Source organism: Caretta caretta, chromosome 3, assembly GCF_965140235.1.
Source record: "Caretta caretta isolate rCarCar2 chromosome 3, rCarCar1.hap1, whole genome shotgun sequence".
NCBI lineage: Eukaryota > Metazoa > Chordata > Testudines > Cheloniidae > Caretta > Caretta caretta.
In genome coordinates this window covers 70,577,382-70,721,560 of record NC_134208.1, presented here as the reverse complement: position 1 = coordinate 70,721,560, position 144,179 = coordinate 70,577,382, and the positions used below count along the sequence as shown (strand labels likewise).

The 144,179-nt window shown below is 42.1% G+C and overlaps 1 protein-coding gene across 6 annotated transcripts; it reads left to right on the top strand.

Moving 5' to 3' along the window:
* The first annotated feature begins 25,872 nt into the window (after positions 1–25,872).
* Positions 25,873–92,171, top strand: MAP3K7 (mitogen-activated protein kinase kinase kinase 7). Of its 6 annotated transcripts, none has more exons than XM_048844997.2 (17): positions 25,873–26,516; positions 42,656–42,766; positions 44,689–44,754; positions 45,616–45,661; positions 46,248–46,386; positions 47,299–47,423; positions 50,812–50,940; positions 52,206–52,336; positions 53,631–53,712; positions 55,120–55,271; positions 60,654–60,813; positions 64,818–64,898; positions 73,502–73,566; positions 82,729–82,843; positions 84,891–84,952; positions 85,542–85,657; positions 89,033–92,171. In XM_048844997.2, exons 1-17 carry the CDS (start codon positions 26,427–26,429, stop codon positions 89,211–89,213), a joined length of 1,851 nt encoding a protein of 616 aa, XP_048700954.1. In that variant the 5' UTR covers positions 25,873–26,426; the 3' UTR covers positions 89,214–92,171. The 6 variants fall into 6 exon arrangements, with proteins under 6 accessions (XP_048700954.1, XP_048700951.1, XP_048700955.1 ...); XM_048844994.2 differs by having other exon boundaries at positions 73,499–73,566; XM_048844998.2 differs by lacking the exon at positions 64,818–64,898 and having other exon boundaries at positions 73,499–73,566.
* The last annotated feature ends 52,008 nt before the right edge of the window (positions 92,172–144,179 follow it).

Here is a 144,179-nt window from a genome sequence, read left to right as displayed (position 1 = left end):
TCTGACAGCAAAGAATATTTTTTTCAGACACCCTGGCAACTGAGCCCCACGCCAGCAGCTCTTCTGCTATGGCTGTACCACCCCCAGCCCTTCCACGCAACTGCGTCTCCTGAGTCCTGTCTGGGGGATCTGTACAGCAGCCCCGTCAGAGGACAGGGCTGGGGCCACGAGGCTGGGGGCAGTACAGCTTCCGGTGTGGGGTTCTACTCCTTTTGCTGCTGCGGTTCCCGGGAGAGCCCTAAACCACAGGGCTCTCCCAGGAACTGCAGCAGCAAAAGGAGCAGAATGTGGGACCACCAGGCAGCCCCATGCTGGCAGTTCCTCTGGCACGGCATATTGCCCCAGCCTCGCCCCCAGCCCTGTCGTCCGGTGGGGCTGCTGTACAGACCCCAGACAGGAGATGCAGACATGCTGGAAGGGCTGGGGGCAAGGCTGGGGCAATATGCTGTGCCAGAGGAGCTGCCCAGAGGAGCGGCCCCACGTTCTGCTCCTCTTGTGTCTTTCCGGTACCCTGTACCAGCTATAAATAGCTTACTGGTATGGCATACCGGAACGGACCGCCCTACTTGCACCACTCTCTCCCATTCACAACTGTGCAGACCAACTTCCTCCCCATCCTTGATAACATAGCGTCCCTGTGGCCAATTTCTTACATGAAAATACAATGTTAGAAAATTATTTGATATGTTTTTAGCCACTTTTAATAAGATACAAGTGCTCTTTGTGGTCTGGTAGGGCCACAGATCACAATTTGGGAACCATTCCCTTTAACATATATCTTCTATCTGACAATGCCACAATCCTTCCTAAGATAGCTGCTTGTTCTTGTTTTGTCAGAGACTTCTTCCAAACACAACTTAAGGCTTATTGTACTGGGACACCTAGTTAGGGCACTAGTCATATTTTCCTCTGAAGAAGAAAACTATCTTAACTGCCCACGAAAAGAAATATTGAAAACCTGAGAGGGCTTGGAAGAGGTGATATTACTGGCACGGACACTTATAAGAAAACTTTCTAAAATGGAAACAAATATACTGAGAGCTTTAAAGGAATTCAGTGTAAAAGTGTGAGGGAAATAAGGGAAGAAGAAAAATCTTAATTAACAACAATCTGATGATGCTGATCATCCAAGAATAGAACCAAGGATAGTGGGTGCATGTTACTACTATGCCACCCCAACAGGTGTTTATGCACCATCTACTGGTGAGTTTCTTTTGCCACATCCATTAATATCTGAGAACCCCATCCTGAAACTGGCTCTGGGAGCAAGGGGGATTCCTTTGCCTGCATGGCTCTAGTTGCAGTATCATGACCTAACACTGAGCATTAGTTCCAAAAATGGTATACTATTTTATAGAAATTTTGAAAACATAATAACCATATACAGACCTCAGATATGTTCCTTGGAAATGTGTATATCTAAATAATATTTATAGAAAAGACTAGTGAAAAACACTAGAATAGTGCAGAGGTCACTATTTCCTAAAAATGTTTTCAAAAATAGCAACTAAATTTAAATCTGAATTTGTGTAAGCGGAATGACTTTGATCCTTTGTCCCTGCTTTCTAATAAGGGCCACACCGGGTCTTGTAAAATCAGCATCTGGACAATAGCTGTTCCAACAAGATACGCTATAATACATGCCTGGATACTAGGTGTCAGGATTAAGTCCTTAACACTAGGATGAATAAAAGTAGTAGAAAAAGCAGGAATGTTACAGACACTAATTTACGGAAAATAAAGCTCAACCCTGCAAGGAGCATTCTGGGTCAGATCCAGAAAATCACTTAAGCACATTCTGAACTTTAAGCATGTGTATAGTTCCATTGGCTTCAGTGGGACAATGCATGTCCGTAAGTGCTTTGCTTTGAATCAGGGCCAGAGTGCTCCATACCTTGCAGAATCAAACCCCAAGGATCTGATCCAAAGGCTATATAAGTCAATAGAAGGACTCCCATTGATTTCCATGGGGTTTGGATCAGCCAATTGTGGTTTTGATATCATAATTGGCAGGAGATCTGTTCCGTGGAGAGAAGTTTGTGTTCTGCTGGCTGTTCAATTTGATTTAACTTTTTGTTGTTTGTTTTTGGAATTAATGTCAGGTTTTTACTTTTTTTACTTTTTTTTTAATTTTGTGCAAATCTAAAGCCAATGAGTTAGAGATCAGTTTCTAACTAAACTTACAGTAAATATTGTTCACGTGCACAGGTTTGGCGGAGAAAACACTTTTAAATGGTCTGACTGGACAAATAAAAGGACTGCCCATAAAAGGTTAAGAAATTAAAACCAATATTGAGAAACCGTTCCAACAATTCTATCTTGTAATAAAAAAAAATTTTTTTAAAGAAGTGAAAAGCAAGGAGAATCGAGCACACTGAAAACAGACTCAATAGAGACTCAGCAGAACTTCTGAATAAGAAACTTTGTCTTGCAACTGCCTTCTGTGCTTTCAAGTGATTGAGTCTTCCATCCTAGATCAAAACCTATCCTAAAAACACTTGCAGAAGCTTTACAGAAAAAAATTAAACAACGCCAACAATGGGATTTCTATAACAGAAGTACCACAGTACCACCTTGTGGGGAAATAAAAATGTATTTATCTTGAGTGCTGACTTCCTTCCCTGAACAGTTAGTTACAGAAAAGGGAGAAATAAATTAAAAATCCCAATTTAGGAAAAAAATATTTAGGCAGCATGAACACGTTTAAAGTATTATTTCTGCCAATATCAAATTACTTTTTAAAAAAACAAACATGTTTTCATCAAAATCTTTGGTAGGTCTTCAGTAAAAGCTTTCAAAAAGAAAAATATCTCCTTTTATATATGTTTGGATTCTTTTCTTAACTTCCATTCATTGTACATTTATTTTACTTGGAATATGGAATAGAAAGAACTAGAGATTAGGTAGTACAAATACCCCACCCCCACCAAAAGTAGTTTAAAAATACTGACATAAACCAACTAAGTCCAAGATGTTGAGACTGATTTTTCTTATTGCTCCTCTGGAATTGATGTAGAGATTGGAACCAGTCGTATTTCTGAGCAACTCTGAAGTAATATGAAAATTTGTCTAGCACCATTGGCATCAGAAGATTACTACATCGACTTCTGCCCATCTCTAATATAAAACACTTATTCAGAGAAAGAGATTTGCGATTGTCAGAAGGAACTGCTGCCCACTACCCAGAATTTAAGGGCTCTGTCGGGCATGTTTTTTCTTAATTTGTTTTTTCTTAAATTCATGAGTGGGTTCAATGCTCCTAATTGTGAGAGATAAATAGCACTGACTTATGTAAGTATACTTCATGCTGGGCAAATACTGTGCAGGCTTCCCCACAAAGTTTTATCGATGTACATGATTACTGACATAAGATACTTCTGCTTTTTCATTTCCCAGTATTTCTTTAGTGGGTACTGACGAGTGTATTAATTTGTGAAAAACTGCTGTGAATTTTTTAATATGTACAGAAAAGGCTTGCTTCTGTTCCCATTCAAGCCAATGGAAAAACTCCCATTGATTTGTATGGTCAAGATCAAGCCCATTAGAAGTAGAATGAGACTAAAATCATTCTCACTTTTCACTGAACTACAGTTTGAAGTCAGATATCTAGAGCTTAAAAACTGCATTAATAAGAGGTTGCTCCAACTCCCATTAAATTCCATGGAAAGATTGCCAGTGACTTTAGGATGACGCCCTAAATGCACTACCTATTATATAGGCTTTATCTCTATCTTTGAAAACTGATAAAACAATTTATAATGGAGAAATGGTCTGAAGTAAATAGGATGACATTCAATAAGGACAAATGCAAAGTACTCCACTTAGGAAGGAACAATCAGTTGCATACATACAAGATTGGGAAATGACTGCCTAGGAAGGAGTACTGCAGAAAGGGATCTGGATGTCACAGTGGATCACAAGCTAAATATGAGTGAATGGTATAACACTGTTGCAAAAAAAAGTAATCATTCTGGGATGTATTAGCAGGAGTGTGGTAAGTGTTGTATCCTCATGGAGGATAGGTCCATCAATGACTATTAACCAGGATGGGCAGAGACAGTGTCCCTAGCCTCTGTTTGCCAGAAGCTGGGAATGGGTCAGAGTCAGGCCAGGGTCAGAGATCAGAGATTGTTACCAGCCTGGAATCACAAGGCAAGAGTCCAGGTCACAGTCAAGCTGAGGTCAGAGACTGGAGATAAGAAAGCAAGGTGAGGGCGGGAGTCAGAGCAAGCCAGGAGTCTGTATGGTTGCCCAGACAACTTTCTGGACCCCTACTGGGTAACATAATGAGCAAGAACCAATCAGAAGGCCACACGGTGCTGTCACTCTGGACCCTTTGAGTGGTACTTCCTGCAGCATCTAATCTCCACAGTAGTCCCTCAATGTAGCTCTGCATGACTTCCTGGTGTTGATGTGAACATCAGCTGTCCCAGAACCCTACAGAATTGGGTTCTAGTCCTTACCCCCATTCCCTTCTAGTAGCCTTTTAAAGGTTATTGCCTCAGCACCTATTTTGCTAGGTTTATGTTAAAATGTAGGGCTCTGTGAGGTCATTGGTTTAACACTTCTATCTTGCTGGGATTATTTGAAGACCCAGAATTCTGTAAGATCTCTACTTTCAGCACCTCGAGCTTGCTGGCTTGGTACCCCAGAACTAGATGGTTTTATGTCATGGGGTTAGCTAGTATGATGCCAAGGGGCAGTCCCCTGACATCATTGGCTCTGCACCTGTAGCTTGGTGGTCTGATGTCAAGAGGAAGTACTCTATGATGTCATTGGCTCAACACCTCTGGCTTGCTAGTCTGATATCAATCTTTGTGCTCCATATGAGTTTACTGGTTCAAAAGCCACAACTTGCTGAGGTGATACCAAGGGTCAGGCTCTGTCACTTCTATCATGCTGGGTTATGTTTATGAGCCAAAGTAATGTCAGAAGAACAACTGTTCCTGTAAATAGTTTCTTCACTGATGGGTCAGGAAGCATCTAACTGGAAGGTTTCAAAAACAATGGTTAAATTTCAGAGGGCAATTTTTCAGTTCCTGTAGCATTGTGCTCTGTGGTCCTATCTGCTACCACTGCCTGGGGAGCCAAAAATTATAGCACTCTGGTAGTGTCATGAATCTTATGCTTGGGAGCGGAGACTCAATAATGAGAATCCCACAATATCATGTCTTCAAACAAGTAGAATTGCAATGTAAGCAACTTCTCTTTTAATTCCATGATCATATTAGCTTTATTCTTTATTAATGAGAATAAGAAATATAGCTGTTTTTAAGGTTCATTTCCTTTCAGATATTGTTCAGAAAGATATACCATATGAATAATGAATTCTCTGTTAGCAAAATAAAAATTATAGTCATTATCACAGTATTCTACAACATGTTTATTTTCACCACTTTTATTTGGTAAAATATGTAGATCAAATATTAACTAGAAATGGCTCAAAGAGGCACTATTCAGTTAGGGATACAATTTAAGGGTAGGTTAAGGTTCAGTGTCCAGGTTCAAAATAGAATCAGGGTTAGGATTTGGATTCCAGTTGAGGTTTGACATCTACAAAATCTCACAAGCTATTCTTTTGAAATTTTAGCACAAAATTGAAGTTACACAAGGACAGTTGATTATGTAAGATTTTCACCATGTTGAATGGCAGAAATCTTGCAAGATTATATGTTCTCATGATCTTTTTGATGCATCTAAATTGGCATCAGAAACACTCTTCTTTCAATTCCAGATCCCAAATGGAGCTAAAACTTTAGAAATGGATTTGAATGCAGGGATCTGAATCACACCTGACTCCCCATAATCTGAAAGGACCTGGTTTCAAAGTTCCAGTTTTGGCTCATCTCTAATATTCAAAATCAACAAGAGAAAACAAAATTAGTCTTGTGGTCTTCCAGGACTATTCGCATTCTTAAAATTAGAACCTTATTATCAGAATCGTAGAAATGTAGGGCTGGAAAGGACTTCAAGAGGTCATCTAGTCCAGCACCCAGTGCTGAGGCAGGACCAAGTAAAGCTAGACCATCCCTAACCTGTTCTTAAAAATTGCCAATAACAAGGATTCCAGAACCTCCCTTGGAAGCTTATTTCAGTGCTTAACTATCCTTACAGTTAGAAAGTTTTTCTTAATACAAAACCTAAATCCCCGCTGCTGCAGATTAAGTCCATTACTTCTTTTTCTACCTGTAGCGGACATGGAGAACAATTGATCACCACGCTCTTTATAACAGCTCTTAACATATTTGAAGACTATTATCTGGTCTCTCCTCCGTCATCTTTTCTCAAGATTAAACATGCTCAGTTTCTTTAACCTTTTCTCATAGATCAGGTTTTCTAAACATGTTCTCATTTTTGTTGCTCTTCTCTGGAATCTCTTCACTGTTTCCACATTTTTCTTAATGTGTGATGCCCAGAATTGGAAACTGTACTCCAGCTGAGGCCTCACCTATGCCAAGTAGAGCAGAACAATTACCTTTCATGTCTTACATACGATGTTTCTGTTAATACTCTCCAGAATTGTAGTAGCCTTATTCTCAACTTCATGATATTGTTGACTCATAATTGATTTATGATTCACTATAACCCCCAGATCTTTTTCAGCCATACTACAGCCTAGCCAGTTATTCCCAATTTTGAATTTGTACATTTGATTTTTTTCCTTCTGTCATGGAGTCACAGGCCTGATGCTCTGGAACTGCTCTGTATGAAGCCAGATAGGACTCTAGGCTAGCATGACTCCACTCAGGGCACGCTGTCCAGGGCAAGAAGCTTTCTCGGTTATGACCTTCATGAGTCTGACCTTGGAGCATTCAGCATCCCTGTTCTCACCATGCACTTCTCGCAGCAGGTCCACCTGGACGGGACCCCTGGGCAAGCCAGTGGGGCCCTGCATCTCACTTCACCGTCAGCAATGAGTCTCAGCCAGCGTGTAAAACAGAAGGTTTATTAGTCAACAGGAACACAGCGTAGAACAGAGGTTGCTATGTTATGCTGTACAAAGCACACAGGATCTTTTATAAGAGAGAAGGCAAATACACCATACTTATTGAAAATACAACAGTTAGCATATGCTTTTCAGTCACACAACATACACACAAACACACACACACAAGTCCTGCAGATGGTCTTTATAGTTACCAGTCTGTTGTAGCTCAAGTCAATCTAATGGCCAGTTAGATTGAGCATGAGTGAGGAGCTAGACTCTGTCAGTCACGATCCGATGCTCTGAGGCTTTGCAGGACTGAACCCAGAGTTCCATGGCAAAACACCCCATCTTTATAGTTCTAAATTCCCATTTGAGTCCATGAATTTTGCAATGTCATCCTGTAATCATTAGTCCTTAAGTGGTGTTAAACTTGGGGTTTTCTGCTGTTATCATTTGATGGTTATTGTCGGGCTTCCCATCGTTATCTCCTATTTGTTGTCTCGCCTTCGGGGGTGCCTGCCTCACCTCTGAGGTCGTCCATGCTGCTAACATGTTTAGCCTCAGATACAATGGATATTTTCTGATTGTCTCCTGGTGTTTCCAAGTCTCTCACTTTTTCTTGACCATCTGGACATTTGTGATGGCTTTCACACCTTATCTTTTCCTGATGCATGCATTCTTCATTCACACAGTCTCTCACAGAAACCTTCAAAGGTATACAGAATACATTGTAAATTAAGAGTATGTCTACACTTCGAAATTAGGTCGAATTTATAGAAGTCGGTTTTGTAGAAAGCATTTTTATACAGTTGATTGTGTGTGTCCCCACACAAATGCTCTAAGTGCATGTAGTCGGCGGAGTGTATCCACAGTACCGAGGCAACCGTCGACTTCCGGAGCGTTGCACTGTGGGTGGCTATCCCACAGTTCCCGCAGTCTCCGCCACCCATTTGAATTCTGGGTAGAAATCCCAGTGCCTGATGAGGCTAAAACATTGTCGCGGGTGGTTCTGGGTACATATCGTCAGGCCCCCGTTCCCTCCCTCCCTCCGTGAAAGCAAGGGCAAACAATCGTTTTGCGCCTTTTTTCTTGAGTTACCTGTGCAGACGCCATACCACGGCAAGCATGGAGCCTGCTCAGCTAACCGTCACCATATGTCTCCTGGGTGCTGGCAGACGTGGTACTGCATTGCTACACAGCAGCAGTTTATTGCCTTTTGGCAGCAGACAGTGCAGTATGACTGGTAGCTGTCATCGACGTAGTCCTGGGTGCTCTTTTAACCAGGCGCCTGGGCAAACATGGGAGTGACTCAGCCAGGTCATTTCCCTTGTTTCGTCTCATGGCGATTGAGTCCAACCAGCAGTGCACTGTCTTTTAACCTGCAGCTAGCAGAAGATGATGGCTAGTCGTCATACTGCACTGTCTTCTGCCGAGCATCCAGATGTTGACAATGGCTAGCCGTCGTACTGCACAGTCTGCTGTCAGCAAGATGTATAAAGATAGATGAAGTGGCTCAAAACAAGAAATAGACCAGATTTGTTTTGTATTAATTTTCTCCTCCCTCCCTGCCTCCCTCCCTCTGTGAAATCAGCTAAACCCAGTTTTGAGTTCTATCCTTGAGGTTTTGAGTTCTATCCTTGAGGGGGCCATTCAGTTTCTCGCAAAGCCACCCCCTTTGTTGATTTTAATTCCCTGTAAGCCAACCTGTAAGCCATGTCGTCAGTCGCCCCTTCCTCCGTCAGGGCAACAGCAGACAATCGTTCCGCACCTTTTTTCTGTGCAGACGCCATACCACAGCAAGCATGGAGCCCGCTCAGATCACTCTGGCAATTAGGAGCACATTAAACACCACACGCATTATCCAGCAGTATATGCAGCACCAGAACCTGGCAAAGCGATACTGGGCGAGTAGGCGACGTCAGCACGGTGACATGAGTGATGAGGACATGGACACAGACTTCTCTCAAAGCACGGGCCCTGGCAATGTGGGCATCATGGCGTTAATGGGCCAGGTTCGTGCAGAAGAATGCCGATTCTGGGCTCGGGAAACAAGCACAGACTGCTGGGACCGCACTGTGTTGCAGGTCTGGGACAATTCCCAGTGGTTGCGAAACTTTCGCATGCGTAAGGGCACTTTCATGGAACTTTGTGACTTGCTTTCCCCTGCCCTGAGGTGCAAGAATACCAAGATGAGAGCAGCTCTCACAGTTGAGAAGCGGGTGGCAATAGCCCTGTGGAAGCTTGCAACACCAGACAGCTACTGGTCAGTCAGGAATCAATTTGGAGTGGGCAAATCTACTGTGGGGGCTGCTGTGATGCAAGTAGCCAACGCAATCAAAGATCTGCTGATATCAAGGGTAGTGACCCTGGGAAATGTGCAGGTCATAGTGGATGGCTTTGCCATAGTGGATGGGATTCCCTAACTGTGGTGGGGCCATAGACAGAACCCATATCCCTATCTTGGCACCGGAGCACCAAGCCAGCGAGTACATAAAGGGAAAGGGGTACTTTTCAATAGTGCTGCAAGCACTGGTGGATCACAAGGGACGTTTCACCAACATCAACGTGGGATGGCCGGGAAAGGTACATGACGCTCGCATCTTCAGGAACTCTGGTCTGTTTCAAAAGCTGCAGGAAGGGAATTTATTCCCAGACCAGAAAATAACCGTTGGGGATGTTGAAATGCCTATAGTTATCCTTGGGGACCCAGCCTACCTCTTAATGCCATGGCTCATGAAGCCATACACAGGCAGCCTGGACAGTAGTCAGGAGCTGTTCAACTACAGGCTGAGCAAGTGCAGAATGGTGGTAGAATGTGCATTTGGACATTTAAAAGCGCGCTGGCGCAGTTTACTGACTTGGTTAGACCTCAGCGAAACCAATATTCCCACTGTTATTACTGCTTGCTGTGCGCTCCACAATATCTGTGAGAGTAAGGGGGAGACGTTTATGGCGGGGTGGGAGGTTGAGGCAAATCGTCTGGCTGCTAGTTACGCACAACCAGACACCGGGGCAGTTAGAAGAGCACAGGAGGGCGCGGTGCGCATCAGAGAAGCTTTGAAAACCAGTTTCATGACTGGACAGGCTACGGTGTGAAAGTTCTGTTTGTTTCTCCTTGATGAAACCCCCCGCCCCTTGGTTCACTCTACTTCCCTATAAGCTAACCACCCTCCCCTCCTCCCTTCGATCACCACGGTCAGAGGCAATAAAGTCATTGTTCCTTCACATTCATGCATTCTTTATTCATTCGTCACACAAATAGGGGGATAACTACCAAGGTAGCCCAGAAGGGGTGGTGGAGGAGAGAAGCACCAGGAGGGGTGATGGAGGAGGAGGGAAGGACAAGGCCACACAGCACTTTAAAAGTTTAAAACCCCTTAAAACTTATTGAATGCCAGCCTTCTGTTGCTTGGGCAATCCTCTGGGATGGAGTGGCCGGGTGGCCGGAGGCCCCCCCACCGCGTTCTTGGACGTCTGGGTGAGGAGGCTATGGAACTTGGGGAGGAGGGCGGTTGGTTACACAGGGGCTGTAGTGGCGGTCTGTGCTCCTGCTGACTTTCCTGCAGCTCAACCATACACTGGAGCATATTGGTTTGATCCTCCAGCAGCCCCAGCATTGAATCCTGCCTCCTTTCATCACGCTGCCGCCACCTTTCAGCTTCAACCCTCTCTTCAGCCTGCCACTTACTCTCTTCAGCCCGCCACCTCTCCTCCTGGTCATTTTGTGCTTTCCTGCACTCTGACATTGTCTGCTCCACGCATTTGTCTGTGCTCTGTCAGTGTGGGAGGACAGCATGAGCTCAGAGAACATTTCATCACGAGAGTGTTTTTTTCGCCTTCTAATCTTCACTAGCCTCTGGGAAGGAGAAGATCCTGTGATCCTTGAAATACATGCAGCTGGTGGAGAAAAAAAAGAGACAGTGGTATTTAAAAAGACACATTTTCTAGAACAATGGGTACACTCTTTCACGGTAAACCTTGCTGTTAACATTACATATACAGCACATGTGCTTTCGTTCCAAGGTCACATTTTGCCTCCCCCCACCACGTGGCTAACCTCTCACCCCTCCCCGTGGCTAACAGCGGGGAACATTTCTGTTCAGCCATAGGCAAACAGCCCAGCAGGAACAGGCACCTCTGAATGTCCCCTTAAGAAAAGCACCCTATTTCAACCAGGTGACCATGAATGATATCACTCTCCTGAGGATAACAGAGAGAGATAAAGAACGGATGTTGTTTGAATGCCAGCAAACATACACTAAAAGAAAAGGAGTACTTGTGGCACCTTAGAGACTAACCAATTTATCTGAGCATAAGCTTTCGTGAGCTACAGCTCACTTCATCAGATGCATACTGTGGAAAATACAGAAGATGTATTTATACACACAAATCATGAAAAAATGGGTGTTTATCACTACAAAAGGTTTTCTCTCCCCCCACCCCACTCTCCTGCTGGTAATAGCTTTTGTAAAGTGATCACTCTCCTTACAATTACACAATGTGTAAGGAGAGTGATCACTTTACATAAGCTATTACCAGCAGGAGAGTGGGGTGGGGGGAGAGAAAACATTTTGCAGTGATAAATGTGTAAGGAGAGTGATCACTTTACATAAGCTATTACCAGCAGGAGAGTGGGGTGGGGGGAGAGAAAACATTTTGCAGTGATAAATGTGTAAGGAGAGTGATCACTTTACATAAGCTATTACCAGCGGGAGAGTGGGGTGGGGGGAGAGAAAACCTTTTGTAGTGATAAACACCCATTTTTTCATGATTTGTGTGTATAAAAACATCTTCTGTATTTTCCACAGTATGCATCCAATGAAGTGAGCTGTAGCTCACGAAAGCTTATGCTCAAATAAATTGGTTAGTCTCTAAGGTGCCACAAGTACTCCTTTTCTTTTTGCGAATACAGACTAACACAGCTGTTACTCTGAAGCAAACATACACTGCAATGCTTTGTTCTACAATGATTCCCGAGTACATGCTACTGGCCTGGTGTGGTAAAGTGTCCTACTATGGTGGATGGAATAAGGCTGCCCTCCCCAGAAACCTTTTGCAAAGGCTTTGGGAGTATATCCAGGAGAGCCGTGAATGCCAGGGCAAATTAATCATTAAACATGCTTGCTTTTAAACCATGTATAGTATTTTAAAAGGTACACTCAGCAGAGGTCCCTTCTCCGCCTGGCGGGTCCGGGAGGCAGCCTTGGATGGGTTCGGGGGGGGACTGCCTCCAGGTCCAGGGTGAGAAACAGTTCCTGGCTGTCGGGAAAACCGGTTTCTCCGCTTGCTTGCTGTGTGCTATCTACAACTTCATCATCATCATCTTCCTCATCCCCAAAACCTGCTTCTGTGTTGCCTCCATCTCCATTGAAGGAGTCAAACAACAAGGCTGGGGTAGTGGTGATTGAACCCCCTAAAATGGCATGCAGCTCATCATAGAAGCAGCATGTTTTGGGCTCTGACCCAGAGCGGCCGTTTGCCTCTCTGGTTTTCTGGTAGGCTTGCCTCAGCTCCTTAAGTTTCATGCAGCTTTGCTTCAGGTCCCTGTTATGGCCTCTGTCCTTCATGCCCTGGGAGATTTTGACAAATGTTTTGGCATTTCGAAAACTGGAATGGAGTTCTGATAGCACGGATTCCTCTCCCCATACAGTGATTAGATCCCATACCTCCTGTTCGGTCCATGCTGGAGTTCTTTTGCGATTCTGGGACTCCATCATGGTCACCTCTGCTGATGAGCTATGCATGATCACCTCTGCTGATGAGCTCTGGCCAGCATGGCAAGCTGCAGGTGACCATGCAAACAGGAAATTGAAATTCAAAAGTTTGCGGGCCTTTTCCTGTCTACCTGGCCAGTGCATCTGAGTTGAGAGTGCTGTCCAGAGCAGTCACAATAGAGCACTCTGGGATAGATCCCGGAGGCCAATACCATCTAATTGCATCCACAGTACCCCAAATTCGACCCAGCAAGGCCGATTTAAGCGCTAATCCCCTTGTCAGAGGTGGAGTAAGGAAATTGATTTTAAGAGCCCTTTAAGTCGAAAAAAAGGGCTTCGTCGTGTGGACAGGTGCAGGATTAAATCGATTTAACGCTGCTAAATTCAACCTCAACTCTTAGTGTAGACCAGGGCTAAGACTTGCTAAATCTTATAACTAAAACAATTCACATTGGGGCTTCAGGCCCCCAACATTTCTCTAATCTATTTATCATAGACACAATACAAAATCCTGCCTTTTACTAACTAAACTTTATAACAGGTCCTAATTATAATGCATATGGGAAACAGGATCCCAGTCTCAGACAGTCATTCCTTTCTGTAATTCAAAAAGGGTGGCTGTCAGAATGAAATCAAAGTTTACATCAATTCTTATAGTACAAGTATAAAATTTAGCCCTTACAGCTAGAAAAGAAATCAGGACCTTTCAATAAAGTCCATATTGGGGGGATCCAGGGCCTGGGGTCCCTGGACTCTCCTGTCTGAGTACCAAACAGGAGACTGACTCGCTTCCAGCGGCCTGATCTCAGAAATGCCCATTGCCCCTCCTCCAGTCTTTGTCTTGCTTCCTGGGCAATGTGTCAGCTGGTCTTATCTCCCTCCTGGTTCTCAGGTTATGAAGGGATTCGGCCATCACTTACCTGCAAGCAGCTGAAGCAGCCTCACCTACCCCTGAGGGTCACAGAAAAAGTCACACACCCTTATTTCTACCACGTAGGCATTGATGTAATACACAGGGAAACTGAGGTACACACAATATTCATGCAAAACAGTAAGACTCACATAGGCCTACCTACAACATAACAAGGGGGAAAACCCACTTCATCACACCTTCCAAAGTGACATATTTTGCACTTGTTTTTATTGAATTTCATCCAATTGATTTCAGACCAATTCTCCAATTTGTCAAGGTTGTTTTGAATTCTAATCCTGTCCTCCAAATTGCTAGCAACCCCTACTAGCTTTATAAAATTTGTGTATGACACAAACATGCTCTCCACTCCATTATCCATGTCATTATTGAAAATATTGAATAGTACCAGACCCAGCACAGACCCCTGAGGGACCTCACTTCCACTTTATAATCATTTCATCTTCTAGATCACATTTTCCTAATTTTCTTATGAGACTGTCATGTGAGACTACATCAAAAGCACTGGTGCTGGAATCAGGGGAGCTAGGGGGCCATGCTCCCCGCCTTTTAATAAATGAAACATAAGCACAGAATTCATGTCCCCCACAGATTTTTCCCTCCTGCAGAATAATAGATTCTGCTGGGGAAGCACTGTAATTACACCTTTTGCCCACCAGTGACTACTGTGGCACCAGAAGAGAGGGCAGATGGCTTACCGCCAGAGCAGCCGGCGTGGAAAGGGAGGGGGCACTATGGGCTTGCCTCCACCCCTCACTTCTACAAAGGTTCCAGCACCCTTGATCAACAGCCTTACTAAAATCAAGATATATCACATCTACTGCTTTCCCGAATCTACTAGACTAGTAACCTTGTCAAATAAGGTAATTAGGTTGGTTTGGTCCAATTTGTTCTAAACAAATCCATGTTAGCTATTACTTATAACCCTATTATCCTCTAGGTGCTTACAAATTAATTGTTTAATCATTTGTTTTAGTATCTTTCCAGGTATCAAAGTTAGGCAGACTGGTCTATAATTGTCCAGGTTCTCTGTTCCCTTCTCCAATCCTCTGAGACCTCACCCATCCTCCACGAGGTCTCAAAGATAACCACTAATGGTTCACAGAGTGTTTGAGCTAGTTCCTTAAGAACCCTGAAATGGGACCTTAAACTGGTTTACCTAGGGTGACCATATTTTCCCAAAAGCAAAACAGGACACCCCTGGTTCCAAATGGAAAATGGCACACCCCTGGGCCAGCCTGCTCTCTCCCCCGCACATGGGGCCATCCCAAGCCCTCCCTGAGGTCCCCCAGCCTCCCCATTTTCAGGGCTGCCAGAGGCCCCTCTTGGCCCCCCAGCACTTGGGCCAGCCCGAGCCCTCCCTGCCTCCCGCCCATGCGGGGCCAGCCTGAGGTGCTCCTCCCCACTGGCACCCAGGGTTGGCCTGAGCCACCCTGCCACCTGCCCATGTGCTGGGCTGTTCCTCCGAGCCCCCCACCACCCGCTGCCCATTTGTGATCCCCCCGCGGTCCCCTTTCCCCCCAGGTGCAGGGCTGGTCCGAGCCCCCCCACCACACAAACTCCAGTGGGGCTGGTGGTCTGAGCCCTACCCCCATCGCACGGCCGCACATGGGGCTGCTTGAGCCCCTGTCCCTAGCCCTCCCTTCAGCATGGGGCTGCCACTGCCACTCCCCACCACCCCATACCTCCATACCCTACTAGGGGTCCCACCTGCAGTGGGGGGGTCAGCAGTGAGATGAAATGCTGCTTTCAGCCTGCTCCCCCTGCCAGAGGGCCAGCTGAGCTTCATCCCCGCGGACTTCCCCAAGCACCAGGCAGGGTGCACAGCAGGTGCACTGAGGAAGTGGGGGCTGGCTACTCACCCATGCAAGGAGGGAGCTGACAGCAGGGAGGAAGCAGCAATGGGAATGGCGGAGCCTGGACTGATCCTGGGCGTGTTCTCGCTGCCCATCCTTAGCACTGCTGCCGCTGCCAATGCTGCTGCCGCTGGAGGAGGCGGCAAGGGAGACTCCAGCATGGGTGCAAGGTGGCGCGAGCGAAGGAGTGGGGGCACAGCTGCTGCTGGCTTTATGCTGTGATCCCAGAAAATATGGGACTATTTGCTAGTATTTAACAAAAAATCAGGACGCCTGGAAGAATGCTTAAATAGGGGACTGTCCCATTAAAAATGGGACATCTGATCACCCTAGGTTTACCTTTACCCTTGCTTTTTATAGGTGGCAGAAGAAGCAATGCGTATTGTTAAGACCATTCAACTCTTTTCAGTATAATACCCTGTTTACAGTTGCTATAACTTAGTCAAACTTTAACTATTTGGGCTGAAAATTTCTACGCAGGGTGTCTGCCTCCGGCTGATTTTTTAAAATTTAATTTAAACAAAAATAACTCAGCTGTTTCTTTTGAAGGGGGTTGGGGGGGGATTGGTTTTTTGGAATGAGATTAGAGAAAAATACATTGTTTTGCCCCCGTTAAAAAATTCCTATAATTGTGAACTGGTGCCTCCATGCTTTGGGGCTGGGACTTCAAATTTGGCAAGGGGAGAGCAGGATAGCTCTGGTGTCAAAGATGTGTTTTTTGCTCTCCCCATGAAAATTTTCCCAAATTTGCCTAAGGTATGTGTGACACTGAACCCCATATTCTTCACAGTGATATTATTATGATATGGTTATAGCATAATTATGATGCATTTTATGCAAGATGGGTCATGTGAGATGTCATTGAAAAGGTTATGATTTGCTGACTATGATTATCCTATTTGTATGCATGTATCATTTTAGTATCTGAAGTTATGAATATTGACTATGCATCTGTACTTCAAATGTAGTTACACCTGCATAATGCCCACTAGACAAGACGTTTTCAGTCTAGATAGCTGGTTGGGAAGGGCCTATTCAGGGAAATGGGCCATTAAAAAGAACAACAGACCTTAGGAGAAGCTTATTTCCCACCTGGTGAGACTTCCTGAGAACCCTACAGACAGGCTGTGAGTGATGGCTGCTATGACTCTACAAGGACATTTGATCAGGCCACATGATGCTGGACAAAGGGTTCCTGCCATATGCAAATGCGATATAAGGGAGGGAGTAACATCATCTGTGGTTCTTCACTCCCCACACAAGAAGTCTCCTGGAAACATCTGAGGAACAAAGACTGAACTGGGGGAAGTGCTAGACCCAGGCTAAAGGGATTTCTAGCCTGTATATGAAACACCTGGGGAATCCAAGCTGTAAAGCAAGTGCAGCTTGCCCCTTAAGAATCTGCAGCCTGCTTGTATCATCTTTTAGGGTGAGAATCTGCTAATTCATATCCAGTCTATCTAATATATTAAGTTTAGTTTGTGGTTTTTGTTTATTTTCTAGGTAATATGCTTTGATCTGTTTGCTATCCCTTATTATCACTTAAAACCTATCTTTGTAGTTAATAAACTTGTTTTTGTTTTAATCTAAACCAGTGAGCTTTGACTGGAGTTCCTGGGGAAAATCTCAGTTTGGTTACCACAAGTGTGCATTGTTCTCTTCACATTGAGGGAGAGGCAGACCGGGTATTAAACCCATATACTGGCCAGATTTGACAAAGACAGGACGGTACTGTTCTGGGGTCCCAGGCTGGGAATCTGGTGGTTAGAGAGCCTGTGTATAACTGAAGATGGGTATGTCCCTACCTGTATGAATGCTGGTCAAAGTGCAGGCTTTGGAACTTATCACAGCAGTACAGTGTGAGAGGGAGACCAGGCTGGTGAGTCAGGGAGCTTAGTGGTATCCCAATTCCAGGGGGCACCCCGGGGGGAACCCATCACAGTATGAACCTCTGAAAATCTCAATTTGCACATACATGGTAGAAATGTTTTAGAGTGTGGCACTGAATTTGCCAAAGATTTCATCGGCATGGAGCCCCTGTCCAGGGCTTAAGGGACTAACCAGTACTTACCTTGAAGTAATCAGGGATGCGGCCCTGCCCCTGCCTTGCCTCTTCGCCACCTCCTCCTCTGAGCACACCGCATCCCTGCTCCTCCTCCCCCCCCTCAGAAAGTCCTAAGTGCCACCAAACAGCTGTTAGGCGGCAGGGGGAGGAGACACGGTGCACTGGAAGGGGGAGAAGGAGGCAAGGAGTGGGGAGCTTGACTGTCAGTGGTGAGGAGCACGCGCTAATTTTTCCCCCTGGGTGCTCCAGCCCTGGAGCACCCACAGAGTCGGCGCCTATGCCTCAGCATACCAGTTTCACTTTAGGATCACTGCTCCACTTACTCACAGCACTTAGATTGGTTTATAGTGAAAACTAGTATAAGTGTATTTAACAAGGAACAGAGATCAAGTAATAACAAGGAGGTAGAAGTATTGGAAACAATTGGTTACATCTAAAAAAAAATCGTGGTATGTCTTCTAGAGCCTGGACTTAAATAATAAGACATCCTCCTGTCTCATAAAAGTTAACTCACTCAAAGTCTTTCTCCCAGCCAGGACAGCTGTGACCCTCTATTCATATGACAAGATATTGGAAGCTTGTCCCATAGATGAAGGATACTATGTGTCTCCTTATGCATTCTCCTGATACACCAGACTAACTCTTTAATCTTCATCATAAACAGGGCACCCGCCTTTTCTGTAGTTTCTGTAATCTCTTGAAAAATTCACAGTCTTCATTAGTATGCAAATAGAGATACATTGCAAGATACCCAACACACAATGACCAGCCAGGGAGATAAATGTCTACTACCCCTGCCTGACCAGAACTTATTTATCACCTACTGGTGACCTGTATTAACTTACATACCATAAGAACACAGTTTTCAGTATAGATACATAACTTTTTAAATAATATTCTTGCATACATTTTGCACAGTGATGTTGGAACAATTTTTATAGTGGGGGTGCTGTTGGTGTTTAATAAATTTTTAAATGTCCTTTTTCAGTGCTGTACAAGCAATACTTAGACCCTGGCAACAGCGCTCCAAACTCATCATACTTTTGCCAGTCAAAATGTTTTAAAAAAACAGTAACTTAGACATTATAACATCTTGTCTGATCTTCATTACAGGGACATTCTATGATAACGATTATGATTTTGCGTTTGCAAACCGAGAACTCATTATTAGGGTGATATATTCTACATCAATTTCTTACCTTACAAACAACTATAACTGGAATTCATTCCTCTGTGTTCCTTGCTCTCATCAACAAAAATAAAGATAGCATGATCACAGAAGAAAAGCACAGCTAAAATATGAAAGGTAATAACTGTTACTTCCTTGATAAGTAGCCTCAAAAGAGGCCAAACCTAACAAGTCTAGTCTGCAATTAATGTGATGAGTGCCTCTGTTTTTCTAGAATATCTGGTTTTATATTTTCTGGAAAGAAATCCATACTCTAAATCTTATACAAATTGATTACCTACCCTGGTTTACTAAATCACCTGGGCAGAATTCATGGGGCACCAGATGCATAAAGACTCACCTCTCAGACTCCGTGTTATATATTAAAAATAATGCAAATGGTTATGCCACAGTCTGCCAGAGAAGTGAAAGGGATGTGTTCTTATAAATTTTGCTTCTGAAATGAAAGAAGGGGACTCAGGTGAGCAGCTTGACAGATGCTGGAATGGAAAAATAGCTAACAGACATTTAAATAAACAGGATATTGCAATTTATTGTCATGTGACTGTGAGCTGTTAATCTACGGACGCATTATTTAGAGTGAATGTAGAAGAGTAATCTGTATTTGCCATTTTGTAATAACTTTGAAGAATGGCAAATATTGCCCACATTTTTTCTATTTTGACTAAATTTCAAACTCTTCAAAATGTTAAAAAACTTTGTTATAAAATACAGGAGTTATTCCAATGCCATCTGACTGTACTGTGCCAACTCATAACAACTGGTAGATGGCACTGGGACAAAAAAATGTGGAACCACACCGTGGGACAGTACAGGAAAATAGCTCAAGATCTACGGCTGGAATTTCAAAAGAACTCAGAACCTGCTGTTGGGGCCAGATTCTCAAAATAAGTCAACTTCCATTTAGGCACCAAAATAAGTGGCCAGATTTCCAAAAAAAATTCATCATGTTGGCTCTTTCGATAAGTTTCACAATGAGAACTCCTAGGTGCTGAGCACTTGAAAGTTTGGTCTTCGTTGACCTAATGGGATTGGAAATGGCACAGAGACTTGAAAGATTGGATGGGAAAATCAACGACCTGCCGCATAATGAAGAAAAAAAAACCTGTTGTAGAAAAGAATACATACTTTGTATATATTTCAAAGCACCATGACACATTTAATGGGATCTGACTGGAAGTACTTTTTTCTTTTCTTTGTGACTTTTCATGAGGAGAAAAGTCTTTTATTAATAATAATTATTATCCTGTTAGCTGTGGTAACACCCACTACTAGGTAGGTGCTTTCCAAACATTCAAAAAGAGTGGTCTCTCCCTGCTCCATACTGTCTTCCTTCCTTCCCCTGCTCCCCTCCCCCATGACATCACACCATAAACTAAGGACAGACAGACAAGCAGGCAGAGAATAGGGGAAGGTGAACACGTGAAAGTGTCTAACCCTTAACATGCCAGTCCAGACTGCAGGGTGGGAATCTAAGTGTAGGGCCCCACACCTGGTGATGACACAAAGACAGGCAGCCAGTCACAGCCCTCCTTTTATAGGGGAACTGACACTGGTTGATTCCCAATGTTTCTTACAAGTTATGGGCTTGGCTGTCAGGGTCTGAGTACAGTCAATAAAAGGGAGATGCAGGAGGACATTCCACTCCAACTTCACTTTCTTCTACCCTAAACAACAGTGAAAAAGGATATAAGAAGGGTTGCTAAAAAGGCAGAGGGCCTGATTTATCGCTGTATTACGCTAGTGTTATGCTGGTGTATGTCCATTGATTTTGCTGGAATTAATCTGGAGTAATATAATGATGGATCAGGCCCAAAAGAAGAGTGCCTGTGGGAAGGCAAAGCTCCCTATCCAATCACCAACTAGAGCTTGGCAACATTTTTCAGTCAAACCTTTTTTTCACTGAAAAATGTTGATTAGGATCAACTGAAACATTTCACTGATTTGTGCCAACTTCAATACAGAATCATAGAATATCAGGGTTGGAAGGGACCTCAGGAGGTCATCTAGTCCAACCCCCTGCTCAAAGCAGGACCAATCCCCAACTAAATCATCCCAGCCAAGGCTCTGTCAAGCCTGACCTTAAAAACTTCAAAGGAAGGAGATTCCACCACCTCCCTAGGTAACACAATCCAGTGATTCACCACCCTCCTAGTGAAAAAGTTTTTCCTAATATCCAACCTAAACCTCCCCCACTGCAACTTGAGACCATTACTCCTTGTTCTGTCATCAGCTACCACTGAGAACAGTCTAGATCCATCCTCTTTGGAACCCCCTATCAGGTAGTTGAAAGCAGCTATCAAATCCCCTCTCATTCTTCTCTTCCACAGACTAAACAATCCCAGTTCCCTCAGCCGCTCCTCATAAGTCATGTGTTCCAGTCCCCTAATCATTTTTGTTGCCCTCCGCTGGACTCTTTCCAATTTTTCCACATCCTTCTTGTAGTGTGGGGCTCAAAACTGGACACAGTACTCCAGATGAGGCCTCACAATGTCGAATAGAGGGGAATGATCACATCCCTCGATCTGCTGGCAATGCCCCTACATATACATCCCAAAATGCCATTGGCCTTCTTGGCAACAAGGGCACACTGTTGATTCATATCCAGCTTCTCGTCCACTGTAACCCCAGGTCCTTTTCTGCAGAACTGCTGCCGAGCCATTCGGTCCCTAGTCTGTAATGGTGCATGGGATTCTTCTGTCCTAGGTGCAGGACTCTGCACTTGTCCTTGTTGAATATAGTTTCAGTCTAAACAAAAAGGAAAAGTGTCTGCCAAAATGAAACATTTTGATTTTTTGTGTTAGATTCACAAGGGGATTTAGGTGCTATTCAGAAATTTTGAGGAGGTCCCCTTATATCAACGGGCAGTGTACTCATTTGGGAGACCTAGCTTTAAATCCCTGTTCTGGAGCAGAGAGTTTAACCCAGGTTTTCCCATGCTAGGGAGTATCTTAACAACTGGGCCACTGTGGGATCTGTTTTCTTTAATAGCTCCTGTTAAAGCTGTTCCACTTTGTATAAAATACTTCAGTACTTCTTAAGCCAAGGAGTATGACAATGACTCTAGCCAGCTGGTTACGGCACTTATCTAGAGAGATGCAGGTTTTAGTCCCTGCTTTTGTGAATCATTAATTATTTATACAAAGTGCAATAGTTTCAACAGGAGAGATTTCCCCCCTCAGAATAGCCTAGTGCCTTATTATTAGAGTACTCATCTGTAAGAGGGAAGATTCAGGTTCAAATTTCTGCTGCAGAGTAATGATTTAAATCTGGATATCCCACATTTCAGATGAGTGCCCTAACCACTGATAAGGGGAGGGGTACCATCTTCTCTGTTTTGTAAAGGGCACCTAAATCCCATTGTGAATCTAGCCAGAAAAATTGAAACATTTCATTCGACATTTCAGAATTTTTTTCTTTTTTCATTTTGACTGAAACTATTTGTCAAAATTGATATGATGTAGTGCCCTAATCTGTGTGCTATTAGGTATAATGGGGGCACCATCACCTCCTCCTCAATTCTGTGACTCTAGACCTTAATTTCCTTTACTTTTATTTAAAAAAAACTTTAAAATGCCCAAAATGAAAAAGTAATTTTCATAATCATGAAATCCTGGAATACAAAGGGCCCTGCGAGTGGTGTTGATGTGTCTATGAGATATATATGCTAGGAAAGTGGATAGCACTACATCTGGGACAGGAAGAGCCAAGATTTGTTTTTCAGGAGCCTAGGAAGGGCACAATCATTGCCTCTGTCCCTCAACAGAATATGACTGTGTGGCATCCTGTACTTAGGAGACACACACTTCCACTGTACATGAGGGATATGTAATTCCCATTATAATTAATGGGGTTGAGATTGAGACTAAACATGTATAAAGGTGCAGTCAGTGGCCTCTGATGTACAGCTGTCTGACACACTCCATGGTAACATCATCCCACCACATTCAGTAACAGTCCACACCATGGGTTGGCAGCAGGATGGAACCCAGGATCTAAGCACTACCTGAGGTAAAAGGCTACATATACATGTTAGTACTGGTAGTCTCTTATCATTTAGGTGGGCTATCTATGCTTAGCTATTGTGCTATAGTCTCTCCCTATGTAGGACAGAGGGATGGAGGGGTGGTCACCACTGCATGCATTTGTGGCTTCCCCCTCTTTTTATTCTGCCTTCCCATCTCTCCCTCTCTCTTTTGAGCTCTAAAGGGAAGGAAGAAAGGTGGCTGTATGGGTTACAGCCTTTTCCCTCTGTGTCCAAAAGCACCCCTCTATTCATACCCTACACATTATTATAATAATCTTTGTATAAAATATGCCTTGCGAGGTATCATTTGAAAACTAATAACTTGGTGGTCAATAATAACATGGTGAAATGTATGCAGCAATATTATATGTAAAGTTATGAAATCCTTCTGTATGATGTTCTCAGCACAGATTCAAAACCACACAGCCTTGTGTCAAAGTCAGATTCAAAACTCACATAATTTGTCAGACCACTCTGTTTATTAGCAAAGCGCTTTGCTAATGCACCCAGATGTGAGCCCCTCTCTGAGGCTCAAGATAACTTATTTATACAGCTAAGCCAAAGCCAATTTAACATAAGAGACAAAAGGAAGCAGAAACTGACAAATACATATCTTATTTGCATACTAACGTTTACCAATTTCCTAGCTCAGTAGGAGCTCTAAGTTAATTAGTTTGAGGACCCATTGTCTCACACCCCTTAATGTTTCTCTTCCTGACAACTATATTTCAACAAACCCTTCAAGTAGCATTTCTTTATTGAATTATAATTTCAATATAATTCATTCTACTTTCACACTTGCCTAGGCAAAGATTGATAAACAAATCTATCCTAAACAGAGGAAAGTGTGTTTACCTCAATCTACATAAAAGTAGTAAACAGATTTCTCGAGAGAGCAGGGAAAGGAAAATGGCAGAAGACAAAGCATTTCAGCAAATGCAGCTGGGAAGAAAGATCATGGAGTCTTCTTCACCACCAGACTCCATATCACCTCCTTTACTGTTTGAATAAACTTTGCTTTGAGGGTAATCTTCAAAAGAATCCACTTCAAGGGTTCACTGGAGTATAAAAGAAAGGGGAAGAAACCCCCAAGTTATATTTCTCTCTTGCACAGAAGAAAACAAAGGCACCAGCACCTTTGGGCCTCTGGAAGAGATCTTGACTGAAGAGAGGCTCAGTCACCATCTTGCTGGAAGACTGTGGATAAGGAAGTCTATCTTGAACAAAGCCTTGAGTAGGGTTGCCAACTTTCTAATCACAGAAAACCGAATACCCTAGCCCCGCCCCTTCCCACAGCTCATTACATTCCCCCTCCCTCAGTGACTCGCTCTCTCCTACCCTCACTCATTTTCACTGTGCTGGGGCAGGGGGCTTGGGTGTAAGAGGGGGTGTGGGCTCTTGTGTGGGGCTGTGGATGAGGTGTTCAGGGTCCAGGAGGGGGCTGTGGGAAGGGGTTGGGGTGCAGATGGGGGTGAGGGCTCTAACCCGGGGTGTGAACTCTGGGGTGGGGCCAGAAATGAGGTGCTTGGGGTACAGGAGGGGTCTCCAGGCTGGGGGGGGGGTGCAGAGGGTTTCAGGGTGTGAGGGGGCTCTAGGTTGGGGCAGGGGGTTGAAGTGCAGTGGGGGTGAAGGCTCCATCTGGGGGTGCAGACTCTGGGGTGGGGCCAGAGATGAGGGGTTTGGGGTGCAGGAGAAGGCTCCAGGTTTGGGGGGGCTCAGGGCAGGGGGTTGGGGCTCAGGGTCAGTGGTGCAGTAGAGGGGCTAAGGCAAGCTTCCTGCCTGAACTGACTCTATGCTGTGCCTCGGAAGCGGTCAGCAGGTCTGACCTAGGAGGAGGCACAACAGGTGGCTCTGCACGCAGCTCTTGCCCCGATTCTCAGCCAATGGGATTGCAGAGCCAGTGCTCAGGGTGGGGGCAGCCCCATGGCCCCACACCTGGCCACTTCCGTGGTGCAGCAGGGAGTCAGGATAGGTAGGGACTAGCCTGCCTTAGCTCTGCAGCACCGCCGACCGGACCTTTAATGGCCCAGTCAGCAGTGCTGACTGGAGCCACCTGGGTCTCTTTTCGACCAGGTGTTCCAGTCAAAAACCAGACACCTGGTCACCCTAGCCTTGAGCCAAAACTTGCTAGATTAAGTTTTAGACTTTTAGATGTGTATCTTTACTTTTATTTGCTTGTAACCATTTCTAACTTTATCGCCTATACTTGAGTTCACTTAAAAGCCCAACTTCTTTGAATAATAAACTTGTTTTATTTTCTAATCTAAACCAATCCAGTGTTCTGTTTAAACCGAACTCTTTAGTAACAGCAATTAAAGTAGCAAACTGTTGAATATTGACTCTGCACAGGAGCAACAAACCTTCAATTTCTGACCTGTCCAGGAGAGGGCTGAACAGTGCAAAACACGGGGAAAAGTTAGGACTGGGAGCATGTTGTGATAACTCTGCAAGTAATAATCAAGGCTGGTGGAAGCCAGAGTGTGACTGCAGTGTTATTGACAGGCTGCTGAAGTCAGACTCGCTGGACCAGGATTGCAGCTATACACAGACACTCAGGGTGTGACTTGCACGCTAGTAGGCTCACTAGGCTGGTTGTGAGCAGCCCAGGCTAGGTGTTACAGAAGCAAAGCATTGTGAGGCACCCACAATCACAGGGCAAGCAGTGGTGCAACCCCTCACTGGGCTGAACTGCATCCTGGAATGTGACACCCTCTCTCTGTGAGGCGGATGACTGGGGGAGCGTGCCGAGGTATTGGTACAGACTGTGTGTCAGGAGACGATACTACCTCGCATCCGCCTTTCTGTTTGCCGGGGGGTGGGGTGGGGTGGGACGGCTGCTGTGTGTGTGTTGCAGCCCCTCCCAGGGAGGGTTGGGATGCCACTTGTCAATCAATCCCCTAGCGTATGTGCTGCGCGCGTGCGCCCGCGGCTGGGAGTATTACGACGTCTTCCCCCAGCTTTTGCTGTGCACATTACACCACGCCCCTCCTTCGCGGGATCCCGGCCACCCCGCGCCTATCACGCGGGGCGGGGCCGGGCCCTTCCGAGGCGCTCTGCGGTGCGTGTCCCAGCCGCCTGTGCGGCTCGGGGGGCGGCTCTCCCTGGCGGGCGGGCGGTCGCCGGCGGGGCGGGAAGGGGGGCGGGGCCGGAGCTGGGACGCCGCCGGCCTTGCGCGGGGGGAGGAGCAGCAGCAGCCGCCGCCAGGCCATGGCCCCGCTTCGGCGGCCTTAGCAGCAGCCGCCGCCGCAGACCCACCCCCGCCCCTTCGCGCCCGGGCAGCAGGAAGCGGCTCCTCTGTCAGTAGCGGCGGCCGGAGCTCGGCTCTGAGCGGCTCCTTCCCGTCTCGTTCCCTCGCCGCCGGGGCAGGCGGAGGCGGCGGGCCCCCGCCCCCGGGGCCGTCCCGTCTCCTCTGCTGGGGACGTGCCGCCCAGGCGACTCCCAGGCTCCGGGGAGGCCGCGGCCTAGGGCGGGCGGAGCGCGCCAGGCGCGGGATGCGGAGCGAGGCCCCCCCGGCCGGGGGCTCCGCGCAGCCCCAGTAGCCCGGGAGCGCCGCGGATGCGGCCTCGCCCTGCGCGGCGGCCCAGGAGGCGCCTCCGCCAGGCCCTCGCTCCCCAGAGCCTGTGCAGCTGGGGGCCGCCGCGGCGGCCCGCCTGAGCCGCTCCTCTGCCCCGGGCCGGCCGGCCCTGCTTTCTCCTGCCGCGGTTGACAGTGAAGGGATGTCTGCTGCCACCTCCGCTGAAATGATTGAAACGCCCCCGGTCCTCAACTTCGAAGAAATTGACTATAAGGAGATTGAGGTGGAAGAGGTGAGCGAGCCCCGTGCGGAGCCGGGGATGTTCAGAGACTCCCCACCACCACTTTCCTGGACCTGGCTCGTGGTGCGATCCACTAGCTATACAGCTCCTTAGAGCTTGTAGGGCAGTTTTTACCCATCAGGGCCCCAAAGCACTTTATAAACTACATAGGTATTCCAGCCCGGGCACTGGTAGGCGGGGGTGGGGGGTGGAAGGAGAGTGGCCGTCAGCTGGCACAAAGGTGTGGGGGTGGGAGGAAAGATTCTGCTCTTAGAGACTGAGGTAAAACCCTACACTTATGAGAGAGGCTGTGGGACCACTAACAGGCACGTAGAGCTGTCCCTCTCTGATCTGTGTGGTAAATTCTGTGCTATTCTCCCTCTCAGAAATGCCTAAATAGTGCAATAATGGGCACAGTAAATATATATAGATAAACGAAGGTCTGTAAACCTGAGCTGCTAGGGAGCTTAGGTGTTCCAAACCTGAGGCACTGATCAGCTTTTTTAAGGTGAATTTTCAGTTAGTCTAAATTTAATCCAAACTTTGGTGGCAGTTGATAAGTTTGAATTAACTTATCACAATCAAATGGAGATTTTTTAAACTATATTGTAATGCTTCCATATAATGTGTCTATTTTGTAGGTCTCTGTTCTCCCCCCCCCCATCCATCCTATTTAATGCACTTATAATACATCCATTAATATGGTATCTAGCTGCTGATCATTATTATCCAAATTTTATATGCATACATCATCATGTTTAGGCATAAAAGACTCTTTAAAAAAATTTATTAAACTAACTTAAGTGATGCTACAATCCAGTGGCTGTTACACTAACATCAGTACTGCATTTGTGACCCATATTGCATCTTTGGTATTGATTACCCATGAAGTAAATTCAATTGTCCATTTATGTTTTACTTAATTTTAAGAAAAAAATTTTCCCGCTTGAGTATTACGTTGAAAGGTTAGCTATAGAAGAATTGCTTTAAATTCTTTGCAGTTGGTATGTAATTGATTAAGAAGGAGTTCCTAAGAGTATTTGTGGATCAGTTCGGTTTTTTCTGTGGAGGCAGAGTGGATTTTCTCAAGAGCAATCTATGTGCTTTCCAAAAAGGTTCAGTGGAGATACAATATATTAACTTAATCATTAAGGCCCTTGTCTTGCAAGTTGTTCCATACAGCTGGATCCCGCTGCCCTTGTGAAGTCCTTACTTATGTCAAGGTGTTGTGTGCATGAGCAGATCCCCATTTAACTCAGTAGGATTTACACATGCAGAACAACTTGCAGAATCTAGACTTAACAAACATTGGCATCATTACAGTCTTTGTGCTGTTAACTCCTTAGCAGATTAATTACTGCTGAAAGAACAAGATCTTTTCCTCTAAACAGAGTAACCATACAGAAGTGAACTTTGCCTCCTATAGGACCTTTCATATATAAGATAACCAGTAGCTCAGAACTTTAGAGAGTCATTTGCTAAATACTGATAGTTCACCTGTATCTACTGAATTTTGGTCCACACACAGTCTTGGAGACTATAAACAGTTTTAATGAGAAGGAATGTTTTCCAAAAACTCTATGTTCAAAAAGCGACATGGTATCTTTGACTTCCACCTTGAGAGTCACCAGAAATCTGTAGAAGGTACTTTGGCTTTAATCTCTCTTCCAAAGGATTTCCTTTTCTATAAACACAATAATCTAGGTTAGAGGTTCTCAAACTGGGGGGATAGACCCCCTCTGGCAGGGGGACTGCAGAATGTATTCTGGGGGGGGGGGGGCGCATGAGACACTTTAAGGGGAAAAAAACTTACTGCACACACTTACCCACAGCAATGAATACAGTAGAACCTTCATTACGAATACCTCAGGAATGGAAGTTGGTCACAACTCTGAAACGTTCGTAACTCTGAACAAAACATTATGGTTTGTTCTAAAGTTTACAACTGAACATTGACTTAATACAGTTTTGAAACTTTACTATGCAAAAGAAAAATGCACAGTCAACCTGTGGAACTCTTTGCCAGAGGATGTTGTGAAGGCCAAGACGCTAACAGGGTTCAAAAAAGAACTAGATAAAGTCATGGAAGATAGGTCCATCAATGGCTATTAGCCAGGGTGGACAGGGATGGTGTCCCTAGCCTCTGTTTGCCCTAGCCTCTGGGAATGGGCGACAGAAGATGAATCACTTGATGATTACCTATTCTGCTCATTCCCTCTGGGGCACCTGGCATTGGCTGCTTTTGGAAGACAGGATACTGGGCTAGATGGACCTTTGGTCTGACCCAGTATGGCTGTTCTTATGCTGCTTTCCCTTTTTTTTAGTAGTTTACATTTAATACAGTACTGTATTTGCTTTTTGAGTGTGTGTATCTGCTGCCGCCTGATTGTGCACTTCCAGTTCCAAATGAGATGTGTGGTTAACTGGTCAGTTTGTAATTCTGGTGTTCCTAACTCTGAGGTTCTACTATAGTCCATGCCACCCTCACTTCTGTGCTGTTCCATCCAGGGCTTAATTTTGTCCCCCAGCTTGCTGGGGCCGAGTATATCTGCTGTGAAAAGTGATTTTTGTATATTTGTTAATATCGCTTTTCACTGTCTCCCAGCTAGCTAGCAAGTCTGCTTCTGTGAAAAATATTAACAAACATATAAATATCACTTTTCACAGTAGCAGACTTACTAGCTAGCAAGTCTTTAAAACAAAACAAAAAAAACCCCAAAAAGGCAAAAGAAAACATGCAAAGCACCTTATTTTTGTTTCTGTTCTGTCTTGATCCAGTAAAGAATAGAGCTGCTGATCATTATTATTATTAACTGTACGTTGTTGTTGAGTTTGCAAATAAAACCCTGCATAAAACCCTGTATGTAAATACAAAATCATTGTAAATGTGAATATTTATTTTTCTCCTAAAGTTAATTAAGCATTTTAGGAAAAATTGTCGGAGTGGCCACTAGAAAGAGTTGGTGGCCACGCTGTGAGACCACCAAAAAAATTGTTGTGAGAACCCCTGGACGAAATAGTCCTACCTCTGTGCAGGGGACTGGACTAGATGACTTACTGAGGTCCCTTCCAGTTCTATGTTTCTGTGACTCTATGAAATGTCTTGTGTCAGAATTACACACATCTCTTCCTTTTTAAACATTTAATTCCATCATTTCTAAACAGTTTTTCTGTATTAAGGAATTGGAAGTACTTTTGTATTTGAAGAAGACTCTGAAATTTGTTTAACGTTCGCCTACGGTCAGTAATCAAACAATTAAGTGTCTTTTGAGATATGGCTTGTAGCTAGCCCTTACCCTATGCAAAAAGTTAAGGTTGTGGTAATTTTAGAGATCATAAACAGGTGCCCAGTGAAGACCCATAAAAGTGAGTATCACATAGCAAATATAATGTTGTACTTAGCACTTTGAACAAGTAAAATACTACACAAATGTTGAATCCTCACAACACCTGAGGACTGTAAGAATTACGACCTCATTTTACAGGTGGGGAAATGCAGGGCTACACCGTGTCTAACTGGCAAAACTGGGAGGTAGAACTCTGAGGCTTAATATACAAATCTTGGCATCCTCTTATGTATGTTCCTCTGTATGCATGCTGACACCTGCACAGGCAGGATTTGGTGCACCAAAAATGTGTGCCCAGATGGTGCCTAGATTGAGGCCTCAGCAAGAATTAAACTATAGGAGTCTTGAGTGCTAATATACTAATTGGTTTACTATATCACACTGTCATCCTGAGACTTGCCTCTCAATCTGAGGAAAAAAATGAAGATGATCCATTCGTTTTAAGACCCAGGGAAGGGGACTTTTGTCAAAGGGTAGGGAGAAATTTTGGTAACAGTTGATTTAGCATTTTGAGTTAAATGTATGTGGCCCCTGGATACCACAATGCTGAGTGTAGTAAAAATACCTAGAGGATAAACTCATATTACAGTAGAAGCAACAAAAACTGCTTTCCAATGGAACAGGTGAACTAGAAATAGAACTTGTCCACTATTATGAAATTCTAAGATATATGAACCCCTTCCTTGTCACCCCTTTCTTGTTGTGCCTTCATTGATTTCACAATTGCTAGTAACCATATGCTGTAACTAACGACATAGCATTGTGCAGTAGAAGAAAACTGGGAATACTTTACACCTAGAGATCAAGAATTCCAAAATAATCACCCTTTACAAAGAGTTAAAATGGTTAAGTTTTATTATAGTATGTAGACATCAGTTAGATGTCCCAAGATGAACATCAACAACTCTAAACTGAAAAATGCAAAAGAATTCTTGTATAATCCCAGCTTTGCTCTTGTATTATCAAGGTTGTCTGGTCAGCAGATAGCACTGCCACTAGTTTATTAATAGATTTAAGTTCTGGAATAGTTACAGGCCCCAAGTCCTAGCTAATAAACATAAGATCTGTGCTTGTGCTTTCAGTTTGGTTTGGGTAAGTTTTACTGGATAACACACTAATATACCGTATTTTGTTCATCTGCCTGGCTATAATTTGAGAGGTGAGAGGCATACACACGCCAAACATATATCCAACTTCCAAGTGGCATTTTGTTGTTTAAAGTTCTCGAGTTGGGATCAGATGGGTACGTAATTATCATGGGTGAATAAAAGTCAACCCAAAATTAATGTGCCATAAAAGAATATTCAAAGCAAGAATGTAGAACAACCTAAAACTCAGGCTCAGCAGCAACCTTCTTTTCCTTTACCCCTGGGAAACTTCTGATTGCTTCTGTGATTCTTATTTTTAACTTAAGCCTTCAGATACAAAATAGTCTGAAAAAGCATTAATAACTAGGGAACAAAACTATAGATTTTACCCTAGATTTCAAACAGCAAGCAAAACAGCTAATTTTTCTATATTTTGTGTTCTCCACACATCTGTTTTATGATGCTAACTAAATTACAGAGGTCTCGTTTTAGTATTTTAGGAGTTGCTTGGAAAATGTGGCTTTAAATTTTCTTGAAAAATTGTGGATAAATAAGCCTTTAAAGGAATGATATGTGGTGCTTTATGCTAGAAAAGTCCAGAAGGATTTATAAAACAATATATAATTCTGAAAGTTTGGAAATGAACTGAAAAGTTTTGTTTAGAAAGTAGTGGTGATAGCAGTGCAGATTCAGTTGTTGAATAAAGGCCCATCTGATTAAATACTTAGTAATAAATCTCTCTATTTGGGAAGTTCAGTTAACAGATGCTTTGCAATACAGTGTGTGGGGTTTTTTTAATTTTTTTTTTTTGTTGATAAAACCTAATCTTAAGGGAACACATAGAAAAAGGTAAACTTGGCTTCTAATTATTTCATTTGTTAAAGTATACTTGCCTTCCTTTTTTGATGCTTTGTTTCTGGAGTATTGTCCTCATGACTCCGTTCCATTCTTTTCCCTAATTAATTTGCTTCTGTCACCACACATCCACTGTAACTAAATACCATCTGACTGATTTGTGCACATGTTTTGGTTGTTGTCTGTTGTTGGTTTGAATAGTGCGGAATGTACACAGCTCTTTTATGTTATATGAGCCTTGGCACCCAAATCCTACAATGCTGACCACCCCACTATGGAAAAATCTAAGCCCAGTACTAGGACTGGGTGGGTGAGTGGTGATACAGCATGGCCAGAAGGCAGCAGGAGAGTCATATAGGAGAGATGTGTAAGCCCCAGGATGAGGAGAAGCCTTATTCCCTGTAGAGGGAAAAAAGGTTTCTGTAGATTAATTAAAAGCACCTGAAGCTAGTCACCTGATAAACTTCTGCTTCAATCAGCTGGGGGAAGGAGTTGGAGCACAGTGGTTTGGAGTTGGAGCAGAGAGCAATTTGAAGGAGTGCTGTGGCTGGCTAGAAGACTAAGACCCTAGGTAAAGAGACACCCGGCTTGTGCAGAGAGAGAGGGCAGGAAGCCCCACAAGCTGAAGAGCAGGAGAGGGAAGTAGCCCAGGGGAAGGAAGCACTAGTTCAAGTGGTTGACCACTATCCCTAGGGCCCCTGGGCTGGGACCCAGAGTAGAGGGCGGGCCCGGGTCCCTCCCTCTCCACTACCCTTCTCTGGCTTACTAGTGGGACAGTAAATACCCTAGTTCAGGGGCAGGAAACTGCACCCTGAACCCCCCCCCAAGAAGAGGAAGTGCGGGACCCATCATAATCGTACCAGCAATTTGCCCCTGTGTGTGTGTGTGTGTATACAGATATATATGTGTGGGAGTATGCAATATTATATATTTTTCTTAAAGTGACTTTAAAGCATATACTATTTGAAAGCTTCTATTATCCTCAAGTACAGTAATCTGTGATCTACAGGGTGCTGGTGGCGTCTCCGCCAAGTATTCTATGCAGGTTGTTGCAGAAGTGCCAGTTCTCCAACACAATACCAGATCTATTGTTGCTCTCCCTAACCTTGTAGAATTCCTGGCAAAGTTCCTTTACTCTCCTATAGTACTGCTGATGATCCCTGTCAGACCCCTTTGCCTGCACCTCCCCCATGCAATCTACTTATAGATGTCCGTGTTTCTGTGTCTGGTCCGTAGCTGTGCTTGCATAGCCTCATCTCCCCACTGGTTCAAGAGATCCAGGCAGGAGTGTGTCTAGTACCTCTCTGTGTTCATGGAGCTTGCATGGTCTATTGCAGTGGTTCTCAAACTTTTGTATTGGTGATCCCTTTCACATGGAAAGCCTCTGAGTGCGACCCCTCCTTATAAATTAAAAACACTTTTTATATATTTAACATCATTAGAAATGCTGGAGGCAAAGTGGAGTTTGGGTTAGAGGCTGACAGCTCGCGACCCCATATGTAAGAACCTTGTGACCCCCTGAGGGGCTCTCAAACTGGGGGTCAGGACACCCCGGTCTATTGGGTGGTTGCACACAACAAAGCTGGTCTGCTCGGTCTGCTCGCCAAGTTGGGCAATGAGAAAAATGCATTTCAAGGACATGGAAGGCTTTAAGGGGGTGGCTTCTGGTCTCTCTGATCCCTGGTTAGTGGAGTTTCTAATTGTGATCAGAGTGGTCACTCTTGCAGAGAATGGGGCATTGTGGGACAGTAGCTAGAAGACTGTTAGTCAACACACATCATGCAGTGTCTTCACTCATATTGCATTGACCTAAGCCATAGTTGAACTACTTTACGCTGTTCGGTGGAGGGGCAGGGGTACTGTGTTGATGTAATGAGGCACTTGTGCTGGCTAGAGACTAATTTGATGTAGACACAACCTAACTTTGTAGCGTAGCCGAAGCCTTAATTTCAACAGTCCACTTGAACAAAGGTAGTTGATAACTAGAGTATTTTGAGGGAATCCTCTTACAAAGAAGAACTGATAAGCTTTCTAAATATATATTTAAGAATAGCTATTTAAGATTCCACACCACTAAGAGGACATATTTGTAATGTGTACACCTATACATAATACATTTTTGGAAACAGCTGAATATGATTTCGTCTGCCCACTGGGGCCTGAATTTAGGGTTCTTTATCTTCTACAGCTGAGCAGGAAATGGTTTTCTAGTCCCATGAAATATAGAATATTTTTCTTGTCCTGAATCAGGACAAGAAGTCAATCTCAAATTTTTGTGAACCAATAATCCAAAAACATTTCAGATCAGGTTAATTGAAATACTTAATTTTGATTTCCCATCTTATTTTTAAATTCTTTTTAGTATCAATTAAAATTTCCAATGGAGGTTATTTAGAAACAAACCCCTTCATTTAGAAAATGTCAAAACATCCCATTTTAACAATTTTGAATTTTTTTCCAAAAAGTTTTAGAATCAGGGTATTCATCAAAGCTGATCCTTTTTCCTGCTAAAAATTTTGGTTTTGACAAACTGTCATTTTCTGATTTATAAAAAAAATTCTGAAAATTCCTGACCAACTCTAATGTTTTCCTCGCAGCTGTTGATGGCCTGGAGTCTGAACTGTGGTCCAAAGTCTTGATCCTGTAATCACAGAATCATAGGACTGGATGGGACCTCAAGAGGTCATCTAGTCCAGTCCCCTGCACTCATGGCAGGACTAGGTATTATCTAGACCAGAGCTTCTCAAACTATCTGATGTGGGGACCGGCGATTTTTTTTTTTTTCCAATGTGCACACAGACTGGCAGCCAATGGCTCGCTGACCGGCACTGGTCCTCTGACCACCACTTTGAGTAGCACTGATCTAGACCATCTCTGACAGGTGTTTGCCTAACCTGCTCTTAAAAATCTCTGATGATGGAGATTCCACAACCTCTCTAGACCATCTATGCCAGTGTTTAACTCCCCTGACAGGAAGTTTCTCCCACTCTGTTTACGCCACAGTGGCAGCTCCTGTCCCACAGGGCTGGGTTTGGCTCCCTACTCCGGGCATTGCAACCTAATGCACGTAGTCACAGTGCCACTGAAGTTTGGCACATCCGCCCTGCCATAGATGGACACGGAGGAGTGGAGGGCTATATTGCAACACCACTTAGTTTGGGGACGTTTTACTCTGATTGCAGATATTTCACAGACTTTATTCAAATTAATCGTTTCCATGATTAGTGTGGCAAAATCATATCCCTATTCATGTTCGATAACCAAAAGAATGTGAGCCCCCATTGAAGTGCTGTGGCTAAAAACTAATATAGTTCCTTGTGTATCCAGGAATATTGAGCAGGAGTATGGAGGTGATATTAAGTTAGTATATAGCATTGCTGAGACAACTGCTGGAATATTGTAGCCACACTCTTTAAAAAGATATTGAAAATTTGGAAAATCATTCAGAAAAGATGCAAAAATTATTTGAGGTCTGGAAAACATGACATAACAAATGGCAACTGACTTCCTGTATGCTCAGTTTGAGACAATCAGGTCCTGGTTTTGAGGAGTGCAGTGTACTCCAGTTGAAGTCAATGATAGCCATAAGTGTTCAGCATCTCTGAAATATTAAGCTCTTGATGTTTTAAGCTGGGCAGCATGAAACAAAAACACAGGAAATTAGACACTTGAAAATTTTGGTTTTGATTTCTGTGGCCTTGGTTAAATTCAGACATTTCACTGGTTTAACTTAAAATCAGTTTTTAAACCTATTGAGTTAAACTGTTGGGAGTTTGTGTGAAGACACTTAATCAATCAGTTTTTTTTTTTTAAGTTTCAACTGAAATAAGCAATTATTGAACCAAAATAGTATTGTCATGGCATGGCTCCCACCTGGGCTGCCCTCTTGCAGCAGGCTGCACCATGATAGGCAAACCTGCCTCAGCTTCCTTCCTTCAGAGGCTCCGGTAACTCTATGACCACTCCCTTGCATAATAATACACTTCCTTAGGCTGGTTTATTATAAAAATATAGTGCAAAATAGTCCATAACAAGTCCCCAAATATAGTCCATTTATCATTGTCTGCGAATGTGCATGGCATGTAGTCTTTAAAATCCAACATCTTCTAGTCCATCCACATAGCACGTATCATTCTCCTGTGTATTCCACCACACCCAAGCTCTTTGATCCCCTCCTGTCCTTTTACCAGAACAGCCACTCCAGCCCGTCCAGCTTGAGTGCAACCCTTCCCTTCCCAGCAGGAATCCCCCACAGCTTCCCTGCTGGGAGTTCATCCTCACTAAGGGAGTATCCCTAACTGTCCCTGGCTCTCTCATTGTTTCCCTGGATGCAGCTCCCAAGGTGTGGAGACATGAGCAGGTAGGCCCCTGTGCTAAATACTAAATACTGAATACTAAAGCTGTGCTGTTCCCGTCTTTCCAGCCCTCAGCATTGGCTTTTAGCCTTAGAAGTCAGCAAGCAATTCCCTCTTGCTGTTCTGCTCCCTTCAGCCCTCTCCAGCCCCCTGGCTCCTCTTCTCCTAACTCAGGCAGTTCTTACCTGCTCCTTTTCCTGACTGACTTGGGCAGCTCTTAGCTGACCCATTTCCTCACTGGGCCTTCTGTCTCAGTCTATATCCATTTATATGGCTCAGGTGCCTTTTCTTAAAACCCAATTAGCAGTCAGTTGACCATTACAATTGTACTGGCCTCTGCCCTCTTAAAGGGCCAGTGTCATCCTGCAAGGAAGTGTCTCTACACAAGCTTGCACCAGTTTAACTAATCCGATTTTAAAACATAGTTATGAGTGTAAATTTTTGTGTGAAGTTCCCTGTCTGTAAAATGTGGATAAAACATCTCTCTATGTTAGGGTGCTAGAAAGTGGAATTCAACAATGAATGCAGGGCGCTCAATATTATGGTGATGAATGCAAGACAAGTGTTTGAGGAAATAATAAATTCTGTGTTCAGTGCAGTGAATGATGAGAGGATAAAAGAAAATCTTGAACGAATGCCTTATTCTCTGAGCACTGTCCGTCTTATGCATGGAATGTGCACAGGACCCTGTGCGGGGAAAAAAGTGTGATTTGGGGCCTTTGGGTATCACTGAAATAGTAGTAATAACAATAAAGTGCACCCTTTTTTTATAAAGCTCTGGAGGTGTATACATAACATACACACATACAAACAACTTCACCTCTGTTGTAATAGAGATCCCCTTACAAAAAAATCCCCCTTCTTCCTACCCAACTTCCCTCTGAGAAATGCCTGCAAAATGAAATGGATCCTGCAGTGTGCATTGAAGGCCTGTAATGTTGGCTCTGTCAGACCAACAAGGGGACTGAGTTCCAGAGTTGAGTCCTCTGTCAATACCTAGGCACCAGCCTTTAATGTTTAAATCTAGGGCCTGTTAGTTTGAGCACCTCAGATATCATGACAGAGGATAATGATCCATTCCAATATATGGAAAACAGATTTTACCCCAATATATTTAAATTACTACTGGGTATAGTGAGTTTAATCCTTAAAACAGATTACTGTACATTAAGTTTTCAGTTAACTTATTTTTTTAACTGTCTTTTTATGAGGTTTTACTCAGCCTTTTTTGAATACATAAAATGTACTGGGTTCTAAAATAACCCTTTGCTGATAAACTGTTACCTCAGTCTGGGATACAGATACTTCCTGGAATGAGTAAACTACCCAAATGCTAATAAACTCTTCAAAAAGAATTGAGTTTAGACCAAGCAGGGAAATGGCTGCTGTTTTAGGAATGCTCCACAGAATGTTTAGATAATGATTAATTGCATATTCACTAGACTCTTTGATATGAGCATGTAAGCCTTAATATACAATTACACTTTGAAAAGGAAACTCCATTGGAAAGTATGGATTTGGGTGTTCTTAAACCCCCACTAAGTCCTCAAGATGGTAATTAAGTTGATGTCTTATGGGCCTTCTTTTGTACATACTGCAGTTAATAAGTAGAATTTTCCAAAGAATACTAAAGCTGTTAACTGGAGAAGTATTCTATTTTATTGTCCCTCTTATGCCCAGCAAGGCCTCTTTAGAACAAACAGCACTGTGCATCTGAATAAGAGTCGAAAGTGAAGAGTTGTTCTTCTTAATGAAGGTATGAAATCTGTTAGTCTCTCAAATTTTGGAGAATAGTAAAAGTATATGTATTGGCTAATACAGTTCAGAAACAGCTGAATGCTATTTATTTTTCTTTGCTCCTGGGCTTGAGAACTGGGATCTAAATAAACATGAGTTCATTTTTCTTGTTTGTAGTATGAGTAACTAGCATTAAGAATATCCTTTTAAGATGAGAGAATTTTAAAGACCTTTAACCTAGGACCTCTAAAATATATATATCACCCATGGTTTATACTCCACGTATTTTCAAATCAATGTGTGGTGTTAAGCAGCATTGGCAGTGTGCTTAATATTGTGTAAACACAAAGAAAGATACAGTCTCTGCCCCAAGCACCTTATATAGTTTCTAATTCAAGGCTTTATTTAGATGATTTTTTTAAAAATGTTAGAATGAATTACATTGGAAAAAGTACAAATACAACTCTTTTAAGTTGTATGTAATTGCAGTTTTGTTAGTGTAGTAAAAGAGGATATTCCTCTGGAATTCTTTTCTTTTGTAGGAGATCCAATAAGGAGCAGAGAGCGAAAGGGAGAGAACTAAAAAACAAGTTATGTAGATTAATGACTCTTTAAAACTTTCTAAACAGCCTACACTTGTTTCTTGAACCACCTATTTTATTATTGACAAACATTTGCTACAGAAAAAGTAAGAGGATTTCCACTATACACTGCACATTTCCTCCCCTTCTCCCCCCCCCCCTTCTCTTATGGTACCCGAAGGTAAAGGTGAAGAATCTTTTTCAGACCAGTATGTTTATTTTTAGATCATTTTCCAAGACTCCAGTGCCACAGAGCAACTGCTGTTAATGGAACTACTTAAGTAACAAGTCAGTAATGTGGGGTTCATGTAAATTGAGAATGTGTACTGTTACCCAAACAAGTGTAGTTGTACCAGCAGTAGGAGATATGAAGGAATCAGCGTGAAGAAACTAAACTTTAGACAACTCTTCTCTCCTGTGGTATTAAAATAATTGGTTCTTGTGCATATCAGAAATGGAAGCTTTATTTCTAATGCTTAAATTATTCAGGCAACTTTTAAGACTTTCCTTTCAAAAGAAAATTGGAGGGAGAATGCTAAAAGTAACTAGCTATTTTGCTGTTGTTAGTTTCTCTCTCATAAAAATTGTCCGTGAATAAAATAGTTCTGCCACATACTCCAGTATCATCTTCTGCTCTATCATACTATAAATCTGTGGGTCTTATTGGATCCATCACTACTTCTGTTTGTTAATTTGTAATGGTGTCCCAGAGCTCCTTTCTTTCATGGCTGGCCAAGAAGCTGAGAGTGTCTTTCTAATGTGGACCTAAAAATGGTAATTCCTTTATCTGTAGCCTAGATCAACATATGCATCTGTGTGCTCTCCTTAGAGCTCAAGTTTTGGCATTAGCTTACAGCTCACTACTAGGTGCAATGAAGATGTTAACACATTGTTTCAAAACCCTGACCGATCTTGTACACAGTCATCCAGTAATTTATATTGGCGAACACTTGGATGCTATATATTTCTCTGACTTCCTCTCATGGTTCTCCATTGTGCCCATTAAGAGATTCTGTGAGAGTCTTCCTCTTGGCTCCTGACACTGACCTCTCCAGAGCCATTGGCTGGACTTACTTAGTAAAGGGGGTCTGCCTTTTAGAATTTATTCTCCTTTTCCACTAGAGCCTTTTTGTAGTGCATTTCATGGCACAAAGCAAAGCTGGTTAAGTTAGCATGCACAACCGGAAGACAAGTTTCTTTTTTCCTTTCTTAACAGCATGGTTATTTGTGTTTCTGGCAGCAAATGTTTTAATTATTACTCAGTTGAAGCAGATTTATTTAAACTTAGAAGCTTTCACGTAAATGTTTAGGTTCCCTGGTGATGAATGCTCTTAAGGGGCAGATTTTATCATAACTAACACAGTATGCAACTGACTGGGTTGCAGAATTTGTCCATTAGTCACTTACAATTAAATTAAAGGGACACTGTCATCTTTTTTTAAATTGACTAATAAAAACAAGTTTGAGTTAACATAGTAAGTTTCAAAACTTTGTAACTCACTCCTTTTAAAAAAGAAATATATATATAAAATCACTTTTTTCTGCTGCTGTGCTGATTTTTGTAAGGGCCTTCTCAGCAGGAAAGGAGTGAACTGATGACTAAACAGTAAAACTGACTACTCCAAAGTCTGTCAAATGCACAATGCAAACAAACTGAAAAATAAATAACATTTTCACTAAATTCTTCCAGTTACAATCAGTAGTCCCTCTAATTTTTCCCACTCATATGCAGAATGAATTTTGTTACGTGCACCAATATGACGGATATGTGTAACACATCACCTCCATATTGGTGCACGTAACAAAATTCATGTGGTGGCAATGGGGCCAAAGAGGTTCAGAGTGTGGGAGGGTGCTTAGGGCTAGGGCAGAGGGTTGGGTTGCAGGATTGTGAGGGTTCCTGCTGAGGGTGCGGGCTCTGGGGTGGGGCCGGGGATGAAGGGTTTGGGGTGCAGGAGGGTGTTCTTGAGCTACAGCGGGGAGAGAAGACTCCCCCAGCGCTCTGCCCCCACAGCAGCACCTGGGTTGTGGGGGAGAGGCTTCTCTCCCCACCATGGGAGCTCTGGGGCTGCAGGATAGGCGCCCTTTCCTGGGCCCCAGCAGGTCAACACCTGGGTTGAGCGGAGATGTGCCTAGGGCCATGCCACTTCAGGGTTGGGCTGCTCTGGCTGTGCCGCAGGCTGAATTGGTGGCTGGGGGAGGGGTGCCCCTCCAATGGTTGGTTGGGAGCCGGGGGAGGGGCGCCCCTCCCATGGTTGCGGCAGGTCCCCAGGCGGGTTCCCTGAGCGCCTGTGCGGTGCAAAATAGGCTGCTTGTGGCCCCGCAGCTTACAGGGAACTTAGGTTACAATAATCATAGGGATCACTTGTAACTATACTGTGTACAACATTTTCAGACAGTGATTTTTTTTTCGAGTTGGTGTCCATCAAATGTTTAAATTAGCATTAAAGCAACAAAAAAGAGATCTTTTTTAAAAGGCTATTTTCTAAGACATGCTCACCAAGTAAAATACTAGAGAGTTATGTCTTTGAACATGTCTTATTACTGTTGATATATCCTCATACCCAATGTATACAGCTTGGAAAGGAGGAGAAATCAGGAATTTCCAAACATTGTTTCCACTGAATCATTAAACTCATTACATAGTAATTTGTGTATGTTATGTAACATTAATAGTAATAAGGCCTTGCATTTAATAAGGATATGAGAAATAGAAATTACTGCCTTTATGCAGTGTAGTAGAAGTAACTTTTCTGTAGAAAACTTACTTTGAATTTCAAAACTTTTTTATAGTGTTTGATTTCTTTGCAACTTAAATAACGTTCATTTTTGTTTTGTAATTTCTTTTTTAAGGCAAATGGTAAAATCAGATTCTATTGTATGTAATTATAATAACCCCCAATCATGTATAGCATTTGAAGCATTGGCCTTCATCACTGCAGCACAAATTGCTACAACTTGAACTATAGGATTAACTGTGTTAGCCGGCATCAGCAGAAAGCTGTGATCCAGGAGGCTGGGATGGACTTCTGGGGCCAGGTGTTAAGTTTCAGTGGTGGTTGGTGGTGGTTATTTTGGCATGCTTCCAGGACTTTTCCTGAGGAATGCGAGCAAGAAAAGGGAAATTGAACTTTTCAATAGTTTATATCGCCACCAAACCTGAATAGAATTGGATGGGTCCAAGGAAAAGGCATTTCTATTGCTAGGGGGCCCCCCTGCTGAATTTCATGGGCCTGCTCCAAAAAATGGAGGTGTTAGAGCTTCTCCCAAAAAAAAAAAAAAAAGACTCAAGAATCTCTTATGGGAAGTATTGTGAAATCTAAATGTAGGGATCTCTATCTAACCCCTTCTAGTGAAGTCAAAGTGCAGGATTATATCATCTACCCACTCTTACAGAAATAATAGTAAAAGTTAAAATTCGGTATTATGGCTTCATTAGAGGGTTAATTGGAGGTAAACAACTAACTGGAGAAAACTGGTTTTAGTGCACATTTTGCTCATGAGAGGGAGTGTTAAAGGAAATGACTGGGTAAAGTTCTCATTAGTCTGAAAATATCAGTATTGAAAGTATTGGGCGGGGGGGGGGGGATACCTTGGCCGTATCTGACATATATCCCTTACTCTGTCTTCTGCTACACTTCAGCATAGTGCCAGAATACATGCATTTATGTACTTTTATTCCAGAGGTCAAACTTTATATAACTAATAAGCAGGAATATGTGCAATAAGATACTATTTCCCAGAGCGAGTTTTATAAAAGTAAACTCTATGTAGGAAGGATGAAGAAAAGAATAAGGGGGAAGCAACTATTCTTCCTTTTTTCCCAGGTTCTTTTTGAGTAGAACTTGTGTGAAATAAGTAACTTTATAAATTTGTATGCAATATAAATATTTCAGAAAAATGTGAAGAACTTAATGCATATAGTTTACTGTTTTTCCCTGTAGGTGATCTATGGGAGAAGCCTTATGCACATGCCATTTATCAGAATAACCCTATAATTTGTAACTGTGCTTTATGACTGCATAAAATTACAGTTTTGTTATAAACTTGGACTTCATTTCATATGCCTGATATCTTTATACTAAATTTTTGATGCTGCGTAACATGTTTCTTTAAATATTTGTGAAGTGCTACAGGCAAGCTGGAATTGTTTTCTTAACTACAGTATTCCTTGCTATCTTGATCTAGGTTGTTGGAAGAGGAGCCTTTGGTGTGGTCTGCAAGGCAAAATGGCGAGGAAAAGATGTAGCCATTAAACAAATAGAAAGTGAATCTGAAAGAAAGGCCTTCATTGTGGAGGTACAGTAAGCTTCCTTGAAAAGAAGTTATGGGATTCGGTATGTTCCCCCCCCCTCCCCCAACTAGTAATGTGGTATGGCTTTGCCACTGACATACCCCACACCCAGCCACGCCACTTCCACCAGAACTTGTAAGAGGGTCCTCAGAGGATGGCCTGTGGCTGTCTTCTCCAGTTCCTGCACTGAAGGAATTCTTCCCAGTGAGGTCTGAGGTATTTAGAGCTTCTTTATGCCACTCCAACCCTTTTTAATCTGTGTAGAGCGACCAAAGGAGGAGTGAGAATCTCATCCAGTGTCACTTAACATTGGGGGGGGGGGGCCATACTATGAAAAGTTTGGTTTATGTTTCCATTAATGTAGTAATTTATTTTTAATTAAAATTGTAAAAATCTAGAAGAAAATACATGTAACTCATGTATTTGAGAACACATCCCTCATTTTCTCCATTCCACCTCTTAATTTAGCACCTCACACATAATTCGTACATTTCCGAAAGGAGAGAACATTCTAGGATCCAATGTTGTTACTACATAACTTCAGTGAACTTTCATTATGCCAGAGTTCTGTTTGTTTGCATTTAAAACACAGTAGATAAACATTTAGGGTACCCAGGATATATGGAGTAAAATAAGAATAATTCCCTAACGTGTTAGTTTCTTTAACCATACGACAATTTTGTGACTAAAATGTATTTATAATACATCTCTCTGCTAACAGAATATGTATACTGTGCTCATTGTCATGGTATGTGAGTGCAGAATAACATTCACATAAATCTAAATATGGTTGAATGGTAAGTCATTTTGGTTGGGCTTTATATGAGAGAGAATCTAAGAGAAAATCCTCAAATTATTTTGAATTGGTTTCAAGATATTACATTTTTGAGTTCTCGCACTGTGTAGATTCAGTTTTTTCTAATATCACTTCAGACTATATATAAAGAATTTCTAGGAACATAGGGTCATGTGCCCTATCGACTGGATAGTGAAATTCAGAGGGTACTATTAAAAACTCCCTCAAAAGTCTGTGAAAGTCAAAACTTCCCACAAGTTGGTTTATTTTCTGCCAACTTGCAAAATAAAAAATGGTTCTTAATTTCTTCAGTGGGTGTATCAACACATGCCTACTGTGAATTACTACAAGCAATTTTTTCTCGTGACTGGATGGCATAAATGTTAACTTGTAGAATTTATTTTATAGTTCATTTTTGTGGCATTACTCCCTTTTGCATTAAAGTGAACTATTTTGCCCATAAGATTTTCTGTAGTAATTCAGACCATTTGTCCCTGAAGTCAGGTAACCTTGCTTCCAACTGTGAGTAATAAACAGTGCTACAGAAATATTGCAAAATCCTCAGAATGTCATATCTAGTTGCACAATGCTGAACTTGGAAAGTGGATGATCTTCTTGTTCAGCAGCTTACACTCTGGCCCTGAAGCATGAGACTTAATTATGTTCTTAACATGCATAATTAAAAATTTGATTTCAGTCATGACATTTTCTGACCCAGTTTAATAGGTCTGCCTGGCTAATATAATCTGTTATGAGACAGGGGAGTGCTATTATCTCCATTTTACAGATGGAGACCTGAAGCACAGGAAAACTCTGATTTGTCTTTCCAAGGTCATGCGCGAAGTCTGTGGCAGAGCCAGGGTTCCAGGTCTCCCAAGTTCTAGGCTAGTGCCCTAAGTATTAGATTTTTAGAGGATAGTCCAGTTTTAAAATCCAGGCACAGTATGTGACATAAATTTGCTAGTTTACAACCTAATTTAATTATCTAAGACATCAACTTTTTCACGCGAACGAACCATGCTATGTAAATAATTGTTTGTGTTGATTTAATTGTTAACTGTGTATATGAAACCAAATGGTAACTTGAAGTATTTTGTGGTTGAAAAAAAGTGGTGAACTTTTGTGTTGCAGCTTCGACAGTTGTCACGTGTGAACCATCCTAATATTGTCAAGTTATATGGAGCCTGTCTGAATCCAGTAAGTTGTAATCCTCCAGTTTTTGTCACCTTGATAAAGCTCACTATAATCAAGCAATAATGCAAGAAATACATTCAGCCAATATACTCACCTTAGTATTGTGTCTCTAAAATGGTTTCTGGTTTTCTTATTAATGGGTTGATTTTTTCTAAATATTTATTTTTTTTACTTGAAGCAAAGTGTAGCCTCTAAAAACCTATTCACACTTCATCTTGTTCATTTGCTCTCCCTATGCTGATTTTTTTGATTGCAAAGAAATTAGTGTGGTATATATGTATGTAGTGTGCAGCCCCCATATTGAATCCAAATCAGCACTACAAAAAATGATTTATTTACAGATGACGCACATGATTGGAAATCAATTCCTTTACATTTACCTGCCAAGGTCAGGATTCTGTTTTTACCCTGCAACAGCTGAGAACCCTACAAATGCCTCAGGTGATGCAGCAAGTACTGTAGCAGGACAGATATGAAATCTTGAACTCACAACGTGGTAGGCTAACTTAGACGTATTTTATTAGTGGTCTGGGATATTAAATTGATTAAAATAGTTTATTCAGGTCTAATAAAAATTGGCAATTTTAGTTGATTTTTCTAATCCACTCTTACAGTACATCCATTCTAACTGTAATTTGAAGGCAACCTTAGCCTAAAGGGGTATACAGTGATGCATCCTCTCCTCTTTGCTACCCTTTAATAGGATCTCAGCATCAATTTAATTCTGCATCTGATAGATCAGTGCATCAATTATGGACACTTTGCAGTTCCTCTCAAAGAACTTTCCTTTCAAATTACAAAACCTATTGTCCGCCCCTACACTGCACTTTAAAACATCCCTATTTTTTGTCCCCTCCCCAAAAGGTGTGTCTTGTTATGGAGTATGCTGAAGGAGGTTCTCTGTACAATGGTGAGTATCATTTAAACATGGTGTCTCCCTGCAGCTAAAGTGTTAGTGTTAGGAGAACCTTTTCTTAAAATATAAAATGGGTTTAATATTTATTTTAAAGAGCATTTTACAACCAGCATAGTTTAAAAACATGTTTTAATCATCTGATCTTTTGGTATCAAATAAATGGCTTAAATTTTCTGACTCCTTTCATTTTTCCCTGTAAAAATCTGACTTTATTAAGTGACCACCTTCAACTTGTTGTCAATTTCTTGAGTGATCATTTAATACAGGCCACAGTAGATACAGCTGTAAATTAGTGACTTTATTTTATAACTAGCCATTAAGTGGCAGAATTTGTGTGTGTAAATATTTGCTAATGAACTAAGTACCCTTTTAAAAACTTTGGAAATCACTATTCAGGTAACTTCCATTAATAGTGATATATAAAGTTAAACAATGTAAAGAGAGATTTCAACAGCAACGCTAAAGGATGAGAGTAAATAACTAGTTGAATGTCATACAGCTTGTTACTGGTGTGTTAACTCCATTGTTTCCATGGTAATATGCAATAAAGTTCTTTTTAGTTTGTGCCTTTGTTTTGCAGTACTGCATGGTGCTGAGCCTCTGCCTTATTATACTGCTGCACATGCAATGAGTTGGTGTTTACAGTGTTCCCAAGGAGTGGCATACCTCCACAGCATGAAACCAAAGGCTCTAATTCACAGGGACCTGAAACCGCCAAAGTAGGTTTCTAGTCAGTGTTAAACCTTTTTTTCTTAAAAGTGCAATTTGGGGTTTCTCATTATCCTGTTACTTCCAGTGGATTTGGAGGAAAACTTTTAATTGATAACTTTTATTTATTAGCTATAAAGTAAATGAATCTAAATAAAGACTATGGGTTTTAAATTTCAGTTATAAAATCAAGACACGCTGATTGTTTTGTGTACCACTAACTGTGTGTTCAGCACTGCGTGTTGTGCAGACATAAAGCCTGTTCTTGCCCCATATCATGGAAGTGGGTTTTTAGCAGGGACTTGGTTACCTGAATGGGGAAATTAAAAAGGCCTTAAGGTCTACTTCTAGTGACCTGCACTGTTTTGCAGGAGAACCTACATTTGATGCTCCAATTCCTTCTTCCTTCCCCAATGCTCATCCATAGGCACTGAGACCACATGGTCAATAGCAACCCTTCCATTTGAAGAAAAAGCAGCATTGGCTGGCTCTAATGGGAGTCCTGATCATTCCCCTTCTGGCAAGATAGCAGCCATGATGACTGGGCTTCTGTCTGCAGAGCCTGTATAAAATGTTTATGAATCAGCATATAAAAAGCTAATTTTGTCTCCATTGGGTGCTTAGTGGATTGAAATAATTATGCCTAAAGAAACTGTTTTCTGTTTAAACATATTTCAAATAGAGCTATAAAGATTAAAATTCAGCAGTTTATCATAATTAGGAAGTCACAACCTACTGACATACTATAGTAAATTTTAAGAATATTTTTATACTTAGATGAACAAGTTACTGCCAAGTTACTGTACACTACTGTGAAGCAAGGCCTCAAGTGAAAGTTGTTGGAATAAAATAGTAATGTTTTATTATTGTAACAAGACTACTGAATTCTATTAAAAAAAAAAAATCTGGGATTTTCTTGACAGCTTGCTGTTGGTAGCTGGGGGGACAGTTCTAAAAATCTGTGACTTTGGTACAGCCTGTGATATTCAAACGCACATGACCAACAATAAGGGAAGTGCTGCTTGGATGGCACCTGAAGTTTTTGAAGGTAACAAAATAATGTACAGTTTGACATGTATTCCTCTACTTAAGGACATTTTGAATGATTTGATATAAGAAATCAGTTGAGAGCATCATTTACATGCATTGTTTCTGTTAAGTTGCATTAAATACAGAAATAAATTTTAAAGATTAAAAATAACTTGGAGGAAGTCTTTAATTTACATTTAAAAACTAGGGACAAAGACTGCTGTACAAGTATCTTTAGGAAAGGAATTCACACACATGGGGAAAAGTTTGATACTTGAAGTTCACAAATGCCAAAACTGAATAGACTGTAACAGTAAATTATGCATCTTGTTTGGTGTTACCATTGTGGGATATTGTTGTTTCTGAGATTACAAAATAATCCCAGATTCTGATTGCACTGAAATATGCTGTCATTCCTTCCACCCCATATTCTGATTCTCCATGGTCTTCAGAACTCACCATGTATGTGTCGAACAAGCATAGCCACCTCCATTTTTGATCCCTCCCTAACTTGTAACTCCGCCTATCCCCTTTTTTCCCCATATCTCCCTTCTCTTCCTTATCCCGTGAAGTTTAGTTCACCTCCTCTTCTCCTCTCACCCTATATGTAATTCATGTTTAAAAATTAATTTGTATTTAATATTTAAGTGGGGAGAGGAATCAAAAGCGATTTGTTGGCATATGGTGGGGAAGCCCACAGATGGTAAACAATAAAATCACAAGGATTTGTATAATTACTATGTGGTTAAATGGTGAATAGCTCGGTCATTATGCACATCAGACCATTTTCAGATCAGTGATTAACTGGTGCTGATTTTGCCCCCTGTGAGTGAGTAAAAGTTTCATTAAGAGTTTAATTGTGGATGGATAGAGTGAGTTTTTTGAGTATGTGTTTTGTTTTTTCCCTAGAGGTCTTAATAGTGAATTAAGTTCTCCAGAAAGGTATCAAATTGATAATACTGTAAAAAGAAGGTCTGGGTAGCCACCTGAAAAAAACACAGACAACCACCAGGCTTTAAAGCTTCTCCACAACAATATCAGTAGGCTCTGGTCAGATGTTCTGGACTTCTGAGCATGAACATTTTAGAGTACGTCTATACTACTGAGACTGTACTGTCATACTGACATCACCATAGCTATGCCAGCATAAACCTGTAATGTAGACATAACCTACACTGATGGAAAGGGGTGTTTCCATTGGTGCAGAAGCACCACCTGCCGGTAGTTAGGTCAATGGAAGTATTCCTCCATCAGCATAGCTGTATCTACACTTGGGGTTAGGTCAGCAAAGCTACATTGATCTGGAATCAGTTTGACACCCCTGACCAATGTAGGTATGTCAACCTAAATTTTAAGTATAGATTATGCCTCTCGTTAAATCACCATGGTCATTCAGTGCTTGATCTCTCTAAGACTGGCAATTTTATGTCAGTTTCTGTGCTACAGATACCAGTTTACTAGAAACTGTCCTTGTTCACTTCAGATATTGGCCATAATTTATTCTTAACGTTCATTTACCACTAGAAGTTAGTTTCTTTTCCTTTATTTAAAAAAAAAAAGGTTGAAGATCTGATTTTAGAAAAGGGAAAAAAAACACAGGAAATCCTGATTTTAAATTGGATTAAGGGCTACATTTAAAAGCCTTGCTGTTACAAGGAATTCCATTGCAAATGCTAAGTCATCCATTTCTTAGTGACTCTCCAGTCCATAAATTATACTAAGTAGGAACATGTAAAATTTCAGTTCTAAATTTCCTGCTTTTAGTACTGCAGCAAGCCTTCTATACAGCAATTTTTATATATTTTTGTTTCCCCAAATTTGTATTGGCACCATTGAAACACATTTCACAGAATGATTGAATACCTTATGTCCAAAAATGGTAAAATTTCAAATGAATATCTTGAAATAAAATTGTCATTCAGCTTTATTAAACCAGTGTTATAAATGGTTCAATTTTAAAATTTTATGCATTAATTACTACCTCAGATATCGACAATAAAATCAGAACAAAACCTAGGCCTATATACATCTAACTCAACAATTTCTAAATTTTCTCATCTGTTTGGTAGGTCTTTGGAGAACACTGAAGGTATTCTTATCAAAATAAGAGTAGAAAAAAGCTTTTATTTTGTAAATGGCAGTCTGTCAAAATTCCTTTTGAAATAATTACTTCAATGGGGCTGGGGTTTTGTTGCAATATTAAATGCGTGTCTGGGTTCCTAGAGATTTATATTTGTGCCTTTTTATTATTTAAATTTAAATAAATAAATGTCATCCTAAAGTAAGGAGGGAGGAAGTACTATAATCTCAAAACTCGACAAGTAAAATAGTTGAGCAAGCTGTAGTGCGGTGTGTATATGCCACTATCCTATGTCACATGGTGTCTTCCTACATAAAGAAGTGTCTCTTTAAATTATTAGATTGTTTTTCCATATGCTTCCTGAGAAAATAGAACAGACTATTGATTAGGTTCTTAATGTCATTCTTGTTTCAGATATTGACCAGAAAGGATAAATCCTAGTGCTGACTGTTGTTTACATACTTTCTATCTTGAATTTGTTTATCATTCATGTCTATTTAAGAAGTTCATGGCTTTCTTTAATTAACAAAGTATTTATCATTTTGTAGTCTCTTGTCTCCTTCTGAGCTTTATTATTATTCATTATTTTATATCACCCAACATCTGCTGTGTGCTTCATGAGAGACCGAGAAAGGCTCAATCCCAGCCCCAAAGAACTTAAAACTAAATTTTAGGCATGACAAAATGAGTGAGACTAATAAACGGGGAGGCACTGGGGTGATGGAGATACAGTGAGATGATCACATGGTTACTTAGCATAGGCCTGGGCACATCTTGCTAGTTCTTTTAAGGACGTCTTGTTTTTAAATATAAAAGTGATAGGTGATGGTGAATGATGACTGATTTACTGTGGCCATCATGGAAGAAGTGAGTTTAGGAGAAAGATTTAAAGGAGGACAGGTAGTCAAAATGACAATGAAATAATGCTAAATTTTGAGAGATTGATCATAATAAAATCACATTTGATATTTCAAAACGAGACTGTCCTAAGCATTGTGTTTTATAATTTCAGTGCAGGTCCAAGCTGAAGGAACTAGTTTGCAAAGAGGAGAGCTCTTGCGTAAACATATTGGCAATAATAGCAAAAGGGTTTTTTAAAACCTTGAAAAAAATGTTTTCTATACATTTTTTTTTCAAATTTACTTTGGGTGAATTAGAAGTTTTAAAAAATTGGTGTCAGACGGCCTTACGACTGCTGTTTTCTGTGTGTGAAAAACAAGAAGACATTCTACTCTGAAGGTAAACTGAACCATGCATAGCTATTTCTCTAAACTTGTAGGCACATATCATGTAGAAAAGACCAATTATATTGATTATTTTTTTCCAGGTAGCAATTACAGTGAAAAATGTGATGTATTCAGTTGGGGTATTATTCTTTGGGAAGTGATCACCCGTAGGAAACCTTTTGATGAGATTGGTGGCCCTGCTTTCCGCATAATGTGGGCAGTTCACAATGGTGAGTTGAAAATAATTTTTCATTTTAGTGCATTTAAAGTTAAATTGTATATTTGACATGTAACATTATTAAATATTTAATCTTTGCAAAATTAGTCATTATTCAGTAGGTGGCAGTTTGATACCTCACTGTAGATTGCATTGTCATTAATAATTAATACTTAAGCACTCTTGCTTCTGAACCAGTTCATTTTTGGTTTTCTTTCTTGTCTGTTAGACTGTGCTTACTGACAGTGCTACATGTAATTAGCATGTATGAATTAATAAGGAGAAGAACCATCAATTTATGTTTGTTGTGATAATGAAGTATTCCATTCATCCTGAGTGAACAATAAGTGAGATCCAGATCACCTACCTCAAAAAATAAAATGGCCAAAATTGAAGTTAAATGTAATGCTAGCTAAGATTTTCAAACCAGGACACCAAAATTTTGTGTCCAAAGTGCTAAATAACTGGCTTGGTTTTTCAAAAATGCTTATTTGATTACATTACTGGGAAATCTTGTTGCTCATCACTTCTGAAAATCCAGCCATTTACCTAGGAGACATTCCCTGCAGAGATCCACTAAACTAACTCATTTTCCTCCTTCAAATCGCTCCTTAAAACTCTACTTTTCTGAGAGACCTATTAAAAAAAACCTGACACAGTTAGACTACTGTTGTACTGAAACCACTGGTTATCATGATGACCAATATTGTCTCATTGTTTCCCTGTATCTTCCCAACTCTCTGTATCGATCTATCTGTCTGTTCTGTGTTTGGACATCACCTAGCACAATGGGATCCTGGTCCATGACTTGAGGCTCCTAGGTGCAACAATAATATAAATATTAGTTTGAAGAAGTAAAGCACTGTTAAATTTTCCACTGTGTCTGCAGGGGAAGCTAGGTGAGGAAAACACTATCTAAAGTGCTGCTGTTACTATTTTTTCTGTTTTCCTCTTGTCATTTAAATATGTTCATAAACTGACCAGACATATAGTGCATTCAGAGCATTATTGAAAGACAGCTCTTTTTACTTATGCGTACCTAGATGTAATTTTCTAATTTGTATGTAATATAAACAAATAAGAAAAAATAGAATAAATGATTGGTGACACTATTTTTTTTTTAAATACAGGTTGGTTTTCTCCAGACTATAGTTATCATGCATCTTTAATGCTATAGTTTAAATAGCAAAATAGGTTGTTTAAAAAATTCAGGCAATGACAGAATTTTCAAGAATAGTTTGATTATATAAATTAAGATTTGTCTAATTTTAATTGTAGGTACTCGGCCACCACTGATCAAAAATTTACCTAAACCTATTGAGAGTTTAATGACTCGTTGTTGGTCTAAGGATCCTTCACAACGACCTTCCATGGAAGAAATTGTCAAAATAATGACACATTTGATGCGGGTATAACCTTTTCTTTTAATCTGTAAATATTTTAACAGGGGTTATGTTGTAGTATTGGCTTTTGAAGGTATGCCTTTCATGAGCCCAGTGTTAATCTGTTGTTCTAAGTTGTATCTCCAGTCTCTAAAGATTTTTCCTCAATGCTTACATCACATGACTTGCTGAAAAGACTCTAAAAACAGTTACAGGCTGTAGGATCATGTGTGAGGTTTTTTTACAGATGTTCTGGTTTGACCTTACAAAGTTGTAGTTACTCAAGTATTTTACTATTTTAGTTTCTCTGCCATTTTTGTGAGCATTGAGATGTTGATAGCTGCTCTGTAGTTTCAGGACCTTTATTGGCTCCTTTAAGGAAAAAATAGGCACTAGCATGGTAACTTTGCAAATGTCAAGGAATAGAATCTATCTAAGGATATGTTACCTATCTTTGTCAGTATCACTGCTATTTCAACTTCATTTCCTTCAGAAATCTGATCCTGAAGAATAACAGTATTCATTTGTTTTGCTAAATCTCAGAAATACAAATCAAAATCAAAATACATTAGCTAAACCAAACAAAATGCTCTTCATAGAGGTAGCACATGTATTACTCAGACATTTGCCAATATGAATATCTTTACACTGAATGCAAGTGAACAAGAATAATTGGAAGTTTAAAAGTAGTTTTTATTTGCATTATTAACCCCAACAGATTTGTTTGTATTAGTCATATTGGTGATCAGGTTCACAGAAATTTAGCCGTTTTTTAGGTAGTGAGCACTACGTAAGCTAACTGCCAGGTGTCTAAATAAGCTAAACGAAAACAGTGTTTGAATGGCTCGTTCCATTAAGCCATAGAGGGTTTATTCACAGACACTTTCAATTCTCCATCCTTTCTTCTTAACTGCTACCTTACTTTCCCTGACAAAACTCCCTAATATCCACTAGAATTGAATGTGATTCATTCCATCCTTATGCTGAATTAAACTGTACGTTGCCTGATTTATGCCATTGTAAATGGCTTCCATTATGCTGCATTGTTCTTAAAATACATTACATATCTGTCTGAAGGCACTTAATAAAGATAGGTTTGTGTGCTTTGTTTTTGGGAGGTGTGGGGAAGGAATGTTACTGAAAAGCAAGATGTTGCAGATGGTTCTGCAGTTAAACAAAATAGCATTCTCAAATTACCTTTTTTCCTCTGCATTTATTCAGAGAACCAGGATCTGTTGAGGTGTATGCTATCTCTGTAGCTGCTATATGTGCTCTGAAAGCATTAATTATGTTAATATATAACAATTTACTCTCTACACAGTACTTTCCTGGAGCTGATGAACCTCTGCAGTATCCTTGTCAGTATTCAGATGAAGGCCAAAGCAACTCTGCCACTAGTACAGGTATGATTGTGTAAATATAAGGGGGGGGGGGAATAAAACACTTTTTAAATAGGATAAACAGGGAAATGAAACAGATTCAGGAATGTATTATAAAGCACAGCCTGCAGCTTTATTAAGTTTAAATTTTGATGGGGGGAAAATAACCCCTTCCTAAATGCCTGGCTCAGTGTGTGGTAAAGGGCCTCATAACAAATATTCAAGTTTTGCTTCCTTCAGCCTAATCCCTAGGGTTCAGCCAAACTCTGAATCCCCTTGCCCTCCTCCCACAACAGAGAATGAGGGTACACATGAAGGATAACTCAGTCTGCAAAGACTTAGGGTCTCCCTTTCTTCCTGCGGGTTATTAGGGTCCAATAGCCATCTCTCAGATCTTACTCCTGTTTGCTCCTATCAGCTGGTCCTTTGAGCCTCACGAAAGCTCATGCTCAAATAAATTGGTTAGTCTCTAAGGTGCCACAAGTACTCCTTTTCTTTCTTCTGCACTGGACCCCCTCATCAGATTTTGATGAAATTACAGATTCCACTGATTAAACTTGCAACTTTTCTTTACTTCCTATTAACCTAAAAAAAGGCCCTCAGGGTGCCATGAGGAAGGCAAAAATACCCACCAGACATTCTACCAATCTTGCCCCAAGAGAAAAATTCTTTCCTGGTGCACAAAACTGATGATCACTCAGACCCACAGCATTTTGCATAGGAAAAAATTTAAATGCTTCCTTTATGAAATTTTGCCCTATTTTCCTCATTCCCTTGGGTTCTTGTAACTTAACAACTACAGTTGTCCATACGTGCCTTCTTCCCTCTGCCCCAAACTCTAAATTTCTCTCACACAGAATATTTTGGACATAAGGTACTTTTGAATTCACCTGTACATTTTATTGCAAAATCCCATCAACTTTGTCATATACTTGATGGTCTTCTTTAGCCAGACTACATGAAACATGTTTAGCACATAAATTTAAAACATACTTAAGAAAATAGTCTTAAATCTATTACTTGCAATTTGTAAAGCAATGTTTTAATTTGTTTATCCTACAAATATATTTTCATTATACGTAGGATTCATAATGGATTTTATGAGCAAAACTGCCAGTCGTGTTCATAATCGAAGATTTTTGTTAATGATTTGGGATTGATAGCTAAAGCTTGTCTTTAGGATCTGGGTAAACTTGCTGTTCAACATCTTGTTCTGAATTGGGTTTTTTGTTTTTTGGTTTTTTTTTTGCTTTTGAAGTATATTCTGAATTTTTTTGTCAAATGTTTTAAAAATTTACTTTAAAATTATAAGGTTGGTATTGGGGAATGAAGAATGGGTAGCTAAAGAATTTTAGTTTGATTTAATGTTTTCAAAGAAGTGATTTAAATACAAAAAATGTTTATTTTCGGGGGGGGTGGGCATTTAAATAGGCTCATTCATGGACATGACTTCTACAAACACCAGTAACAAAAGTGATGCTAACATGGAACCAAGTGACTTTCAAGGAACTGCTACCAATGATACCATTAAACGCTTAGAATCAAAACTGGCACAGCAAATGAAAAATCCAGCGAAGCAGTCGGTAAGCAAGTGAATAAAATCTTGTGCCTTAATGAAGAAATTGCCATTAGATGGATAAAATCACTATAGTAAAATCACACTGCTCTAAAATACAGGAGGTTTTCTTTCTTAATAAGCTTTCCTATTCAATAAAGGGCAGTAAGTAAGAAATGCTAAGGATAATGTAGTACATCAGCATCTCTAAATCTGTGGTCCACTCTGTACTTACTGATGGTCCATGGAGAACATATGATGCTGACTCCCATTTACAGCTTTTTACAAAAAAATTCTTATCAGTGGTGAGGCTATCTGTAAAAGCAGATAGAAATAAGGAGCACATCTAGTTGTCTCCATAGAACCTAGGGGTGCAAAGGGGGAAGAGAGGAATGTAAACAGTTGTCCCCTTCAGGGTCTTTGGCCACCACTGAGAGAAGAGCCAAGAGATTCCTCAAGGGAGGTATATGAGTGCGGGCAGTGGGAGAGTAGAGTACAGTGCCAGCCAGCCAGTTAGCTAGCATGACTATGGTAGCGGGGAAGCAGCAGGCAGAAAGCAGCAAGTGCAGGGGAGCAGAAAAAGAGAGAAGATGAGAAAGTCAGGGTGAAATTAAGAGCAAAAGGAGACTGTTCCTTTGGTGGAGAGAACAAAATACATCCTATTACATAGCTAATCATGGAAGCATGGGATCTCTTAGTTCAGGGAGGAGAGGAATAAGGGGACATGAAAGAGGTATGCCAAATCAGAAATGATACTGAGAAGATAAATCCGGGAGCACCTAGTTATCTTTTCTCATAGTACACATTCAGTGAAAGCTTCAGTCAGCAAATTTAAATTGATGACTGGAAATGCTTTATAAACAGTATGTAAGTGACGTGGAACTCATTGCTACAAGAAGGCATTATGACAAGAGATTGGTATGAGTCAAAAAAAAATTAGACATGTATTTGAATAATGAAAATATGTCCACAGTATGTTAGGATGGAAAAATAGAGCTACAGTAGAACCTCAGCGTTACAAACACCTCGGGAATGGAGGTTGTTTTTAACTCTGAAATGTTCGTAACTGAACAAAATGTTATAGTTGGTCTTTTAAAACTTTACAACTGAACATTGAGTTAATACAGCTTTAAAACTTTATTATACAGAAGAAAAATGCTGTTTTCCCTTTTTTTAGTAGTTTACGTTTAACACAGAACTGTATTTGTGTGTTTGTGTCTGCTACTGCCTGATTGTGTATTTCCTGTTCCAAATGAAGTGTCTGGTCGACTGGTCAATTTGTAACTCTGCTGTTCATAACTTTGAGGTTCTACTGTAAATCTTCAATCAGAAGATATTAGTGAGAGCAGAGTTAGGTCAATGTTGAGTGCTTTTCAAAATCACAACATATATGGTGCTGTCTATATATACTATAATTATTGGTTACACAGTTTTTGTTTAAAAAAGTACAATTTAATTAAAAATACCACAGTATAGGGGTTCTCAAACTGGGGGTTGGGACCCCTCAGGGGGTCGCGAGGTTATTACCTGGGCGGTCGCGAGCTGTCAGCCTCCACCCCAAACCCCACTTTGCCTCCAGCATTTGTAATGGTGTTAAATGTATAAAAAAGTATTTTTAATTATTAGTGGGGGTCGCACTCAGCAGCTTGCTATGTGAAAGGGGTCACCAGTACAAAAGTTTGAGAACCAGTGGTATAAGTATTTACTACATTAATATACTGGGGATATTTCTCTTATCACTATTCTTAGCTGCTGATTTCTGAATACAGGTGTAAGCTCAGAAGTCACTTGTTAAATCTTCTGGAGAAACATTTGTTTTAAAATTAGGGCTGTCGATTAATCACAGTTAACTAACTCAAGAAACTCAAAAAATTGGTCTTGATTTAAAAAAATCAATCATGATTAATTACAGTTTTAATTGCACTGTTAAACAGTAGAATACCAATTGAAATTTATTAAATATTTTGGATGGCTTTCTATATTTTCAAATATATTGTTTTCAGTTAAAATACAGAATACAAAGTAGACAGTGCTCACTTTATATTTTTATTACAAATATTTGCACTGTAAAAATGATAAACAGAAGAAATAGCATTTTTCAATTCACCTCATATAAGTACTGTAATGTAACCTTTATCCTGAAAGTGCAACTTACAAATGTAGATTTTTTTTTGTTACATAACTGCACTCCAAAACAAAACAATGTAAAACTTTTTAGAACCTACAAGTCCACTCAGTCCTCCTTCTTCAGTCAATCACTAAGACAAATAAGTTTGTTTACATTTACGGGAGATAATGCTGCCTGCTGCTTCTTAACAATGTCACCCGAAAGTGAGAACAGGCATTCACATGGTACTTTTGTAACCAGGATCTCAAAGTATTTATGTGGTGTATATGCTAAACATTTATACGGATGCCCCTTTGTGCTTCAGCCACCATTCCAGAGGACATGCTTGCATGCTAATGAAAAAATGTGTTGTTTTAAATTTGTGACTGAATTCCTTGGGAGAAAATTGTATGTCTCCTGCTCTGTTTTACCTGCATTCTGACATATATTTCATGTTATAGCAGTCTCAGATGATGACCCAGCACATGTTGTTAGTTTTAAGAACACTTTCACTGCAAAAGGCAAAAAAGGTACCAATGTGAGATTTCTAATGATAGCTACACCACTTAACCCAAGGTTTAAGAATCTGAAGTACCTTCCAAAATCTGAGAGGGATGAGGTGTGGAGCATGCTTTCAGAAGTCTTAAAAGAGTAACACTCTGATGCGGAAACCCATAGAACCGGAACCACCAAAAAAAATAAATATATCAACCTTCTGCTGGTGGCATCTGACTCAGATGATGAAAATGAACATGCACCGGTCTGCACTGCTTTGGATCTTTATCGAGCAGAACCCAACATCAGCATGGACGCGTCGCCTCTGGTATGGCGGTTGAAGCATAAAGGGACATGTGAATATTTAGTGCATCTAGCACGTAAATATCTTGCAATGCCGGCTACAGCAGTGCCATATGAATGCCTGTTCTCACATTCAGTACACAAGAAGCAGGCACCATTATCTCCTGTGAATCATAGAATAGAATCATACAACTGGAAGGGACCTTGAGAGGTCATTTAGTCCTGCCATGAATGCAGGGGTCTGGACTAAAGTATTATCTAGACCAGTGCTATTCAAAGTGCTGGTCCATGGAACAGTGCTGGTCCGCAAGCCATCGGCTGCTGGTCTGCGCACACATTGGGGGGAAAAAAAATTGCCGGTCCCCCACATCAGATAGCTGGAGAAGCAGAGATCTAGACCATTCCTAACGGGTGTTTGTCTAACCTGCTCTTAAAAATCTCCAATGAAGGAGACTCCACAACCTCCCTAGGTAATTTATTGCACCCTGCTTAATGACAGGAAGTTTTTCCTAATGTCCAACCTAAACCTCCCATGCTGCACTTTAAGCCCACTGCTTCTTGTCCTATCCTCAGAGGTTAAGAAAAACAATTTTTCTTCCTCCTCCTTGTAACAACCCTTTACATACTTGAAAACTGTTATCATGTCCCCTCTCAGTCTTCTCTTTGCCAGACTAAACAAACCCAAGTTTTTCAATCTTCCCTCATAGGTCTTGTTTTGTAGACCTTTAATCATTTTTGTTGCTTTTCTCTGGACTCTCTCAATTTGTCCACATCCTTCCTGAAATGCGGCGCCCAGAACTGGACACCATATTGTAGCTGAGGCCTAATCAGCGCGGAGTAGAGCGGAAGAATTACTTCTCATGTCTTTCTTACAACACTCCTGCTAATACATCCCAGAATGATGTTCGCTTTTTTTGCAACAATGTTACACTGTTGACTCATATTTAGCTTGTGGTCCACTATGACCCCCAGATCCCTTTTACGCAGTACTCCTTCCTAGGCAGTCATTTCCCATTTTCTATGTGTGCAACTGATAGTTCCTTCCTAAATGGAGTACTTTGCATTTGTCCTTATTGAATTTCATCCTTTTTACTTCAGACCATTTCTCTAGTTTGTCCAGATCATTTTGAAATTTAATCCTATCCTCCAAAGCACTTGCAAAGCACTCCTCCCAGTTTGGTATTGTCTGCAAACTTTAAGTATACTCTGTGTGCCATTATCTAAATATTGAACAGAACCGGACCCCTGCAGGACCCCCTCTCTCCCCCCTCATTATACCCTTCCAGCATAACACTGAATCACTGATAACTACCCTCTGGGAACGGTTTTCCAACCAGTTTTGCACCCACCTTCTAGTAGCTCCATCTAGGTTACATTTCCCTAGTTTGAGAAAGTCATGTGAGACAGTATCAAAAGCTTTACTAAAGTCAAGATCTACCACTTCCCCTCCATCAACAAGCCTTGTTACCCTGTCAAAGAAAGCTATCAGGTTGGTTTGACATGATTTGTTTTTATCACCTTATTATCTTCTAGATATTTGCAAATTGCTTAAATATTTGCTCCATTATCTGTCCAGGTACAGAAGTTAAGCTGACTGGTTTGTAATTCCCTGAGTTGTCCTTATTTCCCTTTTTATAGATTGGCACTATATTTGCCCTTTTTTCAGTCTTCAGGAATCTCTCCCGTCTTCCATGACTTTTCAAAGATAATTGCTAATGGCTCAGATATCTCCTCAGTCAGCTCCTTCAGGATTCTAGGATGCATTTCATCAGGCCCTGGTGACTTGAAGACATCTAATTTGTCTAAGTAATTTTTAACTTGCTCTTTTCCTATTTTAGCCTCTTCTGGTCCTAACTCATTTTCACTGGCATTCACTACGTTAGACGTGCAATCACCACCAACCTGTTGGTGAAAACCAAAACAAAGAAGTCATTAAGCACCTGTGCCATTTCCACATTTTCTGTTTTTCCTCCCTCATTGAGTAACGGGCCTACCATGTCCTTGGTCTTCCTCCTGCTTCTAATGTACTTGTAGAATATTTTCTTGCTGTCCTGTATGTCTCTAGCTAGTTTGATTTCATTTTCTGCCTTGACCTTCCTAATTTTGTCATTTTATGTAAATAAACTTGTCTGAGCGATTGGTTGAACAAGTAGTAGAACTGAGTGGACCTGTAGGCTATAAAATTTTACATTGTTTGTTTTTTTTAATGCACTTATTTTTTGTACATAATTCTACATTTGTAATTTCAACTTTCATGATAGAGATTGCACTATAGTACTAGGTGAATTGAAAAATACTATTTTTACAGTGCAAATATTTGTAATATAAAGTGAGCACTGTACAGTTTTTTCTGTATTGTAATTGAAATCAGTATATTTGAAAATGTAGAAAACATCTAAAAATATTTAAATTAAAAGGTATTCTATTGTTTAACAGCACAATTAATGCAATTAATTTTTTTAATCACTTAACAGCCCTGTTGAAAATGTAACACTGTTTCAACAGGGTGACCCTGGCCGTTTGAGTTTACCTCCATCTCGCGGGAGCAGTGTGGAAAGCTTATCAGATGTTCGTGGGAGACCACAGTCAACCCTTGTTTCAGGAGAAGGCAAGAGGATGAGTGCTGACATGTCTGAAATAGAAGCAAGAATTACTGCTACCGCAGGTAAAAATAAATAAAGTAGGGGGCAGAGAAAGGTGAAAGGAGCTACTTTTACTAAGATGAGCCCTGTGAGGTAACTCTTAACTGGGCTTGGATTCTTTATTATTAACTTGTTATATTTTAAGAATTTATATGAATAGGCTTGGCAGAATTTGACTTTTTTGTAATTTTGACAGTTCTTGTACATTGTTTTATTTTTTATTCTATTTTTTACTCTTTATTTTTACAGTTGCAGGAAATTAAGGGTGGGTTAGAGTTAGGGCAGTGCTGAAAACAGAGTTGCAGGAGGCTCCCTGCATGGCTAAGGGGCCCAAGACACCCTAGTACATAGTGCAGATGAGGTTGTGGTCCTGGCCAAGGGTCTCTGCTCCACTGGGACAGGGCTCTGAGGAAGAAAAGACCCTGCAGCTGTCGGGGAGGCCACACCTTTGCTGAACAGCTCTTGCCCAGAAATGGCCCCGGCTGCTGAGTGAGTGAGCAAGGTCAGGAGGGCCTAGCTGCAGAGGACTCCCAGCGCTGCTGTGGAGCCGGGGACACCCAATCTCTGCAGGCACAATGTGCGGGGAGGCTATGGTCCTGGTGAGGCTGAGCAGAGACCCTTTGCACTCCCAGCTGGTGAAAGAGCGTAGCTGTGACAGTAGGGCTGTAGAGGGCTCCCTACACTGCTGAAGGGCAGGTGACTCCCAGTCTGTGCAGGCCCAAGGTGCAAGGAAAGTTGTGGTCCTAGCCAGGCAAAGCAGAGAACTCCTCACCAGGACTGTGGGGAGGAGGAGGATTCCTTGAGGGAGGGCTACCCCACTGCTGAATGGCTCCTACCTAAGGACAGGTTTCAGAGTAGCAGCCGTGTTAGTCTGTATTTGCAAAAAGAAAAGGAGTTCTTGTGGCACCTTAGAGACTAACCAATTTATTTGAGCATAATCTTTCGTGAGCTACAGCTCACTTCATCGGATTGTTAGTTTCTAAGGTGCCACAAGTACTCCTTTTCTTTTTACCTAAGGACAGACATTCAGCAGCAGGTTAGCCTCCCCCCCAGCCGGGGGCTTGTCCTCTTCCTCTTTGCAGTCCTGGCCATGGGTCTCCACTCTGCCCCACATGGACCATAGCCTGCAGGGATCCAGTGTCATGGGCCCCACATCCTTACAGAGGTGCCCTCTGCAGCTCTACTGTCATGACCCCACTTGCTCCCTCCCATGACAGCAGGGCTGCAGCAAGCTCTCTGCTGCTGTAGCGCCAGTGAGATCAATTCCTGCAGGCACAAAGTGTGGGGGAGAAGCCAACTGTTACTGATGGATATTTTTTCCTCAGTTTTAGTGTGTCAGCTAACCTCTGTCGAATTTAAATCAAATCCTGCAAAGTCTAGATATAAAGAGACCAGCTCCTTTCACATTTGTGCACTCAGGTCTGAGAGGAATTTTTTTTAAATGCGTGTAGTTTGAGATTACAGAAAAGATTACTTTTGATTGCCTTTAAAATGGTTAAATTACATTTTGCTTGTATTACATAAATTTGGGATTCTTTGGTATGAGCCTTGTTTCATTAATACAAGTTTCTCTTTGCTTCTGACTGAGTGTTGTTCTCCATCCATTGTCATTTTTATTATTTGAATTACATTTCATTCAAAACTACATTCAAACTATTTTAATATTTTAAAACGCAGCAGGTGGATTTAAAAGCAGTATTATTTCCACCGGTAAATTGAAAAACCAGGTTTGACAGAAAATAGGTGCAAACTGATAATTTAGTTATGTCGTTGGAAAGATCAGATATGAATATAACCCTCTGATTTCTCCCCAGAGAAGCAGAACCTGGATGTCTTTGTAAAGAATTTTAGCTACACACAATTTGCCAGGTTGCAAAAGCTGCTCCTTTTATTTACATGGTGGATCATTGATGTAAGATGAAGTTTAGGATACTAGCAACATTAAATGCATAATTTTATGGTGAAAGCTGAGCAAGTGTGTTTTTCCCAATAAGCAAATTAACAAAACGTTATACCTGGTGGGCAAAAACTGCTTTCTAGTCCCCATTTTCACTGTTTGTTAACTTGTTTCATAATTTTAAATGGTCCTTTTTATTGACCTACATCCTTAGATTTACAGAATCCAGGCACAATAACTACCACTGCTAGTCAGACTTTATCTAGTTGAGTCAATATTTTTCCATCACTCTGAAAATTTGTGTATTTACTTTTTTTACATATTGGGTATATTTGGTGTGCTGACTCCCTTGTGCACCATGACTAAACTTTTATTCAACTCAGAAAAAAAAAAGTTTTTTACTTTGGTAATGTCTAAAGGCATATTGTGATAGGAACTGTACATACACATGGGATGACCTAGTTCCTGTCCTAAAGAGTTTACAATCTTACTTGAACATTATAGTATCAATCCAGAATGGATTATTTTGTTTTTTTATTACTCTTATAGCTAGTTGACTGCAAATACTTCTTGATAGCCTTTGCCCCTATATCGTTCAGATATGTATTCATCAAGGGTCTAGCCACCACAAGGCAATTGTATCCTTACCCAACAATAGCGTGTGGTGTTTTGATTTATTTTAATATTCTGGGCCTGTATTTGCAAAAAGAAATACAGTCTCATTGGTTCAGAACAAATGAAACTCATTTGACCACCCAGTGTGAGTATGGAATCAGTCCAGTCTGCCTTCCTTCACTAGATTCTTTTAAGTACTGCCAGTAATTATCTCCAAGTACGTTGTTCGGAGATTTTGCTATGGCTGTTTTTGTTTTTTATTTAATTTCTTCTTCGAACAAAAGATAGTTGATTTGAATGGGACAAGTATAAGGGAACAGAGTTCATTTCAGGCAGTGGCAAACTAGTAGAAATCAGGCCACATTAGTCTAAACAAGTTTTTGTTACTTAGGTTGAAAATAGCAAAAACAATGGTGGTTTCTTAGTCTCATTAACTACGTTACAGAGAACAACATACTATGATCCTGGACAAAAAAAATTGTGTTGCTATGTGAGGATAAGGCTATTGTCAAGAATAAATACACCGAAAATTATTTTAAGAATTATCTAATCCTCTTGTTCCGTCTATTATTAGACTGGTCATAGAAACAAATCAGGCAGTGCACATTTATGTCAGTCACTGAGAGTTCTTTCAGGTAAACATGCCAGAGCAGTTTTCTTTTGGGAGCTGCATTCATAAATCTATTTCAAATGGGACAGTTATTTAATTTTTAAACTACAGACCTTTATTTTGCCACCGCTTCCTCTTACTACCTGTGGCAAAATTAACATTTGTAAGTATGTTTTATGATGTTTGATGTGATTAGAATAGATACAAATTCCACTTCAACAAATATGGGGGTTTTGGGGTTTTGTTTTCAATAGTTCCATGAATGGGATGCTTAATTCTAAAGTATTTAGATTGGTATGCAAATTGCCATTTTTACAAAACAGCAAACATTTAGTCAGAGGGCACCTTACCAACGCTTGAAGCAATTCTTCAAATTTTCTCATATTAAAGTGAGCTTATCTTAGACATTGATTTGATTTCACTTTACAGGAGATGTCAATTAAAGAAAATGAAAGCATCCAACATGAAAATGTAAACTTATTTATAAACAATTTTAGCCTGAGACTAGAATAAAACTATGGAGGAAGTATTCTATAACTTAAAACAATTAAGGAAATACATTTATTAGTAATATGCAGGTGATCTGGAAGAAGTCAATATTTGTCTTCCATTCTGATGGTTGCACTTTTCCCTTCCTCATTGCCATGCTGCTTTGTCTGTTTTGAGTTTTGTGTTGCTAACTACAGCTAATTATGTTGTATTGACTGCCAGTTCTGTTTTGCTTTTAACAATTTCTTTACTATTTTTAAGCATGAATAGAAAGCTATGCAGTTTGTTGTGTGTGACATGTTTTGCATGTACTTTAGTTTAACAGTATATGAGAATTGCAGTGTTAGGTATTTAATAATTTGTTGTGTTACCATTGTAGCTGTTTGCATGTGTATTGTGTATGTGTATTTTTTCAGCCTATTCCAAGCCTAAACGGGGCCATCGTAAAACTGCTTCATTTGGCAACATTCTGGATGTCCCTTCAGTCATCATACCAGGTATCACAGACCATGTGAACGGCTCTATTGACTAAGATGCTGGAATAATGATCACATTATTAAAATAAAAAAATACTTTTTGCTCCAATTCATATAGGGTGCAGATGGAGACCATCCAGTAAGATTTTTCATGATGTCCTTCTTTTTTTAAGAAAAGAGGAGGGGAAAAAAAAAAGCTTGCCAGTGTGCAGTCCTCTTTGCCTTGTGCCTCATAGATAGGACTGAGCCCTTGGCTGGACCGATCTCTTGGTACTAAAAACTATCTCACATATGAAGCAAAATTGCAGAGAAATCCTGTATGTGCAGTATTTTATATATACATGTACATATATATGTATAGTCATTGAAGCAGGGATTTGAACTTGTCTCCCACATCCTAGGTGAGTGCCTACCCACCACATTGTAGAATCATTCTCACACTCTGGCCCAATAGCTATTCACTGTCCTCATGAATGACCACACTGCACTTTTAAGCAGGGGGGGTGTATTTTTGGCTGGCTGGCCAAATGAAGGGAACAGTGCTTTATGGCTGGAGGGGATGAAAACTGCTGCAAAAGGGTCAGCGTAGTCACTGACTCATCCCCTGGGAATGCAAGGTTTACAAGGAGCAGCTCGGTGCCTGAAGCCTCCCTTTTACATGGAGCGGCTGAGGCAGGACCCTCCCTCCCTCTCTCTACTTTAGTTGGTAAAATTCCATGTTTGGTCAAGACCTGCTGTGGGTATTACGTTAGCCACCCCGGGGTTGGGAAGGATTTCCCCCCCCCCCCCCCCGCCTTCCCGACAGCGAGTTCAGGAAGGGCTCTGTTCATGCATAGAGTGAAGGTCGGTAGGCTGTATCTCACAACTCCTTAAGTGTAGGGTGGATGTCCAGTGCAGGTACTCCATAGGATCGGTATACAGTGACCAGAGAAATGGCTTGGAAAAGGACTTAAAAGAGGCATTTGTTAAAGGAACGAACAAGGGGCAGTTGCTGACTCCCATTCTTATAGCCTGCCTTAACCCTCCTACGAGGGGAGGAGGGTGATAAGGTCCCAGCAATGGATTTGCTGGAGGGATCTGGATGGAAAAAGAGGGGGAGCTGGTAAAAGCCCCCTGGGTAATTACAGCATAAACACAGGGTTACCTGCACTGTACACTTTTTTTTATCCGCCGGGTAGTCCTAGACATCTAATATTAAAGTTGTGGCCTGATTAAACCCATGTCATATATTTCCTGTCCTTCTTTCGGTATAGCCAGACAATGACTATGAATGACGATGAATAGTCATTGGGCCAGAGACCAAGAATGGCTCTACCGCTCAGTGGTTAGAGCATTTACCTGGGATGTGGGAGGTGCAAGTTCAAGTCCCTGCTCCAATGACTGGTTTTTTTTCTTTATGTATCATAGAACAGCTTCAGCAAAATAGACTGAGAACCCACATCAGGATATTCCATTTCCTAGTGTTCAGGGCACCTCTCTTGCAATGTGGGAGATCCAGGTTCAGATTCCTTCTCCACAGCAGGCAGAGGGGTAATTTGCTGAGACCACCGTCTCTGGCAGTTCTGTGACACCAGCCCAAAAATGTTAGGATAATGTTGAAACAAACCATTTAGTTTCAATATTACCGAACAGAACATTTTCAAATTTTTGTTTTAATCAAAAAAAATTTTTTTGACAAACTCAACAAAAATTTAGTTTCAGGTCACCCAAAACTGCATTTATCAGCAAATAAACTAGTCACTGAAATTTTTTCCCAGCTCTAGCTCAGACTCAGTGTTGTCATCTATAAGCAGTATATTGGGTTGCAACTGTTACAATGCAGCCAGGTTTTCCTCTAAAGCCCTCAAGATGGCAGCCCCAGCATGCTTTTATTATTTTTACCCATCACTTTCCCTTTCCAGAAAGCCTTCCCTCTCATTTAACTTCACCTTATAACAAAAATATCAATTTTGTTTCAGACTTCCCCCAGTGTTGAGATATTTACTGAGATCATTAATAAGAAACTGACATTTTGTGTATTCTACATATAATCATAACTTTTTATCCAAAGAGCTTTGCAAACTAGATATACCGATCTCTTCCTCTGAAATACAGCCTTGTCCAGGGTAGATAACAGCAAAACTTTACTATGCTTTGGGACAAAGTGAAGACTACCCTATTTAAATAAACCTTTCAGAGGAATTTGATGTAGACCAAATGTATTTTGCCCGAACTAAAATAGGGATAAGACCCCTGCTCCTCTACAAGTGTTATAGGATTTCAAATGGCCACACAAGTGATTAAGAACTTCATTTTGCATCTTATCCAAAAGATTACAAAGGTGCTCCCTAAGGAACTGGGAGAGTACTGGCTTAGTACAAAAGCTACCTCCTGAATCACCATTTCTTATATTTGTGTTTTCCTTGGAGGCCTCCCATTCATGGACTAATCAGGCTGCTTAGTTTATTTAATGTAAGTATGCAAAAACTCAAAGTGGTATGTTTGCAAGATAAAGAGCTTGATATATATTTTCCAAACTCCCATCCTTTCTAAACACTTTTTGAAATACCCTGCATAAGTATAATTCTCATTTATTTGAGACCCTGACATTTAAAGTAGGTAAAACCTGAGTTTTCCATTAGTGTGCAAAGCTTTAAAAAACAAAAACAAAAAAAACAAAAAAAAACCAGTAAAATGGATTTGAGAATCATTTCCGGTTTACAGTTTGGTAGCTAATCTTCCAGGGTTGTTGTAGGCATGTATCCATATGAACATACAGAAGTACACCTTTCTTATTTTTCATTCCAACAGATATAGCATAGACACTGCAAACCAGCATTTTAAGAAAGACTTTAAAACACCTGGCTATTAATACTTCGGTGGGTCAGGCTTTTTTTCTTTTTTAAAGTGTGTATTGAATGACCATGCAAAATGTAACCAAGATAAGTAGGCAAACAGTTTTAGAAAGCTAGTCAGTCAGGAAGTATCTGATAAATCTTGTTTACATCACAGTATTCTTGCATTGGCAACTCCATTTATTAGACAGTTTATGCATATACATTATGTGCTTTGGGCTATATGTTACATCATCAACTAAAAATACTGGACTACCAAAGTGAGACTTACTGTATTTATAGTACTGTGGTCCTTAGTTTAAAAACTTGATTATCAACTCTCTATTAGTAGCACTGTTTTCATACTATATTCCAAATGGCCACAAATAACTGCAATAAGGCTGATTTTACCTAGGCTCTGTAGTTTTAAATTTTTAATAGTGGATGCTCTATATAGTGCCATGTAAAGCATAATGTGTCAAACAATAAAGTCCCTGTCCCAAAGAAGTTAGTCAAGTCCCAAGTCAGTGCAATACATAAGTGCAGCACAGAATAAATAAAAGGAGTACTTGTGGCACCTTAGAGACTGACAAATTTATTAGAGCATGAGCTGTAGCTCACGACAGCTTATCTTCATCGCTTCACTGCATCCAATGAAGTGAGCTGTAGCTCACAACAGCTTATGCTCTAATAAATTTGTTAGTCTCTAAGGTGCCACAAGTACTCCTTTTCTTTTTATGGATACAGACTAACACGGCTGCTACTCTGAAACCTGACACAATACATACAGAGCTTTGCTGATTTTATACAACATCAATGCTATAATCTCACATGTGAGTCTTGGGGATGGAGATTAAGGGAGTTAGTTGATATTTTGCAGAATATCTATAGAAAAACTATAGAAAGCCATAGATGCTTTAGAGGGTGCTATGCCAATTTCTATAATTTTGTCTATAATTTCTATAATTTTGTCAATCAGCTGATCGCATTGTTATGTAGTCATCAGTAGTACCTCCACAGTTTTTCAGTTTAAATAGCTTTAAACTTTTGGTACACCATGAAAACAAATGTTCACAATTAAAATTACACCACTCACTGCTAAATGTGATTTGGAGATAAATTACACAGCCAATAATTAATACAAAAATAGAAAATGCTTTTATAAATTTGCATTCCTTTTATTAGAATGTCCAGCTTTTCCCCCTTCAGTACCTCTCATTTACAAATGACTTAACTTTAACAGTTTTTCAGGTGAGGTATAATCTTAAACAAAATCTTTTGCATAGATTAGTTTTAAAAGAAATAGTTAAACCAAATTATTAGATACTTTATTAACATTACATCAGGGCTTTTATAATGTCCAGGGTAGCTTTTTTTTTCTCCAGTGGCCTTAAAAAATGTTCACCATGTTTTCATTAATATTCCCTTTTTAAAGAAGGAAATATAAACTTGTGTTGGAAGCATAATTTTCTGCAGTGGGATGCACCTGAGAAGGTGCACAGGATGGGAAGGAGGGGACCCATTTCTATGGATATGTTAAGGTCCTTAAGACAGAACATGCCTTCTAAAAGAATGCAGTAAAGGAATCCTCCTACCACAGACCTATGGTTTGCAGGAGAGGTACTCCTCTTCTTTGTACTTGGAAGGTATGCCAGAAAAGGTGCCCCGAGGAACACCTGAATTAAAATAATTTTACATTACCGGCATCAGGGGGGTGTGTGTCAGGGAATATTTTCAGGAGAAAGTGCCTGCCCATAGGAGCTTCAAGCTCCACAAAAATCAGGATCTTACTCCAAGTGAAGTGAGGACTTCCTCTTTATGTAAAAGTTAACCAAGTTTTATGGCGGGGTTTCCTTTGTAGTGTAGATTAATTAATATTGGCCTTATGCAAAATACATAACAGCATTACCATTTAAACAAACCACAAACCCTATACGTTAAAAAGGCTGACAATGATCTGCTAATGTAACCTATTGCATACAGGAAAAAACTACCTTAAAAACATTAAGGTTGCAAAATGAAGCATTCAGAAATTAGGAAATGCTAGATTTAAGGTTGCTTGTGCAGCCTTATTTCTCCCCTCTTGTGTATATGAACTATGATGATGGGAAGTCTGTAGCAGATCCAGGAATAGAATCCAGCATTTCCCAGATTCCAGATTCACAAATTCCAGAATTCTTTAAAATTCAAAAGAACACATCATTTTTTCTCTTGTAACCCTGTGCTTCATTCACTGGCCATGCTGCATTGAATGAGGAGTGGGTCTTTCTAGAAAAATAGCGTGTTTGTGTAATTGAAAACAAAGCTAAAGGAGAGTGAAAAGGGAGAGAGCTTGGAGAAAGGAGACAATCTGGGCAGGAGACAAAACACAAGGGAGATTCTGTGGAGGACAGAAGCAGATGGGTGAGAGAGCCTTGGGAAGGTTAGAAGGGGGGAGAGTGTGCGGATGTAGGGAGGATCTACCTATGCAAGATGGGCGGAGGGGGAGGGAGGAGGCAGCATGTATGTGTGAGTTGTTGCTGGAGCAGAGAGAGAACCAGGGGAAGCTGCGGATATCCGTTAGGGGAGATTAAGTTGCATGTGTGTGGACTTTTGGGGTATGTCTGCAATGCAACTTGGAGATGCGATTCCCAGTGAAGGTAGACAGATTTGAGCTAGCATGCTAAAAACTGCAGCATAGACATCAGAGCATTGGCAGTGGCTTGGGCTAGCCACCCAAGCTCAGATTCAAGGATTCAGGCAGGTTTGGACTTGGGCGGCTAATCCAAGCCACTGCCAGTACCACAACATCCACACAGCTGTTTTCGAGCTAGTTCAAGTCTATCTATGCTGGGAATCACACCTCCCAGCTATAGTGTGGACATATCCTTAGAGGCTAAGGGGGAGCCCGGATACTTTTAAAAAAAAAAAAAAGAGGGTAGGAAGTGTTTTGGGGATTTTAATGGGCAGGGAAAGTGTGAGAGAGAATTTTTTGGGCAGAGAGGCAGGAGAAAGGTAGAAATTTCATTGTTCTGTCAACTTCTTTGTGTTCACTTTTTACCCTTACAGTTTATAGTTTGTTTAATGGCAGTATTGACATGTATATGAAAATACACTATACTCATTCCAGTAACCTTAACTCTGACCCACAAGATTTATGTAGACTCTCTTGACATATGCATAACTGCACAAAAATTTAGAAATGGTCCTTGCCCCAAGTATCTTATAAACTTTTTATGTTACCTCAACTACCATACCATAAGTGGTATATACTGCTCCACTGGTTTAGTTACATGTTGGTATTGGCATCCCATCTTTTTGTTTTTTTTAAAGCCGCCTCTTCTAGTTCATGAGCAAATACATTCCAAAGAACATTTTATTTCCTCCCTTGGTGATTCAGGCACCTGAAGTTTCTTTTTCATTACAGCTGCCGTTTTCAAACCAGATGAGTAATTGGTTGACAGTTGAATTGTAATCTTAAAATCCAATAAATTGTTAAAATCCTGCCGCTGTGCATCACTTTCTGCCTTTTGGTATTGTACATAACTGATGTGTATTGACTTTTTGTCAATTTCATGAAATTATTCTAGGTTCCTGTAAAGAGAAAATTTTAAACCAGTTACTTTAAAAACTAGAGTAAGAGCAAGTTCAAAACAACTTCAAAACATGTACAAAGACTAGAACGAATTATTTAAAGTCAAGGAAACTTATTCCATCTTCATATTCCTAAATTGACGTTAATCTTCATTCTGGAGCAACAAGTATTTGTTGTTTTGCTGTCTTTGTTTCTGCTTTGTGTGAACGATTTGCCAGATGTCTGTAGTAGTTATACTAATTAAAATGACATTGCATAATAGAGCTTGCTTTTGCCTCACTAACTTGGAGATCTCTCATTTAAAGACATTCTCATTCACTGTAACACAATCAGTTGGTCTCTTCCTGCCCTCAAAAAGTGTTGATTTTTACTTCTACCCAACCCTGATTATTTTAACTTTTTGGCAACCATGATCTAATGTTTCAGCAACACATGTGCCGGGTTCTTTAAATTCACAAATGTTGCTAATCTGAAATGAGAATTCCAGATATTTTTTGCAAGCTTATTTCAGACGGGCTAATTTTAGAATGGTGCTGTTGAATGAAATGTGCACATAATTGTTGTATCAGTCATGAGTAGATCATCTATATCTTGAGTTCCAAGATGAGTTGCAGCTACTATCACCAGCATAATTCTTCCTTTTATGAATAATCCTGTTTTAATGGCCAAGTAGTTATATTAAATGGAAGAGTTTAATAATTCTCACCTGGTGCCTTATGGGATCTCTTTACAAGGCTTTACAAACCTTCATTAAGCCTCACAACATCACTTTTACATTGGTAAGTATTTATTTCCCCAAATTACTGATGTAGAAAACTAAATTACTGAGAGATTATAACTCGTTTATGGTAATACAGCAAATCCGTGTCAGAGCTGAGAATATAACCCCAATTTCAGACAGATTTGTCCCATTCTCTAACCTATAAACTGTTCCTTCCCTTTGGTACTTCTAGAATTTCTTGAATTTAAATGTCAGGTGACAAATTGGAGAAGATGGTACTGAGAATTTTTCACTTTCTGGTAGTGTGTTTCTAAAACAGACAGGACTGCTGCACAGAACTACTGGTTAAAGGACTTCATAATTTGTGATATCTTAAACTGTGTAGATGAGATTAGGTAGCCATTCTCACTTTTTTTGTTTTAATTGATGTGCAAATTATAAGTTCTATCTAGAAAGGCTGCTAAGTCATATTGAAATGACCCAGCATAAATATCTAAGAGTTTAAAAAATGAGCCACATGTTACAAAACGTTGATTGAGTACTGACTGTTGAATACTATGGGAGTATGAGGCTGTAACTGTTATAGTACATGTTCTAAATGCTACCTACTGGTAGAAAAGTTACATAATGCAGGTTGAAGACCAAAAATTTTGAGCATTGTCAGCTGTTACTCATGATGTTTTGGTGTTTCCTTTTGGACAGCTGACCTGTCATCTTAGGAGACACTATAAACAATATTAATAAAAATCAAAGTACCAAGGGAAATTCTGTTACATAATCCATTGTATTTTACATAAGACTTAGTTTCATAAACATTTCCTTGATGGACTAGCAGTATTAAAATTTAAACTATTTTCTATAGCTCTCAGTGGTGGATAATGTTAATGGGTGGAAAGAGAAGAGGAACGATTACACCACTGTGTTCAGTGGATTGATAGCAAGATGTGACTTAGCTAGAGAACAACTTCTTGCCCTGATTTTTAGAATATGAAGTATTTTTGCTCATAAAAGGGTGACTAAGAGCTTTCATTTTGACTTAAAGTGAAATAAGTTTTCTTATAGCTTTTTGATATATGTGAGAGGAACATAACACAGACAGAATGCTTTGCTGTGTGCTACTTCAAAGAACAACAGGTTAGAGCTGGCAGCATCTTATTGTACAGCCTTGCTCTAGAAATGCCCATAACGTAACTCACTTGAAATAGATGTCGTCATCAGCCACAATCCCCAAGTGCTAAGCCTCTTCAAACACATGTGACAGAAGATGGTGGAGTAGAGTGCAGAAGCTATTCATGTGGTAGGAACGGTTATTGTATTAGGATATACTTTCTCTTGACAGGCCAGCATTTTTTGAGTTAAAATTCTGCAGCTGTCTCTCTCTCTCTCCCTCTCTCCCACTCCCACTTTCTCTCTGTGGATTTGTACAAATTCCAAGCTCCTGCTGCAACAGTCGCACCCTTCTTATTTTGTTTCTGAGCAGATTTTAGTGTTTTGTTTTGTCTTTTTTTCCAAGCAGGAAACGGACAACAGAGGCGGAGATCCATTCAAGACCTTAGTATTGCTGGAACAGAATCCAATCAGGTAAAATCTTTCAGCCTATGGCTTCTTTGTCTTTCATGAACATTTAGGTGAAATCAGCAGTATACTTACACTGTGTAGAGCTAGTCTTTAAAACTTCATCTATGTGATTAGGGATCATTTAATTTACAAAACATAGTGTCTGCTGTTTTACCATCTAAAATAAAATCTGAAAGGGCAGCTTATGAAAGATGTCTAGGTGACAAGTTTCTTGATTACAACTTGCCTAAGCAGCACATATTATATTTATTAAAAAAATCTATTTTGTTTGTGCATGCTGCATAATTTTGTATGTACTGGTAATGAACCTCAACATAGTATCATCTCTCAAATCTAAATGGTTAGTTATGGTGGTCTCTACTTTTTGGAAGAAAATGTAATAGCAAAGTACTATAGCAAGGTCTTGTTATGAAGACTTCATTACTTTTACAAAATATTTACTTGTAATTATTGCTTTTTGTATCATGATGTCTGGATACCATGGTAACAAGCACAGTGATGCACTCTGAAGTATGAAATATTAAAATTAAACGAGATGTCTCAAATGACCAAAGTACAGTTAGTGGTGCCTTAGCCTTGTTTTGTGGTGTTCATTTAATTGCTAATTTGTCAATGTCAGTAATTCACAGTAGGTTTTTGATCATTAGTGTGAATTAGCAAGGTTCTATTATAATTTTAAGATCCCTGCTGTAGTTTGAACATGGAAAAATAGGAGCTCAGTGTGTTAATCAGGTTAATCAGGTTTCCATATTAAACAGCCTACTGTAGTAATTCAAAGTAGGTGGTAATTTTAGGGGTATACACTCATCAAAGAGATTAACATTTGATCTCTCTTCCGTTTCATACAATGTTGTAGTAACAGAAACCTTGTCCTTTCCCCAAAATCTAATTTGTCTGGTTTATTTGGGAATGTGTATAGATCAGAAGAAAGCATCAGAATCAATTTTAAAATTTCAAAACGTTTTTATTACATACCGAACATAGGGCTTTTTAAATAAAAGCATTCTACAGATACAAGCACAGTAATAAATAAATCTACATTTACTTAGTCAAGCAGTGTAATTAGAGAAAAAACTTAATCAAAATTGTTTCAATTTTTCATTATTCTGTAACGTTTAACTATTTTGTGATTAAGGTTTCAATGCACTTCTGTCACATCTGTATGCCACTATTTTATGCAATATTAAAATATTCTTATTTAAGTTCTTTTATTTGTAACTTTTAGTTCCTTCTATTACCTTTTAAAAATTGTTTGCTGATACCAGATTATAATACTACTAGACTAGATATATAGCATCTGTATTAGAACTTTTTAACTTTCATATATCCTGCCTTTGAAAGTTGCTTTGTGCTACTTTCTGAGAGATTCTAGCTGTGTTCCTGCCAAATAATTGCTCCTTTGACCAGGAGTAACAACAAAAGGCTTTTTCACCTCAGTTTTCTGCTGGTACCTTTATTTACACCAGAGAGCAAAACATGATGCTGGTGTAGCTTTCACCATTTTCCTTTTCTTCCCTCCTGCCTGTGCCAACCTAAGGGTTAGAAATCTGTATATCTTTTGTTTTACATTTCTGCTAGGTCTGTCTGAAATTCTATTCATATTCAATTTATATTTTGAAATACAATTTATATTTTGCATTTTGAAGTGCCCTATTACAAGTATGAATCATAGTGTAGCATATAAGGTAAGCAGAATAAAATAATACCTCAAAGGTCATAAATACATTGTGGATAATGTTAAGTCACAGGTTTTTGTGTTCTTGCTTTTGAGGCCTGTGAATGGGAAGTAATGGAAAAGTCTAAAACTAATATTCTTGAACTTGCAATACCAAGTCAGAACTTTTCAATCACACAGTACATTAGTGTAGAAAGCAAGCAAGTTTGTCTCCTAGATATGCCCACTGCAGTCTTCACACAAGTGGGTCTAGCTGGAAGAAACTGTTGATATGCCTTCATCCACTCCCTTACAGCAGGTGAGGAGAAGGGGGAAAAGTTTACAGAGATGGACAAGAAGGGCAAGAAGCATTTGGGGCCATATCAGGAGAAGGTCACTGCATTGTCCTTCCCGCTGACCAGAAGAGTTTGGGGGAAGAAAGTGGTATTTATTGCCCATGAAGCCCTGGAGGACTTCTTTACTAGGGCTTCGGGTACCCATGTTTCATAGAGTAGGGAGCCAACCCCCTCCTTTTCCTAACCCCCTTTAAGCTTGATGAGGAATGGGTTTTGGTTTCCTACAACTGGAAAATTGGGGAGCCAATCCCCACCTTCCCCTACTCCTTCCTGCACTGTACGATTCGTTGCCAGGTACTCCGATATTTTAATTGAATGAAGTTGTGGCCTAATAAACCACATTCATGGCCTCCTGTCTTGTGTGAATGGACAGAAGGACCTGAGACTGCTCCTAAAGTTCAAGGCCTATATTTATGGATTTCTATAACTCTGAGCTGAGCTCCAGCTATCCTTGAATTTTTTAATTTAAAGCTTCAAAATAATGATTATTAGCAATATAAACAACCTACTAGATAAAGGAGAAAAATTCAGTTTATAAAGAGGTTAGAAATCCACACAGCTCTGATCAGTTCACTGTGTTTCTGCACATATACCATTTCAAATTATATATAAATGTTATCCTTCACCCACCCCTTACTTCATTGCAAACATCCTTCTTCTCTACATCTCTGTAGTCTCTCCTTAAACCCACTTCTTTCACCTAGCCTTCGTCACCTAGACTTCACCACTGTTTGCGTCCATTGCCATGCCCTTTAAACCCTTGTACTCCACACACTGCATTGGTTGCCAGTGAAGTGACAGGTGATTTTCAGAATGCTGGTTACAATCTATTAAGCCTTAAATGGCCTAGGCCTGCTAAATTGGAGATTGCTTCTTTCTTTCTCTGCTCTGTCATGCTATTTCACTATCAATTCAGAGGAAAAAATTGGCAGGAGTTTGCAGTAGGTTATTCTCCATACCTAATTGCCTGCTCCAGCATTCGTTCTTATTAGAAACCCACTAGAGCCCAAAAATGGGAAAACTTTAACAGGAGATACAACTTTTTTTCTTCAGGCTGAGTGAACGTAAATGCTGGAACCAGCACCTCTTCTGTCGTTCCCAAAATAGGGCATATGACAGTCTTGTCCTGGAGGAAAAATATCAGTCTTTTCTTAATAATGGGAAGATATTACATTGTTCTGTTTTTAATGTAGTTTAAATACCATAGTGATTACTCCCTTTATAAATGTATTTCTATTGTCCAATTTAGATTTGTAAGCTTTTCAAGGCAAAGAGCGCTCTAAACCGCATATTTTATTAAGAATGTTGCACAACTGTGGTGCTATAATAAATAATCCAATTGGGACAAGCAGGATGAAAATGAAAGTGCATATAATCCAGGCTAAATTTAATTTGTATACCATTTTTTGAAAAACTATTTTTAATTTTAGTTTACCGTGTCTTCATATACATTTGCACAGTGCCAGCACAATGGAGCCTCAATCCTGATGGGCGCCTCTGAGCACAACTGAAGTATAAATATTAAATCATGCATAATCTTCATTGTCCTATAGTTCCTTCGCAATTCTCATTTCACCATTGTGATAACGGAAGAGCATGCATCAACTAGCCCATGTGTAGTTGTGTTTGGAAAAAACTAATGTGCAAGAGGGAGGTCTGTTGTGTTTTTTTCTCTCAGACTGATCACAGCCATCGGAGATTTAGTGTCTGTATTTTGCTGATTTTTTGTCAAGGGAGATCACTTCTTCTCCCCCTCTCAACAACAAAATACAAATTCTGGTGTGTTAGACTTGATTTCCACCATTTGCAGCCGGAGGACTGACTATTGTATTTTATTGTATTGCTGCTGTGATTAGAAATGTTGTCCAACACTAATTCCTGGTATTGAATGGCATTATCAGCGTGGTCAGTCTAATGCTCTGCAAATAAGGATTTGCTGTTTGGCTGAATTTTGCATCCAGGGCATGAACAACTGAATCCACAAAGCCAGGGGCTTTCAATCTATTCCAGTTTGTGACACCCCATTTTACAATAAAAAAACTGGGACATCCGCTCCCATAAAGAAAGGGTGGGTGGATCTTCTGGACCTCTTGACAACCCATGCACTGAGTCACATTTTGTTCTAACTTTCTCCAGCACAGAATTCAAGTGCTTGCTCATGTCAGTTCCATTCTAGGTGTGTGCATGCCCACGTGCACAGTTGTCAGAAACTTTTCCCTTAGCAGTATCCGTAGGGCTGGCTGTGGCACCCCCTTGAATCCCACACTCATGTGTCAGTATATCAAGCACCGCCGGCCCTGTGGCCTCTCAGTTCCTTCTTACTGCCCCGGTAGTTGGTCGGAGCGCCTCTTGCCCTTGCTTCACAAGTTGTCAGCGTTTTTTCCCTACTCAAATCTCAGGTTCCAGCTGTAAATAGTTTATTTATAGTAGATTTGTTAGTAAGTAGCTGTTAAGTACTGTCGGGGTCCTGGCAGGGACTTTGCCCCAGGCCGGGGCATACCTGAACTCCGAGTTTTAAGCCCTGCTCTGACTGCAACAGGCTTCCTATGCCTGTTAGTGACCCGCATGGTAGCTGTCTGAAGTGCCTGAGGGAGTCCCACATTAAAGAGAAGTGTCGCATCTGTAAGAACATTCATCCCAGGATACAGAACTAACATGACAATCGCTTGAGGACCCTCCTCATGGAGGCTGCTCTTCGCCCAGCCTTGGAGCTGGCCGGGACGCAACACCTAGCACTTCACCTCGGCACCAGGTTCTTACCAGCACCAATCCACTTCACCGGTGCCCAAGAAGAAAACTAAGAAGAGGGACCCGATACCAAGCAAGTTGGATCAAGGGGAATGGGGCACAAGACTGCTCAGGCTGTCCGCCCACGCTGGAGCTGCAAGGGGGCACGCCCCTGAGGGGATCTTCTTCCCCCCTCCCAAGGGATTCACCACCAACTCTGGAGAGCAGTAGGGGACCCAGGCTGATGGCACAGTCAATGCACTCCCAGCACCCAGAGAGCAACGGACTCTCCCACCACAGCCAGCACTGCTTATGGTGATGGACCCAGCGAAAGATCCCTACAAGGGCAAACCAGCCATGAAGGCCTCCCAGAAGGTGAGTGAGCGCTGCTGGAGTCTAGGCAGATCCCTTTTTCTCCACATCCTTTGTCTCTGCGTCAGCTCAGGCCACCAGTTTGCCATTACAGGTCGCCGGCACCGTGCTGTGGTCTGCGCCCTTGCACTGGGCCTCACCCAGGGGGAGGCGCTGGTCGCCTTACAGTCAGCAACGGTCATCTTCACACCAACGGTCACCATCACCAAGACCTCACGGATGCTCTCCAACACGGTGTCGCTCCCCATACTCCTGGCACCGGTCTAACGATTTGAGGCACCGGTCACCTGAGGTGATGGTTAGCCACCAAACTCAGGTGTCAATGGTCTCGCCCTGGTCACCAGAGGAGGATTTCTCTGGCACGGAGAGGGAGTTCAGCCTCTTGCCAAGACAGCACCGTCGCGACTGGGCTTCGGGGGTTGCATCCGCCGCAGTGATGCCAACTTGGCAGCAGGGCTAGTGGCCAGCGCAATGGCTTTATTGGAACACCTGGTGCATGCCGGTTATGCTGATGCCCCCATCTCCAGTCCTCGGTCACTGTGTTGGACAAACCCCAATTGGCACCGGTGGCACCAGGCTCGGTGCAGGAGGCGCTGACGGGCGCTGTGGTGGAGGAACGGGTGCCCATCCGGAGACGACCTTCCCCTGCGAAAGATGATCCCCTGGGCCCTCCCCCGGTGGTTCATTCATCATTGTCCTCTCCAGATGAGGCAGTAGCGTTGCCCTCCTATGCTAGCCCACCGGACGACTTTAAGGAGCACCAAGCCTTGGTCTGATGGGTAGCCACTAATGTAGGCCTCGAAGCAGAAGAGATGGCGGAGCAATCAGATACGTTATTCAGTGTACGCTCCCTGTCCACCCCCGCATGTCTCTCACTCCTGGTACACGAAGGGGTCCTGAACATTGCCAGAGCCCTCTGGCAAACCCTGTCCTCCATCCTGCTCATTTCCAAGAGGGCCGAGAAAGTATTTTGTCCCGCCAAGGGGTTCAAATACTTATATACCCACCCGCCCCTGGGGTCATTGGTTGTGTTGGCAGCCAACAAAAAGGACAAGCAAGGGCCTGCTAGTTCCACCCCCAAAAATACAGAGGCTAAGAGACTGGATCTTTCTGGAAGAAAAATTTATTTCACGGCCAGTCTCCAGTTCCGGGAGCGAACTACCAGGCTCTTGTGGGACATTATAATTTTAACCTGTGGGACTCCCTCCATAAGTTTAAGGACCCCAGGAGGTGGCCCAAGAGTTCCTCTTGTGGAGGAAAGTACCGCAGCAGCTCGGTGCTCCCTCCAGATGGTCTGGGATGCGGCCGACTTGGCGGCCAGGGTGGTCACCTCGGTGGTGGTCATGAGGCGTATCTCCTGGCTTGAACCTGCTGGCCTGTCCCAGGAGATGCAGTCCTCCATGCAAGATCTTCCGTTCAGTGGAGTCGGGCTCTTTTCCGATCAGACAAATGCAAGGCTGCACGGTCTGAAGGACACTCGGGCCACCCTCCGCTCCCTGGGGATGCATATGCCTGAATCTGTGACAAAGTCATTCCGGTCACTGCTGCCCTTTCTCCGCCCTTTCACCTGTGCAGCCTGGCCTGGCAAAACACCATGGAGGCCAGAAGCAGGGTGTTTTGAGGGCGCACTCGAGAGCAACACCCCAATCACATCCACGGATCCGCCCATTCTTTTCCTCAACCATCTCCCTCCCTATGATTCAGACTGGTTGAGACTCATCTCGAACCCTTGTGTCACTGGGCTGTACCCTTGTCACTGGGCTGTACCCTTGTGTCACTGGGCCCTCCCTCCCACACCCTTCTTCCCCATCCCTCTTCAGGAACTCTTCTCACGAGCAACACCTCATTCAGGAGATAAACAACCGCCTGCAACTTGAGGAATTGGAGGAGGTCCCTCAAGAAATATGGGGGGAAAGGTTTCTACTCCTGCTATTTCCTGATCCCAAAGGCAAAAGGGGGCCTGTGTCCCATTCTGGACCTGACACGAATCAGCAAGTTTCTCAAGAAGTTGGAGTTTCACATGGTATCCCTGGCCTACAGCATTCCTTCCCTGGATCCAGAAGACTTGAAAGACACTTTTCCATATCTCTCTCTTCCAAGGGCACAGACTGTTCCTCAGTTTTATGGTGGGCCAGTGCCATTTCCAGTTCACGGAGCTCCCCTTTGGCCTCTCCTCGGCCCCACAGGTCTTTACAAAATGCATGACCCCAGTAGCCGCTTACCTGAGGCGTAGGGAAGTCCAGGTCTACCCTTATCTCCATGATTGGCTCATCAAGGGCAGATCACAGTATCAAGTGCAGAGCAGTCTCGATCTTCTGCAGTCCACATGCTGCAACCTGGGCCTGTTAGTGAACAAAAAGAAATTTGATCCTCGTACCAGTGCAACATACAGAGTTTACTGGGACGGTTCTTGATTCTATGCGGTCCCGCTGATCCTGGACTACCTTATGCATCTCAAGCTCCAGGATTGTCCCTTTCATCAATTAAGGTCCACTTGGCCACTATATCTGCCTTTCACCCTCCGTTCCAGGACAGATCAGTCTTTGCTTATAGCATGACAGTCCCGTTCTTGAAGGGTCTGGAGCGGCTCTACCCCCAAGTATGAGACCCAATCCCTCCGTGGGACCTGAATCTGGTACTCGTGCTGCACATGAAACTCCCTTCAAGCCCTTGGCATCCTGTTCCCTTCTTCTGCTCTCCCAGAAGGTGTCATTCCTGGTGGTTATAACTTCTGCCTGAAGAGTCTCTGAGATTAGGGTGCCTACATCGGAGCTGCCCTATATGGTGTTCTTCAAGGACAAAGTACAGTTGCGGCCGCATCCAGCTTTCTTGCCTAAGGTGGTTTTGCAATGTCATAAAATCATAGAACTGGAAGGGACCTTTAGAGGTCATCTAGTCCAGTCCCCTGCAATCATGGCAGGATTAAGTATTTCACACAAGCCAGGACATATTCTTGCCAGTCTTCTGCCCAAAGCCTCATAAGTCTGAGGAGGAACATACGTTGCCATTCCTGGATGTCAAGAGAGTGCTAGCCTTCCACATTGAGAGGACGAAGCCATTTTGCAAGTCGACGCAGTTGTTCATCGGGGTGGCAGATAGGATGACGGTTCGTCCATTATCCACCCAGAGAATTTCATCTTGGATCACAGCCTGCATCCAGTTCTGCTATGATCAGGCAAAAGTGCCTCCACCAGCGATCATAATCACCCATTCAACTAGAGCACGAGCATTGTCGGCACCCTTCTTGGCCCATGTGTCAATTTCTGATATCTGCAGGGCTGCCATGTAGTCATCTGTACGTGTGTTTGCATCTCACTACATGCTTAACTTTTGAACTACTTCCAGCTGTGTGCAGTCGTTTAACTTCTTATTGCTGAAACACTGGAAATGAACTGGGTTCCTTAGTTTTCTCAAACCTGAAGCTGATGTTCTAATAAATGCAGCTTCTGACTCTACTGTGACAATTGTTATGTAGAATCGTAACAGGATGCTCAAAATGCAACCTCTTGAGTACATTGTATAAGGCCAAACCCAGCCGCACGGGGAGGTGGGGCTCAGGCTTCAGCTTCCGCCCTAGGTGGTGGAATTCAGGTTACAGGCCCCCGGCCCACAGTAGAAGCCCTTGGGTTTGTCATCCCCGTTTCTTTCCCCTTCCTCCCGCCCTCTCCTCCCCGCACAAAGGGCAGTAGGGCTCAGGCAGACTCGGGCTTCAGTCTCCCCTCCTGGGGTCATGTAGTAATTTTTGTTGTTAGAAGGGGGAACAATGAAATTTGAGAGCTGCTGTTATACTTCAAAGATAAATTTTAGGTGCGGGTGAAATGATTCCTATATAATTTCTATATATGCTCGTAAAGTTTATCAAGCATTTTGAGAACTTTCCGGATAAAAAGAACTATAGAAATGAATGTTCTTCTTTCTTTGTATCAAGTATTGAGTAGCCAGCTCAAAAAGGGCTAATAAAACAAACTCTTGAACCAATCTTCCCTTGTTTTGGTTTCGTCACTGTCACATGAGAATATCAGTATCTTATTTAAAAATCTTGTTTTATTTGTGCAGGAAAGCAGAAACAGCAGTAGGTCATCTAGTCCTAGTGTGAGAATGATCACTACCTCAGGACCAACCTCTGAAAAGCCAGCTCGGAGTCTTCCATGGACACCTGATGAATCTACAGGTGATGATTGTTTTTTTTTTTATTTTATTTTATTTATTGTCTTAAAGTTCTAAGAGAGGTTTATTTTATAATTTATTTTGATTAAGATCAATGTGTGTGTAAACTTTACAAAGAACTTGAATAATAGAGCAATTGATTGGTTTTAGTTTTCAGACTCATTAAAACCGTTACTGCATTTGCTCACTGGTTGTTGTACAAATTCTTTAACTAGACTCAATGAAATTAAATAAACTCTTAACTATAGTTCATTAAAAGCAAAGTATGTAATTTTCCTATGATGCGCCTATAAATAGAATATTCTACTTAAGAGTTTTGAACATGAATTTTGATGCTAATTTTTTAAAACACAAGGCAACATTTTATTGTGTGTGTACATTATAAATACACTTGTCTAGATTTCAGTGAGCCACCTTTTTGGATAAAGTACTATTCAGGATAAGTAAGGGTGGCAGATTCAGGCCCAGATCTGGAGAGGCATGGGGGGAGGAAGAAGGCATGTCCACACGTGCTATTGCAAGGTGTTTTGCAAAAAGTTAGCATAACGTTTTATTTCAGAAGTGTGTAAAATATTTGTTTATCAGAGTATCACTCTCTTTTTTTTGTTATAACACATGGTTGAGTGAGTGTAATGTAATAGTGGAATCTAGTTAAAGAATTCTTATACACTTAGTCCAGTGCTTACAAACCATTATAAAAGGATCAGAACTTCAACACACTAACACCATCAGTTCTCTGTGACATCCTAAGATCAGAAGTGGGAAGACTTTCTGACATATTTGCCTCAGAAATTATATGTAGTACTGGGAGTCCAGAGTCTCAGCTCCTTTTCAGAAACAGTCTTTAGTTCATGGCTTGCGTAAATCTGACTTGGGGGGGAGAGGGGGTGGAATATATCAGAAAAACTATTTCAAAAAGTTCTCATTTTAAGGCAAGGTTGGTTACACCATGACCTTGGATAGCCCTTTTTTGGTACTCACTGTCTGCATGCGAGTCATTATCCCTAGTTCTCATTTTGCTGTTTGTTAAGGAGGAGAAAGGCAGTTTCTCTTTTCTCACCCTCCCATTTCCTTTACCTTTTTGAAGTTGCTTTTGGAGATAGGTAATCTTTGGGAGGCAACACCTTTTCATTTTCACCGCCACCACCCACTACTTTATGGCAGATGCTTTTGGGGCAGCCTACTTCTTTCCCACCTATCCTCTAACATTTGTTCTCCTGATAGCAGTCACACACAGTGCTGGAACCCAGTAGTTTCTCCACTTAACCCTACTGCTGTATCTTAAGATTTAGCAACAGGCTTGTGTCCCTCAGATCTTGGGCTTCTAAAGATACAAGCATGTGAGATTCCAGAAGCATGCAGTGTAGTTTGGAGGGAAAGTTCTGGGAAGGCCCATGGTGTTACTGTTTTGGAAGAGAGCAGCAGCAGCCAGGTCCAGCAGAGCTGCTATAAGTTTCCCACATTACTCATCTGCTATCCCTAAGAGTACTGGGGAGAAAGGTGTCCTAGGGCATATTGAGTGGAAGAGGTGGTATTTGCCAAATCTTATAGGTTTGGTTTCATGTCTGACCAAAGTCAGTCATGTCATGATTCAACAAAGTTTGTGTTCATTTTTGTTTTTCAAAACTGGTTTTGCCCAGCATTAATTTAAATTCGGTTGATGGGTAGGCTGATTGGCTGATCCCTCATAAGCAAGAATGGCATAGCAAATAACTTCATAAACAGACAGTCAGAATGCAAACTCTGTGCAAAAAAACCTATGTTCAACTAAAATGGCCTCTAGAAATTTATAAAAGTGTAATATTTAATTTTTGTTTCTTTTCAGTACAATAGATCATACTCTAATAATGTTGTCATTCTCAAATAACTTTACAAAACACAAACCAAAAAAACTGATATTTCCATATACCGTTCTGCATATTGATGTTTAGTTTTGTTTAAATAATAATCCTTTTTTGCTAAGGAAGTATAGTGTCTTATGGATGTCGTACATGGAAATGTACAATTAACTCAATTGAAAATATATTACAGTTGTGGTATTGTTGTTACAGATACCAATGGGTCAGATAACTCCATCCCAATGGCATATCTTACACTAGATCACCAGTTGCAGGTAATAATTGTATATTTTACAAGCAATCGAATTTTAAATTGAGTCTAAACTAGTCGAAAAGCATTTTCATATTTTTATTTTTCCTGAGTGACCTAAAAAAATATTGTTTTGCATATTCGTTGATGTTTGTGTCCTGCCTAACTTTTGAACAAGGCTAAAAAAAAATTATTCTGTAACCTGAGATTGGTTGACTCAGATTTAATCAAGCTATTAAAAACAAGCCCTGGGAAATATGATCCTTAAAACAAATTGAAATCTTAGTTTAAAAGCATGAATAAGAAATTAGCTCGAGGTCATAGAATAAAATTGCTACAGTCTCATCCAAACTTTTTGTTCTGTGCGTGATCAGATAGTGTTTTTGATCATCATCCTTTGTAACAAAGAATGTGGTAGAGCAATAAACGTAGATGTTAGGTCTGATTCAGTTTTGGCAACAGTGCACTAAGATTTTTCCAGGGTATGGTTTAGCACTTATTTTTAAAAGCTTACTAGTTTCTGAAAGCTGGTATAAATATATTGCAGACACATTCTAACACACTATGTATTGAGATATCAGTTGATTAGATTTTAACGTCTGATTTATTTCCAGCCTCTAGCACCATGCCCAAACTCCAAAGAATCTATGGCTGTATTTGAACAGCACTGTAAAATGGCACAAGAATATATGAAAGTTCAGACAGAAATTGCATTGCTGTTGCAGAGAAAGTAAGTAAAATGCTTGTAAATGCTTTCTGTTCTCATGTACAGATTCCTTTTGCACCAGCATAATAATCCTAACTAATTACGTTGTATTTTAATGCAATAACTTCTCCTACAGAAAAATCAATGCACCATTCCCAAACTTAATATTAATTCCCAAAAATACAGAATATTTGTGCTCCTGACATAGATCTATTAGTAGTAGTTGAAAAACTTATTAAATGTCACAATTTGTCTTCTGTACAACTTTTACATTAAAAAGTTTCACACCTATGTATGGCGATCAGAAACACCTGTTTACATTAGCTGGAGGTCGCCTTTCTGTCAAGACATATTGCAGTTTAATATAATAATTACTGTATATACTCGATCATAAGCCGGCTTGTTTATAAGAAGACACCCACCCTCCCTCCTCCCCCCCCCCCCCCCGATGGATAAGTAAAAATGGTAAAAACTGTGTGACCCTTTCATAAGCCAGCCGTATATTTCAGGGTTGGCAAACTTCAGCTCCTGGCCCATCAGGGTAAGCCACTGGCTGGTCAGGATGGGACATTTTGTTTGCCTGGAGCGTCTGCAGGCACGGAGCCCCTCAGCTCCCAGTGGCTGCGGTTTGCCATTCCCAGCCAATGGGAGCTGCGGGAAGTGTCGCCACTTCCTGCAGCTCCCATTGGGTGGGAACGGCAAACTGCGGCCACAGGGAACTGAGAGGCTCCATGCCTGTAGATGCTTCAGGTAAACAAAACGATGATATGTTAGATATTCAATTCAGTGCTTTCATAGAGTTGGGAAGCAGTGTTGGGGAGGCTGCATGCATGGAGCATTGACGTTGGAGATGGGAGTAACCAACAAGTTGCCAACCAGTGACTGACGTCAGACGGGTAGGAAGCATGAGGCTTTCAACCCTCTAGAAAAGGAGGCTGTCTTTTTATGTTAGTTGGGGGTGGACCAGAGAGGAGAATAGAGGTGTCTAGGGCTCTTGCACAGTGGAGATAGCAGGAGCCAGGGTACAGAATGGGACTTCTGATTGCCTGGTTTGAGAACAGGAGAAAATATGGGCAAAGTTTGCTCCTCTGTTTTTCAGCTTAGCATCCTGAGGACAAGGTTTCCGAAATATTTGTCCTTGGGGTTCTGAGTTTTAAAACTAGATAGTATTTTTTTAAATAATATTAATTCTGAAAATCCTTAAATTACCTATTGTGTAAAATGAGTTTCATTTTCAGGATGATTTTATTTTCCCTAACTTTAGGATCTCACCCTGCAAGAGTATAGTTTTATTCATTTCACCTTCCTTTTCCAGACAGCCCAAACAGAAAATTCTTCCATTTTTATTGATAAATAACATTTGTTTGTTCTTTCTTATCCATAATATATCTATCCATGTGTATTCAAAGAAAAACATTGTTTGCATTAGTGATATTGTGTCTTTATTGGTGAATGAAGTAATTAAAATAATGTGTTGTGGAAAATATTCCATCTTTCATACAGTAATTACAAATCGTTCAGTGGGAATTAGCATCACTAACTTTATTCTTTACCATTTTGTCTTTAAATATTGATGACAACTTGCGCCCCCCCCCCATCAACCCATAAACAAATGGTAAAATAAAATACATTCTAGTTAGCTGCCAGATAAATGATTTTGTAAAATAATTTGTAGTCAGCCTACTGGAATTTTTTTGCTCATCTATAAATAATTATTGGAACACATTTTGAATACTTATTGCATCAATTATCTGAAATGAAAGTTGTGAAAATAGTCTGCCTGACCCTTGTTTCCACTATTTTAACAAGGGTGCAGCTCAAAATAGAGAATTGCAGTGTAAAAATGAAGAGATTTAGTTCAACATTTTTTCCCAGAAACAGTTAAACAACTTTGTGACATCTTGTACTAAAATTTCTTCCTTTTTTTCATGTGTTTCTACCACACTACTTTTTTAATGACTCTTGCCATAAAATTAAACTTTCACTTCTTGTGAAGAGGAAAAATAGATTTAGAAATAGTGAGATGAGACAAGTGAAGTGTATCTTTGTGTACTGGAGTATTATATCTCTGTCTCAGTACCTTTCATTTTATGGTTTTATTAGAAAGAAGGGTTTGAGTGACAGAGCATAGCAGTTACTAATAAATATTCATTGAAAAAAATATTCTTGTCTGAAGTGGGAGTGTTGCTTTTAACAGATTTTACTTTTTAAGGTCCCAATCCTTCATTGAAGTGTGTAAGATTACTCCATGTGCTTAACCTTAAACACATGTACATTCGAGCAGGATCAGGGACTAAGGGCTGGTCTCCACTACAAGGAGATCAGGGTTGCTGCAATCGATACAGCAAGGATTGATTTAGCAGGTCTAGGAAAGACCCGCTATATTGATGGCAGAGTGCTGTCCAGTCGACCCCAGTACTCCAGCTCTCCGAGAAGAGTAAGGGAAGTCGACCAGAGAGTCTCCCATTGACTCAGCGCCCTGAAGACCTGGGTAAATCGACCTAAGCTACATCGACTCCAGCTACATTATTCATGTAGCTGGAGTAGCGTAACTTAGGTTAACTTACCCCCGTAGTGAAGACAAGGCATTCGTCTGAATAAATTGTGGCAAGACATTAGGCTCCCGTTATGCAATGAGCTCTGAGCAATCAGACTCCTTCATCCATGTCGAGTCCCAGTGATTTTGAGTGACAGTATGTAGGATGCAGGTCCCATTGCATGGACTTTATTGTAAGTTTGGAGCCTTTACTTAGTGAGATTTTTTAAAAAATGTACAGATTAGAATAATGTATAGAAAAGCTCTGTGTTTGCATTCAGTATTCAGTTCATGTACTGAGAAGTATAGAGAATAATTTAAAAACCAAATCTGCCATCTCATGAGTTCAGGTTGAATCCCGTATTTCAAAAGTTGAATGGATTTTAAAATTAACATCTAGTTTAAAACTTTGTAAATGTGACTTCTTTGCTATGAATCTGGGGAAACTGTGGCTAAATATGTTTAATGAATTTATCTGCAGTACTTTGGCTTCAGTTGAATTGAACTTAAAAGCTATTATAAAAAGGCATGAGATAAGGAATCAGGATTTTGCTTTGCAGTTAGTTTTAATTGCATAAATGTAGCTTTGATTTCAGAATAGAGCATTACTTCATATGTTATATCCAGACTGAACCAAAGATTAATCAAGAGGTTTTGGTTGTTGTGAACTCTTAGGCCTTTCTGTTGTACTAAAAAGTAGACCTGAGACACGTTCTTCATAAACTCATAGTGACAAATGAAATATAAAAATTTTTATTTGGTTAAAAATAAAAATATACAATAGTGACTACTCACAAAAACAAGCAGATTATGAATCTTCTCAGTCTCCATAACATTTTAATGCTAACATTTTTTATCTTTAGACAGGAGCTAATAGCAGAACTGGACCAGGATGAAAAAGACCAGCAAAACACATCCCGTCTGGTACAAGAACATAAAAAGCTTTTAGACGAAAACAAAAGTCTTTCAACTTACTACCAGCAATGCAAAAAACAGTTAGAGGTCATCAGAAATCAGCAACAGAAACGGCAAGGCACATCATGATTCACTGGGACCTTTCAAATCAAAAATATGCACAGAAAAGACTTTTATATTATTCCTTATTATGACAGCTCATGAGTGTTAGCTTCTTGATGTGTTCAGAATGCCTATATTTGTCTGTTGCACTTAGAACGTCATTTATTTTCCTTTTCTTTTGGTGGATATTCAGTTCAACAGGTTTATTGAACAAGGTGGGAGAACAGTGACTTGAATTAATCACCAGCACTCAGCTTACACAAATACAGTGAACTGTGGCTGTACACGTGCTCAGTGTGTGAAGGCTAGCCTAACAAAAGCATTAAAATGGCTGCTAAATTGTAAGATCTTGTTTTAATTTCTGATGTTACCTCAATAAGAGCAAAACAAAAACTTCTGTTTTAGAATGGTTTTGTTCTTGTGTCTCATCTCAAACAAATTTCCAACAGTCATTTTCTCATGCACTATGCTGCAGAGCTGATGTTGATTGACCAGAGTAATTCATGATGCATTAGTGATGCCTTTTACCTGTAGATTTAGTGCATTTTTCCACATGCAAAATGGTAGTCAGACTGATGCCAACATCATTGGTTCAGTGCTTGATAGCCCTGCATTTTGACTAACATGTTCCTTGTAATCTTGCATTCATAAAATATTTGAAGCAAAATGCTGTATTTTCTTTACTTTTTTTGGGTGAGGAGTGGGGTGTCATGCAGTTCCACCTAATCATACTGGACAAAAAATTATGATGGTGATTCATTAAGCAAAGTGGGTCTCTTGTATAAAAGAAAAAAAATCAAAATGTGTGGAAGCGTGTGTTAATCTTTAAAGCTTTTGTGCCTGTAGCATCTTTGGAAGTCAATTCAGAAAGCAAATGAATATAAAGTTCTATATAATCATTCCCTTCATATTAGTTATTGGGATCTTTTTGAATCCTTACTGAAATGCTGAAAAGAAAACATCCATATTCACCATACATGTAAATAAGTTTGTTTTGGAAAAAGAGATGAGGACTTGAGTGATTTTTATTTATTTTTAAATACAAAAACATGATATGAAGTAGGGAATGCAGATGGATGAAGCTGGTAAGAAAATGAGAGAAATGGCTTAGTCTCCTTCATAAATCCTAGTTACTTCAGTTGTTTGAGAAGTGTTCAAAGCAAGCCCGCCACAGAATGCCTTCTGCCTTTGTGACTGAAGAGTTGCATTTAACAAACTCAAACAAAACATGGAATGGTCAGTATCTGTATTTGCCATGATTATGTAGGCAGAAATCAGCGAAATTGTTTGGATTATAAACTAACTTCCAACTGAGTCACTTTTTACTAGAATCCTAAACTATTTTTAAGTTCTCAGACTCGGGTTTTAATAACATTAATCTTTTGCAAATATAAATTTTGCAAAGAGAAAATATAAAATGAAAACTTAGTCTCTGTATCATCAAAATACCAGCAAGATGATCAAAAGTTTATTGTGATGATTTAGTTGTTGGGCTTCATTTCAGATAAATAAATTAGTGCAAGAGTTCATTAGTAGCACTTGGTAAAATACTTAGTGGTAAAAAAAAACTCACAACTTTTTTCTTCCCCTCTTCTTCCTATCTGATAAACGTTGATATTATTGTGAATGTATAAGAATATCAAAGATGAAGGATAACTTACTGAAGGAACAGTGTCATTCTAACTTTAAAATAAACCTATTATTGGCAAGACTTTCTGGAGTTAAAACCCTTCCCTCACTTTATTTAAATAAAGGAAGGGTTATCATTCCCGAAACCTTAGCAGATAATTTGATTAGTTAGCTGAAACTGATATTGGGATCAACTTAAGGGCACACATATTTATAGCAAAATGTAATTGGCAGAGAAAATAACTGTAGTATTAGGAATAGCACAAGTGATCCAAAGCATTGCTGTTTGCCTACATCTGTCCATCTACCAAAATGGACACAGTCAGTGTTCAGCAGCTTCTTAGTATGTGTTTAAGCATGAAGTAGAGTAGAATGAATACTAATGCTTGACTTCACATGCATGGTTAATAATTGCAAAATGATTTCCCAGGACAGTTAGAGGTTCTTCTGTGTCATAATGAAACATGTTTAAATAAATTAATATTAACACTTCTTGTGCAAAGTCACTTTATGGCAAAATTGGAATAATGGAAGTGAAAGCAATGCTAACTTCATTTAATGGTACATAATACAAAAGCCTAAGTTAGAACAGTTGCTTATAACCTTTTCAGTTTACATTGAAGAAGGTCTCAGATTGTAAAATAAGTACTGTACACTGTGTGGAATTCAACTCCATTCACTTCTTAGATTGTGTTGCCATTCTAACTGTATTTTCCAGAGGGAATATAGAGTTCATATCCTTTTGCCTTTCAATCTTCCCTTCCCTAATTCCACCAAAAATTTGAACTATTTGCCTCCACTTTCTCAGTGAAGTTTTCTGTGTGGGCAAAATCCTTGTACATCTTACCCAGCAAACCTAGAGGATAGCAATGGCTATTTGAGCCAAGGAGAATTAATCTATCTTGTGACTACAGCATTTTCAAAAGGCTTTTGTTTTAAAGTTGTTTACAAACGTACTTTTATTTTTTCTATTAAATATTTTGGAGGGTTCAGGACATATTTTTCATATCTTTTACTCAAAGTTATCCCTCTAGTCATGGATGTGAAATATCTAGGTTTGTCTGGGCGCTACCTCCTCATTCTCAAAACAGTAACAGGTTCTGCTTTTTGTGAAAGTATGTGTTGTGTAAGACATTGTGTAATGAAAGTATGCTTCTGTATACTGAGTGGTTTTACCAAAAATGCTTTTTCAGGCTTTATTTTTGTTTTTTGATGAAAAGTTGAAGATTGTAATTCAAAACTTGTACATAAAATGGTGAATGATTTCATATGATGTGGGAATGAGCAGTGTGGCTTTCTGCTGCGGGGTGTATTACATTACCAGGAATCGGATTAATAAAAGCTGAGAGACTTTGACAGACTTGTAATGCCCCACCACTTGCCATGACATCTTTGATCTGTGAGGGAATCCTACGGCTTGTGGGACACAGCCATCGGTACCACCAAGCGAACACTCCTCTGTTCAGTGCTGTTTTCCTTGATACATGCGAAGGGACAGCTGTGGACAAACAGATCCTACCACAGCTGCATGTCAACACTGAATCCACCTCGGACAGCCCTATCCTGGAGACATTTGCCTGGTTCTGTTCCTAACACACACTTTACCCATTTGTGTGAGAGGCTTCGTTGGAATACATAAGCAGTTGCAATCAATCCATTGAGCATCCTGTCTCCCTGGATAACAGTAACTTTATCCCAACTCTGTCCCATTGCCCCTGGTCTGCCTGTCCTATCAAGGGGTTCCCAGATGCTGTGCTCAAACATAATTTTTTTTTTTAAAGTAACAGTAGGAGCAGTGTGGGAATAGCATTTCCAACCCCCTGGAATGGGAGTTCCCCACACTAGTGCTTGGGGAGAAAAATCCTGCAAAGCCAGGTCTCATACGTGTGTGATGCTGTTTAAAACAGATTAACTTTTTTAAGGACTTAAATATATTCCAGAATTGATTGTTATGAAGTAAGTTGTCTGTAGTCAACTTTAATACTTTCACTGGTTCAAATGCATGGGATTTTTTTAAATTAGTTCCAGTCTTCTGCTTAGGCTCTTTATTTAATTACTAAATCCTGACCCTATGGAGTTATATCAGGAAAAGGTGCTGCAGTTGTTTGCATTATGCCTATCAGTAAGAGTGTGTCAGTTTATTATTTATGAGCATTTTTAACACCTATAATCTGGCAAATTGAGGAATTAAGTCAGGTTAGTGTGCAACAATTCCTGCCATCTGCTCCACACAGTTGAACTGTGACATCTTTCCCTTCCTCCTGTACTGTACATGGCTGGCTGTTTTAATCAGTGTGACGCAGCAGAATTGAATTTAGACCAAATAATGACTTTAATAACAATACTGCCCTACTGAAATCACATCAAATTCTTATTCACAAATTGCTTACACCTTGTAATAGGTTTGTGTTCATTAATTTATGCTTTGTAATTACATTCCTGGATCTCAAAAGTATTTTGCAAAATTAGTTAATGGAGCTTCAGAAGGGTTTTGGTCTGATTTACATAAGGGTAAATAGAGGCATGAAAATGTTAAATGACCAACATTATATATGGTCAGTGGCAGAGCTAGGACTGAAAGCAGGAAGATCTGAGTCTGTCTCCTGGTTGTAAGAATGGACTAGTCTCCCTCTGTCTAGTTTTAGTACAAATGGAGAAAATCAAGTTGGGTGGGATTGTTCTTCTAGATGCACTCATATGGAGCAGAAGGGTCAGCTACCTATTGAGCACCAGCTTCCCGATCTGTGCCTATACTAGGTTCTGCATGGATCTAAAGATCTGCAGTAGGATAGGACTGATGGGCTGCTTGGTTATGCCATCACTATAGAGGTTGAACTTGAGAATGCAATCTCTTTTCTGCAAAAACGCCCACACCCTAGAGCGGCTACCAGGACAGCAGGCAATTATGACAGTCACAATCTGCCTCCAGCTTCCACTAGTTCCTAGATCAGGGCCATACCCTGAACCTCACACAGCATAAATCCATCAGCACAGGAGTGCCCAGCTGGTGTGAAGTCAAAGTTGTTCCTATTCTTCGAGTGCTTGCTCATGTCGATTCCATTCTAGGTGTGCGCATGCCCACATGTGTGGTCATCTGAGATTCTTGCCTTTGTGGTACCTGTACGGTCGCCCCTGGCACCCATTTGAGTGCCACGTTTATATGCCAGTATATCAGGCACCGCCGACCCTATACCCTCTCAGTTTCTTCTTACCATCTGTGGGGGTTAGTTGGAGCGCCTTTCCTTGAATTGCAATGGCTAGCGGTTTTTCATCTACTGACTTCAAGCCTTAGGGCCTTGTAAATACTTTGTTTATAGTAGTTTACAGCTGGGGGAATTCTGTGCCAAAAAATCACAAATTCTGCTCATTTTTTGGCAAAATAATACCCCTTATGGCGATGCCCCCTTCACACTGCTCATTGCTGCCACCTCAGAGCAACAACTGGTGGTACAGACTGCACCAGGCTCAGTGCACGCTCGGAGATGGAGGCAGAGGGAATTGCACCCACCCCTAAGCCTTCCTCCCCTGTGGGGGAAGATGCCCTGGAGCCTCCCCCAGCAGCGCAGTCAGCATCTTGGCTGAGAACTTGGGCCTGAAGGTGGAGGAAATGGCTGAGCAGTTGGACACCTTGTTTAATGTCCTGTTAGCCTCTACCCCAACCCCCGTCGCACTACTGGTGCATGACAGTGTCCTTAAGATTGCCAGGGCCCTCTGGCAAACTCCTTCCTCCATTCTTCCCATCTCAAAAAGGGCCGCAATGAAATACTTTTTCCCCGCCAAAGGGTTTGTATACCTCTACACCCACCCTTCCCTGGGCTCGCTGGTGGGCTCTGCGCCCAATGAAAGAGACAATCGGGCATACTAGCTCGACCCCACCCCCCCCCCCCAAATAGAGACCAAATGGTTGAACCTGTTTGGAAGGAAAATTTATTTAACAGCCAGTTTGCAATTCCATTGGCAACCCATCAGACCCTCTTGAGCCATCCCAATTTTAATTTATGGGACTCCCTTCATAAGTTCAAGGAGTCCCTCCCACGGGCTTTGCCCCAAGAATTTGGAACCCTGGTGGAGGAGGGCACTGCGGCTGCCAGGTGCTCCTTCCAGATGGCATATGGCATGTGGCAGACTCAGCAGCCAGGGTGGTCATATTTGCAGTGGTAATTAGGGGCAGCTCCTGGCCTTAGACCGCTGGACTCTTCCAGGAAATGCAGACCTCCATCCAGGGCCTCCCATTTGATGGGAACGGTCTCTTTTCGGACCAGATGGATGCTGCATGGGCTAAAGGACACCAGGACCACCTTTTTCTTGCTGGGCATGCATACACCACAGCCTGGGAGAAAGCGTTTGCAGCCACCCCTACCTCTTAGGCCTTGGCAGTCTCATCCAGGTTCTGCAAGGAGAAGGGACAGAGATGTTAGTTTCAGCCGCAGTCATCCTTCCTCCTCCCATTCACCCACGCAGCCTGGGGCCTGGCAAAAGACACCAGTGGCCAGAAGCACTCATTTTGAGGGTGCAGTAGAGAGTGACGCCCCAGTCACCTTCCAGGATCCACCCCAGTCTTTCCTCAGCTGTCTTTGTCCCTTCCCTTTGGCCCAGTCCCAAGCCACCTTGGTCCATTGGGTTCTGGACATAGCATTTGAGGGTTACACCTGCAATTTACACCTCGAATGGAATGGACAGGAGCAACACCTCTTTAAGACCAACAGTTATGAAAGGTAGGGAACAGTTTTTCCCCAGCCGCTCCCACCCACACATGGGGGTCCGAGGGGGCGGGGGGGGAAAGAGAAGGGAATATAACACCTGCATGCAGGCTGCTCTCTCCTGGATATTGAGTGCAGGAAATTAAAGAGTGCTTTACGTCTGTTTGCACACCATACTGGCCACAGTCTAGCTGCTCACTGAAATTGTGAAAAATTCCCTAGTACTACAAGAGACTGAGATAAATTTGACAAGGGGGTGTGCCCATTCTCACTGGTTCCATCCTCCCCCATTTCCAGTAGGACACTAAAGCATATTGCTTGCATACAAGGGTTTCTTTGCGTGGAGTGGAGCATGCTTTAGAGTCACTACATTCATGTGATTCTCCCAGATCTTCCTCATGCACTGCTGCCATGTCTACAAAAGTCTTGCCGATGCAAACCACAGTGTATTGTTTGTGCGTATGCATGCTTGGCCCCTTGCATCAGAGCTGCACATACTCACCAGAAGTATTTGCGTTGATGAATAGTGCAGTGCACTGTTGGTGGGCATCCTAGCATACAACCTGCCACCGTTCATTGTGCTGTCTCTTGGGTAGTTTTGGCCAATGCAGGGTGGGACAGAAATGACTCAGACGAGGGTGGTTACCTGGGGTTTTATTGTGCACATGGTCAGCGTTCCCTCTAATTTTTAACATCTATGTGCGGAATTAATTTTATGTGCACCAATCTGGAAGTGATGTGTGGTTTGGGGGTGGGGCCGTGGGGGTCGGAGTGTGGGAGGTGGCAGAGGGTTGGGGAGTGGGGGAATGCGGTCTCGGGTGGGGCTGGGGATGATGGGTTCAGGATGAAGGAGGGGGCTGAGGCAGAGGGTTGGGTAAACAGGGTGAGGGCTCCGGCTAGGGGTGAAGGCTCTGGGGTGGGGGCGGCGATGAGGGGTTTGGGATGCAGGCTGCCCTGGGGCTGCGGTGGGGAGAGAGTACAAACAGTAGTAAAAACCTACTTTTGTCAGTAAGATAGAGGGAGCACAGATGTGGAATAGGAAGATGTCATTTTTCCATAGTCACTTTTCTGTGTACAGATGCACTGACGGAGTGCAACAGGAGAAAGTTAATAAACAGACATATTGGTAAAGTCGCATCAACCACAACCCCAGCTCTAAACTGGAGAAGTGGTTGGGGAAGTTTGTATCTAATTTTATGGTTTGGGTCCATCGCTTTTGTGTCCTCAGAAACTATGCTGCAAGATATGACTGATTAGAGCTTTTTGAAAACTAAGAGTAATGTCATGAAACGTATGCAAGACCTCAATCCTATTTACTCTATACCTTTCCTGAAGCTCAGGAAGTGTATCCATAGCACTGGCTACAAACTTAAAGTAGGGTTGGTTCTGAAAAGCGAATTGGTAAAAGTGACGCAGGTGGGGGTTTGAATACGTCTACACCCACCCTTCCCTTGGCTCACTGGTGGGCTCTGTGGCCAATGAAAGAGACAAACGGGCTTACTAGCTTGACCCCACCCCCAAAATAGAGGCCAAACAGTTTAACCTGTTTGGAAGGAAAATTTATTCGACGGCCAGTTTGCAATTCCATTTCTATGTTTGTCTCTCGATGCTATGTTGAATGTACTTGCTTTACAAATGCGGGGAGATATCTTTAACCGAGAGCCCCGCAAACTTCACAGGGGATCAGAGTGTCTGGGATCAGAGCAATAAAGGTACTTCAGACCAAGTTGAGCCCTCAGTCTCAGCAGTGTAACTCCCATTGTATTCAGATTGCATTTTCAGTGACACCTGTGCAACTCCTTTGCCCTCTGTGGCTTTGTCAGATGTAACTGATTGGAATGTAATAAGCCATTCTGTTGATACATAAGGAGGAGTAGAAGACCGTGTTGGCTCTGCATTGTTAACTAGCAATAGCAGTAAAAAAAACTGTTTTCCTCAAACTCGGCAGCTTTGGTTCTGAATACATACAAGGAACAGATCTGTTGGGCAAGGTGCCCTTTTTACATAGTTACTTTCTAGAGCAGAACTGTACTTATAAGTGATCTTAGCCTAGTTTGAATTTTTTCCTAGAGTGGCGAGAGACCACTTGCATCCAAGAAGGCTAGGATTGTGAATCTGATACAAAAGAAATAATGTCTGAGAGCTCTAAACTGTCTTTCCTCTGCCTAAAACTCAATCACATAGCAAGAAAAAGATAGATAACTGGTAAGAATAGCCTTTCTAGTCAAATATATACCCTCAGCTATTTATATCCTTTTAAACTCCATTTACAAACAGTATCGGGGGGTTTCTCGTAAAAGATTCTCTCATACGCTGACTAAAAAATATTAATAAAAACAGCAATGAGGATGGTTGCAGCAAAGGAAATCTTAGAGTCTCAGAAGTTTAACCTTCCTTAATTGATTTATTTGGGGCAGCTTTTGTAATAGTAGTTTTGATCTCGTGTGACCAAATTTAACGTGAAACTTTGAGACCTTTATAACACCCTGAGGAGGGACAGTATCAGAATCTGTATACAAGATATGTTAGATTTTAAAAATGACCTTGTATGCTACAAGTTCTAAGGCAGTACTGCATTTCCTGTCTTCCCCGACTAAATTATTATTTATGTTACACTCTGACAATCTCTGCTAATTAGAGCCGGTTGGGAAAATGGAGTATCAGTTTCACAGGGAATGTAAAAATCCTTGTCATTCAGGAATCATGGAATCATAAAAGTGTAGAACTGGATGAGACCTCAGTACATCATCTTGTCCAGTCTCCTGCACTCTAGACAGAACCATGCAATAACTAGACCATTCCTGACAGGTGTTTGTCTCACATGTTCTTTAAAATCACCAGTGACAGAGATTCCACAACCTTCCTAGGCAATTTGTTTGGAATGGAACAACATGTTGAGATTTAAAAATTTCCTGTCAAACACAAAATTCTGACTGTTTCAGAAGGAAAAATGTGGAAGTTTTCAATTAAAAAATGACTGACATTTCTTGTCAATCTGGTATTTTGGCCCAGATGACCAAGAATGACCATTTTGAGTTTATCAGTGAGCAGAGAAGGGAGGCAGACCCCAAACTGCACCCAATCAAAGCAAAAATGCACCGTAGTCTGCAGTGGAGGTGGTGATGTGAAGGAGGTGGTGGAAGGGGGCAGTAGCACTCTCTCCTAAGCCCGGGACAACAGTGGTGCTCCCACTGTCTGGGAAAATTTCTCTGTTGAGGGGAGTTTCCATCCTTGGATCTGCAGAGTGAAGAACTAGTCAGCCTGCATTAACCCATTGCACCAGCAAACCTCCTTATGCCCAAATTCTCTCGAGAGAAGTATTTTCCAGAGTCACTTTAAAAGACAATGCACAGGAAAGGGAATGTGTTAAGCAGCCTGATTAGATAATTTTGTAAAATTTCATCGGTTTCAATACTGATTTTCAGGGTAATGCAGTGTGAGAATTACCTACAAAACCCCAATTACATGGCTGAGTCCTGCCGGGTGCTGGGACTCTTCTGCTGGGTACTGAAACCTTTCAATAGACACTCAAAGCCTTACAGGATCAGGCCCATACTTAGTAAAAGCTGAGAGATTTAGCCTTGGCTTAATGTCCTTCTAACTCTGGAATGAACGAACACTTATCAATTAAAGCCAAAATATGGAAAATCTCTAGGAAAGAAGTTTACAGGCCTGGATTTAAGCCAACATAACATAGTCTCTGCATGGGGAAAATATTTGTAGGATCAGCACAATGGACAAAGCCATTCTCAAATAATGTTGTTACCAACTACACTGTTTGTCCTGTTGTCCAGCCTTATTGTGTTAAGCCTGGAGGGGTAGAGGGGAGAAGCAGCTGCCTCCAAATACGAGTCAAAAATTGAATGTAACACTAAACGTTGCTGTGGTTATTTGCATGAAAGCATAGAGATACAGAATGACCAAATGAGTCATTTATAGACTATGTCTTCACTTATTAACTTGGCATAAATTCAAATCCCTTAAGAGTAAGATGATGAACACTAATCGCTTTGAGCTCTCGTGACCCTCTATGATCCCGTGTCTGGTATTTACTTAGGCTAATTTTCCCAATGGTATCTGAATAGACCTAATCATTGCTGTGTGAGTTATGATACTGCATGGCAAAATATTCAGTAATAGTCTCTCTTTTCCTGTTCTTTTAAGCCACTCAGTCCAGGCACAAAATGTTAAAGTTCTCAACATGTGACACAGTTTAAGAACAGGCTGTGGTTCTGTGATTCAGGCATGGTTCCCTGTAGCTTGAAGATTCTTCATAGCAAGGACAGTGGTGGATGGAAGGAAGTTCAGATGTTGCATCCCCAGAAATGTGCAGTCTTAGCCGTGGGATGGATCAGAGCTATAAGAGAGAGATACAGGGTAAAGTATGATTTGAGACCCTGGTGTTTAATTCCCATTTCTGCCACTGTGGCCTTGGGCTAGTCACTAAAACTCTCCATGCGTCAGCTTACCCCACCAGCAAAATAAGGGTAATACTTGTACTTATCTGAGCCAGTTGGGCCGTGTTTGCAATGCATAGAAATAATCTGACAGATCAGAGAAGCAGAAATTAGTGGGAATACTACTAACAGGACAAAATTCCACAGGTCTGATTAGACTTCACATTAATTAAAAACATGCAGTTAATACTTTTAAGGAAATTCTCTATTTATCCACAGAACTGGTATAACACGGGGAGCAGCCAATGCAGAATCTGCACTTAACCAGCATATCTCAGGCACCAGTGCAAGAGAGACCATGCACACAAGAGAGAGACTAGTTCAATCACCATGCAGATGGAGTCTTTTGGCCTGGCCCTTCACACAACCAACAAGGTAGTCTGGTTTTGTGATGTGACTAGCTAACAACTTGACTAAAAACTCCAGTTCATTCCACACCAGCCACCAAGTAGATAAATTAATGGTATTAGTCACTACCCAACTGGTAGTAAATAAACTAGTGACCTAGATATGAAAGGCTCCATATCCAAATTGTTTTCACTAATTATACTCTGGACAAGGACAGATTTAATTGCAAGGACAGGAATATTAACTTCAATTCACCTCCTTAATCAAGTGTGGAGATACAGGAGGCATAAGCAAAGGAATCATGACATGGATCATCAACATAGTCATGTGCTTTCACAGGCAGCAGCATCTTGTGAAAATGTCACTGCAACTACCAGAAGCCAAGAGTTTCCAGGGCAATGTGTGGAACATGGGCAAAAAGAAGACAGAATCCTGGGCTACATTTTCAAAGGCATTTTGGTGCCTAAAGGTGCTGATAGGTGCTTTTGAAAACCCCACTAGGTGCCTAAGTGCCTGTGCAGTGCTTATAGATTTCCTGGTTCTCCACAATTACCAGAGGGGATGAGAATGTGTTGCAGGGGGAGTATAATAAACAGAGGGACTTCCTGGTCAGGGAGCTCTCTAGTAACTGCTTAAGGCATGGCTTTCTGTGTTTATGCTGACACACTACAGTGCCTAATGGGAGTTAGGCCTTTGGTGCTTTTGAAAATTCCATTAGCTGCCTATGTGCATCTTTAGATGCCTAAATACTTTTAAAAATCTGGCCCGCTATGTGGTACTACAATACAGCCATCAAATGTTGCAGTCAGGCTTTTTACTGGTTCAGCAGGTCCAAATAAATAATCTGGAGAGGTCAGACATAGTGAACCAAAGGTAACGCTCATGGTGTTTGTTTAAAAAAAAATGCTGATTTGTGTTTCATCTTCTAATAAGGTTACCTACCCGGATCCACCAGAATGTTATTTCTTACCACCCAGCAACCAGTCCTGCCACTGTAACAAGTCACAAAAAAGGAAGATCATTTTGCAGTTCTTAACCAGTTTTAAATATCATAAAATAAAAGACTTGAATTCAGTGATTAAAGCTTTCCTCCTTTGCATACTAGATTGCGGAAATACGTCTTTAGGTACATTGTTTTATAATGATTGCACAGCATGTTCCTATAATAACATGCAGTCATACAGGGGGAGACCTCAAATGTATAATGCATTAATAGCTCTCTAGGAGCCCCTTATTTCAATCAGAACCTTATTTTTAATTTTTAAAATGTTTTTACAGAATTTTTAACAAGTAGCCGTGTTACTTTCTTTTGGGTTTGGGTTTTTTTAACTACCCAATCTATAAAGCTTTTTGGGCCTTCCCAAAATATTGAGTCTTGAGTTATTTTATATCATTGTCATTATTTCACAGAGACTTAGTGGGACAAGTCTCCTGACTGGAATATTGGCATAGAAGGGCATAGCTTGTTTAGGAGGGACAGGTGGGATGAAAAGGGAGGAGGTGTTGCATTATATGTCAAGAATATATACACTCATTTTGAGGTCCAGAAGCAGACCAGTAGAAAGTCTCTGAATAAAGATATAAAGGGTAAAAATAGGGGTGATATCATGGTAGGGGTCTACTGTAAACCACCAAATCATGAAGGAGGCATTTCTAGAACAAATAATAGAAATATCCAAAACACACACGAAGACCTGGTAGTAATGTGGGACTTTAACTATCAAGACATCTGATGGAAAAGTAATACAGCAAAACTCAAAAATTTCAGTAATGTAGATGACTTCTCTTTTCAGAAAATGAAGGAAGTAACTAAGGGGAAAAACATTTTGGATTTGATTCTGACCAACAGGGTTGCAAATCTGAAGGTGGAAGTCATTTAGGGTGAAAGTGAGCATGAAATGATAGATTTCATGATTCTAAGAAAAGGAAGGACAATAGACTTCAAAAAAACAGACTTATAGACTTTAAGGCCAGAAGGGACCATCTGATTATCTAGTCTCACCTGCACATTGCAGGCTACAGGACCTCACCCACCCACTCCCGAAATAGACCCCTAGCCTCTGACTGAGTTACTGAAGTCCTCAAATCATGATTTACATACTTCAATTTACAGAGGATCCACCATTTACACTAGTTTCAACCTGCAAGTATTCCGTGCTACATGCTGCAGAAAAAGGCAAAAAAAAAACAACCCAGGGTCTCTGCCAATCCAACCCAGGGGAAAACTTCTTTCCTGACCCCGAATATGATGATTAGTTAGACCTTGAGCATGTGGGCAAGACCCACCAGCCAGACACCTGGGAAAAAATTATCTCTAGTAAATCAGAGCTTTCCCCATCTCAAATTCAGAGAACTGGTAGGTAAGGGCCCATGAGAAGAAAATCTAAGGGAAAAAAGAGTGTAGGAGACCTTGCAGTTTCTCAGGGAGATAATATTAAAGGGATAACTGCAAACAATCCTGATATGAAGGGAAGATAGGAAGAATAGTAAGAGGCCAATTAAGCTCCATCAGAAGCTCTTTAGTGGCCTGGAAATCAAAAGCGAATCCTACAAATAGTGGAAACATGGATGAATTGCTAAGAAGTATAAAGGAACAGCACAAGTATGTATGAACAAAATCAGAGACGTAAAGGCACAAAATGAGTTATACATAGCAAGGGACTTAAAATGCAATAAGAAGAAGTTCTTTAAATACTTTAGGAGCAAAAGAAAAATGAAGAACAATGTAAATCCTCTGCTTATGGGGGAAGGATAGCTACTAGCTGATGACAACAAGAAGGCTGAGTTGTTCAGTGCCTCTTTTGCTTCAGTCTTCACTAAAATGTTAAGGGTGACCAGATACTCAACACAATTAGTATTAACAACAAAGGGGAAGGAACGCAAGCCAAAATAGGGAAAAATCCAAATATTCTTTAACCATTAAGTTAGATTAGGTTAGATTCAAGTCAACAGGACCTAATTAATTTCATCCTAGGGTACTTAAGGGACTAGCTGACGCAATCTCACAACCATTATCTTTAAGAAGTTGTGGAGGATGGGCTAGGTCCCAGAGGATTGGAGAAAGGCAAACATAGTACCTAATCTTTAAAAGGGGGGAACAAGGAGGACCCTGAGAATTATACACTGGTCAGACTAACTTCAATACCTTGAAAGATACTGGAACAAATTATTAAACAATCAATTTGTAAGCACCTAGACGATAATAGGGCTATATTAGTCAGTATGGATTTGTACACAACAAATCATGCCAAACCAACCTAATTTCCTTTTTTTGACAGGGTTACTGTCTTAGTGGCTGAGGGTGAAGCAGTAGATATATTATATCTTGATTTTTAGTAGGGTTTTTGACACAGTCCCACATGACATTCTCATTAACAAATTAGGAAAATGTGATCTAGATGAAATTACTACAAGGTGGGTGCACAAATGATTGAAAGACCATGCCCAATGGTTTTCTGTCAAACAAGGCAAGCGTATCAAGTAGGGTCCTGCAGGGGGTCGGTGAGGGTTGCTGTAATATTCAATATTTTCATTAATGATGTGGATAATGGAGTCCAGAGTATGTTTATAAAATGATGACACCAAGCTGGGAAGGACTGCAAGCACTTAGGGGGATAGGATAAGAATTTTAAATGACCTGGACAAATAGGAGAATTGGTCTGAATTCAACAAGATGAAATTCAATAAAAATAAGTTCAAAGTACTTCACTTAGGAAGGAAAAATCAAATGCACAAACACAAAATGGGGACTAAATGGCTAGGTGGCAGTACTTCTGAAAAGGATTTGAGGGTTATAGAGGATCACAAATTGAATATATCAGTCAACAATGTGAGGCAATTGCAAACGAGGTTAATACCATTCTGGGTGTATTAACAAGCGTGCTGGATGTGAGATATGTGAGTCCCGCTCTATTTGGGACTGCTGAAGCCTCGTCTGGAGTATTGTGTCCATTTCTGGATGCCACACTTTAGGAAAGATGTGGAGAAATTGGAGAGAGTCCAAAGATATGTCAAGCCTGGCCTGACATGAGTAATTAACATATGGAAGGAGGCCTCATTTTTTGGAAGAGAGAATTAGGGAAGGAAATGAATCATCAGTTTGAAAACAGAACATTTGTGCTAAATAAGATAAGTAAATAGGTCAGTAAGCTAAGAAAACAGAATGCCTAAGCCAACTAAGATAAGAGAGAGAACATTCAGGGAAATATTTACTATGAACTAGATAATTCAGGAAGTTAGAAATGTAGCGATGACTTGCATGCTGCACAGGGATTGGTTCTTGCAAAGTAGCCAATCCAATCCAATCCAAAAATGTGTGACGCAAATGCAATGAGATGTGTATAAAGGGAAAAGGTTTCTGTGTAACTTTGTAACTGTGATGTACCCTGCATCCATTCCCCCCACTGAGCATAGCACAGCTATATGCCAAATAAAGATACCTGAATGACGAAGGCTGGAGTCAAACTGAGTTCGTGGGAAGCTGAGTGGAAAGAGATCTCGGAGGGAGTCCCAACACCAAAGGAGAGTGAAAAAAATAATTAAAGTTTAGAAAATCTGACCTCTGGGGAAAGGTTAAAAGAACTAGGCATGTCTTCTCTTGAGAAAAGAAGACTGAAGGGTGGCCTGATAACAGTCTTCAAATATGTTAAAGGCTGTTATAAACAGAATGGTGGTCAATTGTTCTACATGTCCAGTGAAGGTAGGACAAGGAGTAATGGACTATTTATCTTATGTATTAGGGAAAACTTTCTAAACATAAAGGTAGCTCAACTCTGAAATAGGCTTCAAAGGGAGATGGTGGAATCCCCATCATTGGAGGTTTTTAAGAACAGATTGGACAAATACCTGTCAGGGATGGTCGAAGTTTACTTGAACCTGCCACAACTCAGTTTAAATCAACAAATTGATGACTTCTCAAGGTCCCTTCCAGCCATATATTTCTGTGATTCTATTATTGTTTTTAGAATGCCAAGCAAGACCAAGCTGACTTACCAGTTCCCTCATTCTGTAGCAAACCTGAGACCCATGGTCTTACATTAAGACATGTTGGTTAGCATACACTTTATACAGTTCTGGTATTAAAATGTTACAAAGAGACGGTCGTGTCCTACCACCCAGTTCTGTGTGTGCCTAAAGTTCATCCCTTCACTTATTACTATCCTGTAGATGCAGGGTATAATACTATACTACATATTTTATAATTGGTTGATTTAAACTAGTTTAGATTTTTCTTTGTCTATTTTACATACTTTAGTTGAAGAAAAGGTAAAAAACTTTCTGACTAGAATGAACAACACTGAAGTCAAATTAAATTATACCAATCCTGATTTATGCTGGTTAACTGCTCTTTAATGAAGCGGTGGAGGCAATGTGGTCCCCTGGATAGGAATCAGGCTAATTCTGATCCCGTTATCCTTTTTGTTTGTACCAGTGTAGCGCCACTGACTTCACCAATGATTTACACTAGTGTAAGTGAGAGGAGGGTGCACTGCATGGCTGGAACCTTCTCTGTCGAACATAGCTGTAGATGTAATCTCCTTGACCAGCTACTCAGTTTGTTGACTTGTATAATGAATTTTCCTTCTTCTCAGTACAGTTTGAAAAGAAGTAAATGTAAATATTTTGTTTGATTACAGTAGGCATTTTATTTTAAAAAACAGTAAAATACTGTGTGTGACAGATATGACAATCTTGTTTAATTAAGTTAGTGTTTTAGGAGTTGACTGTGTTTTCTAGGCACATGGACTGAGGATATAAAATAGGAAACAGTGGCATCATGTTTTGGCCTTTCTCCTCGCGCACCTACACTGGAACAAACAAGAATGCTGAGAAGATAAAGACTTTAACTGAGGAGACTGGTCCCAGGCTTAAAAGGGGAAGCCTGTGTATTAAGAACTGTAATATCCAGTGGGGTGACAAAAACTGCTTGATCTAAATACTGCCTAGTATAATAAGGTTTAAGATTAACTTGTGCACTTACCTTTTATTTTCTTTGGTAACTATCTCTGACCTTTTGTGCCAACCACTTATAATCACTTAAAATCTATCTTTTGGTAGTTAATAAATCTGTTTTTGTTTTACCTAAAACAGTATGTTATGGTTAAAGTGCTTGGGAAATCTCAGCTCAGTTTACAAAGGCTTGTTTGTGTCCTCTCCACATTGAGGGAGGGGCAGACAGGGTAATGAACTTACACCGGGCAGGTTTCCAAGGTGCAGGGCTGAGAAGATGGGGAGAATTGGCTGATGCCTTTCTCTGTGTGATTTGTGAGTGGCTCGGGGAGCATTCATGCAATCTAGCTGGGTGTGGGGCTCCACATGCAGTTGTGTGGAGTGATAACAGATCTTGGTGGGGTTTGCTGCTTATCACTAGCAACGCATTGTGAGAGACAGCCCAGGCTGGAGAGTTAAGAGGCACAGCAGTACCCCAGTTCTAGGTTGCCCCCTGGGTATCCCATGGCATCACCTGCTGGTGGTCTTCCTACTTAGCTTGTAATTAATTAAACTTTGTATGGGCTCAGGCTCAAGCCTGAGCTGTGGGACCCTGTGAGGGTGCAAGTATGATTGTAGCTTGGGTAGGCATACCCATACTATCTTTAATTTAGCTATCATGGATAACAATAGGAGATAGCAACCAGAGTTCAAGCCCTCCAAATGCTCTAGGTATGTAGCCTGGTTGCTAGCCCATGCTGAAGCCTGTGCCACATCTACACGGCTATTGTTACCAGTACTAGCTAGATTAAGCATGGGTATGCCTACCCATTCAACAATCACACCTTCATTTCCAGTGTAGATGTACCCTTAGGTACTTTTGAAAATTTTACCATAGATTAAAATCTCTCAAAACTGACCAGGATTGCATAAGAGTTATGAAACCTAGTGAACATTTTTTATAAACATAGTCAATGTTTTGAGTCTGTAATAAAACCCCTGGTTGGATTTTACCTGGCTTTGGAGTTCCTTGTAAGTACTTCTCCCATCATTCTTTTACCAATAAATACAAAGAATAAAGGATCAGCTTTTTATTGGGAAGCTCACTTTCTGGGATGCTTCTGAACTCTGCATGAGTTCAGAATGAGGTCTTGGATATAGCGAGGGAGAGTGGTTGCTGCTTTCGTCTACTCATAAAAGGAAACCTAAGTGAGAGTTTGAAAAAGAGCTGTCTGCTTTATTTCAGTGAATCTGTATTAAAGCAGGTGGGAAACTTTAAACCTACAATCCATTTTTATAAAGATTGTTTAAACAACAAGAATGCCTGGAAGCATCTTAACTCTAAACAACTGGAAATCATTTTCCAGTGCCTCTTGTTCAAGGAGAGACATTTAATTCTTTGAAATGTAGGCCATTTTCAAGTCATTTAGTACAACAAATGGGACCAGCTCAATCTGTTCTGCACATTTTAGTAATTTAAAAGGACATAACTGAATTTTATTTTAATGGTAATTGCAAGCTCATGCAGAAAATGTAAATGCACATTTCACAATTAGCTTGCAGCATAAACCATAGCTTCTATTAATGTATTCCAATTTGTAATTCTTTGCACAGTTTGAGATTTGAAAGCTGTGATTAAAATTAATTAGGTTAAGTAAAGTTTATCCCCCCAGAGCACGGCTATTTCAAGAAAGAAATGGTAAAACACTAGCTACATCTGGCACTGCGGGAAGTTAAAGCTTCACAAGGAGCATCAGCATTGCTTTTCACAGAAATTGCATGCTGCTTATTTGGCACACCTAAAGAGCTCTTTCAGAAGCTAATTGAACTATTAAGCTATCTTTGCCACATGTCAAAGCTTCAGAGGTAATAGCTACACTATCCATCTGTAGCTATGGGTATCGGACAAATGAATCAATGTTTGTAACACAGTGGGTCACAAAACTTTATGATCATTTCTATCCGTCTTAGGGTTTTATGCTGCTGCCCATCACCATGGTATCTGAGCTTTTTCCAGGTAAAATCAATAGCAATCGCGAAGTCCCTAGTAAACTTGATGGAGTCTCTGGCATTTCTCCCCTCTTGGGGTAAAAACTCTGGGGTATTTTTGCTTATTAGTTTGTTTGGTTGTTGGTTTTGGCTGGTTGATCTGTTTGTATTACAGGAGGGGTAGAGGGTTTATTTCTTCATGTGGTGGGAGCGTTCGGGCAAATGGGGTGATGTGAACATTATCCTTGTTATGGTGGAAAGGCTTTTTTCAAAGAGGAAGGTTTTGCAGTGTTTCCTAAAGATAGTCAGAGTCTGAATTTACCTCATTTACTCTGGAAATTCATTCCATTGACTGGGAATGCTTTATGCCTAGCTCTCATGTGCTATGTCCTGGCCTTTGTGATCTGCATTGTCTCAAAGGTTCATAGACTGAAATCTGGTCATTCATGTAGCTGAGCCTTGAAACATTAAGTGCTTTGAAGATTAGGATCAAGGTCTTACTGGCATCTGAAACTGACTGGAAGCCAGTGGAAGGACTTGAACAAAGACCTGATGTGCACTCAACCGTGGAGGCCTACACCATAGAAAAGGCAGGCAGCCACATTCTGTACCAGTTGGAGCCGTGTATCATCTTCACGTTCAGCTTCAGACACACTGAATTACCGTAAACCAGCCAGGAGGGGATGAATGCATGGATCACTGTAGTCAGGTCCTCATCTGCGGGTAAGGTTTCCTACAGAGCGGGAGGAGAAAAAGACACTTTTAGATACCGAAGCTCCCTGGCCGTCGAAGCTTAGAGAGGAGTCATACAGGACTCTGAGGTTTCACACCTCTTTGGTGAATGGGAGCTGTTTGCCATCAGTGAAAGGTGCGAACAGTATCTCAGCTAGATCTTGAAAGTGTTTTCCCTTTTCACCCAGCATCACTTCCATCTTGTCTAGATTCAGCCTGAGCCAGCTGCTCTTCACCCAAGAGCTGACTTCCTGTAGCCATTCTGATATCTTTCTAATGGTGGTGGTTGCACCAGTGGCAAATGAACTGTAGGGTTGGGTGTCATCTGCATATTGTTGGCAGCTGAGCCCATGGCATCTCAATACTTCTCCCAGTGGTTTCATTGAAGAGAGGCAAGGATAATATGGATCCCTGTGGGACCCCGTAGATGAGAGCCTTCAGAGAGAAGGAACAGTTACCCATCACCACTCTGCGGTCTATTGGAGGGGAATGATTGGAGCCACTGTAGTGCTGAGACATCTACTTCTGCTATGTCATGTAGATGGGTTAGCAGCCGTACCTTGTGGGCACTGTGCCAAAGGCTGCAGAGAAGTTTTGCAATATAAGCATGGAGATCTGCCTGTGTCCATGAAGAGGTTGTCAGTTAGAGTAACTAGGGATGTCTCAATGCTGTGCCTTGCTGGATCTTGGTGGTTACTACTTTCTCTATTATTTTATCCAGGAATAGGGGACTGGCGATGGGATGGCAGGAGAGGTCTTCAGGGAAGCATGTTGGCTTTTTGAGGACTGGGTGGACTATTGCTTTTTCAAGGCAGTTGGTAGGTGTGCGTCTCTGAAAGAGGCAACAATTTCCATGAGACAGTTTTTTTCTTTACCAGCCAAGAAGGGTACAGAGCTGTTTCACATGTTGTTATGCTGACATTTTTCAGGGTGCTTGAGCTTTGGCCATTGTGATGGGGCCAGACTCAGACAAGGAGCCCAGCCCACCGTGGGAGAAGGGGAGCATGCAGTTCCTGAACTACAATTTCCATGAGACATAGCAGCAGCTCAGGCAGACACAGACATCAAATCGGCCCCAAATTAAAAATTTTGATTGAGTACCACAAACCAAAATATTTCAATTTGAGTCAACCTGACCCATAGGGAAAATATTTCATTTAGATTCTCCCAATGGAAAAATCAAAACATTTCTGAAAAATTGAAATTTTCCTACATAAAATTTACATTTTGCTCTTGTCAGCAAAGTACACTGACAGCTCTTCTGAGCAGCAGCTTCTCAGATCCAATAGATGAGCGGTGCAGTCTGGGTTAATTAGCCAGTTAACTATGCAGAATAATTCTTTTGGTTGTGATTCTGCTACCTTGATTGCTGTTTAGTAATAAAGTATATTAAATAATTTTGTGATCTCACTTGCTGTGAGATACAAATTATGAATAATAAAAAGAAACCCACCACCATAATTAACATTAATTGGACCCTTGCTGCCACTCTAAGGGTGGGTACTGATATGGGATCTAAAAGACACTCATTCTCTGGAGGGGCTGTGTGGTGTAGGTGGTGGAACACTGGCTTAGGCCTCAGAAGACTTGGGTTCTATTCCTGGCTTTGTCATTGGCCTGCTGGCTGACAATCGACAAGTTACTTTACTGCTCTCTGCCTCAGTTTCCACATCTGTAAAATGGGGATGAAATACTGACCTCCTTCCTAAAGCACTTCAAGATCTACTGATGAAAAGTACTATATAGGAGCTAGGTATTATTATTGTTTTACTGGTGTTCTATCCAGGTAGGTAGTGAGGCACATTGTAGGGAAGCTTACACACTGCTGAATCTCTGGTATTGCCTGGATATCTGGTTAAGAGAGAAAGAGGGTTCTTGACTATCTTTCTTGCTCAGCATGGTTGTGACATTCCCCTGGTGTTATCTGGATCGGTGATCTGCTAGGTCACTCCAGTCCTCAACTCTGGGAGCCAGCCTTACCCTTCTCTGCTGTGAGAACCCCTACTCCCGGGGTTGTTCCCACACAGCCGCTAGCTTGTAAGCTGTTCCCAGCTACATGAGTGAGCACTTTTGGCCAGCCATGCTTGGACTGTACAACCGAATGACACTCGTCAGTATCTCTGGTCCCAGACACAACCCTAGGAACCTTCATCTTGTAATGTCCAGTTATGCCCACTGGACGCTGCAAGCTTATATGAGTTCATCAATTTAACAAAGAAATTGATATGTACCAGGCTTGTTATCCCAAGGGGAGCCTCCAACACGCTTCAAAGCAAACGCACTACTTCAGATAGAATAAACAAACAAAATTTATTAACTACAAAAGATAAATTTTAAGTGATTATAAATCAAAGCATAACAAGTCAGATTTGGTCAAACGAAACAAAAGCAAAACGCATTCTAAGCTGGTCTTAACTCTTCCAGTGCCTTTACAAACTTAAATGCTTCTCACCACAGGCTGGCTCATTGCCCTTCAGCCAGGCTCTCCTCTTTGATCAGTGCTTCAGTCACGTGGTGGTGGTGGTGTTATACCAATAAATTAAAAACCAGCATCATTAAAGGGGAAAAGGCAAAATACCACATTTATTGTGAATATAGAAAGAATCATAGTAAGTAGTTAGTTATAGCTATAACATTCCATTCAATCTCATATTTATTCACACATTCATTCATGCAAACACATACACACAGGTTCTGCAAGGTTGTTATCATAGTTACCAGCCTTAGAGTTGCTCATGCCAAGCCACTGTCCAGGTGGCCTGGACATGAGGAGGGAGCAGGGCCTCATCAGATGCACATCTGATGCTCCTGGAAGTTGGTTTGCAGAATCAGACCCCAAAGTTCTCACTTTCTAGAGTCCATTTTTGTAGGAATTTCTTCCTATGTCAGTCTATGGGAATTGCTTCATCATGCTGTTGCTGAATCAATCAGCAGATAGCACATTCCTGACGGCTCCGTGCTGCTAGATGTTATCTTATTCTTTGGTTCTCCCATTCTTGAGGCAGTTGGGTGGATTCCAGTCTGCCCTCCAGGGGTCCTCTGGTTATTTCCACTTGATGCCTTCTTCAGCCGATGGACACTGGATTCTTAGGCTGGCACCTCCCTGATCATTCAGTTATTATCCACACCAAGCATCCATCCACATACATCCTCTATCTCTATTTTAATCACAATTGTTAATACAACAAAAGGAAGGGGAGTCTCTGGGTGCTGTTTCTGTTGTTACAGAGTATTGCTTTGAGTCTCTCTCTGTGTGAATTGCTTTGAGAACAGACTCTGTCTTAGAATGTACTAATGCAATTAGCAACTTGCAAGTTTCACACATAGAGGGAGAGAAACAGTACCAAAAACCAAGAGACCTCTTAATTAATATTACCCTGGAATTTAAACTATGGGGAATCAAACTCATTTGTGATTTTAATACAGAACTTCTTTAATATGATCCAACAGTGTCTGTAGATACAGGTGGAAGAGAGAATGGCAAACGTCTCTCCCTTTTATCATGTTCTTTCTTCCCTCTTGGCTTCTTCCCCTCCCCCCATCATAGTCCCAAACTGATCAAGGGAAGGGGGGTGACTCACTGAGGAGTCTGACAGATCCTTTGTTGCTGCCTAGGCCAGTGTCCTTTGTTCATCTGAGGCTGGGCTGGGTTTGTCCTATACATGCCCTGATGAGGTGTGAACGGCCGCTTTGCTCATGGAGAGTTTTGCCTAGGCTTGTTTTAAGCCATGAGGACATATTTTCAGCCTCATAGAATCATAGACTATCAGGATTGGAAGGGACCTCAGGAGGTCATCTAGTCCAACCCCCTGCTCAAAGCAGGACCAATCCCCAATTTTTGCCCCAAATCCCTAAATGGCCCCCTCAAGGATTGAACTCACAACCCTGGGTTTAGCAAGCCAATGCTCAAACCACTGAGCTATCCCTCCCCCCCTCATAACTATGTACATGAAATTACAACCTATAACATTACGATAACAACAAAGCTCAGTGCATCATGAGCCTTCTGAAGACACCCAACATGATAAACTTTGCTTTGGATACCACACAATCATATTTTAAGGATGAACATGGGGTGCAGGGTGTTTCCCCAAGGTACAGTGTGTCACAATGGTATAAACACATACAGCAGTACACAGTGAATGTGGGTGCATTTTGCATACTGACATATTAACACACTGAACTTCCATGTATTGCCAGAAGTCAGGAGAATCATACAACACAAAATCCCAGTGAAAATATGCCTAGCCATGAGACTGGGCTACCGTGAATGCAAGAGGGAAATAATCACTAGATGTGACTCCAGATGAAGTTTCTTATTTCTGTTTCTTTGACATGTGAGCAGAATAAGCAGACAAGGAAAGAGAAGCCCCCCAACATAATAACACCATTCACTTTCTTATAGTCAGAAATTGTTATTTAAGATTTTCTTACTCTCTGTGCTATCTCTGGATGTATAAAGAACAATGAAAAACTGTGCACTCATGTGACCCTTTAGACAGGCAGCCATAAAAGCCAATGGTAATATTCTTATAAACAAAAGGGATTGGAATAGGACTGTGATGAGGCATCCGCCCCACAGTGGCAGGCAAGAGATTAATAAAATCCTAGGGAGGCTGCTCAGGAGGCAGCCAGTAGGAGAGGACTGCAAGGAGCAGCCAATCAGGGCCCAGCAGGCCCATATAAGAAGAGCTGCAGGGCACAGTGTGGTCAGTTACTACCTAGAGCTCAAGGAGGGAGGACTGGGCACCTTGCTGCTGTGTGGAAACTAGAACCCTAGACAGAGCAGTGCTGGGCAGGAACAGGGGAGTGAAGGGGAGCTCCTGTCTGGCTGCTAGGAGTGGCAGACTGAGGCTCTGAGGCAAGGGTGAAGAATGTGCTGGGACTGTGGGGATGTAGCAGAAGGAAATGTACTGAGGAGTGGCTGTCATCTTATAGAGTCTGTGGTCCAGGATCTGGAGTTGTGGGTGGGCCTGGGTCCCCCCCACTCACCACTGGGGAAGTGGCTGGACAGTTGACTGCAGTTGCTGCTGGGGATGGGGTGAGCACAGGTTATGACATGGTTGGAGGGCTGTGTCATGAAGAGGATGCCGCAGTCCTTGGAGTGATGTGGGTCCAAGTGCTGACGTGGTGGTGGGTGAGGCACCATCAGGACAGGGTGTAATCACCAAGATGGCCAACAGGAAGCGCCAGCGTGGTGAGTGGAGCCCTGCCACCTGGACGTTATAGAATTGTATAAAGAAGTTGAATAGATTGTAAAGCCAAATGGGGACCTGACTTTCACTACACGACCATGTAACCTCACCCAGTAATATCTGCATCAAGCCCATAAGTTCTGTTGGCACTATGGCATACCTTTTAATCAGAAGGCTGGTCTTTGGAAGAATATCACTGTACTTGACACTATAATAAATTCTTACTCTCAAGTTGGCAAAAGATGTGTTGTCTAATATGTCCCCAAGTAGATTGATGACCAAAAGAAGGAATATCTTGGCATTCTATGAAGCCAATACTGATCTTCATTTTCATCTCACCCATGAACAAGTGGAATTCTCTCTGGCTGTGTCTGTCTTCTTGGCTTCCAACTGGAAAATGTGAGTAGTTTTACTTTTTAGGCATGTGCTTTCCTGATAGTGTTGTTGTTTATATTGTGGCAGTGCTCAAAATAAGCTAGAAGATACTTTCCAGTCTCAGTACAATAAACCCTGCAGTATATCTCTAAAAAGATATAGCGTGAGATCCTGTGCTGCACCTCATAACCCAGGTCTGGGAGGAGGTAGTGGAGGGAGCTAAGATGTCTTTAGGCAACCTTTGTGCTAGAGCTGGTCAGAAAAAATTGAAAGAAACATTGTTTTGTCAGAATTTGCTAATTTGGCAAAATTGAAACATTGTGCAGAGGTGGTTCGATTTCACCAAATTTCCAGTGGAAACCTGGGAGGTTTCAAATCCTACCAGCCAGGCAAGTTTCCATCAGAAACCTGACTGGTTTTCTGCCAGCTCGCCCATTCAGCTTCTTGACAGTCCAGGCTCCCAGGGTCTGTGTCTCCAGTTCAGCTAGGGTGACCAGATGTCCTGATTTTATAAGGATGGTCCCGATATTTGGGGCTTTTTGTTATATAGGTGCCTATTAACCCCCACCCCCTGTCCCGATTTTTCACACTTGCTATCTGGTCACCCTAAGTTCAGCCCACCCCGTGGTCTGTCCCAGGGCCAGAGTCTCTGGGGCTACAGGGTTCACAGCTCCCACCAGGGCAACCCACCAGGCAAACTTTTTCATGAAGTCATGGACCCAGGGGTTTCCAGGGCCCACAGCTCCAGGGCAGGACCCAGGGCCCTATCTAAGTCATAGTAGACTTAAGGCTTCCAAACAGGCTTCAGCAGTACCTGGAATCTCTGAAATGCTGTGTGACATGCCCATTCCAAATCCTGCCTGGCATGCCCCTATCCTAGAACTTTATGAGGTAGTCCTCCAAAGACAGCCTTACAGCTGTCAGGCAGTCTTATGCAGTGCCCACACGAGGGGAATTCTCTCCAAGCTGGAAGTAGGGCTTTTTACACAACTCCACCTTTTTTTCTCTGTGGTACCAGGGCTGGAGCAGGGTTGAGGATCTCACTGAAACAGTGGCAGGAAAGGAATGCAACATACAAGGGGAATAATCACAGTGATGAAAGACACATATCTTATTAGTTACAATGGTGTTCTCTGATTGTTTGTTTTTTAAATAACGCAATAAATTCACCTCCTTTCAACTCCAACCTGCCAATAACACTAGCCTGTTTCTGGAAGGCAATCACTGTCCTGAGAGAAGAGTGCCTAATTGTGCACTGGGAACGAGCAGGACTGGTTCATACAGTTGCTTGGGAAGCAGACTTTTGCCAGGGCTGCCAAAAAGTCATAACAAACTTGCAAAAGCTGGTTCAGATATCATGATAAACAATTCCTCTCCCTCGTTAGTGTCTACACCCTTCAAATACTTAAACCACAAGAAACCACAAACCACAAGAAATATGCAAACTGAATAAACATCTGCCGCTCCCCACTCAAAATCGAATTTACAGAAGGTTCTGCTAATGGCCACATATTTGCTCTGCAAAAGTGGAGTTCACTTCACCTGTATCCATACCATCATTAGGCTAAAATGAACACTTTTAAGTTTAAATGAATGCATCATTAGTTAAGAAACTAGTACCTTTAAAGAACAAACTTTTTTTGAATGTCAAAAGCCAAAAAGCAAGAGGATGTGGATGTTTTTACATCTCAGGTAGGTAGGATTTACTAGATAAAATATACCACATAACAAAGGGCTCCATTGTTTTTTAGAGCAAGATATCTCTAAGTCCTTTCCAATATTATTGGTTAATACAACAATTCAGTTGGTAAATGGAGCAGCCGTTGTACTTGAAAACACCTGATGTAGTGTCTTGGACTTTGGAACTTGTTTTTGTGGGTATGGGCAGGTTGAGACCCTACTTCTTCTGAAAGTTAAGGACAGGAGGCAGGTGTTACCAGAAGCTGGAGCAGAGGATCAAGAATCAGGCCTGATAGTCTAATCCCATCTCTGACTTGTTGTGCATAAGTTTTAGTCATGTTGAGTTTGAGATGATGACAAAACATCCACAAACGGATGTGAGAAAGAGAGGCCATAGTCATCAGGGCAAAAATGTTAGTCAAAGCAGTGCTTGTAAATAAGGGGAGAAGAGGACAAAGGGAGGGGGCTAGATGACACCAAATCTTAGCAATTTTTTTCAGAGAAGAAATCTGTAAGATTCTGAACAGAGAGGGAGGAGCAGGGGAGGATTGGGTACAGGGCAAATGTCGCAAAAAGGCAGTTGGAGTTTCAGGTGCAGGATTCAATGAGGAAGGGGAAATAGAGCTGTTTGGCTAATAAAATGATAGAATTAAAGGAAAAGAGAGTGAGTCTATAGTGGAGAAACTCAACATGATCTTAAGATTTGATCATGTTGAGCCATGATGCTCAGCAGCATGAGAACAAGAGTGGAGAATATGGGTGTTAAGGGCAAACTACAGCTCAAGATTGGACATTGTGACAAGGGTAAGTGGCAAAGGAGTCAAGAGTGGCAGAGAGAGTGGACTGGAAGCAAACAATTACTAAGTCAAGGAGGAGCCATCTGGGTAACAGTGTTTCTTTTGACTGAATAACCTCTCCTTGGGTCACCCTACCAGCAACAGATCTACTGGGACAGTTCTAAGACCCTTCCATCAGAGATGGACTTAAACCAGAAACAGTTATCTGCCACCACCTCCCTAGCCCAGAGCGCTAAACATTCAGATAAAATGGTACCTGAATATGAACTACCCCAGCTTTGCTTTTTCAAAGCCAAAGCCACTCCCAGGCTTTGCCATCTCTAACTCCAGTTATTTTCTTAACTAAAACAAGGAGTTGATTCCAGAAATCCCAGCCCGGAGGACCCCTGTCCTGTGGAAATGTACTTTGATCCCATCTTCCCCATACCCCTCCGTCCCTGCCTCTTCTAGACACAAATCTAGATTTCTTTGAATTCAGTTAAATTCTCTGATTCAGTCCCCTTTAAAATGACTAACTACAAGACAAATGTCCAGTGAAAAAAAAATCCACCGGAAGGTAAACCCTGGACAAAAAGACATACAGCGAGTGTTATACAGACCTCCCTGCCCTAAGGAAATCACTACAGTGTGTTTATAATTAAGACTGTGAGTCTGTCATGGAAGTCACGGATTCCGTGACTTTCCCGAACCTCCATGACTTCTGCAGCTGCAGCAGCCAGTGCGGCTGGCCCCAGCAGCAGCACTCCCAGAGGCAGCCCCAGAGCAGCGGTCCCAAAGCAGCAGCAATGCCCCAGGGGCAGCTAATATCTAGTCATGGGTATTATAGTAAAAGTCATGGACGGGTCAGGAGCTGTGAATTTTTGTTTATTGCCCATGACCTGTCCATGACTTTTACTAAAAATACCCATGACTAAAACATAGCCTTACTTATAATCTTATACAAGGGCTTGCTCCTGTCTAAACATCCTGACCACAGGATGGCAGTATTATCATGGCCTTATATTTATCACCAAGATAACAAAATCAAAATATCGATCCACAAGATACTTGCTGTGTCAAGTACAATCATTTGGAAACAGTGTGAGTTATTCAGAGCGTTCTTTGTACACTCCACTTTTGTCTAAATAGTATTTTACTTGGTGATTTGTCTGCATGTTTTGAAGCATAATAAACATGTATGCAGTGTTGTTGTAGCCGTATTGGTCCCAGGATATTAGAGAGACAAGGTGGGTGGGCAGGTAATAGCCTGGTCACAGAGTTGAACCGAAGCCAGGAAATGTGACTCCTCCTGTTATACGTACTGTTTTTGGCTTTTCTGGGCCACTCTCCTCAGCATAATCACAAGTAAGCTACTCCCATTAATACCAATACATTCTGTGTAGACATAGACCCCAAAGTCTCATCCTTTTCCCTTTGTTCTTTGGTTCTACAAGTCAGATGTGAAAGGAATTACAGAAGCGTGGTGGCTAAGCCCTGCTAAAGTAAGCCCTTTAATACTAGGTTACATTATTCACACCCACTTTTCTCACTCCTGCTGTGAAGAAAAATACACTAAAGTGTGGTTTAAAGCAGAAAAGACTTTTTGCAAAACTAGCATGCCATCCCATACTCGCTGTCCTTTGGTTATTACATCCCCTAGCAAACTGGCCAAGTTTTCAACTAGGACTACATCTGTCTTCACTCTAGAACTGGGTAGCAGCTCTGCCTGCTGCTAACTAGGGACCCAATCCTGCCACTGTTACACTGAGAAGCACTTTCCTCCAGGAGCAGTGCCACTGAAAGCAATTCAGCGTGAGGGCTGGAAATGGAATTGAGCCTTTGGTATGCAGCATGTATGCAATGAACCCAGAACAGCTCCCTGCTCGCTGCAGCTGCATCACAGCTGTTCCCTAGTGCTCCCCAGTCCCTACTCACTTCAGCTGCCTGGGCGAGACACTCCCCACCACACCCTTCAGCTGTCCCTCTCACCACTAGAAGGGACCTATTCCACCCCTCAGATGTCTCATGCTACTAGGAAGAGATCATCATCTACTCAGTTTCTCCAGCCCTCCACTGCTTCTCACCACGAAGGGAGGACATCCATACCTGACTCACAGGGCAACCTAGGGTGACCAGAAATCCTGATATTAGGGCTTTTTCTTAAATAGGCAACTATACCACCCTCCCCCTGCCAATAAAGTGTCCTGATTTTTCACGCTTGCTATCTGATCACCCTTGGGCACTCAGTCTCACTGACCTGTCTCCCTGCTGTCAAGGAAAATATCGTAAATAAACAGGAAGAAAACTCCACCCCCTGCAGGCTTTCCACACTCTTCATACCTGGCTTGACAGCCAGTGCTCTCACCTTTGGCACCAAACAGCCAGCTCAGTGTCCATATGGGGTAGGTGGTATGATTCCAGCAGCCAGAGTTGCCAACAGCATATACTGTAAGGATCGTTATCTTTTGTTCCCTCTGAGTCCTACCACAGCAAACTCAACCTGGTATCTGAAAAATCAAGTGATGTTGTTTGTCTCTTGTGTCTTCACCAAATATAAAAATTCTGACGTCATCACAATTTAACAGCCAGAGGGATTGTTCGTGGGAGGAAAAAAATAATCCAGTTTGCTCTTCTGCGCTGTAATTATACTGGCTTTTTTGTGCTAACAATAATCACAATTGTTATGCCAGAAAACAAACCAGAGTGCTGTTCAAAATGTTCTAAGTTTGAAATTTCATCACAATTTCAAATTTTGAAAATTCAAAAACTAAAGGGGGAACTTTTGATGAATTGTTCACAATCCCACCTCCCCAGTTGTTGTGAAACCCTAATATTTATAAATTGATACCAAGAAACAATGGTAAAACTGTATCAGGTGAGCTAGAACTGATCAGAAAAGGTAGAAACATTTTGTAGCTTTCACATGGGTGAGCAGATCAAGGTAAACACAATGAGAAGCCCAGTCCTTACCTCAACCTGCTAATCTCATGTTTGTTCTTATGTCTTAACTAACATGAGATAAGAACGTAACTTTTGTCCTTAATAACTTTTGGAAATGGGATTTAGGCTCCCAAGACACTTAAATTTGATCCTAGGTCATTAGTTATGTAATTGTAAATTCTAAATCAGAAATCCTTTCCCAATGTATCGAATGCTAGAGCACCAATAAAAACCTTAACACAGAGACGTTGAGAATAACAAAGATACTTCTTGTGCTGCCATCTAGTGGAATTACACTTAATTTAACATTTTTGTGGGTTTTATTGTTTCCCCCCCCCCGCCCCCCCACTGATGGTGTAGGCACAGAGGACCTTCTCATCACTTTACCCTGTGCATAGTCAGTTGATGTTGACTAGAAAGGTATCCATTTTTAATTTTGATTTTTAATAAAACCAGGGCTCTTTTCCTTGCAGTTCTGAGATCTTCCTTCTGTTTTAGAGACTTGAACACATGCCTAACTTTAAGTTTGTGAGTAGTCCCTTTGAAATCAAAAGGAGCAACTCACAGGCTTAAAGCTAGACCCATGCTTAAGTGGCTTTCTGAATTGGGGCCTAAAAGCTGATCTCCAAGGAAGGGCTAGATTATGGCTACAGCCCATGCAGGGGGGAAGGCTGGAGGGCCATGCTGCAACAGGAGCTCCCAGGAGGATATCTGAGTGGTTCCAGAAACGCATTGACTGCAAGGGCAACTCCACCACTCTCCATTCATAGCCAGCTCTGCTTCGTGGTGAATAGGAAGGAATGGCAGGAGTTCTGGAATTATGGGTGCTGAGGGTGCGGCAGCTTCCCCTGGCTAGAAGTGGTTTCCATCGTATACAGGGTTTACAGTTCTGTCCATTGGCTTTCCGCAGGTCCATTATAAAATTGTTCCAATGTCACTGAGGCATAGTCCAGGTTTCCACCATCACTCTGCTCCTTTTGGGAGGGCTCGCACTGATGGTACGCTCTTTATCTCCTTGTGCACTTTCCCAGCCCCCGAGCACCTGCACAGAGCTAACCACAGTCTGACCCCACATAATTGCACTGTCATCAAAAGATTCCCGATATTCACCTTTCAGATTCTTTTTCAGCTTCTTCTCCCTTTCCGCAGCCCTCCCCTGAAGTTTTATGATAGGAACATAAGAGGAGATCAACAGGACTTTGGGACAGATATTTTTACCTAAATTTTATCTGCAGCGAGGGCTCCCTGGTTTTGGTTAAGTCGGTTAACCGCCTCACTTTCCCACCCAATGATAACAATTATAGGAGTGTTTTGAGAATAAATTAAGCTAATGTTTATAACGCATTCTGCAGATAAAAAACACTGTATAAATGTTAATTACTAGTAGGACTTAGCACTTATGCCAAACTTAAGCCGGAACAGCATACCAAGGAGAGGGTAGGGGCCCCGACAAGGTAGATGGCACCCCCCAGCAGCCCCAACTATCTGACCCGCTGGCAGACTATGTTGAATGGAAGCTTCCCGCCCAGTATTGATGGGGTGGTGGGTCCCCCTCGCACCCCCACCCTGGAGGTAAGGCGCTATGTAGTGGGGGACCACCGCTAGACCAGAGATCTACTGGCCTAGCGGGGGGCGACAACGAGTAATGGCCCTTGTGGACACAGGAGCAGAGGTGACTATATTGCATGGCACCCCGCCCCATCGCGGCCGGTCGGTAACGGTGAGCGGCCTCGGAAAGGTGGATGTTCAGGCTGCGCCGATGCAGTTACAGCTGGCTATCGGGAAGCCCCCCCCCATACAAGTCACCATTTTAATCGCCCCCATTCATGAATATATATTGGGTATAGACCTCCTCCGAGGGCAGACCATAGATACCCAATGGGGATCCTTTTCCTTTGGGCGCCCGCTGTATGTCTGAGAGATTGTAACCATGCTGCGGGGGCATCCACGGTGAGAACCCATGGTGCTTCCGACCTCCACCACAGTGGTTAGCGCCAAACAGTATCGGATACCTGGAGGCCATGAGGAAATAACTGCTACCGTTAAAGGTCTACTCCAGGCGGACATTATTCACCCCACCATGAGCGCATTTAACAGCCCAATCTGGCCAGTCCATAAAAAGGAAGTAACCTGGCACATGACAGTAGACTACCGCAACCTGAATAGGGTCACCCCAATCCTGACAGCGGCAGTTCCCGACATGGTCTCCATCATGGAGCGCCTCGCGATGCGGGTAGGGCAATGGCATGTCATGGTGGACTTGGCAAATGCCTTCTCCATTACCATTGCCCCACAGAGTCAGGATCAATTTGCCTTTACATGGGAGGATCAGCAGTACACGTTCACTGTGCTGCCTCAGGGCTACAAGCATAGCCTTATCATCTGCCACCAGCTGGTTACTCGAGACCTGGAGCAGGTGACTCTTCCGGAGGGAGTGGTACTAGAGCACTATATCGATGATGTCCTGCTGAGCGGGCCCCATGAGGCGGCACTCTCCGAGGCCAAGAACAATGTGTTGCAGGTTCTGGAAGCCAGGAGATGGGCTGTCAACCCTACTAAAATCCAGGGGCCCAGCCAGGAGGTGATCTTCTTGGGAATACTTTGGTCAGGGCCTCAAGGTAAGATCCCACAAAAAGCCATCGAAATAATTACCCACTTAGAATCATAGAATATCAGGGTTGGAAGGGACCTCAGGAGGTTATCTAGTCCAACCCCCTGCTCAAAGCAGGACCAATCCCCAATTTTTGCCCCAGATCCCTAAATGGCCCCCTCAAGGATTGAACTCACAACCCTGGGTTTAGCAGGCCAATGCTCAAACCACTGAGCTATCCCTCCCCCCAGAGCCCACTAGCATAAGCCAAGCCCAAACTTTCCTGGGCCTCCTTGGGTATTGGCACACATTTATTCCCCATCTAGGGTACATCTTGCAGCCCATACAAGCAGTAGTCTGCTTTCGTTGGGGGGGGCCAAACAGCATGCCACATTCCAGCAGGCTAAAGAGGCGCTCAGCCAACACGCAGTGCTGAGCCCAGGCAGACGAGACAAACTCGAGGTAGTGGTGGTTGACCTCGTGGGGGCTGTGGCAGCAAGCTTCATCTCGAAAGGAGCCCATAGGGTATTGGTTGCGATCCCTGCGAGGCGAGGCTGAGCGTTATACACCCCTTGAACAGCAGCTGCTTGCAGTGGTGTGGGCCCTGCTGCAAACTGAGCCCATAACTGGCGCAGAGCCTGTAAAGGTGTGTACCCCGCTTCCGATTATGGGTTGGGTCCAGGACGAAAGCCCGCTCACACGGACTGGGGTAGCCCCGACTCAGACCCCATGGAAGTGGAAACACTACCTGCAGCTGCGTATGCAAATGACCCAGGCAAGCATTACCGATGCGCACGCGCGGCTTTTGGGTGCTGTCACCTTCGAGGAACTGCCCTCCAGGGGCCAGCACACTTATGCCCCCCTGGTCAAAGTGCCTCAAACCCCCCCGCCCCCGTATGGAGGCCCCTCCCTACGCCTCCTTAACCGAACAACGAGAGGTCGCGTAGTTCACTGATGGATCAGCCTCGTACAGAGGGGCAGAACGATGGTGGCGAGCGGCCGCATATAATCCCTGCCTTGAGGAAATACTGTTCGAAACCGGTCCTGGCCTGTCTAGCCAGTGGGCTGAGCTAGGGGCAGAGTTCATGACCATCACAGAGAACCCAGGGCCTTTATCTGTATACGGATAGCTGGGCAGTCTACAAAGGCATGACACAGTGGATGGCCGTCTGGCATGGTGCATGACAAACCCCTTTGGGGTTACGACATGTGGCCTGCCATTTGGGATGCCTGTAGCCAGAGGCCCATTGCTGTTCATCATGTAGACGCCCACCTGACAGTGGAATCAGAGGAGGCCTGGTTTAACAGAGAGGTTAGATGACATAGTCACGGTATATGTAGTAGCTGCCCCCGGCCTGGCTGGGTGGAGCCGTAATCTCCGCCAGACCACGGCTACACTCAATGACTGCCCGCTGTTCGGCTCCACCCCGTACGCTAGATTCAAGGGGGAGGTCATCGAGCAGCCCCGTGTGTTACGAGTGCAACGCCTACACCTGCAAGCCCACCTCCCCATTCGGGCCACCCTGGGAAGCGCTTGTCTCGATCTGCGGGTCCCTCAAGAGGGCCTCACTGTACAGCCCAATAGCCAGAACCTTGTAAGTACTGGCTTAGCCACAGGGCTCCCACAAGGCTATTATGGGCACATTGCCCCACACAGCAGTTTGGCCCTTAAGGGCATAGATGTTGTGGTGGGAGTAATTGACGCTGACTATACCGGGGAGGTTAAGGTACTGTTGGTTCACAATGGCCCACAGGCAGTAACCCTCCCCAAGGCGAACATATTGCGCAGTTGATTTGCGAGCACATTGGGTTGCCTGACGTCCAGGAGGTGGATGCGCTTGCACCCACCACTCAAGCGGGAGGATTCGGCTCGACTGGACTTGCAGTTTGCATCCACGACCCCACCAAACATAACCCACTCGAAGGGGAAATCCTAGCTGATGGTCCCAGGGACACTTACCTCATACTGCTAAAAGGAGAAGACGTCCCAATTTATATGCCCTTTAAGCGTCTTTCTTCCAGGCAACCATAACCGCCGCACTACAGGTTGGGTGGGTCCGTGGAGCATCCTGGTTGCGCCACCCGAAGGCCGACACCTGCGATGGCCCTACGGCGTGTTCTCTACGGCATGATCCTCGAACTGATTTTAGCTGCATAGGTGCCCAAGCCACATGGCACCACAACTTGGCCGTCCAGTGGATGCAATCGGTGGCACTAGCAGGTAACAAGTAACTGTGCACATGCCCCCCAATTGGCAAGCGCTGGCATTCCATGGGCCGCAGTGCCGTTGAATGAATCCTGGACCCTTAACGACACCACTTTTCTCATGGGGTATAATGAAACGCCCCCTTACCGGCGCCAAGGGACACTGGTCGTGATACTAGGGGACGCGTATTGGTGTGTTCAGTGGCCTTCGGCAACGGACGCCGCTCATCCCATAGGAAAATTTCCCTGTTCCTCGTGTGCAGTGATAGCAGAATACCTTTCAGACACTGGGCAGTTTAACATTACTGCTGGCCCAGAAATGCACAGTGAGTGGATGGCCGGAGAGGCGTGACAATTGCTCCGGTTCCTCCGAAACCAATTTGACTTATACCAATGGCACCACCCTCTGCCATCGGTGGTGGCGTTGGGGTGAGTGGGGACTACATACCCGTGGTTTTCTGTATTCCTACAATGCCAGTGCTCCTGTATGGAGAACGCCCCTCAGCACAGTTAAGCGCGGGCAAACCCCGCGTGCACATTACTGGTTTCAGTGTGATCAAAGCTCCAATAGTTGGTGTCTCAATGCCTCAGATAGCACATGGCTCCCCATGGCAGGATTGCCAGGGCTGTGTGGCCGTTGGGCATATAAAACCCTACCCAACCAGTGGTGTGGACGGTGCACATTGGGACGGCTCCTCCCCTATACATATGGAATGCAAACCATGCATGCGCATGCAGTGTATAATTACATATTGGTGGTACGTCCACGACGGAGCCCAAATCCCATTGTGCAGAGACCCACGGGCTTCCATTAGTTTGTCCGCGCTTTCCTCCCCTGGCTAGGGGTGGCCGAACTGGAGCGGGCTACTGTAAATATTTCAGTCATATTAGAGGTTATAGAGAATAATACCATAGATGCAATCCAAGCCTTGCAATTAGAAGTAGCTTCTTTGTCACAGGTTGTATTACAGAAGTGTATGGCGTTGGACTACTTATTTGCCGCTCAAGGTGGTATTTGTGCCTTGATTAATGAAAGTTGTTGTTTTTACTCAAATCAGGATAAGCGCATTGAGACTGATGCTCATAATATGATGGACCACTTGAACGTGTTACATGACATGGGCTCTGAGGCTTCTGTATGGGATGACCCTTGGTGGTGGCTAACCTCCTGGCTTCCGGATCTCCGTGCCTGGGAGAGACACATTGGGCTCTTGCTATTGATTGGACTACTGGGCTTTGTATGTGTGTTTGTTGTTCTTCAATGCTGCGTGAATTGCTCCTCCGCCCTCCTGGCCCAACTGGCAACCCCCACACCAGTGCGCACGCTCGAAGTGCGCTGGTGGCAGTAACTAATACACCTCAGTCCGCCAAGGGGTGGAGCGTAGAGGCAAGGTTGCGGAAGATTGGCGAGGAGCTAAGTGGTGGACTGAGTATGTGACTGGATGTAAGCGGAGGATGCAGGCAGTTTCAATGAACTTTGTCCAACAGACCCTGCCAAAAGATATTGTAGCATAGCTCAGCATATTGTTACCTGTAAACAAGACAGTTTATGTAATAAGCATAAATCATACATGTAAGACTGTAACCGGCTGTTGATCCCATGTAACCCCGAGATAAGCGCAGAGAATATAGCGCCGCAGAGGACTCCCCCCGCGGCAGAGTCCTGCCTGGTCAGCTCTCCCGAACGGCCAGAGTCCCCTGCAGCTCCTCCGTGCATCCTAGGGGCTCGCAGCGCAGATTGGAGCGTAAGTTCTTCCTTCCTTCAATAAACCATAGTTTACTATTCTTAGGCCTGAGTGTCCTCCTTTCGCTGGTATCTTCCCCCGCAGCCCTTGCAGGCACAATGGCTAAAGCAGGTCAGTTCCTGCCCCTGGCAGTTGGGAGGCCGAAGCGGGAGAGCTATAGAGCAAGCCCACCCTGCACTGATCCTGCAGCAGCAATCCTGTGGCTCCTGTACCGCAGAGCTGGCTGGGCTCAGTTTCCCACTTTGGATGTTGTGATCTGGCACATGGGGTCACGTTGCAGTGCTGCTCAGGTTTGGCCTTGCCCCCGATAATGGAGTGGCCAGGCAAGATTTGAGTGAGTGGAGTTGTGACCCCATATGCCAGAGGCCAGGTTGCAACACCTGCAGTAGAAAGTCAACCCCAGGCAGCCCTGAGGGACAGGAGCTGCAGGAGTCTCAAGACCCCCTGTGGCACCCTTTCATTGGTCACAACCCACAGTTTGGGAAACACTGTCCTAGAGCAGATCTTTTAGAAAAATATCCAATCTTGATGGAAAAATTGGCCGCAACGGAGAATCCACCACAGCCCTTGGTAAATGGTTCCAATGATTCATTACTCTCACTGTTAGAAATTTACACCTTAATTCCAGTCTGAAGTTGTGAAGTTTCAACTTCCAGCCATTGGCTTGTGTTTATACTTTTTCTCTGCTAGATTGAAGAACCCATAATTAAATATTTCTTCCCCATGTAGGTACCTAGGGACTGGGATCAAATCACCCCTTAACCTTCCCTTTGTTAAACTAAATAGTCTTGAGTCTATCACTATAAGGCATGTTTTCTAATCCTGTAATCATTCTCACAGCTCTTCTCTGAATCCTCTCCCATTTATCAACATCCTTCTTGAACCATGGATACGAGAACTGGACACAGTATTCCAGCAGCAGCCACACCAGTGCCAAATACTGAGGTAAAATAACCTCTCTACTCCTACTTGAGATTCCCCTGTTTATGCGTCCGAGGATCGTATTGGCCACAGCGTCACTCTGGAAGCTTATGTTCAGCTGATTATCCCCTTCCCCCTGCCCCCCCCCCAAAAAAAATTTGCTTGCAGAGTCACTGCTTCCCGGGATAGAGTCCCCCATTGTGCAAATAGAGCCTACATTTTTTCTTCCTAGATTTATACATTTGCCCAGTTTACCAGATCACTCTATATTAGTAACCTGTCCTCTTTGTTATTTACCACACCCCCAGTATAGATGTAGTGCAATAGCTCCTAGTTTCATCACTGCTCGCCAGATGCTCTCATATCTCTTGTGATATGGATAGTGTGATAGATCAAGTCCAAAGTGCAGGACAGTGTCACTTCCCATAAGAATATTCTCCTTGATGAGTCACTTCATAGAATCATAGAATATCAGGGTTGGAAGGGACCTCAGGAGGTCGTCTAGTCCAACCCCCTGCTCAAAGCAGGACCAATCCCCAACTAAATCATCCCAGCCAGGGCTTTGTCAAGCCTGACCTTAAAAACTTCTAAGGACGGAGATTCCACCACCTCCCTAGGTAATGCATTCCAGCGCTTCACCACTCTCCTAGTGAAAAAGTTTTTTTCCTAATATCCAACCTAAACCTCCCCCACTGCAACTTGAGACCATTACTCCTCGTTCTGTCATCTGTTCTCAATGGTAGAAGTCTACATCCATCCTCTTTGGAACCCCCTTTCTGGTAGTTGAAAGCAGCTATCAATTCCCCCCTTGAGTACACACTTCTTCAGGTGCAGTTGTTATTGTGCAGAGAGAACATTGCGGATTAAACTCTGACATGAACAACTCCCAGACTTTGTGGGCAATTAATCTTAAGGGATAGGGTTAGGGTGGGTTGCCCACAGCTTGACCGATGCCTATCAACTTGCCAAGGCCCAAATGCAGAACACAATGTGTGACAAAGGCACATAATACATTTAAAGTAAAAAGAGTGTTGTGAATAATCATATTTGATAATGTGTATATATAAATACAATATATTAAATTCATTGCTATCAACTCAGCATGCACTGTAAGAAACCCTACAATAACAATCCAGAGTGGATGGAGGAAAATAAATGGTGAGGAAACAAAATGTCATTTTCAAGTTTCCAAAAGCCTGTTATCAACAGAAGTGAGTAAAAGAATGGCTTTAAGTTGTGATGAAAAACACCTTGTCGGTGATCAATAAGTGCCAGGTGTACAAAGCTTGTAAAAATATGCAGCATGTGATCAAAGTGTTTTCGGCATGCAGCAAGACCCAGGGATCTGAGTGAGGCATGGCTCCATTTTTCAAGTCTTGTTCGTCCCTGTCCTTTGTCCTGAAAAAGTGAGGATATTGCTGTATGCTTACCTAGTGACAGTCCAGTGCTCTAATTCCTATTGTGGTGGCTCACATCCATAAATTATAAACAAGAAGAAACTGAATTACAACTACATCACACACTTCACTTTAGCTTTTCAGAGGAAAGATGAGCTTGTGATTAAGGTATCTGAGTGGGGTTTAAGATAGAGGTGGGCAAACTACAACCTGCAGGCCACATCCGGCCTGGGGGACCCTCCTGCCCAGTCCCTGAGCCCCCGGCCCCTCCCCCGCTATTCTCCCTCCCCCGCAGCCTCAGCTCACTGCACCGCCAGCACAATGCTCCGGGCGGGGCTGCGACCACCTTGGGCAGAGCAGCTGCGGAGCCCAGCCTGACCTGGTGCTCTGTGCTGTGTGGTAAGGGGGCAGGGAACTGGGCAGGTTGGATAGAGGGCAGGGGAATTCGGGGGGGTGGTCACAGGGTGCAGGGGTGGATAGGGGTTGGGGCGGTCAGAGGGCGGGGAACAGGTGGGTTGAATGGGGGCAGGGGTCCTGGGGGGGCAGTAATGAAGGAAAGGGGGGTTGGATGGGGCAGTGGGGGGGCAGTCAGGGGCAGGGGTCCCCGGGGGCTGTCAGGGAACAGGGGGGGTTGGATGGGGCAGGAGCCCCTGGGGGGCGCTGTCTGGGGGGGCGAGAAGCGGGGGGGGGCAGATGGGAGGGCGGGCCACAGCCCGCCTCCTCTAACCAGCCCTCCATACAATTTCTGAAATCTGATGCAGCCCTCTGGCCAAAAAGTTTTCCCATCCCTGGTTTAAGAGATCAGTAGTAATTTCCCAGTTCTGCCACAGATTCTGGTATTGTCTTGGGCGAGTCACTTAATTTCTTAGCACCTAATAAATCCATCTTTTTTCCCCCACCTTTGTCTTTTTCCATTATACACTCTTTGAGGGAGGGACTGGCTCTGTATGTATGTACAGCACCTAGCACAATGGGGCCTTGATCTCGGTTGGGGCCTCAAGATACAACAGATGAGATCAGCTGAGTTGTCTGACATAACAGGCCCCCTGATTTAACCAGGGATGGGGGTTGGAGGCTTTGCATTTTCAGTGGGGTTTCCTCAGCTCCTGAACTTGCTTCCCCTGTTAGTTTGTCAGTTTGACTTATGTCAACTTCCAGGCCATGCTGCAGAAATCACCTGAGTGGGAAAGTCCTAGGATCTGATCATGCCATGTGATCCACACAAGCAGGCCCTTGAGCCATGCGAAGGCAGAGCTCATTTCTGGATAGGACCTCAGTCAGTTTCTCCTTTATGGAAAAGATCCTTGCAGCTATCAACAGAAGAGCAGAAAAACCTGGTATTTGCATTTATTTCTTTATTGTTAAATGAGAATATACTCAGTGCTCTACCAGAAATGGGATTGTTGTTCTAATTAGTCAATTGATAAAAATTTAAATTGACAGCGTACTTTAAAAGCTGGATGTAAAAGCCATGTATAAGCCCAATTTTCAGTCCCCTTCCTAAATTTTTCCAAACGAAATCAACCCCTTTGATATTTCACATGCTCCATCTCATCCAAGAGCAATTTTTTCCCCTTGGAAGTTTGGAAAAAAACAGGAATGTTAAGGTTGTGGCATTTATTGACAGATTCATAGATTTTTTTTTTTAAGGCCAGAAGGGGACTGTTATGATTATCCAGTCTGACCTCCTAAATAACACAGACCACAAAGGTCCTTGCCTCAAGCCCATATCTTCTGCTTGAGTTAGAGCAGGGGTCCTCAAACTGGGGGTTGTAACCTCTCAGGGGGTCACAAGGTGTTTACATGGGGGTCGTGAGCTGTCAGCTCTGTGGGGCTGACAGACCCGAACCCCCATTAAATTAAATCTTCCCCCCCCACCACCACCCATTTTTAATTTATAAGGAGGGTCACACTCAGAGGCTTGCTGTGTGAAAGGGGTCACCAATACAAAAAGTTTTAACACCACTGAGCTAGAGCTTCTTTTTAGAAAAGACATCCAATCTGGGTTATTTAGTTGTTTCTGTGCCAGGGCTCCAGCACAAGGCTGTGGGGTACCTGTCATCCATTGTATCAAGCCGTGTCTGATCTGTATAAACTATACCACTTCCAGTGTGAACATGCATGCGAGCTTCAAATTCCCTTTCCACAGGTATCAGTGTGCGTAAACCTCCGTTCCCTGACTGTTCACAAAAAGTGAATCCAAAAAGGGGTGTGTGAGTGCAGCCAGATCAAACTTATTTTAAACGTAAGCAAATACTTCTGAAAGATTTCTATGCAGTATTTGCTGAGCTCTGATTCCGCTTTCTCTCCCATTTCCCATGTGAAATCTTACATCCCAATCTACAAACTATAATTCAACTCCAAACACTGCCTCTGTTCGAAATTGTTTGCAGTCCATTTGTTCGAAGGAATAAGAAGATATCAGTGGAGTGTAAAAATCCATTATGCTCTTACCAACCCCAGTTTATATATAGTGAGCAAAACTGTGAAATCATTGATTTATTACAGTTGCCTCGTTAGAGTTATTTATCAGACAACGAGATCACCTTGCTATGTGGAAACTGTTTGGAGCAGTCTGCTGTTTTAAGCACATTTGAGGTGTGCCCACAAGAATGTTTATTCTCATGTATCTCATGTGGTCAGGGTGCTGGTGCTGGAGTTTTGTATTGTTGAGCTATTTCTTTTACCTTATTAAATTAATGTAGTTTCAAATGGAGTGCTAGGTTTTCATTTGCGGTGCTGCTTTTCCTGTTACTGTTGTTGTGGTTTACCGTCCACCTTGGGGTGTTCAAAGCTGCTTTCCAAAATTTACTGAGCTTGATTTGTTTACAGGTTTGTACACTAATAATCTTGGAGAGTTTGGGGTAGACAGGAATTTTTCCAAGGAGGATCACCACGTATGCAGGAAACACAGGAGTATTGTAATTTCAACCACCCACATTACAGCGCCAGTCCTGCAATGAACTCTGCGTGGGTGCAGGGATACGCCTATACAGAGTTCATTATAATATTAGGACCTAATATAATATCCAGATCGTCTTAAAGGGTTGTATTTCCAGTTTGGTTATTGCCTTAACTATACAATTTATGGGTAGTTCTCAAGATGTCTCTGTATCATTCTTTGGTTACTTTTTTGTATCTGGCAGTGGTTACAGCAACACACTGGGAGACAGGAAAAAGTTAGTTTTACTCTTGGCTCAGACAGTAAACTGTGATGTGACCTTGGGCAAGTTAATCTCTCAGTGCTCACTTTCCCCATTTGTAAAAGGGGGATAATAAGATTTACTGTGAAGTATCTACACTACAGGTAATATTTGTAAAGTATTTTGAGGTAGTCTGGTGAAAGTTGCTGTACAGACCTAGTTGTTTGAGGCCTAGCTATCTGAGAAAGAACTTCGGACACATCTCATGTGACAGCAGTTGAGATTACACTGGTACCTCACTGGTTTAAGCAAGGAAGGGTTGCAGACAGAATAGTCTCAGGAAAGGTCCTTGATTCTGGATCTCCTGATCTGACAAGCCTGAGGCCTGTTCCACACTACAAACTTAGGTTGACGGAAGCCACCTTAAGTTGACCTAATAATGTCGGCATCTAAACTACCAGGTCTCTTCCACCAGCCTAACTCTCCTGTAACGTCAACTTCATTACTCCACCTCCGCGAGAGGCATAGCGCTTAATTCAATGTTGACGGGTTGACAGAGAGGCAGTGTAAACACAGTGTTGTGTAAGTCAACTGAAATGGACTCCAGGAGGTGTCTCACAATGCTCTGCTGTGACTGCTCTGGCGATCATTTTCAACTCCATTGCACAAAGCAGCCAGGTACACAGGAAACATCCGCTAGCCCTGTTAAAGCTCTGGGAAGTTTTGAATTGCCATTTCCTGTTTGATCAGCATGGAGAGCTCTCCAGCCCAGCTGATCATGGAGACTCAACGCGCCAAACGCACTCCCGCCTGGAGTACACAGGAGGTGGTGGGTCTTATTCGTCTGTGGGGAGAAGAGTCTGTGCAGGCATAGCTCCAATCCAGGTGTAGGAACTTAGACATCTACACAAAGATTGCATGGGGAACAGGGGAGAAGGGCTACACCAGGGACAAGCACCAGTGCCGTGTGAAAATAAAAACTTCGGCAGGCGTACCGGAAGACAAGGGAGGTGAACAGTCGTTCTGGTTCTGCCCCACAGATATGCTGCTTTTACAATGAGCTACACGCAATTCTCGGCGGTGACCCCACCGCTACCTCCCAACACAGCCTGGACACCTCCCAGAAGTCTGAGTCCCGCGCCACCTCAGGCAACAACGTGGAAGACATTTTGGAGGAGGAGGAGAATGGAGCACAGGCGAGCAGTGGATCCATTCTCCCCGAGAGCCAGGAGCTGTTTTTAACCCCAGAGCCTAGCCGGGTGCAGGAGAGCATGGTAGCAGAGCGTGATGCCGGGGAAGGCACCTTTGGTGAGTATACATTTCCAATCAAACTGCAGGAGTTACATGCTCTTATATTTTATGTTTAATCTGAATAAAAAGAAAGGTGCAGTGGATATCTGTTTCCCAGTGGCCGCACCAGCTACGCAGAGGGTGCTCCCCAGGGATAGCCCAGGAATCCTCCATGAAGATCACTTTCATGGAGGTACTCTGCAATCCTTTGCAGAAGGTTTCTTGGGAAGGCTGCCATATTTCATCCACCACAGTAGGGCAATTTACCATGCCACTCCAGTATTAACTCTGCTGGTATCGTTGTGGCACACAGCATAGCAGCATAAGGACCAGGTCTGTACCCAATGCTTGCAGCACCTGTTCCCTTGCCACTTCTGTTACCCTCAGAAGACAATATCACATAGGGTCATCTAGGGGAAATGGGGGAATTTTTCATTACAAGTGCTTTCACCGTAAACAATGGAACATGTGATCCACCCCTCCCCCCCTATGGTGAATTCCAGGACCCTCAACCACGCTTTCCCTTACGTGCCATTGCTTTGGTTGGCAGGGATTGGCATCTACTACCAGCAGCATTAATGGAAGGTAGTGTTGTTGGGGAAAATAAGTGAGGCGGGGAGGAAATCTATTAGCTATAGAGGGAACATATCTGTACTTGTACAATAAAGAGAGATGTGTTAAAGGCCAGAACTGAACATTACTCTAATTTGATTGCATCTGCTAAGCATTAACTAACCATGCATATCTGGGCTGTTTGCAGCCTTCTTAATCCTGCCCCATCTGGGCATTCAATGCCTGGTATTTCTAGTGAACCCTGTAATCATGCTTTACAATATTTTCCTGGTAAGACTTGGTAGTATTAGAGCTCAGCTTCCAATCTCTGATGCATGTGATTGTATTACCTTCTCCTTCAGTGGCTGTGAAAAACCTCTGTAAACTTGCACTACTGATGTCTGAGGATGTCATGTCTGTTATTGTTTCAATGTACAGCATGCTGACACTTCATTGCTTTGATCCTTGGCCTTATGTGGCTTTTTAAAGCTTTGAGGGAGGAGGGTTACTAAGCTTGTAAATGTTTCTGTTACATCAGATTATTTTCTTTCCCATGTACAATCTGCTTGGATGACTCAGACTTTCATATATTATTATATCAGCTATTTCTCAGAAACACCTAGAACCAATCTGAGTGACTCTGGATAAGTTGGAATCTTTTTATTATTGCCTTCCAGTACCCAAGACTGCTCTTTCATTGCATTTTAGTGCATAAATGCAACTGCTGGTGGCTACTGAGAGCAAAGGGTCTCCTCTCCCAATTCTTCATTACTCTGTGAGTATTCCCCTCAAGGCAATTGTAGGACTAATGCATTCTCACTCTCCCTCTCCCCAGCCCTCTCCTTCCCCACTGTATTTCTGTGCTTGCACCACAATAATCCTTCCATGGGGACTGCACCTTGATGGATCTGCATCATTATGTGTTCCAGTGACTCTGGGGGTTGTGCCAGCAGGAGTTTTAACTCCTGATAGGGTCACCCAAGCCAGACACATAAAAGGGTAGAATCAAATGAATAGCACCCCACTGATCAGGTTGGGGGTTGAGTGACAGCCAAACAAACTACTCTCGTAAAAAGCTACAGAAACACAGCAAGGTAGCCTTCCTGGCAAACAGCATGTTAGACAGAGCTGGCAGAGCCTTTCATGCCCTGTGCAATGTCTGATGGCATGGAAAGGATTCAGATTCAGACCACAATGATCTAAGTTGGCTGCCATTAAGAAGCTGGATTGGTGTTTCTTATTTTCATAGTGTGGCACAATAGAATCCCGTTGCACTACTTTTAACTGTGGGTCAAGCAGTCTGATACTGCCTCTTTTTCTTTTCTTTTTTTTTCGGTTTAGGGCAATATCTGTCAGTGCGGGGGGAACATTCATTTTAATTATCCACTATTTTTCTACATGCATCCAACCAAGTGGGTATTCACCCACAAAAGCTTCTTCTCCAATAAGTCTATAAGGTGCCACCGGACTCTTTGCTGCTATTTTTCTAGGGTTTCTTCTAGAATAATTCAGGGCACCAGCCTTCAACATTAACATAGTAAGAACTAGGGGAGGGATTTTCACACCGCCAGTGTGGGCCTAATTCCTCTCATTGCGGGCACACCCTCACAACCTGATTACCTCTTCTGTGCTTTCTCTCCTGATGTTTACACACTTGTTTGAGTGCATCGCTTCATAGCAGGAGCGCCTTATTAGTACAGTGTGTCATTTAGAATGTGCTAACAAACAGGTGGAGTTCTCGCTTTGCTTAAATAACAACCCACAAGGTCTTCAGGGTAGGGACCATGCAAGGAGTGCCTCTGACATCGTGGGCACTACCAGAAATAAACAACAAAGACATATAAACCCCCAATCTAAGCTTCCCCACAAATTTGGTTATTCCCAGAGTTTTCCTTACAGGACCTTCTGCCTCACAGGGGCACTTTAACAAGGGATATAAGATCAGTTGATGCTAATAGGACCCTCTTGCCAGCCTGAGTGAGCAGAAGTAACTATGCAAGGTTCTAGCACCTAACATTAAGGTGACTCTGCAGAAGAACACTGAATTCTTATACAGGGGCCTAGAACACCTTCCCCCGCCCCTCCAATCACTGTGCTAAGTATGAATGCAGAATTGAAGTAATATATCAGGGCCTAATCACAAGAGGAATCAATGCAATGAAAAAAAAAATGATTCGGGAGGTCTTGAACTACCATTCCTAGTCCCAGAGTGTTTTGGGTTGCTGTTCATTATGTAATCACTAGCCTGCCCAACTACAAGGATAAACATAAAACGTTACAGATATTCAGTGGATCAGTCATCACAAGGTTATCTAGTCCAGCTGGTCCTATAAGTGTGGTACACTGGGAACTATTCCCACTCACATGGTTTAGGGGCTGAACTAATGGACTGTAATATAAATCATATAAGAATACTGATGAGCTCAAGATCTGACAGAATATATTTTTCCTATATTTCCTCTACTTCCTTAAATTAGTGTGTTTCTTTTTTCCCCCCGCATTTGTATTTAACCTGGTATTTTTAGGGCTACTTTTAAACTTGGGGGCCTCTTATAGTACAGCCCCGTCCATTGCCAAGACACCACAAGTAGACTCAGCTACTGAAGATTAGTTTTAGCTGTGTTGTGTTACTATTCCTTTAAGCAATGTAGCCTTTTAAACAGGGCACAGTGAGCTGGCAGATTGTGGGAGAGGTCAGGAAGCTTTTATCAGTTAGAGAAATGAGTCAGTGCAGGATGTGAGCCTAAACCTGCTCTGTTCATTGAAAAGCACTTTCTTAGTTTTGTTTCTTGACAAACCAACAGACTTCTCAGAGGCAGGTAGATGTGGTAGTCGCAAAGTGCATGTGTGTATCTAGATGCAGTTAGATACAACTGTCTGGAAATGCATTAGATATTTCAGCTGATATCTTTCCAGATACAACCGACAGACGAGGAGCCCAAGGTAGCAGTAATTAGCATAATAAACAACAGGCACAGCACACCAAAGTAATAGCAGGAGCAGCTCCTAAAGTCTTACTATGAAATGGGCTCTCCATGGGCATTGAGCAGTTCTTGTTGTTGTTTCACCTCTTGTTTTTCCCTGACCTTGCATCTTCAGTCCCTGTAATTTGTGTGAGCTGGAATCCAAGGCCATACCAAAGAGGTTCTGATTCAGGATGTCAGCCACATGTAGTGCAGTCCTGAGAGCTGTCCTTCTCACTCTTTCATGCTTTCAATGCAGTTGACAACTACATTCCATTTGGAAAAGAAACTCTCCTGCATCCACTGTAAAGCCTTTCCTGCTAACTTGGTAAAAGACTTCTCCTTTCCATCTATCCAATAGCTGCCATGGTAATGTGAGGAGACAGTAACAGCACCTTCATTATGTCTTTATTTTCATAAGATACAGATGCAGGAGGCTTGCTGAAAGGAGGCCCTGTCTCCTGAACAGCTTTTGTGACTCTGGGTATCTGGCAATGGGTGAAGAATGTAAAACAGTATTACGTAATTTTTAAAACTTTATTATATACTTGTGACCAACTAGTCAAAATGCTAATAATATCAAATCTGAAACTCCTAGTGAGACATCTGTAACAAGAACTAAATGCAGTGTGGATCAAAGAAATAATTTTCAGGGATATACATTATTCTGATGTGCAAATACTGGGCTCGCTCTCTATTAGTCTAGATCCTTTTTATAGCTCCCATCACCATGGTATAATTCTGCACACATGGCAACGATTCTTCTGCAATTTCTTTGTGAATCCCAAATTGCTGTATTTTCCAGAAACTTGCTTACAACCACGGTTTCTTGCAAATGTGCTTCAGTTTAAAGTGTCAGTTAAAATAACTGTCAAAACTTGAGTTTTCACTCAAAGTTCCTGCTGAAGTCAGTAAATAAGGACTGAATAAAGACCATGCAATTTGATTCACTAAATGTATATACCTGCCTCCCTAAAAATAAATACATTTAATAAAAGTACAAAGCAGTCATTCAAAACTCATTGCTCCCAGTGCAATGCACAGGGGAGACATCCGCTCAGGCACTTTACAAGTATTTATTTTATTGTGGTAGCAGTTAATGGCCCCGAACAGGCTCAGGGTCCTATTTTGCTAGATGCTATACAAACATATGATACAAGTGGTCTCTGCCCAATAGAGTTTAAAATCTAATTTAAAGTAAGACCCAACAATTGACTGTAACAAACAATAGGAGGAAAAGGAGGATGAGGATGATGAAAATAAAACTGTGGTTAAGTTGGGTAGTTATCACACAACTTGATTGGTTCCAAATCATCTAAAATGTGTGTGTTTTAAAAATAATCATTAAATTTGGCTGTCTCCTGCTGCTGCACAACATGGACATCGTTGTTAGGGTGATTTCTTGAAGCCAATACAGCAAAGAAAGTCTGAGGAAGGATCTGTGGGGGAGGAAAGTGACTTTACTGAGAGCCTATGAAATTAGGACTAGCTTTCCATGCATAGGGTGTAGCAGGGAAGAAAGTGTAGGGAGTGGAGGCATTCGTGGGAGTAGCTACCAAATGAACATTCAAGGATGGAGTCATTGACTGAGCCACAGCCATAACAAGAGGAAACAAGAACAGGTAAGGAGTTTGAATTTGATGCAGTGCAAAATGGGAGCCTGTGGAAGGCCTGATGGGTAATAACGCGTTCAGTTGCATTAATCCTCGTCAATAATACTTGCTAACGAAGCGCCACTATGTCAACCAATATGTTGTACAATGATACTATGTGGAAGGAGATCACTCTTATTCCAGTAGAGTATCTTGGCAGCGTATGTTGATATCTTCTTCGATAGCTGTAGTTTATGGGCACAGATTATCAACCACTGCTGTTTGACAAGTGTTGGTAGTTAGTATGCATGCCTCAGCAAATAATTTCTCCTGTCTCCGTTCATTGCCAGCAATCATGGAAAAGGCTGGGTGAGGAGATTTTGTACCTGAGCTGTTCTTTTTCATGCTGATCAACCCCTGTGAGTGGCAGTAAAACGTTCATACCACACCAGTGAGTATGCTTGTGTGCCACGTTTTACAAAAAAACGGGTATATTTGAAATGTTTTTGAAATGTTATGGGTACTGTTTCTCATATCCAGATACCTGTGAAGCCAAACTGTCTTAAGTCACAATAGTCTATTTTACTTGCACTCATTTCTAGCTCTGGTCACAAAATATTGGCTGTTAAAACTCCCCTAGATTCAGGATGGAATATTGCCTGAACCTGGGACCAGTGTAATTTTGGGGTGAAATTTTCACATGGGGGTAGGGGGAATGAGGAAACAGTCTGACAGAATATTTCGTTATATCAGGAAAGCTGTTTAAATGTAATTCAAGTGGAGATGGATAAGACAAGAGTGTAGGTGAGGCAGTATATCAAATGATATCTATGTAAACTAGTTAGTTATGGCATCCATTACCACAGTATATAAGCACCTCCATAATCATTAATGCATTCCACACCCCTGCAAAGTAGGGAAGTGCTAGCATACCCATTTTACAGATGAGAAACTGAGGCACAGAGAGACAATGCTGCAATCAGAGGTGAGGTTGCAGCTTGTGTAGGCTTCAATTAGCGAGTGCAGCTAAATATAACAATAAAGGTGCATCAATACAGACTCCAGCATAGACTAGTAACACAAGTATACACCCAGGGTTCCAGACAGGCTTGGACAGCCCAGGCCAGGGTCTGTGCCACCATGTCTTCGCTGCTATTTTTAGCCACACTAGCTAGATAAAAGATGCCATGAGTATGCCTATACAAAACTGCAGTCCACCTTTGATTGCAATAGGGACATACTCTAAACGACTTGCTCAAGGTTACTCAGGAAGTCAGAGGCAGAGCAGGGAGTTACAATTCAGGTGTCCTATGTCCCAGTTTATCACTCTAGCCATTGGGCCATCCTTCCTCACTAGGTATATCACCACACACATACATACACACAAAATGGTCACCATTTTAAAAAGATAATCTCTTGTCATCATCTACACACTGCACTTGCTTCTTTTTCCAAGTATATTGAAAACGGTGGTACTATTACTATTTATTTGAGTGCTGATAATGTTCTTTGCACAGTACAGCTCGCAGAACAAAAAGATGACCCATTCCCTGTCCTCAAGGACTCTAACTAGACAAACGTTAACAATCCACGGGGCTATTGCACTGAGTGCTCTAAGATACAAATATTGATTTGATCTCTCGAAAGAGAAATTTTTTCATCTTAACACCTTTAATGCTTTAATGCTTAACAAAACAGAAACTTACTGCAGAGGGCAGATATATACAAGGAAAATTGAATGAAAAATCTTACTTATTCTTGCAGAAATAGAGCAGAGGAGCTGGTCTGGGAAGAGTCACACCTGAGAGAATTCTATTCTGTTCTCTTCTAAGGCGTCTTGAGATCCTTTCTAGTCCTATACTTCTGTGATTATTTACTTTGCAGTGACATGTTCCAGTCAAGAACGGAGCCTATTTTGCAGGCACTGTTCAAGCACACATGAAGACACAGCTGCTGTTCTAAGGAAATCATAATCTATTTACATATCTACTTAGCTGTTGACTTTGTTTTGTATAGTATGACACAGTCATTATTGCCTTAAGGTAACAGACTTGCTGGATAGCTCTACAGCATGTGATGGAGAAACCAGAGACCTGGGCTTCAGTCCCATCAGTGACTGATCTCTACAATGGAATTTACTAGCTGCATTCATGTGCACTGGTGAGACTAGAGAAACGAGGTGTTGTAAAAGAGATCTTGATCGGATCCACCAAATCATAACTGTGTCATCACCTTCGTCTATGCTGGGAGTACTGTCAACAGCACTGATGTCAATACCCAGAGAGAGTCTCAGAAACGGAAGAACATCTTTTATATATGATATATGCAGTGTATAATATCGATTAAGAAGTAAGTCCCAAAATGTGCTATACATATTTCTATCATGCAGGTAACATAATTCATATCACTTAAAATTGTGCTGTGTTGGGTAAATTATTGAACTGCTCGGTACCTCCATTTTCCAGACTGTGACGTAGATAACACTTACCTGTCAGAAGAGATAAGTGCAAATACATATCTTTCAAATTTTTCCTAGCCCCTCTTAGCCCCTCCAACATGACTGCAGAGCTAAGACGCTGGAGGGAGGCACCTATCTGTACTCAGGATTCACAGCCGTAAACCCTCTCCAGCTCAGTCCTATTTTCCGAAGAACAGAGGAGATGATGCCCCTTTATACCCTCGGATGGGAGAGACCCCTCACCCCGGATGGGAGAGACCCAGGTCCAAATCTCCATTCTGCTTGATTCAGAGCAAGGACTTGAACTTGGGTCTCACATCTGGGGTGAGTGCGTTAATCCTGGGCTACAGACTCGGTCTCACTTTCTCTGCCCCAGTGACTATTCAGGTATTTCATACAAAGATGAACAGCTTCAACAGGCAAAACTGAGAGAAGCCCACCCAGAATACCCAGTAGCCTGAGGGTTAATGCACTTACCAGAGCGTGGGAGAACCATATTCAACACCTTGCTCTGACTCAAACAAAGTGAGAATTTGAACCTGGCTCTCCTATATCCTGAGTGAGTATGTTAACCACTGGACTCTTGGGTATGAGAGAAGAGAGAAAGGGGACCATATCTCCTCCTGGCTATGTTTTGTGTGGGTTGTGCTGAGTATGCCTGTCAGAGCCCCATATGCAAGATATTTGGGAACACCTAGTTTGTGAATCCTGCCAGGAGTTAGGCACCTAGCTGCTTGCAAGTGTCAGATCTTAAGTGACTGTGCACAGGCCCATCAGCAGAAACTTAGGGACTTTACCAGTAGAAACTTGGGTACTTAACAACTTCAGGTGCCTACAGGATTAGGCGGAAGATGGTTGGCGGTTTCGTGAATGCCAATGGCACCCAAGTCCTCCTTGTGAATCTATGAGATTAAAAAAAAAAAAAACACCTCTGTCTGCCCAGTGTGGACTTTACACTCTTTGTAAGACTAAAGATACACTCTGACATCCTTTGTCTAAGTTCTCCCTCCTCCACACTGTTGTACAGGGTATTGTGCGGTAGCGGTCTGACACTGTACACCCCAGACGTAGCTGCATTTTCAGCGATGCTGTATTTCATATTTTATAACATGTGCAGCATTTTGGGATCCTTTGGGATAAAAGGTGTTAGTATATAAATATAAACTGCTATTACAAAATGACAACAGTTTTATTTACTGAAGTGAAGATCAGACATGTTCAAAATCTGTAAAGTGTAGCAACAATTAGATCCACAAAGATAACCAGATCCTATTGTTGGTTTGAGCTCTGCTTGCTCATCTAGCTATGTTGCAAGAGCACTACAGTTCCCAAATGAGAAATCACAGTGTTCTCATTATGTGCTAAATGTTCATCACATCAGATTCATTTCTCAGTATTTAATGTTAATTACTAGCTTGGTTTTGTATTAGCTCAGAGCTAAATGATCTAGTACTTTAGAAAACTATTAAGATCTGTGTCACATAGGCAAACATAACCATCCATTCCAGAGTGTGAAATGGATAATGACTGGGTATAAAAGAGTTCTCAGAAATCCCCAGCTGAACGTATTACAGAACAGTGCTTTCTCTTTAACAGGCTCTCTGCCAGAATGACACATCACTCTGGCTCACTGAAATCATTGATAAACTACCCTTTTTAACACTTGCTTCACTTCTGCATGCAAAATTCTTGTTCCAGTGGATAGCCACAGAGGGATGATGCACCTGTTAGTAAGACAATGTCATTTACAATACGAAAACTGTGAAGAAAACAAGAAATCACTGAACAAAGTAGGTGAGTCTAGAGGAAAAGACTAGGAAAGACTGAAAAAGCAGAGCTGCACAGAAGGAACTAGACACCAACCAAACTTCTAATTCTTTGAGGCTGACTTGGGTTTTCCACTCCAGAGCTGTTAGTGGTTGCAGACTGTAGATATAATATCTGAAAGCATCCTGTGTAGCTCTCCCCATTCCTTGAGAAGCTCAAGCTCAGACTTGAGGAGTGTTACACTTCAGATGGGAACTTGAGGCTGAAACAAAGGCCTGTGAAGTTCACACAGCATTACTCTGAAGGGCCTTTGATGCGGTGAGTCAAACGAAGCAATTAATAGGAGTGAAGGAAACTTTTAGCTCCTGGTGTGCCTTTCTCCCCTTCCTACCTGACCTAGGCGCGAGCCAGGAAAATTAAAAAACCCAAATATGCTCCAATACCTGGGTTCAAAACCACCTTGGCCATCAGCAAAAAGCTTCTACTCATTTCTGAAAATCAATGCGCAAGGAGGATCAAGTACCTCTGTTCAGAATCAGATGTGAGGGAGGGAGGTCTTTTCAACAACTGACTCTGAAAGGGTTTTTATCTGATTTACAACAAACCTAAAACAATTGTTTTCCTAATTCCATTGTTGACAGGGTACTGCATATCCTTCAAGATGCCTTACAGCTAGATACTCTATAAGAAACCACACAAATACATTGAAATAATGCTAAGATTGAGGCATAAATGCAAAGAAATTCAGAGATAGACAATTTTGGGGCCAAATCCTAGAATCATAGAAATGTAGGGCTGGAAGGGACGTCAAGAAGTCATCAAGTCCAGCCCCTTGTGCTGAGGCAGGACCAAGTAAATCTCGACCACATCTTTCCTAAAGTGTAGTGCCCAGAACTGGACAGAGGACTCCAGCTGAGGCCTTGCCAGTGCCAAGTAAAATGGGACATTTACTTCCCATGTTTTGCATACAACAGTCCTGTTAATATCTCCTAGAATGATGTCTTTTTCTTAAAGCTGCATCACACTGTTGACTCATATTCAATTTGTGATATACCATAACCCCCAGATCTTTTTTCAGCAGTACTGCCACCTAGCCAGTTATTCCCCATTTTGTAGTTGTGCATTTGATTTTTCTCTTCCAAAGAGAAGTACATTGCACTTGTCTTTATTGACTTTCATCTTGTTGAATTCAGACAAAGAGTCCAGTTTGTCAAGGTCATTTTGAATTCTAATCCTGTCCTCCAAACTTCTTGCAACCCTCCGAGGTTGGTGTCCTCTGCAAATTTTATAAACATGCCTTTCATTCAAATATCAAGTTATTAATAAAATTATTGACTAATACCGGATCCAGGACTGACCCCTGTGGGACCCCACTAGTTATGTCCCCCAGTTTCACAGTGAACCATTGATAATTACTCTTTGAATATGGTCTTTCAACCAGCACCCACCTTATAGTGATTTAATCTAGATCATATTTTGATTTGCTTGTTCCTTTGTGAGACACTAGAGTCATAGGACTGGAAGGGACCTCAAGAGGTCATCTAGTCCAGTCCCCTGCACTCGTGGCAGGACTAAGTATTATCTAGACCATTTCTGGCAGGTGGTTGTCTAACCTGCTCTT

What these genes read in the sequence shown, in the direction of transcription:
- MAP3K7 (XM_048844994.2), top strand. Translation starts at nt 26,427, where the DNA reads ATGTCTGCTGCCACCTCCGCTGAAATGATTGAAACGCCCCCGGTCCTC. An exon ending in GAAAGGCCTTCATTGTGGAG is followed by an intron (nt 42,767 to 44,688) that starts GTACAGTAAGCT and finishes TTTGTGTTGCAG; the next exon opens with CTTCGACAGTTGTCACGTGT. An exon ending in GCATTGCTGTTGCAGAGAAA is followed by an intron (nt 85,658 to 89,032) that starts GTAAGTAAAATG and finishes TTTTATCTTTAG; the next exon opens with ACAGGAGCTAATAGCAGAAC.